At 42.1% G+C, this 134,495-nt stretch overlaps 10 protein-coding genes across 11 annotated transcripts in view; 4 read left to right on the forward strand and 6 right to left on the reverse strand.

The window, feature by feature from the left end:
* Positions 1-3,449: 3,449 nt before the first annotated feature.
* tent5d (terminal nucleotidyltransferase 5D) lies at positions 3,450-11,631 on the reverse strand. The gene is made up of 3 exons (XM_085788419.1): positions 11,383-11,631; positions 8,668-8,982; positions 3,450-8,391 (listed from the first exon to the last, which is right to left on the reverse strand). Exons 2-3 carry the CDS (start codon positions 8,971-8,973, stop codon positions 4,993-4,995), a joined length of 3,705 nt encoding a protein of 1,234 aa, XP_085644545.1. The 5' UTR covers positions 8,974-8,982; positions 11,383-11,631; the 3' UTR covers positions 3,450-4,992.
* Positions 11,632-13,417: 1,786 nt separating this feature from the next.
* On the forward strand, positions 13,418-18,633 carry LOC146980157 (charged multivesicular body protein 1B2-like). Its single transcript, XM_085788420.1, has 8 exons — positions 13,418-13,606; positions 14,157-14,254; positions 14,419-14,565; positions 16,021-16,089; positions 16,183-16,290; positions 16,413-16,456; positions 16,835-16,907; positions 17,839-18,633. Exons 1-8 carry the CDS (start codon positions 13,591-13,593, stop codon positions 17,884-17,886), a joined length of 603 nt encoding a protein of 200 aa, XP_085644546.1. The 5' UTR covers positions 13,418-13,590; the 3' UTR covers positions 17,887-18,633.
* A 9,789-nt stretch (positions 18,634-28,422) lies between these two features.
* tbx22 (T-box transcription factor 22) lies at positions 28,423-35,224 on the reverse strand. Its single transcript, XM_085788421.1, has 8 exons — positions 34,730-35,224; positions 34,109-34,364; positions 32,822-32,923; positions 32,564-32,738; positions 30,729-30,893; positions 29,884-29,948; positions 29,535-29,620; positions 28,423-29,444 (listed from the first exon to the last, which is right to left on the reverse strand). Exons 1-8 carry the CDS (start codon positions 34,953-34,955, stop codon positions 28,894-28,896), a joined length of 1,626 nt encoding a protein of 541 aa, XP_085644547.1. The 5' UTR covers positions 34,956-35,224; the 3' UTR covers positions 28,423-28,893.
* Positions 35,225-51,457: 16,233 nt separating this feature from the next.
* On the forward strand, positions 51,458-57,428 carry LOC146980159 (integral membrane protein 2A-like). Its single transcript, XM_085788424.1, has 6 exons — positions 51,458-51,635; positions 51,988-52,125; positions 53,738-53,923; positions 54,026-54,136; positions 55,526-55,670; positions 56,128-57,428. Exons 1-6 carry the CDS (start codon positions 51,564-51,566, stop codon positions 56,220-56,222), a joined length of 747 nt encoding a protein of 248 aa, XP_085644550.1. The 5' UTR covers positions 51,458-51,563; the 3' UTR covers positions 56,223-57,428.
* Positions 57,429-57,527: 99 nt separating this feature from the next.
* gpr174 (G protein-coupled receptor 174) lies at positions 57,528-63,729 on the reverse strand. Its single transcript, XM_085788423.1, has 4 exons — positions 63,428-63,729; positions 62,995-63,163; positions 60,614-61,082; positions 57,528-58,743 (listed from the first exon to the last, which is right to left on the reverse strand). Exons 3-4 carry the CDS (start codon positions 60,812-60,814, stop codon positions 57,946-57,948), a joined length of 999 nt encoding a protein of 332 aa, XP_085644549.1. The 5' UTR covers positions 60,815-61,082; positions 62,995-63,163; positions 63,428-63,729; the 3' UTR covers positions 57,528-57,945.
* A 740-nt stretch (positions 63,730-64,469) lies between these two features.
* p2ry10 (P2Y receptor family member 10) lies at positions 64,470-68,703 on the reverse strand. The gene is made up of 5 exons (XM_085788425.1): positions 68,485-68,703; positions 66,242-66,488; positions 65,971-66,151; positions 65,529-65,725; positions 64,470-65,432 (listed from the first exon to the last, which is right to left on the reverse strand). The coding sequence occupies exons 2-5, from the start codon at positions 66,397-66,399 to the stop codon at positions 64,790-64,792; spliced, it is 1,179 nt and encodes a 392-aa protein (XP_085644551.1). The 5' UTR covers positions 66,400-66,488; positions 68,485-68,703; the 3' UTR covers positions 64,470-64,789.
* Positions 68,704-71,764: 3,061 nt separating this feature from the next.
* Positions 71,765-77,470, reverse strand: lpar4 (lysophosphatidic acid receptor 4). 2 transcript variants are annotated; one of them, XM_085788426.1, is made up of 3 exons: positions 76,891-77,470; positions 72,963-73,745; positions 71,765-72,868 (listed from the first exon to the last, which is right to left on the reverse strand). In XM_085788426.1, exons 2-3 carry the CDS (start codon positions 73,536-73,538, stop codon positions 72,380-72,382), a joined length of 1,065 nt encoding a protein of 354 aa, XP_085644552.1. In that variant the 5' UTR covers positions 73,539-73,745; positions 76,891-77,470; the 3' UTR covers positions 71,765-72,379. The 2 variants fall into 2 exon arrangements, with proteins under 2 accessions (XP_085644552.1, XP_085644553.1); XM_085788427.1 differs by having other exon boundaries at positions 76,920-77,271.
* A 6,705-nt stretch (positions 77,471-84,175) lies between these two features.
* LOC146980163 (uncharacterized) lies at positions 84,176-85,953 on the reverse strand. The gene is made up of 2 exons (XM_085788641.1): positions 85,928-85,953; positions 84,176-84,992 (listed from the first exon to the last, which is right to left on the reverse strand). The coding sequence occupies exons 1-2, from the start codon at positions 85,951-85,953 to the stop codon at positions 84,197-84,199; spliced, it is 822 nt and encodes a 273-aa protein (XP_085644767.1). The 3' UTR covers positions 84,176-84,196.
* A 7,096-nt stretch (positions 85,954-93,049) lies between these two features.
* On the forward strand, positions 93,050-94,983 carry cysltr1 (cysteinyl leukotriene receptor 1). Its single transcript, XM_085788428.1, has 2 exons — positions 93,050-93,138; positions 93,852-94,983. The coding sequence occupies exon 2, from the start codon at positions 93,870-93,872 to the stop codon at positions 94,893-94,895; it is 1,026 nt and encodes a 341-aa protein (XP_085644554.1). The 5' UTR covers positions 93,050-93,138; positions 93,852-93,869; the 3' UTR covers positions 94,896-94,983.
* A 33,635-nt stretch (positions 94,984-128,618) lies between these two features.
* Positions 128,619-134,495, forward strand: part of LOC146980165 (endothelin receptor type B-like) — a 7,288-nt gene continuing 1,411 nt past the window's right edge. Inside the window, exons 1-7 of the mRNA XM_085788429.1 lie at positions 128,619-129,187; positions 130,634-130,746; positions 130,862-131,066; positions 132,876-133,025; positions 133,126-133,259; positions 133,379-133,487; positions 133,599-134,495. The exon at positions 133,599-134,495 is cut by the window's right edge and continues 1,411 nt beyond it. Of these exons, the coding sequence (XP_085644555.1) occupies positions 128,801-129,187; positions 130,634-130,746; positions 130,862-131,066; positions 132,876-133,025; positions 133,126-133,259; positions 133,379-133,487; positions 133,599-133,739 (1,239 nt within the window). The 5' untranslated portion in view covers positions 128,619-128,800 and the 3' untranslated portion in view covers positions 133,740-134,495. The remainder of the gene's footprint in view (positions 129,188-130,633; positions 130,747-130,861; positions 131,067-132,875; positions 133,026-133,125; positions 133,260-133,378; positions 133,488-133,598) is intronic.

The following is a 134,495-nucleotide window of genomic DNA, read 5'->3' on the forward strand; positions in this document are numbered from 1 at the left end:
CAGCACTTCATTGAGTGCACTGAAGTATTGTACATTATTGTATATTGTAACAAGAATGATGGATGCACACACAAAAAACATTTTCACTCCCTCTTTCTGCATTTGGCAACATGTTTTTATCAACATCAGCAGACCAGTCAGAAACTGCAGCAGAGTGGTGGAATGCCACATTACGTATACCCTACAACAAATGTTGTTTCTTGACCTTTGACCTCTCTGAACGGTAGGGTCCAATGACAAACCATCATGGCAGAGAGCGGCTCACACTGTAATGTTTGCTCCTCTCTGACCTGGGACATCCACAGACAGTTGCCTGCTGCCGGATGACGTTTTTTCCTCAGCTGTTTTCATTTTTCATATCATTTTTATTTTCAATATTTTTTTTTTACATAATTTTCTGTAGATTTGATTGTGTTTTTCAACTGCTTTGAACTAAGTGCGTTAGCATTTGAAAAATGTGCTGTAAAAGTTGAACTAAGAAAACAGTTCATGAATTTTGGTGACTGTGGTCAGTGAATGCATTTTGTGTGAAAGCAATGAAAAGTGATTCACAGTTTGCTCCACATGGACTTCTGTTTTACAGACTGTGTTAAGAGTTTTGCAAATGTGACTTCAGTTTTAACCAATACTTGTCAGCCACTTAAAAAAAAAACTGTAAATGGTAGACCTCGAGACCAACAAGCTGTATGTATGGATGAGCAGCCTTAGCCTTTCACTAAACCTTACCCCTCACTGTTATAAATCTGCCTTTCTGTCTGCCTGATTGATCGCCTGTTACGCAAGTGTGTCTTTGTCACATGGCTAACATTATGATCCTTCATGCTACTTTTCGTTGCATAATTCACAAAAAGAGGTCTCAGTGACCCACGAGTTCCTGATGAAACTGATGTGATACCTGAGAGACAGTGACAAAACATAATCGTCTCAAACTAAAGTCTTCATTCAGTGCACAATTTGGATCGGTGCAAGAGCAGTTGAAGTAATTATGGGACAATTTGAGCCTGAAAATAGCACAGATGGGTTAAAGTTGTGAGTGGAATAACAAAGTGATATGAATGACAGATTTGAATCCTCAAGGTTTTCTGATTCAGGCTCCATGTATGGCATGGATTTGGCAAGTTCGCCTTTAAGAAATCATCCATCCATGTCACAGAGTCGTGACGACACAGACTTCTATCTAGAGAAATGAAAAAACTATTTTTGAAACACTCCTCCCTGACTTCCCAATTTTGCTTTTAAGCATGAATTAGCGGATAAAGTAAGAGTGCATCAATTTCAGTGTGGGGGCGGTGTGTGTGTGCATGTGTTTTCGATGAGGGGGAATTGGAGATGTGTGTGTTCATGTGTGTGTATGGTGGGTGGAATCAGAACTAAAGATGCAGCAACCACTTACCTTGCCAATTGCTCTATTTCTTTGAGTAAAATGGTTTTCTTGGCTATTTTTCATCAAGGTTTTTATCCTTGTACCCTCAGCTGGGAGAGGACTGAGTCATAGCAGTCAAGAAGCAGGTGGGTGGGAGGCACACAGTGTATAGGAGGAGGAGAAAGGGGGGTGGGGTGTGGGGTGTGGGTGGTATGGGTTAAGGGGAGAGAGAGAGATTGTAGTGAATGAAAAATATGAATGGTGAATACTACACATCCATTTTATTACCTGGTGTTCATCAGTAACAGAAACACAAATTCTGCCTACAAAGGAGCATTAAACCCTGACAAAGGATTATGGTGTCTATTAATTGAGTGTCACTAAGTGTTTTGTAATCGCAGGTTTATTTAATGGTGACTGTTATATTTCAGAATGCCACTTTTAAAGGGACCTGTTATTGACAGGGAGTTACAGTGGAATTCATTTGGGGGAATTAGATGAAGGGATTCAAACACATTTTCTGACATTCCTAATCAGTGCAATATGTTTCATCCCTTTAAGCTTCTACTAAAACCAGCTGGATGCTTTTGTTTTTACTTAATTGCAGATGCATCCATTTCTATTTTAACTCTGAGGTATGAAAAGCTTTGGAAATCTGAGCATGGAAAAAAACTTGATGATTAAACCCATAGAAGCTCAAATGGTCCAGGGAAGACATTCGGATCAGATGCATGTGAGAGACAGACGGAGTGAAGGACAGATGTGTGGGTGATGTTCTCTTTTTGTCTCTGTGAGTTTGAAAACGTTTGTTGAGGGTGGACGGGTGGGCAGGCCATTAGGAAAATTAATGTGCATGCAGCTGTGTGCATGTGCACACTTGTACGTGTGTGTGTGTGTGTGTGTGTCGTTGCTCTGACATCACTGCTGCCGTCACTGCAGCCACCTCACAGTGACTCCCTTGTGACTGAGGGCCTGACAGCCTCCCACACTCTCCCCATCAACTCCCCTGCTCCTGCTCCTCTCGCCTCACTTTATCTATAACCTCACCCCTCCCACCCCCGCCCCCCTTTTGACTCTCTGTCCTTTACTCTCTGTCTCCCCCTCAACTCTATTTTTGCATGCATCCATCCCTCCGTCCACTGTCGTTCTCCTTTCCTTTCACCCACCTCCTTTTTCTTTTTGTTTTCATCTCTCTCCCCCTCATTTGGTGTGTGGGTCTTCCCTGTTTTCCGTCATGCTCTCTGCGCCCACAATGCTGCCTGTCTCTGTCTCTATGGAAACCTTGAGTGGACAAGAGTGGCTCAGAGGTCTGTGAGACACTGATACAGACCCTATTAGATCACACGCTCTCTTTCTCTCCCAGGGAGCCACATGCTTGCAACCTTGTGTGCAAGCAAGTATGCTGTGTGTAAATGGATGGTGTGTGACCATGCCACTAGGCTGCAATCACAACACCACTCCTCCTCCTTCTCCATGCCCTATCAGTGGGATGAAAAAGACGGAGAGGATGGAGGCAGAGTGGGAGTAAGGAGCGAGCCCTATTGTTTCAATATACCGTAGATCTCTTCAATTAGTAGGTGGAGAGGGGGAGCACCTGATACCGCCTCTGCACATGTATTCCCATCTGAAGCACACACATGCGCACAAAGAAGACAGACACATGCACACACTCTCTGGCCCCCTCCTCTCCTTTCAGTCTCACACCTCACAAACCGTATTCTCCTCACATTTACACATTGTTGAGCCTCCTGTGTTGCGTAGAGTGTGCGTCATTCGGGTCCAAACACATCTGAAGGACAGGTGATTTGTGATAAGAGGCCTCACACAGACTGAATTTCACAGCTTTGGGTCGCTCTCCTGGGCACCATCGTGATTTGACGGTCACACTTAAGTGGATCATTGCAGAGGGTAATCATTGGGAGGATACGTAAGCTGTGCAGCATGTCATTTTGGAGACTAGGGGAAGGGAGGGTGAATGAGAACGGAGAGAGACAAGACAAGAAATCAGTGATTTTGGAATTCCTTTTCTCTTTAGAGTCCGGGCTTTGCTGCTTTGAAAGAATTCAATTCCTCTCACATGTGACACTTTGTTGAGTTTCCCCTTTATTTTATCAAAATGTACATGAACAAACTGCAACAAAGGACTACATTAAAGAAGACATCAAAACAGGCAGCAATAACAGGGGTCAACAACTGAACACACACCCAACCCAACCCCAAGCCCACCCCATTAACACCCCCAGTGCAGTGAGATAAAGACATGCCAATGATGTCTCACATTTAGGCACTTGATTTCCCTACCAAACCATCTTTGGTCATAGTTGCTGTTGCGCGGCTTTTAAACTTAGATTCAAACAGGTTTGAGGTGGATTACAACTTGTTAATTCTGACTGAGTGAATTTGAGGATGCTGATCCATGCTGAGAGAGTCCCGACAAGTTTAAAATGTAATTTCTTCAGTTTGGACAGATCTGCATCTGCCATGTTTAGAGATGACCCAAAGATGGTTATAACCTGACCACCTCCATAGAGTAAACTTTAGCATTAAATAAATCAACACTAGATGGTACAGTACTTCACGTGATTACAGAAAAGACTCCACGAGGGAAAGAAATCAAGCACTACATCTTAACACAATTTACCTGAAACAATGCAGTGTATTCGCACAGAATATACTGTAATCAATACGCTGTACAGTCTATTGCAAAGGCATTGTTGTTGGCATTTTTATGTAGGAACTAACCAGTCTGTTTACCACTGAGTATTGTCTTGGAAAGTCTTGCAAAAATAGATCAATTTTTTATTAAATTAAAAGCCTTTGCTTTGACTCCAGGATGTGATCTATATATTTAGCTACTCATGCGTTGTCAAACTTTTGTGCATACAGTAGACTGTACGTTTGTTTGTGTGTATGTTTGTGCATGTGTTTGTGTGTATGTGTTGTGCATGCGTGTGTTTCGAAGAAAGTACTGTACACACTGGTAGACTTGTCCCTCGGTATTTTTTCAGAATACACCCCCTTCGGTAAAGGAATAACAAAGTTACATTAAACTGTTTAAGAAGCATAGTAGTCACACAGTATTTGGCAGTGAGAGAACAGTCCTAATTTATCCATGCACAATATCAACCACAGGCAAGGTCCACATTCTGAACAAACCCATTGACTACAACACAGTAAGAACATGAAAAGAGTGTACAACAATTCAAGAACCTGGAAGTGTGTTTGCACGTGTGTATGTGTGTCTGTGTGTGTGCCTGTGTGTGTCTGTGTTTTGTGTGTGTGTCCGTGCATGTGTGTGAATGTCAACAGCACAGATGGTTTCCCAGGGAGACCAAAGGGCTATGACTCATGCAGTGCATACAGCATTTTCTGGAATTTCAACAATATCGGAAGAATTATTATTTTCCCACAAAGCCCAGATAATTACATATAATCATGTTAGGACCTTACAGAGTACTCTGGGAGTTTACTGTAAAAACCCACTCAATCCCACCCCCACAAGTCTATTATAGACCAAACAGTTTATCCCTGGATTATATTTCCATTCTCCAGCTCTCTTTTCATGGCGGAGCACCTTCTCCTTGCTCGGTCGTGTCTTATGTGTAATTAAATGTGTGTTTCTGTGTGTTTTAGACTAGTCCAGTCTGTGTGCTCAGGTGTAAGGGGTAAGGTTGGTAAAGCAGAGTTGATCCCCCTTGGGGTATGTAGTAACTGCAGTAGCTAGGCTCTGCTAGATAGGGGGCACTGTGCTCGGCAAGGTAGGGGGCAGGCTGGTAGAAGCATGTCACATGGTCTGTGTTCGGGATAATGTTTTGCTCTCCCAGAACTTTGAGAGCCAGCACTGTGATCATGTTCAGGGTCTGGCGCCTCTCATGTCCCATCAGACACACCGTGCTGTCGTCCACCACACGACGCAGTGTCATCAGGTACTGGTACTTGCTTCTTTCTTCGCCGATGAAGTGGTTCTTCAAGTAGGACAGGATCTTCCTCTGCTGCTCCTGCACATCGGGGAAATCGATGAAGAAGCGCGAGCACATGTAGCGCTCCAGTGTCTTTATCTGAGTTTCGCTGGCTGGCCGGTAGTCCCTGACCAAAAGGTTGCTGTATTTCAACAAACCGCCACCTCGAATCTCCTCAGGGTTCCTCGTAGCGATGAGCCGGTAGCGCAGGTGGTCCATGGCCGCCTCAAAGTCGCCATACATGCTCTCTGCTAGGACCTCGACAGCAGGGACTGATTCAGATGCCCAAGGAACACTGCTCTGTTCAGGCACAGATGCGGTTACCTTAGGGGCCTCTTTGTTGTCAGGTATGGAGCTAGATGCCTCATCTGCTTTTGGAGGGGTAGATTCCCCTGGGTCTCCAGCCTGAGAGTGAGGCAGCACATGTGAGGTTGAGCTTGGGATTGTGATTGGAAAAGAGACAGGCTCTGCAACCCGAGGCAACGCAGAGATGCAATCTTTTTCTTTTTGGTCCTCCAACTGTAGGAGAGGAACTCGTGTCTGAGAGGAAGATGCTTCAATCTGTTCCTCGCAGTCTGTGTTGAGTATCAAAGGCTCCATATCTGAAGATACCTGAGGTACAAGGTCCTCTGACTCCACCGGTGGGGTGAGGCAGAGGAGGGGAGGGCTGAGGCAGGGGGACGGCGGGGTAAGACAGAGCGGAGGAGGGCTAAGGCTGAGCATAGGGGGAGTGAGGTAAGGAGGTGAGCTGAGGCAGGATGAGGTAGGGCTGAAACTCAGGGGTGGAGAGCTAAAGCTCGTAGCAAGGCTAACGGTGCTAGGCATTGGAGATGAGAGGCAATGAGAGGGAGGGGTAGGACATGGAGGAGGGCTGAGGCTGGGGGGCGAGAGACTAAGTACTGGAGGGGTGAGGCAGGAAACGGGAGGGGTGACACAGTGGGAAGACGGGGGTGAACTCAGTTCGGTCTCTTGCGGGCTGCTGTTTGGCTGATTCAACTCCATGTTTTTGGTGCATTGTTCTCTGTTTTCATCTTCATCACTGAGCTCAGTTTCTGAGGTATGTACAGGTTCTTCTATGTTTGAGCAGGACGCATCTGTGTGTGAAACTAACGCGTCTATCGCGTCAAGAGGTTCTGATTGTTCGGACGTAGAGGCATTTTCTCCGGGCGGCGACTGGCTTTCTTCATCAAAAGCCACAATTGTAGATGGTATCTCTTTGAGGCTCTGAATGCTCGCCTCACAGGAACCGTCTGTAATCAGCTGAGGGGATGATGGCTCTTGAGGTAAAGATATGGGATGCACAGCAGGAGCCGGAACTATATCGGGGGCTGGATCGGGATCTGAGGTTAGGTCTTGGTTTGAAGCTGGGTCATTGGAAGGATTGGGCTCAAGCTGAGGGGTCGTTTTAGTAGACATACTGGTCGTTGGGGGAGTTGCAGGGTCTGAGCTGGGAGCGGCTGACTCTGGGTCGCAGACTATCTTAAGTTCAGGGCTGAAGGAGGGGTTTGGATCTAGACACGGCGCTACGACAGGTTCGCTTTCAGAGACCTGACTGGGGTAGGGACTGGGGGTAACCTTCCTACACATCCTCCGAGGGGGTTTAGGAGAGGAATGTTTGAGCACCACCATGTGAGATAGTCTATCTGAGGACTTACCAGAGGGAGAAGAGGAGTTTTTTTTGTCGGAGACAAGGCTGGGTGGTACAGGTAAAATATCCTGAGTATCTGGAGGGCTGACAGCATCAAGTATGTTTGGAGATTTTTCTGAGTTGTCTGTGTGTACTGTGCTGTGAACCTCCAGTGTATCCTGTGTGCCGGAAAGTTGTGAGTTGTGAGAAGTAAGAGATATGAAAGAGGAGGAGCAGGAACAATTAATACCCTGTGTGTTTTCTATGTTTTTTGCTTCTGATTCTAAAATCTCTTCTGCCATTTCACTTGTTTCAGAGTCATTTTCCCCCTCTGCTTGTATCTGCTCACCCGTCTCTGCTTCTTTCACGTCCGTTTCATCTGTTAACTGTGTCTCTACCTTAGCATGTGGAGATGTGATAGCGTCTGGAGCAGACACATGTTGTGTTTTATCTTCATTGCTTCTCTGATCTTCACAGACGTCTGTTTCATTAGGGAGCTCTGTGATGTGTGATTCCTCTGCCAGGTTTAAAGATTCTTCCTGGGTTTTGTTTGAGTTTTCTGGCAACTTGGACTCTCCCGTCTGCTCTCTGATCTCTTCCTGTTCATCAGGGGGTTTTCTGTGGTTGGACGTTTCTTTCTCGACAGAGAGTTCCTCGTGATTTGAATGTGCTGGTTGTTGGTGATCACTGAGCTCTGACTGTTTTGCCTTTGTTGAGCAGTTAGTGTCGTCTGAGAGGGTGGGCTCGTGTCTGAGCTCAATCTGTGTCGGTGTTTCAGTTTTCTCAGAGGTTTGTATCTTTTCTGACAAAAGGTTTAGAGACGTCTGGTCAGGGACATCTGTCTCATTTAAGTTGTCTCTGAGTTCTGACACTTCTTCCAGCTCTGTGGGTGTTTTCTCTGTGTTACCTTTCTCCATTTTGGACTCTTTTGTCTGCTTTGAGTGTTCAGTTTGTTGTGAGAGGTCTGTCTGTGACCCCTTTTCATGCACCTTGTCTCCTTGCTGTGTCTGGCTAATCTGAGCCCCCTCTTTGCTTGGTGAGTCTCTACCAGGGATGCTCTCTTTTTCTGGAGCAGTGGGCTGTTTAAGCAGAGAGCCAGAGTCTTTGTTCTGATTCTCTGCGGGCTGTTCCTTCAGATCAACAGTATTAGTTTTCTGCTGAGACTCCTGCTGCATGTAGGACTCCAGGAGACGGTCCAGAATGATCTGGAAGGAGTCGACACTGAACTCAAACTGCCTTCTCAAGGCGCTCACGAATTTGAGCTCCAGGTTTTTGCCGCTGTTGTTTGAGAGGGAGATGAGGCTCCAGCGGTCATGTTCATTGAAGACCTTGACCATTTTCTGGACATAGGCCTCCTTCATGGTTGCGCTGCTTATCCGCTCCCTGTTGACCCCGGCAGGTAAGCAGTCCAGCAGGCAGCCCAGCACTGACTCTTTGATCACCTGGGAGGAGAAGAGGTCAACAACATGACAGCTAAAACTAATGCCTGTAATCTGAGGGCAATTTTGCTTCTACATTTAGTATTACAACATCATTATCGCTACAGCACCACAAAAATCAATTCGGGAACACCTCAGAGATAGGAGCTATTCAGTGCTGTGCTCACGGATAATACAGCAGAATGAATGCTGGTTAATGCAGGGGATTGATCCCCAGTGCTTATCTCTTATTACATTGACCGGCTTCCTTTATATAACTAAGGAGGACACTAATCATACCTGGAACTCTTCCTGACTGGGCAGCTCCACTCCAAAGATGATGTCCAGGTCCTTGTAGCTGGTTCCGTTGTCTCGGACGAGGACGTGGCTGGCTGTCGAGCCATTCAGACGAACATCTCTGACGGTGATCCCCTGTTTCTGCAGCCTGGCCCGCACAGCGATGATGATGTCTCGAGGACGCAGCTCCAATGTGGGAAAGTTCCCACGTCCATGGATCGGGACCACCTCTGACAGAACCTGGTGGAGAACCTCCACCTGCTCAGCATTTAGGCTGTGGAACCGCTGGCTGGGTTTGGTCTCAGACATGCTGCTGCCCTAAAGAGAGGGAAAGGGGAGTGGAGGGGAGGGGGAGGAGGGCGAGATTATTACAACTCCCCCAGAAAAGTGTGTTATGTGTTTAACTCGCTCAGTCTGTCTCTCACACAAACACACACACTTAGCACTCGCTCTCACTCCCTGCCAGTCTGCTGTCTCTAAGTCACAGTTTGGCTGACAGCTTTTCCACAATGCTAATATAACTGCTGTGTTGACAAGATGACACATGGAGTGAACCATGTAGATCTGCTCCACATAAATATTCTTACACTGCCTAACCAGATCAAAACAAATTAGAGGTTTGCGTTTGATTGCAATTATATAATCTGAAAAAAAAAACTGTATTTACTAACCAAGATTTAGGGCTATAACTAGTTCCTTTATTTACACTCATCATACACATCAGGATTAGTTCAGCTCTTTAGAAAAGAACAGTAAAAATGTACAATGATTGTGTAAAATAAAAATAACAACAAAAACAATGAAATGTAAAGCCCGTCTAAGTCTTTGTTTATTGATTGTTTCTACCAGAGGTGCAAGGGTTAAGCTGAATGAGTCATCACCAGCAGACTGCATTAATCACACCAACGTCACTAATTAAAGACACACATCTGTTTTTGTGTCCGGGTGTGCAGCACATGATGTGTATAGATTATAAACAATGACTCCCACATACATCCATGTGAGTCCACACAAGCTTTTATGTAACATCTTCTGCAAATTGTAACACAAATTAGAGCAAAGTAGGATTAATAATTAGCCAATTATTTTTGCTTGGCTTTCACATGTGTACTCTAATCCTCCGAGCAGCTATACGCACGTAGCCACTGCATGCAGACTGCATCAATCAATCGCAACAATCTAGACTCATTTTTTAATAAACCAAACAACATTTTCCTAACTAAGTCAGTCAGAGGAGTCTCTGTTAAGTGATTGAGTGCGTGTTGGTAGGCGCACGTCAAAGTGTTTCAGGGAGTGAGTGCTTGTGTTTGAGTGCAACAGTGGTTCATAGCAGCCCATTATGATCTATTGTTTGCTTTAATCAATAGTTGTCACTCATTGTTACAGCTGAATGCTGCTGATTGCTATGATTTGTCAATACTAACAGGGTAAACATTAGGATACTAATGAGCAGTAATGGGATGCTTTCTCGTAGCAGTTTGTCAGACATCAGAGGGCTATAGTCTGTAACAACCACAAACAATCTATTATAGCCAGTGTTTATAAAATGTTCAAATCATGTTGCACCCACTTCAACAAACAGCACTTTACTCCACCACATCTTGAAAGCTACAAAAGGCAACATCTCTGTTCATTCAATGTAACATTAAGATGACATTAAGAAAAGAAAAGAAGTTGTACCTGAGGACACAAAGCACTTATTGTGAATGAGACATCTGTTTTTTTAACAAGGTGAACTTCAACTTGCATGAAATAGTAATCATGCAATCAGAGGTGATAAATAGAGCTCCAGATGTTGACACTGGATTTATGTGAAACAATGTGTTGAGGAGGTAGAGAGGCACTGCGGGACTGTTTTCCAGCTGGCCCGTGTCTCCCCCTCCCCTTTCGCACTCTTCTGCAAACTTGCAGCCTGAGTGACTCATCCAGGCGTATCGGCTCAGCTCACACATAATCTATGGCCACTGAAAAACCCAACAAATACAAGGATCTCATAGACGCTGCACTAAATCTAAAATAAACACAAACAATAATGTTCCTGTCTCAGATATAAATTCTGTAAAGTAACACACAGGAAGCCAAACAATTCTGTGTTGTGTGCAAACCCACTCTGTATCTAGAGTTTTCTACAAAGAGTACAAGGTTTGAGATATATTTTGTGGACAATACACTGGATACAATCCCCATTTTTATACAATATTACATTCTGTCCCCTCTGTTATTCACTTGAACAGTGATTATGCCTCATATTATTGTTAATACTACAATAAGGACTAAACAACTATACATAGCCTACCAGATATTTCATCTATACAGGGTATATTTATACATAGCCATGTAGAGAATCTTAAAAATGCTACTTCTAAACTCCTTCCCTGAAAACTGTTTTCTGGAAAGATTGGCTGTTGTTTCCCTATAAGAAACAACCAGCAGCTGAAGGTTATAATTTATCTAATCAGTAGCTATACCTACTTCATGATCCAAAGCCCAGTAGAGTTTCACTCTGCCCTGCTGGGCTTCATACCACCTAATCACGCACTTACTTACACTAGAGAAGCCAGGTGAACGCAATTAACCACAGTTTAAGTACCAAGTAGGATAAAAGACAGTGGTGCTTCTGAGTTCCAGGACTAAAACACACCGGACAGTGGTATTTGTGCCCCATATAACCGCATAAAAGTGCATTTTTCAACTTTCCAGAGTCTATTTGCTTCTTACCTGTTGCTGTGGCTTTTGAGGGAGCGACTGGCTCCTGGCTTGCCGGCGGAATTTAACCTGAAGTATCCACCGACCTTCAAGTTCGCACACTCTGCGTCTCTCGTAGCCTACGTGGGTTTGTTTTTCTTCTGAAGTCCCTTCCCACTCGGGTTAGACTGGCTGCTGCTGCTAATGCGGCTCTGTCCCTTCTTCTTCTCAGGCAAACGAGGCTGGAGTGTGTGCGTGAGTTCATTCGGGCGCTGTCCAGGAGGCGCCTGGTGCTGAAATGAGGACCGAAACGAGTCCTGGCGCTCTTGTTTTCTCCTCCGACCGCCCGGAGCGTAACGCAGTTTCCATAGCGACCTGCCGTCATTCAGTTATGACTTGGGAGTGTGTGTGTGTGTGTGTGTGTGTGTGTGTGTGTGTGTGTGTGTGTGTGTACACATCAGTCTAAGCTCACAACAATGGTGGGGCTGTGTGTTATGTTGGTGGTGCGGGGGGCGTTAACAGGTGTCAGAGATAATTCCAGTGTGTGTGGCAGCTCCATGTTTTGTCCTTTTATGAAATAAAGTTTAGATTCAAAGGGAGAGGGAGAGTGTGTGTGTTTGTGAGAGAGGAAGGAAGAGGGGGGTAACCTTCAGCTAACACCGTTGCTTGTAAAGCCTGAATGAAAGAGTGACTGTATAGACTACTCTCAGGGTTATCAGATTCATAACCATAGTAAATTGGCTGAATGGGCGCATTCCCAGCTATGTGCGTGTCATTACAACAGACTGAAATCACAGCGTCATCTCCAATGTTAGCCCATGGTCGTATAGCAGGGTTGAAACCAGGACTTGAGTGTTTGGGTTATGCAGCTACAGCTCAGCCTGAGGAGACATCCTCAGAGGACCTGCTTGTTAATCAGTCGGCTGAGCACGCGGGCTAGTTTTGGGAACCGTTTTCTGTAACACCACTCATTCACTTCCTCACAGACACACGCATCATTATATCTAGTGCTGTGACCATGCACACTATCAGCAGATACACAGTATGAGTCATCCATGCTCGCTCCCTCCCCCTGACCCAGCCGTTAATCCCCCCCTATCCACACAGCCCCCTTCGGCTGGCCGGTGCAGGCAGATACCACAATCCTTTTGGACAAACGATGATCCCTTTCCCTTCTTGCTGCAATTTCTCGCCGTCTGATCCATCTCTTCAACCACCACCACCTAGCCTAAACACCTATCCCGTTAGTGCTGCGTCAGCTCACACACCAGTCCAGGCTATAGCTACAGTACCACTCTCTCCGTGCAGTAAACAAAGGTTTGCAGATGTGACACACTCGTTAATGCATCAGAAATAAAGTGAAAGAAACATGATTGAAAGCGATGGCTCTGTAGAAAAGGTCAATTCTACTCCTTCGCCAAAAAAAAGAAGGAAAAAAAAGCACAAATGACGTCACTAGACGTGTACCACAACCTACCGATACCGGGTACAAACTATTTTTAGCCTGGATGGAACTTGTGTGCTTTGGACACGCGCGCCCGTCCGTTTCTCAAACGGTCGTGACGTAGGAGCGCGAGCACGCCGTGCAAAGTCGTGACCATGTGACGACGATGAAAGGTACAGTCATAAGTATACAAGTATTGCTGGTTGCATCCAAAGATGAAGAGGAATCAAAATAGTTCACAGCTTGTTTTCCCTAAAGCAATTTTGTTGGTCCAGACATGATCCAGCAGAGACAGTCAAACAGTGACTCATCTATCTAATACTGGGCTAATTAATTAATGATAATCACAGGGTGGGGTACATAATGCAGAACAGGCTAAATAACGGAGAGGAAGACATTAGGCGTCATTATTTCAATGTGACTTTTCTGCGCATGCGTCGTATATAGCCTACGTCTGATTTTTTTCTTTTTCTGACTTTTCTGCGGTTTAAATGTTTTCCTTGAACTGAATATATGACAACTTGACCCCAGAAGTAAATATATGTATATATATAGTTATATACCCCAAGGACATAGCCTATTAGAGGAAGTCTATTGGCGAAGCTGCCAATCTTCGTGACTGAAATCAAGCAAATGTGGAAGTACGCGTAAGGGCACCATCTCGCCTTGTGACATGCGAGTGTAGCCTGGAAAATCAAAACAAACTACTCTGGAAAATACCGAAGTGGCTAAATACTACTGTGTATCTGTAACTACATAACCAGACTGAGTATTCATCCCAAAAACAGACCTTCAGCATGTCGAATATGGAGAGTATCCTTTACTGTGGTCTAATGTAGCCTACACGGTGGATAGCAGCAGCAGCAGCAGCAGCAGCAGCAGCTAGCCCAGTGGTTTTGTAGCTAATCGTGAGCTTAGAATTATAAGGTTCTATCTCCATTTTTTTCAAAATTGAGTTTTTTGCATAATATCATCCATTAGTGGTCTGTTAATGCCTGTGTGGTGTTATTTTTAAATTTTCAACATTTTTTAAATTAGTTATTCATAAAATAAAAATGTTCTATCAACCAAAACACAAGCCGAGTTGGAACTTTGATGCTCAATATCTCGGAACTACCCAAAACGGAGATAGAACCCTATAATTCTAAGCTCACGTAATATTGTCATGTTGTACATTGTAACTTTTGCTCAGTCATTCACCGACAAAGGGAAACAGGGACACGTCAGCCAGTTCACCTAATGAATGTGACAACGTGGTTGAATTTAAACTTGGTTAGGAAACGCAATGCGTTTCATCTGCACTGAGTTAAATGCTAATTTATGCAACAGCCGACATAAATCAGTCCTTGACTAGTCATAACAGAACACTTGTTCAACCTCAAATTTGCTGCCAAGGAGCTTCAGAGAAACTCTAAGAAATGTGACAAAGAGGAGAAGGCTGAAAAAACTAAAGTGAAGCAGGTTGGCTTGTGAAATAAGGGATTCACCTGAGAACAGAGTCCAGGGCTACAGTGCAGCCACCATCTATTTTATAAATGTGTGTGTGTGTGTGTGTGTGTGTGTGTGTGTGTGTGTGTGTGTGTGTGTGTGTGTGTGTGTGTGTGTGTGTGTCCTTTGTCTCTCAGGCTGTTCAGAAGGGTAATGTGGAGGCAGCCAGGATCCATGCAGAAAATGCCATCCGCCAGAAGCATCAGTCCATCAACTTCCTCAGGATGAGTGCACGTGTGGATGCTGTGGCATCCAGAGTCCAGACTGCTGTCACTATGAACCAGGTATTGTAAGTTAATGGCTTGTAAAGGATTTTCTGTTGTTAATTAAAGCATGTCAATTAGAGGCAGTGAAAAACCTACCAAATGTATTCACTGCACAGTGCACACATATTCTCATTTTCCACTGACATAATGATAATCACATTATGTATCCTAGCTTTTTACACTCATCATCACTAGCGTATTCAACATTTTATTTATTTTTTATCATTATTTCAGCCCTCCCTTAAGACATTGTCAGAGTTGAGAGATGAGCAGATGAATCCAGCTTAATTTAAAGCAGGAATACTGCAGTTCATGGTTAGGGTCTAAGACGTAAGACATAAGACTTAATTGATCCCACTTATGGGAAATTCACTTGTTACAGTAGCAGAGAAGTACACAACAACTCCTACAGTGTAGAAAAACAAGTCATATTTACCTAATTAGTCATAACTGGGAGAATTTTAGTTTGAATCAATTGTTCAAATTGCTGCTTAGGAGTTATAAATCTGCAATAGAAAAAAATCACCACATTAAGAAACAATAAAAGGACAGATGTGCAAAAACAACAAATCAAATCAATCAATCAATCAATCAATCAATCAATCAATCAATCAATCAATTGATCAGCCAATCCCTTGGCTGATATCTTATGAAGTGGCCCCTGTAGATGTAAAAAATAGTTGGCTTAGTGTTTATGCTGGTTTACGATGCTTTACTGTTTTCAGAAATGGTATCCTTATTTATAAAATATATCTATGCATGTACTTTATTTAAGTGTATACTGTATGTGATCTTCCTTAAGAAGGTGAAGATCCCACAGAGTGTATCTGTTTCAGTGCAAAAAGACTGTTGTCCTACATAAAGGAGACAGAGGGGGAGAGTGAGCAAAAAGCCTGGCAGATCTGCAAACAAAAAGATACTATTTACACAGTGTTATCAGCTGAAATTTTATGTTATTAGCTACTCACTCTTATAATAGTGAGAGCCACTTTTAAATTGCCTTAATACAGGTTTGCTGTCAGACAGACATAATATCGTAAAATTGAACTTAATAGTGTCTATAGAAATTGAAGCAAAGCATGACATGGTATAGCAGAAAAAACACTTTGTAAAACCCTTTTATGTTGTTATAATACTGCTACTGCAGTATATTACACAGTAGCACTGATAATGAACCTGTTTACCACAACCTTGACAACTATTGGGAGATTGGTTTTGGGAAGAGTAGTCCTAAATCAACACCATCCTGCAAATATTTTAGAATAGGTGGAAGTCTGTAGGCTGACAAAGTACCTGGTTAAAAAGCTAAAAGTGACACCTAGTGGAAGAATAAAGACACAGCACTTTAAGATTTTCCTTGTCAACAGCCATGTCAGATACCATGGGGTCTGTTTTAAATCACAAGAAATCAGACCAGTAAAACTAAGAAGATGACAGGAACCTCAGCGCTTCATTTATGTGTTTTGTGAACAGGTGTCAAAGTCCATGTCTGGCGTGGTCAAGAGTATGGATGCTACACTGAAAAGCATGAACCTAGAAAAGGTAAGAAAAAAAATCCTTATACAAACAAAGGGACAGAAAATATGTTTATAAAGATTTTTAAACTGTGTTTTCTTCACCCTCACCCCTTTGCAGATCTCTGCTTTAATGGATAAATTTGAAAACCAGTTTGAAACTCTGGATGTGCAGACAGCTCAGATGGAAGACACGATGAGCAGCACAACGACTCTGACAACACCTCAGGTAAAAGTGCCTTGAGAGAAAACCTCTGAGCTTCTGCTGCTGCTCATGAGGAAACTGTCACCCCAGAAATAGTTTCAACACTGAATCCTTTTGAAATTCCTGTTTGCCTGTTTACTTTTCAGAACGAGGTGGATATGCTGTTGCATGAGATGGCTGATGAAGCGGGGTGAGTATGGCCCTAGTCTCCAAACAATACGAGTGCATAGAAACCAATAATGACAGTAGCAAAAGTATTAATGAAACACAAACATAAATGCAATGAATTTGATTAAAAAAATACTGCATAACCAGAAAAGAGACAGAATAAATTGTCCTAAAAGCTTTATTTAAATGACTTTCATTTAAAAATATCTTGGCATGTACAATTTCCACTGTTTACAAGGCCACCTGGTAATACAAAAAGGCCATTAGGGTTTTTGCTGCAATTTTAAAGAAGCTGTGTTACAAGGTCAGAGTGACTTTAAATTCCCTCATTTTGTCGATTCAGCTAAGTAGGAATAATAATAAACTGTCCCTGTGTGTTTTCTTTTTTATTTTGTTTCAGTTTGGATCTTAACCTGGAGCTTCCCTCAGGCCAGACTTCATCACTGGCCTCATCTGTGGCATCAACAGAGCAGGTAACACATTCACTTCTTCACCATTATGCTTTGTTATTTTTATTATTATAATAATAATTATTATTTATTATCCAAGAGCAGCAGTCACACATTATCTTTGTTGTCTTTATTGTCTTTGGCAGTCTCAGTGGTTCACATGAACCAGAATTTAAAGTGAAGTGAAGCTCCACTGGAACAACATGATCTTTACTTCACCTCAAGTGGCCTGTAACAGTGGCTGTGGTCAGGTTGAATTATGTGGAGTATGTAGGTTGCAATGGCTATGGTTCCATGGTGAACAATGAAATGTTGAACTACCACAGAACAGCTCAGCATATTCAAAACAACTATTGTTTCCACAAAATATCATCAGATTCACAGCGTCTTTTTGTCTTTTGGAGCTTCAAGGAATTCTGATGAGCATTATATAAAAACAAAATATTAATGACTTTTCCGTGTTTTTTTAGAACACAAGGTCTCTGAGTCATAGAGATCATATAGAGATGGATAGTGTAGAAGTAAAATGTGTGGCAGGGAGTGTTTGAGTTCTTCCTAAAGTTGTTTTGATACATTTTCCATCAAGGCAACTCACAAATGGATCCAGTGTAACCATTACAGTTCACGCTGGTCACTGCCACTGTTATTTGTGAGGGAAAGCGCTACAAAAAGATGCCAGAGCTGCCTTAGTGGTGACAGATGTTTTCTCTGACTTGATGACCTATGTAAACATACAACCTTGATTTGGCTCCATACAAACCTGGAGGGGTTTTCAAGCCTTTTTTTTTCCAATTAATAGAAAGTAAGACTATTAGTAGGACTAAAGAAAGATTTGACGGCTTTTAAAACCGACTGTCTTTGTTAAAGATTATTTTTGGCCTGTCAGTATATTCTGTTTCCTGACTATATTCATTCTTCACTGATTCACCTGTGCTGTTTTCTGTGTTATTGTCAGGACGAGCTCTCCCAGAGGCTGTCTAGACTGAGAGGCCAGGTGTCATAATGATGCAGAAAATAACAAGATCAGGAGGAGGGAGAGGAGCAAAAGAAGCAAGAAGAGACAGGGAGTGAACGGAGTAAACGAAAAAGTGGAAAAGAAAAGAAAAAAAATTGCAATGTGCCTGCAAGCCCTGTGCCCCCTTTGTGTTCCAGGTCCAGTTTCTTTTGCTGTGAAGGAGTTCCCTCGTGGCAGAAAGAGATTGTTGTAAGAGAGATGTTGTTTACATTCCTGATATTAACTGCATCGCTCAATAACAGCCTGCATTTGCACACACAGTTTAATATTTATCTATTATTAATTATTAGCTCAGCAATATGACACCACTGTATTATTTATTTATTTATTGTTGTTGTACTTGTGGATTATATAATAACTAATACCTCATAGCAAAAAGGTTATGCACTATGTATACAATGCAAAGAGTAATATATATTTAGTATTTATGTTTATTAATTTCCAGGACGTTACTTAGGGCATGTCTTCTATTGTTCCTGCATGAGGTTGTGAAGACTTTTCGTCTGCCTCTGTTTTTTGCTTTCAGTTTTGGCTGAACTGTTGTGACAACCGTTTTTTAATATATATATTTATTTTATATATTTTACCCAAAAAGCGGTCTCTGAATGTTTGCCTTACGTATGCTTGATGCAGCTGGAATGTTAAGGATTTTCTTTATGTAGCTGTTACCACTAAAGTGGATCAACTTGCACTTATATGCACAGACAGAAAGTCATTAAAAGAGTTTTTAACATGTTTTACGCGTCACATTTTTTTAAGTCATTTTATGGCTCAGTTTTAGTAGAAGTTTCCACCTTCACAGTCTTTCCTTTTTCCATCTCACCCCTCCTCTTTCTCTCCACCAACAGAGAACAGATGAGAGGTCAAAGGTGTCACCTGTAGAGGAAGCGGCCCTCTGCCGCTCGCATGCCAGTGTCTCATTACACACACACACGCACACACATATAGTTGTCTATATCCTATGGGGAGGTCATTCTCAGCTGGGAGCCATTACAGGTGCTGTCTCCGCACACAAATATGAACACACCTGCAACCCCTGTAGCTGATGGTATTCCCCCAGAGTGACACTCAGCCACCCCTGACTCTTTTTGTGTCCTTTCCAATCATCATCAGCACACACTTAAATACTTTCACAATCATCATCAGTGGTTACAGACTGACACAAGTCTCTATTTTGCCTATTACCAGACACTTTAATGAGCGAGTTGTCTGCAGTGTTTGAGCACACGCACGCTTCTTTGAGTCCTCTATCGTCAGAGTTTTCCGAAAACTCTGACCCCCCCTGATCCAGCAGCTGTCAGTCATTTCTGCCCGGAGTTAGATCACGTGAAATTAAAATTCCACATCCCTTTGCTAAGTTAAGGTAATTTGAAAAAGAAAAAATCTATTTATAGCACTCATTGGCCATCCTAGTTCTTTAAACATGATTAAAGCTGGGAGAGTCTGTCATGTCCTATTTTTCTCTCTGCTGCATGCATCCCCACATGTGCAGGGATGTTTCTTCCAGATGTGAGGGACAGCTCCTGTATGAGCACTGTTCTGGGGGAAACCTGTGTTTGTATACGTGTGTGTGTCAGGTGTTGATACCCAGTTGGTCTCCCCTCCAGTGCCGTCAACACCTCCTCGTCCTCGTTCCTGGAGGAGTCGGACTTGCTGACAAGCAGGGATCCGGTGGGCCGGTGGTCCTGTCCCCGTGGCCGACCTGTCTGCGTCTGCTCAGAGGGGGAGAGGAGATCGGAGCCACACACATGCAGGCTCAGTAAAAAAAAAAAGCTCTAATTGCTACAAGGGGGGACTGGTTGGACTTGCACATGATTCACTCACAGGATATGATACAGTATGTCCAAACAGTTAGTCATAAGCAGGGATCAGCAGGAAAGGCAACATGCAGCTTAAGTCTTTTTTTTAAATCTTGAGAATATCATTTAAGGAAACACTAATTTACTCTGCATAACCTCAGGGATAATTTCATTATAAATTTGCAGATGTTTCCTGGAAAGAAGAAGAATGTAATATGGACTTAAAAAGCAAAAAGAGACAACAGGAACGTCTTGTAAAAGTATAAAGCCATTTAATTAGCACACAGATGGTCAAGAAATGAGATAAAACATAAACAACATAAAACTGAATGAAACTATTCTGCACCACACAAAATATGCATTTGTGAAGAACAATAATTTTATTTTATTTTACATGGTTAAACAATTATTTTTATAATTTATTCATTATTTCAGTAATTAAAAAAAAAAGCTAATGTAAAGATGGTGAGCTTTTTTTTTTTTTACATTTATTTTTAACTTTGCAATTTTTCTTTTACATTATGTGGACTAAGGTATTTATGGATTCATCAGCATACTAATTACTACTACTACTACTACTACTACTACTAATAATAATAATAATAAAAATGTTAGTTGGAATCCTACTTGTGTTTAAATCTATTTCCGTTTTCCCTAAACAACAACAGAATTTCCCCTGGAGACTTGGTCAAAATTTTTTGAATTAACTTGTACATTTAAACATAAATATTGATGTGCTACATATTGTATTTTACATTATAACTTTAACATGAGGCCTCTAAACGAGAGAAAATTAAACTGTGGAACAAGAATTTTAACTATGGTGCTGCTTTTTTATTATGTGAGCAATACCTTTTAAGTAATTGAAGGCATTCATCATTCTTTGTTAAGGTTAATACACAAAGGTAGAGGCTCCTTTTTCTTCCCCTTGTCTTCTTTCTCCCTCTCAGCCTCCCGTTTGAAATATTCAATTACTATCCGTGAAGGGTCAGGTCAAACACAGGAAGCCAAGCTGATTGGTTCTACTCAGATATCGATGGGCATGTGTAACCAATCGCTGCTGCCAAGGGCTTTCCACAGTCTCCATTTGCTGCTGCTGCTGGAGTGTGTGTGTGTGTGTGTGTGTGTGTGTGTCTAATTGTTCCAGCTGAAGGCTTTCCCCAGTTTCCACTCACCTCTTGACCATTGCTTCCTGTCAGATGTGTTAACGCTGCTTTTAATCAGTTTTACTGTCTCATGCACACACACATACACACACGCCGGTACAGCTGGCCCTATCCATCCCTGCTCTCCAGAGCACGCTTCATTAAGATTTAACCGGTGCCCTTCTCGCACCCTCACAGCCCCGGTCATACACACACACACACACACACACACACACACACACACACACACACACACACACACACACACACACACACACACACACCTGATCCTACCACCCATCTCCTCACCCTGTTAACCCCCCTCCACTTGACCCTCACCTCACCCCATCACCCACCCTGATATCTCTTACAGTGAAACGGTGAACATGGACTTGTCGTCTTGAGACTGTCTGCCGGTCCACTGACTACAGTCCTTTGTTTCATGTTATAGTTCATCACCTAAAACTTTTATTCCATGTGTTACAAGCCTGCCATGTCCCAGATTTGCCTCTTCAGTGCTCAATTCATCTAAGTTAGAAGCATATCTAAAACAACACACTTGGATTAACATGAAATTTGGTCCCCTACTTATTTATATTCCCTTAAAATTAGCTGTTCCCTCACCTGTTCAATATTATTATTTGTCCACTTACTTCATGAATAAGTACCAGCAAAACAAAATCCCACAGTCTTTGGTGCAAATCAGTAAGGATGTTAGCAAACTACTGTAAATTCTCAAGCCCAGGCTTTTATTTGCTTCAACTGCCAAACTGACCTGGCATCTAATTGAGACTGGCTTTTATTTGCTCAAACCTGTAGCCAAACCCAACCAGTATGGGGGACCGGCATCTATTTTAGACTCTGCTTTTATTTTAGAATTTACGGTGAGCTAAGATGGTGAACATGGTAAACATTAGCTGCTTAGCATTCATTTACTCGGGTAGGACTAGCTTTTATGTGCACGACCTGGTGAGCTGTCAGGGCTCCCCAAATTAGTTAATTAGTTTCTTCAAGTTTAATCCTCTGGTCTGTTTGTAATGGAGGGAAGGACATCTCCACAGATAATTTGGCTTCCAGTAAAAACTCATAAATGTCTGGCTAAGTTATCATAGAAACAATTCAAACAAAGGTGCATTGGCTTCTCGTCTCCATTTTGTGTTTTATAACCTGTCATATGGTCTGGTATGTTTGATTTTCTGAGCCGCTAAAATGATGGTGAAGAAAACTTCCAACATCCCACACTATTTCATATCATTACCCAATTACATAATTTGTTATTGTTTTGACAAAACTCCTATACTGTGTGTTAACAGTGGTGGCACTTTGAGTTTCTAATTCACATTTCAGCTACATCCATCTTTATAAACAGTCTACAGTGAAACAAAACATTAGTCAGGTGGAGGGAGAACAGGGAGGGTTCCTTATACCTCATTCTAATTGCTTTGTTTTTAAACTCTAACTTATGATATTTATCTTCCATACATTTGCACTAACTAAGTCTCAAAAAAATGATATGGCTATATCTGCTTAAGGTAAATTAGGCTTGTTGATTTAGGTTTTGTGGACAATCTCATATATTTACTTATATTTGATGTGTCATTTAATCATATAACTCTTTCCTTAAAACACAGTTGGTTAAACTGCAGTTCAAATCAGAGAAAATTAAAGTGAAATAACTTATAGTTGTATTTACTTTGTGTAACCTGAACTTTGACCTCACAACCACATTTTTTAACTCCAGTATATTTCAAGTGGCTGTTAATTCTAGGTTACGCAGTGACAATAAAAGGTTAATGGAGTGATGCTCTGTAGATATTGACAAGTTGACTGTCTCTTGATAATGAAGGAAACAGGAAAAGAGGAGATATATTAATTGGATTATAACTCTGGAATTACATTATTATTATACCATGGAAGTTACAAACCAGTGTGTGTGTGTGTGTGTGTGTGTGTGTGCGTGTGTGTATGATGCATATGGTAAAACACTCTGCAGGTCTGCTGTTAGTCACACTGCCGCGTCTCAAATTGAATTAGCGTTGACAGCACACAGCGCCGGCCGCGTGTATGTGTGTGTGCACTGGGGGCACTAGCTGTTGGCAAGCTGTCTGTGTGTGTGTGTGAAACAGAAGAGAGAGTGGACCCTCTCCCCTGAAATCAATTAAGCGAGTACAGGTCTGCAGTTGTGGGGGTGAGAGGGGCACATCCTGTAGAGGGCAGCCCAGACAGACAGCACCATCTGGGGCAGCAGGCAAGTTGACCCTGGGCTGAAACATGAAAGACGTGGGGCAGGGATAAGAAGAAGGGAGAGTACAGGCCAGCATTAAATCACTCTTTTCTCTCCACCCAGTTCCCTCGCCCCTTCCCCTCATCTGCCATCCGATACATCAGCCACGGAGCATCATTCTCACTCAATCACTCGCCATCTTTTTCCTCCCCCCTTTCTCTTTATCTGTCCCAGGAGTGATAACCTGTCATACACAGGAAACAAAAAGAGGTAAGAACGATCTATCCCACTGTCAGAGATAGGGGCAAAGAGAAAAAGAATATCTCACATCTCTTGTTCCAGAGGGGTTGATTTATAGGTTTGTATTAAATAAAACCAATGCCAGAGAGGGCCTCCCTCTAACTTTCTTATTCTCTCTCTCTCGCTCTCTCTCTCTCTCATTCTCTCTCTCTCACACACACACACACACACACACACACACACACACACACACACACACACACACACACACACACACACACACACACACACACACACACACGCATTGATTCCTTCCCCTCTTTGATGGACCAGAGAGGGGAAGAAATCAAATATGCTCATGAATGCATGCATGCTCAAAATTTAAATCTGCAAAGCAGTGGAAAGCAAAGTAGCAGATTAATTATAGTCATTCAATAAAAGGTAAGATATATTTTGACTGTTAGTCAACTTAAACAATCAATGCTACAATTCAGAAATACACCACGTCAGAAGTGCATACGTATTCACAATAAAATGTGTTTCAAGTGTCAAAGTGGCATGGTCCCTGATTTCTAAGGAAGTCTGAGTGATTTGATCCGTTGGATGCACTGGAAAATTCTCTCTTCATATGCTGAACAATTTAAAAACCCACTACGTTAGCCAAAAATGCATTGTTGCACAGTGTGTTGTCTTCACTCATGGAAAGCTGTTGTTCACAGGACGGTGATGAAAAGTAAAATTTCTCATCATGCTGAAAGCCCCCTGTCAGTGTTTTTCCATATCTTAGTTGGTTGAAGGGGATTTATGTTTACCTATACTTCCAACTTTTGGGTGGCCTACTTTAATCTTAAATCAAATTTTATTTTTTATTTTTTTTTTATAAATCAGTTATTTGTTTTGGTGTATAGTACAATACCATAGGTGTATTGTTGACTTGAAAAGTAGTTTTTCAGTGTTTTGTCTTTGTATTAACTACACAAAGCAGAAACATGCCCACAGTTACAGTTTTTTTCAATTGCTAGCAAGCATTGAAACCAAAGTCACATTTTTAAAACTCTCAACACAGCAGCAAAACACAAGTCCATGTGGAGCAAACGGTGAATCAGTTTTCATTGCTTTCACACAAAATGCATTGAGTGACCACAGTCACCAAAATTTGTTAACCCTTTTCTCAGTTACTAGTTCACCATCTGCAAAACACTGAAGTTTTACAGCACATTTTTCAAATGCTAATTTCTTCAAAACAGTTCAGAACACAATCAAGACAGAATGATACAAAAAACAAAGAACATTGTGCATTTCTGCTGCAGCCACATTGAAGTCTACGCAATTTCATATCAAAGTATTGATGATACGTAAAATGAAATATGAAAAAATATTGAAAATGTGTCTTGTTGGACCCGACAGTACAGAGAGGTCAGAGGTCAAGAAACACAACATTTGTTATTGTAGGGTATACATAACTCTGCTGTCACTGACTGGTTTGCTGATGTTGATCAAAACATGTGGAAACATACAAAACACAATTGGTTTCACCTCTGCCCAATTAGATCCATGAGTTAGGTGCTGGTTCTTGGTGTCAGAGGTCATGATTTTAAGCCTCAGCAGCCTCTCTGACCTGGGACATCGACAGTTGCCTGCTGCCCGAACACATTGCTTCCTCAGTCGTTTTTTGTTGTTGTATATTTCATATTCAATATTTTGTCATATTTCATTTTACGTATCGTCAATATTTTTATATGAAATTGTGTAGACTTCAATGTGGCTGCAGCAGAAATGCACAATGTTCTTTGTTTTTTTAATCTTATGTCTTGATTGTGTTTTTAACCGTTTTGAACATACGCAGTGCAGTGCAGTGTTTTGCAGGTGGTGAACTAGTAACTGAGAAAAGAGTTTGCAAATTTTGGTGATGGTCATTCAATGCATTTTGTGTGAAAGCAATGAAAAGTGATTCCCAGTTTGCTCCACATTGTGTTTTGCATGCTGTATTAAGAATTTTGAAAATGTGACTTCAGTTTTGACCAACGCTTGTTAGCAATTGAAAAAAAACCTGTAATGAACACACAGCGTCATTGAGCGCTCTCTTCATAGAAATATGGGGGGAAAGGTGAAAATGGAAAGGTAAGGTGTGAAGGAAAGTGCGAGAGCTGTTTGGGTCATTAACACCTTTCCCGTATGAATGACATGAGTGTTAGCCCCAGATAGAGCTCTTAGAGGAAACCCCAAAACACACACACCAAAGACACGCAGGCCAGGTGCCAGACCATATGTTAAAGCTGTTTGTCCTACACTCATCTAACCTCTGCTCCTGTAAGACAGGGGCCTGTCAGGGAGCAAATGCCTGTGTAAAGCCCCAGTGACCCCTGTCTGCACACACATGTGGACATACAGCAAGGAGTATGAATACACGCATATACAAGGCAACATACAAATATGTGGTAGCTCCTGCATCTGTCAGCACGTCTATGATCAGACGGTGATCACAACAGAGGTTGTGCTGATGTTCAGAGAGGAGAGGAGAGGACTTTCATTGAGGCAAAAATATAGTGCAGCACACATCTGCTTGATAGGGCACTAGAAGAGCGCTTAATAACTGTTAAACTGCCCTTGCTTTTCACATTACTCACTCAGTGTAATTCAATTTCTGCCACAGCTGGTTTCACTTTAAACTTTACAGCTGAGCTCAGTCATGTCCCATAATCTGACCTGATAAATAACCAGCTTTTATTGAGTTTGCAGAGAAAATAGCGTCCAGTATAAACCTTCAGGAGAGACTCAGCCAAAATGCGAGCAGGGCTTGAGGGCATTAAGATGAATAGGAAAAGGTGTGTGTATGTGTGTGTGTGAGTGTATATACATCGCAGTGCTTGTGAGCAAGTGTAAGACAGCTATTATTAGGAGATAACTGACGTATGCATGTGTGGTGTGTGTTAATCTAATGAAGGCAGCGTATATTTACACATCCTGACTCTCTGCTGAGCTTCTCTCCTGTTTCAGGATGCCATTTCACATGATTGGAAACAAATGACTTCAGGGTCAAATTTCCCTCCCTTTACTACCTGTCAATCACTCCGGAGCAGCCCAGAAACTTCCCTCCCTGTGTTATTACAAAGTTGAATCAGCACAGTTTCCATGTTATTTCAGCCACCACCTTCAAGAGGATTATGTTGACACCTTACCAAGCAAATTAACAACACGGGTGGACGAACAGTGTGGTTAATCATTGACAGGCTGGTAAAAGGTTAACTCAAAAGTCATTTCCAACCAGCGTTGGAATGAAATAAGTCCTAACACGAGAGAGGACAAAGACACGAAAGAATAAGGAACAACAGATCATATAATAAAAACCTTGTCCAGCGTTAGAGAAGATTAATGTCACTGTCATCTCTGTGCTAAATATGAAGCTATCTAGCTGCTGTTTAGCTTAGCCCATAAAAATGGGTGTGAGTAAGGGTTTTGAGAAAAACAAATAAGATATAAATCCTGCTATTTGGTAAACTTTGGAGGTTTCATTTCTTTCAAACAGAGCCACGTCCTGCTGCAGCTCATTAAAGTCCTGCTTATTAGTTACCGAGTTGCTAGCTTTTGCTTTATATTTGATTTAGAATGCATGTTCCTCTGCAAGAAAGTGAAAAACCTCTCTGTCAAAGTGTTACTTACTGCTACCTGTTATTGAAAATGTGGCTGTAAGTTACTCACCATTTCATCAGACACCATTTATATTATAAGCAAAGTTCACATGTGTACACAAACACTCTAATCAAAAGCAAATTTTCCAAGACATAATTTACTGTTTGCAATATAGTCATTTGGCAGTTTTAATGGCAGGTGCTGCTTACATCTTGTCCCCTGTTTCATTTACAGCTACAAGCGTGTGTGTTTGCATTACTGGAGAACGGCAGGTGCAAAGTTCATCCCTCCTGGTATGAAAGCAATTTGTCTAACGGAGAGATCAGGAATTAGTAGAGAGTTTAAAATGATTGTCCTATATCGGCAAACATGGAAATGACAGACCGTATCAAATAACCAGCACAGATTATGCCTGTCTGCAGACAAAGGCTGGGCTGTTTGATGGCGCACCTGACCGCTCGCTGAAACAGGGGCCATCCCCTGCACAGAGTTCCTCAATTAACTCCTTCCTGCTATTTCCACGTCCAGCACGTATTAGTTCACTGCCATGCTCGGCCATGACAAGTAAATTGCTGTTTGGTTATGACCGTTTGTCGGGAAACAGGCCATTTCCCCCGCTTTGCCTAAACCGCTGTTCCTAGCTCTGCTCAGGGAGAGAGAGAAGAGGAGGGAGGGAGGGAGGGAGGGAGGGATGGTTCCTGGGTTTTGAGTCTGAGCTGAAGGCAGGAATTATCACATCAGCGGCTGAACGGGCGTGCCCCCTTCGGTATGGACAGAAAAACACTGCGTTATGTTGGCCTGCAGTAGCGAGAGGTTTTCGTTCGGCATCAGCTCTCTGTTCCTCATGGCACACTAGAATCCACTTTTCAGAAAAACCTTCAACATGTCTCCAAGAGCCGAGTCTTCACACAGCGGTATTGATTTACTGTTGATCCTGGAACAATATTACAACAGTGACTACAATAATGATGACACGGCTGCTTTAGTCCATTTTACACCGCAAGGAGCCTTGTTCCAGTCTTGTTACAGACTGTGGCTAATAACGGCCTCTATAGAATAACCGTTTCACCTCCATGCGTCTCTGATTAGTCCTATTATTGGTAATAAAGTACAGGAATGGAAACTGGCCGCCTGAATCCTGGCAGCTGTTGTTCTTCCCCTAAAATCACAGAAAGACCTGATGAGCTCATGTTATTAGTCAGGCGCAGCCAAGCCTGACACTGGGATTCAGCTGAGTTTAGAGATCGAAAAACACAAAACACACTTTTGTTCTGTCTCAGTGAATACCACTTGATAATTGCAGAGCAGATTTCTGTATCATTTCTCATTAGAAATAATTTCCTGTTGCTCATGTGTTTCTGCTTACTTTGAGATACACTGTACCTACAGTCACGTCGATACAACTAGAAAACATGGAGAAGTTGTTTCCTCTTTCGTTTTGTATAAAGACTGGATGCCAGGGAGAAAAACATTTTGAATGCCAGTGTATGATTTGAACAAGAAATATGAAAAATACTTTAATGGGCACTTATGGTTAGTTTAACAGTCATGTTCATTAACAGTTATATTACATACCTCTGGTCCTATTGCTGATGCTCTTTGGTAACACCATGTGAAGCAGTTAAGGCAGCAAAGAGGTTCCCCCGCACCGTACAGACACAGACAAATCTACAGCCTGCCTACATTTCTGTTTACTCCTATGTTGGTCTCTCTGGGTCTAGTTGAGTGTGCAAAGAGAAGAGGACCTGCTCACAGTCTGGCTCTGGATCAGTTTTTGTGCTGGTAAATCCAACACAGTGTACAAAGGAGTTTTTAAATATAGAAACGTCCCCCCAGAGTTCTGTGTTTGTTGCTCCTTTGAGTCTTGCTCAAAGTGAATGACCCCTCTCTGTTTTGTTGCAATAAGCTTTGGCTTGTTATACTCAATGGGCCAGATCCTGCAAGTGCGGTCCAGCTGTCAGAGGCAGTGGTTGGTGGTCGGGTGCCACGGAGACTGGCGCAGCAAACAGTCTGTGGTGTCTTCGGCGAGCTTGGCGTGCCGGGAAATAGCTGCGAGCTGGGGGCTCAGGGGGAGGCTGTAGCGGTAAAGACAGTAAGGGCCCGCAGTGTCAGACAGATGAGAGAGGAGAGACGGCCCCTGAGGGCTGAGGGGGCTGTGGGGGTGGATGAGGCAGGGGGAGCTCCCCGGAGACCCGTGGAGACAGGGATCCCTGCAGTGGGGCAGTTTCTTCCCCTGGAGGGCAGAGAGGAGCGGGAGGTCTGTGAGCGGGGAGAGCGGGTTCAGGCCTCTCAGTCTGTCCGCTCCCAGAGAGGAGAAGGTCCTGCTGCCGGACAGCAGCGGGGAGGCGCTGGGCGAGGTGATGGAGGTCTTCCCGTAGAGAGGGAGAGCAAGGTTATGGAGCGCGACATCCTGGCAGGAGAGCGCCGACACGGAGAACGGGTGAAGGGATGAGGATGAGGTGAGAGGGAGGAGACTCTTCACGCTGGTAGTCGGTGACCCTGAGCTTCCTGTTGAGGGAGAAGTCAGAAACCTGATTTATATGTATTTATATGTGTAAAGGAAAATAGGAGAATTTATGAGAGCTGCAGCAACAGTACCTTGGAGTTGGATGGTGAATGGCTTGAAGTCCAAGCTGAGAGGGCTTCTCCAGGGATACGACTCCAGTAAGCCATCCAATACCCCTCTGAACACACACACACACACACACACACACACACACATATATATATATAAACATATACTGTAAAAGCACTAAAAAATGTTATTCCAGGTATTTAAATGTTGGTTCTGAGAGGTGTGAAATTCTGCACTACGCCGTTCAACTTCATTTGAAGGTTTTATGTGGCATCAAGTTTCAGTGGTTGAACCTTAAATCCCTGCAGGACCCTTGACTGGAGTACCCTCTGAGCTGGATTAAGTGTTGCTGCTTGGTGAGTTTTTCTGTACCTGTTCCTTCCTGGATCTCTGAAGCCCTTGGCGAACGGGTTCCTGTCGATCTTCAGTTTTGTGATCTTGCCCAGGAGAGAGGGACAGACACGGAGTTAGAGTGGAGGTGTCAAGCGCTGACGTGTTAAGCTAACAATGAGCTCAGCTTTACAATAGCATGGAGAGTGGCAAAAACTCTCCCTCAGGGACTGCGTCTCCCAGCAGCACCCGGGGCGACGGGCCATGTCAAACAGGGTTCTCGGAGAAGGGGCTTTGGGGTTGTACGGTTTTATTTGGTGCTTTAATGGGCTGTGGACTCCAGCAGTCGGCCCAGTCACAGCTCGTTACTGTGTTTCTGTAATAATACATTCTCTGATCGTAAAATGAGCCCCGATGAAAAGAGCTGGCAGTCCCTATGGGCAGCTCTGTTACTGGAGGAATGGTAGCCAACACTGGGGTCAGCTCCCCTGCACTGGAACACACACGCCCTCTCTGAGCAGCTGACCCTGCTGAAAATCAGGACACTGCGATTTATGATCAGTCTGAGACCACAGGAGAGTGGGCCTCATCATCTTCGTGATGTGAGGATTAAAACATTGTTTAGGAGAGGTCAAAGAGGCCTAAGCTGTTGACTGAATCATAACAACAATCACTACGGCGATGACAAAGACCGAACATCTGCTTTTTGAATATTTTGGATTGCTTAAATGATGGAGAATCTCAATTAGATCAAACACTTTCTGATACTCTCAATCTCAGCTACAAGAGTACATATCTAGACCACTGGATAATATCCTCAGTGCACATACGTAGTATTTTAACCATAGTATTTTAATTTTTATGTGATGATCGTGTTTCAGTGTTACCTGTTGATTCTGATAGGCTGTGACTGTGGTGAACTCTGTTTCTGGAAAGGAGAAGCTGTGTACTCCCTCAGCAGGCAGAGACTGGATCTGGGACAAGTCCATCCGAGGGTCGTGACGGATGATGTGCACACGTGGCTTGTATTTATGCATCGACTGCAGGATGATCTGTATCAAGAGATGAAGGAGGGATTCTTATTTGAAAGTTTCAGCCATGTGTATCTACAGGCGCGCAGCTATTACTTTCATATTCAATGAGTCCGAGGGACGTTTTTATTTTCAGTTAATTATTTGGCCTGTAAAATCTCAGACAGCTGTGAAAAATATCCATCACAGTTGCCTGCAGTAAAGCCGCTTCCTGCTTTTGTCTAAACAAAGATATCCGCTGCACCACATGAGACAAAAAAACAGCTAACCCTCAGCTGAGATGCATTTCTGAAAATTTTCGCTTAAAAAGGTTAAATGACGGGCTATTTAGCAGTTAGGCCTAACTGATGAAACTGTAGATAAACTAACTGATTTTTACAGCGGCTAAAGACTTTAAATTCCTAATCATTTTATAAACATGAGCCGGGAAACTCTTATAAAGTGTCTGAAAGTATTAAATCTCTATTATTATTTCATAATTGAAATAACTGCATCTACACCACTGAACTAGGTCGTTAAAGTGATAATATAACTAAATATAATTTGCAACAGTAATTACACACAATGTGACATAATGAGACAAAATAAAACACTGCAAAATAACATAATACATTTAAACTACGACTAGAACTAAAATGTGTGAGTAAACAATTCAATTAACACACACCATCCAATGTCATTTACTGACAATAAATCACATTAGCATTAAGTAACAAACTATTAATATAAACTAATAATTCAAAAATGCCTATAAAACAACATCTGAGTAAAACTAATTTCTCATTATATATGTTTGTGTTGTGCTGTTTTTATTCTCACTTTATATATTTGTTTAACTAATTGAAATAAAGAAGTAAAACACTAAAATAAAACGGTAAATTAAAAATGACCATTTGGCCCTCTGTGGCATTCGGAAGTCTATTAATCTGGAGTTTCCTCTTTTACCCTTTAAGGTCCAAGCCAAATAAAAGTAATTTAATGTAGGTATTGTGTATGTGTGCAAGAAATCAAAATATATTTTTTAAATACACCAAGCTACCTGGCGAACAAAAAATATGTCTTAGTGTCACATGAGGTCAGACGATCAACATGTGTTTATTAGAGTTTAAAACCAAAGGGAGCTCCACAGAGGCTGGTTACAGGCTTATGAACTGACCGCTTCAACATCATGGATTATGAAGCTGTTTCAGTCTCAGCTCTGAGGCACGAACACTGTTCCTACATTCCCTCATCATCTACCAGAATAATGAATCCTCCATACACACCACGAACTGAATTCAGTGGTGGTTTTATAAACAGGGGGATCAAGTCAAAAGCCTGGTGTAGCCCCCACAGTCACCACATCAGTCACAAAGTGAACTTTTTACTGGAGGTTCTGGAGCAGAGAAGGATTTCCACTTCCTTTATCCCTAAAAGACATGCAGGTTTTCAATCCTGAAAAATCATCCAACGTGGTTCAAGATGTGTATGACAGTAATCCAAGGAGGACCGCGGCTGACTGCTGCTCTTTTATGCCATGTGCACACAGAGACACACACCAAGTGATGAACTTTTCTTATGTGAATTCTCAGTTGAAGCACACAGCACTGTTGTGATTCTCACCTGTTTAGGTCTAGTGCATACACAGCTTTTTTCCCCCCCTGTCTGTTGGACAGATAAATAGGAAGCAGATGCTCAGATGTGTTACCTACATGTCCCTTATCGTCCATCTCGTTGTTGGTGAGTTTGACCCGGTCAAAGCTGATCACCTGACGCATCCACGTCTCCCCTGCGCATGGCGAGTCTGGGTGCACGTAAAGCCGTGGAGAGATGCAGGAGTGGTCCGTGTTTCCAGCCACCATCCATTGCGAGCTGTGGTACACATACCTGCGGGGAGTTTTATGCATGTGAGTAAATAAAGAAATGCATGCATTCTGAGTTGAAATAATTTAACACACGCACACACACACCTGTAGCGTTTAGAGTCCACAGGCATGACGTCCATTGCGATGTAATACTGCTGGCACGGGTCCAGATTGCGCACTTTGACGCGCACCGAGGGAAACATCCTCCTGAGAAGAGATGAGAGTAGAAAGAAATAAAATAATATACATAATAATTTAAAATTAAACCTGTTGTCTTCCGCAAAAGTGTGTATAAGTGTGTGTTCACCCTCATGGATTTCACATCATAAAAAGAGACAGAAAGAGATCAGGCTCTAAAACCGGAGGCAGAAACTTTCCTGCCTGTCGCGGCCAAGTTCAGAGGAAAGTTCATGGACCTCGAGGGGCCGCGAGGGCATCTTCACTGCCGAGATTTATAGCGCGTGTTCTGGGTAATTGAATAAACGGAACCTAGATTTCAGCAAGTAGTTATGTCCCAATAACTCATAACTGGAGAGAAAAACAGTGAGGACGCGCATGGCTACCCACCAGAACACAAATAAAGTCAAAGCAGTCTGAATATCCAATAATTGATGATCTCGCTTTATTCTGTTAAAATCTATTTGTCTCGAGGAACAGCAGCATCTTGCTAATTCAGTCTGACAAAATGAACTCATTTTACATTCTTCAATTAATTTACATAAACATTTAGTAAACCTATCACATTTCACTTCATAATATGTACCCTACACTGGATTATATTTCAACAACTATTTCTCACAGAGAACTAAAACACACCCACGTCTGCTCTCAAATTCAAACTTTTCAGTCATTTTTCAGCCCTTTTGTTTTCCTCTAAAACTCACTAGTGATTAGCTTCACCTGATAATGGCACCTGTGTGACCACACATCGGTTTATGTAAAGGTCTGACTATTTTATTATTTATATCTGGTGCTTCAATGCGCAAACTATCATTTAATCACAACGGATCGCAAATGAGCGAGAGATTAAAGACTCAAAGGTCAGAACCGTTTGCACAGTGAGGCCCGAGCTGCAGCGTCTCAGGCCTGCTCTGATTTTCAGACCACAGCTCACTTTTTTAAGTTTTATTTTTTTCCCCGAACTTTGCAATACAATGCAATACATAATATAAAATAAATAATCCAAAGAACGACTTTATGGCTGTGACCGGCCTGTAAATGGATAGAGCCAATCATTCAAACTGGAACAGGGTTGTCTCATTTGGAACTGTGAAGCTGTGAAGTAAAGTCCTGAACATATAAATGTGTATAATGTTCTTTGAATGTATTTAGCAGTGTGTGTTGACTGTTTTTAGTTCAGGTTAAAACCAGATTCTCTTGCAGCTCTCCTACCTCCCAGCTTTAGTGATAATCATCTCGGTGCCGATCTCGTAGAATCTCTTCCACAGCTCGGAGCCCTGCAGCTCTACTCGCACCTCTCTGTCCGGGCGGCAGTCCTTCTCCTTCGGCTTGTTCTCCCCGTTGTCTGGCTCAGTCTCCTCGGGCCCTGACCCGGCGGTCTGTTTCTGCGGGTCACAGAGGGTCTCCTCCCCTCCCAACTCTGTTGAACCTGCTTTCTTCACCTGTCTGGCCGGAAACTCACGCAGGCCTGAAACGCGCAAAAGAACAGAACAGAAGTGAGATGTGGAGAAAATGAGACGTGTAACCCACGAGTCATTTATGATTAAGATGCAGTTTTAAAGAATATAAATTTATATTTAAGAAGACATTGTAGATATTAACCAAAAATAATGTTTATATGAAAAAGCAAAGGCATGGGAATATTTACACAGAAGTGAATTAAATCATTGAATTTGAAATAAATAAAATAAAACAGAACCAGAATAAACACAAAATATAGGTCTGTGGTTGTGCGCTTTGTTGTTCCATCTTGTGCGTAAAATGTCGCCTAAAGGCGGTGACATTTTATTTTTTATTTTTTGAAAATCCAACTTGAGTTTCGTTCTGTCTCACCAGTGAAGATGCTCGTATCCTCGCTGGTGTCTCCAGCTGAACTTGACTCTTGTCCTTCAGACACTTTCATCCTCTTGCAGGGTTTCCCCACCAGCGCCTCCACTGAAAAGGCGTGAGCCCGGGAGCTCAAACCCTGCATTTTGGCGAAAGATCCTGTCTTCCTACGAGCCCTATATCCGTCTGAACTTTGACTCAGTCCCGCGCAAGGCTCAGTGTCCTGGCTCATTCAGGACAGGACGGGACGGAACAGGCAGCAGCAGCAGCAGCAGCAACGGCAGCAGGAGCAGCAGCACCTCAGGGAGCCCCTCTTCTCTCACCGCGGCTCCGTGACGCTGCGTAATTGATCCGGTGCGTTCCCATGTGTTCTCCTAGGCGCACACCTTCATCCAAAATCCTTGATTATTGGCACGCCTCTCTTCCTCACCACAATATCCCCCTCTCTTCCTCTTAACCCGTTTATGTGTCTCCCCTTTCCTCTCTGTCTCACAGAGAGCTTGTTCCTTTGGTCCCCCTCTGCTCGTCACAGAGAGGGAGGGAAGAGCGCGCAGCGTGCATTCCTCCACTTGCGACTGCGCTGCAAAAAATATCCATCACTCCTATTCCGACTTTACAATCCCATTCCCCTCAAACGAAGAACAAAATATTCTACCACAACAGTAAAATTATTACTTTTCTTTTTAAAACCCCCACGTTTTTTTTCTTTAAACATGTCAATGTTTGAAACATCGTAAATTGAGACAAATTACTTCAAAGTCAACATCAAATTCAAGGCACAATTGAATGAAGCTGATTTGAAAGGAAACGAGTCAACACATGTCTAGTTTTACCACAAACTGAAAGAAACCGATGAGACTCTATGAACAACAGATACTTTTTGCAGTGTTGGTTTGGTCTCGGAGGCCAACCAGCAGCAGCATCTTTACGCGCGCCGCGCACACTCTTGGATGAGCTGGCCTGCATCAGGGTAGGGCAATTGGGTTTTTGCAGGTTTTATCTCCTTTTTACTATAATGTGGTTCCAATTAATTCCCTCAGATAAAGTGTGAAATAAGTAGGCCACAAAATATTAAGTAAAAGGAATTCAATAGAGTGGATTCAAGTCTCAATTGTGCTTAATTTAAATTTTACGAATGTCGTTTTCTCTCTTTTTTCTCTCTCTTCTGTTTCCTATGTTGCCCCACTCCATTTAGACAGAGGATAGATAAATAGAATGAACATTTTAAGGCACCACAGGGGAGGCGAGGCACAAATATTTAAGTCTGTTAATTCAGACCATCTGGGTAAAATGTATCTCTCCACGAAACTCGCTGCATTTCTGTTGAAGCTAACATTTCCTATATTAATCTGGAGGCTTTTCCTTAAAGCGCTCTCTTGTCTCCCGTTCCTCCGGTACAGAAGTGGGATTTTTCTCCCCACCCCTCCCCTCCTCCTTTGCGGTGCCCGGTGAGGGTGTGCGCCAGTCTGGTTTTCATAAGTGCGGAGATCAGATGGAGTTTGGCGCACAGGGAGAAACTGGTCCGTAATGACAGCTCGGGATTATTACATTACTGCTCGACATGAAATAGATCCGCTTTACACAAATAAAAGTCATCGAGGCTCTATTTAAAATGTTTTTTAATCACACGATATAATTGCTCTGAGGAGAAAACAAATGAGGGCTGTGTTTACGGCACGGTTGGTTTGGTTGGTGATGGAAATCTCCGACAACAGCCGGGAAATGGAGAACTATGACCAACCGGAATCACATGTTCTCTGTCATCATAACCCGTTTCAGGACCGCGGCCTGGATTTATGTTTATCCTTCTCTTACTTGTCCTTTCCTTTCAATACTGTAACAAAGTGCATCCCCAAAAAGAAGTGAACGTGCAACAGAAATAAACTGCAGCGTTTCTCTGTGCGCGCACTCAGGCCTGCTGCTGCTGCTGCTGCTGCTGCTGCTGCCTCTTATTGAAATAAAAGACCAGGAGAATACTGATAGAAATAGCCCGCGCAGTTTCCTTCCACTTAACTTTGAGAGATTATTTTTCCATGTTGTCTTCAGCAGTCAGCTCATAAATCTTCGTCATGGGATTATGGGATGTCAGTGGAGTGATGACGGGTGTGCAGGCCTCGGCTGGCTCTGCTAAACACAATAGGAAGCTCCTTTAGGTTGTTTTATGAATCTTAATCCAATACAAATCTGCATTTGTCCCGTTCAGGAATGTTTGGCACATATGTTTCCTCTTATTAGGCACAATACTCACGCTTGGCGGAAACGAGACTCAAATCCAATTTAGCACGGGCTTCAGGTTTCCATTAATGCGGAAGTTTGATGACCAGCTGCAATTTGGCTTTCCGATCATTTTGCGCCTTCAGGCTCGCTCGAATGCTGCTGATTTGCGAATCCACGGGCTAATTAATAAGTATTTGCGAATAATTGGTTTGCAATTGAAACGTGGTAGGCCTTTAAATGCACATCACCAGGTAGTTTAAACAGGGGGATTTAACTGCAGCGCATTAATCACGGAGTTTAACTTTAAACTTTAGCTGGTTAAAGGGAGATTCTGCTGTAAATTGCTGTTTGTCTCCGTTCCAATACATGTGCATTGTTTGTTCACTCTTCTGTTTATCACTATAGCAGTGTGTGTGTGTGTGTGTGGCTGCAGGCTGGTGCCCAAAGAGTAATTACCTCCAGCCATAGGCATTTGTCTACTCTATACTGTATGTGTGCACATGTTCAGAACTTAATGCATGTGTGTGTGTGTGTGTGTGTTTATAAACAGGCCTGTCTGTCTGTAACTCAGTGCTGAGTGGATGTGACGGGGCCTCCTGATGGTTTGTTTTAAGTTTGATTCTGATGCTCAGCAGTGTGTGTGTGTGTGTGTGTGTTTTGCATGTGTTTGTGAGGGTTATTCTGGGCATGGACTGCCGGAGCGGATGCCCACTCACTGCCAAACGTCAAACTTCCACCACCCCGTCCACTCTGACATATGTGGAGTGTTTGAATAAAGAACGCTGCACACACTTAGTGCGTTGTGGCACTAATAGGATGTGAGCTCTCTGCTTTGCAGTTGAATAAAAGCTCACCTGGAATACACAGAGCACACACTGAGACAAATGATGTGCTAATTGTTTCCAAAATTTGATCCTGAAAGCCTTGTCGTGTGGTTTTTCAAGTAGCGTGTGGGCTGTTTGTTATTTACTGACTTTGTTTCGAGTGTTTGCACCACAGACACACGGTGGTGAAACATCCAGAGTAGATGTGAAAGGACGTCAAGGAGACAAGGAGGCAGAACAAAGACAAGAGCAGTCAGTGTTTTACTACATAACCGATTACAGAGTGACAAATTCCTTTGACCCTGATATGTCATCAGCTTCATGGTCTACATGTGTGTGTGTGTGTGTGTGTCTATGTAATGTGTGTAATGTCACATCTGCTACTTATAACCTCCCGTCTTTTGTCGCCGTCTCGGGACATCCAGCTGTCTGAGCTCCACCGCGCCTCTCAGACTGGGAGTCCTTACAGGGATCCGTGCTGTGCAGTCTCTCCATAGCTTCTGCTTCTTTAGCAGAGCCAGAGAGACGCTGATCACATCCCTCCCTGTCTGTGCGAGTTAATCGACTGTGTCTGCCAACACGGTTGCATCTTGCCCCTTGATTTGCTGTTGAAATGCATCCAAACGCTCTCCTTCAATCTGAAGGAAATGTGGGCTTGATCTCATTTGGCTGCTGCCATGATGTCTGGATGAGAGAGAGGAAAATCTCACCTGTTTAATTCAGCTGAACTGAGCGCCACATAAACTGCACTAATTAGTTTCACCTAAACATTTCCTGCCTCTGCAAATTATTGACACCCATCGCTATTAACTTATTTATAAAGCAGTTGTTGGTGCAGTTCAACATGCTGTGGTGGACTCACAAGTGAACATAATGCAACAAGATTATTAACGAGAATAAAAATGTAGATAACAGAAGATTAAAACCAGAAGAAAATGGGAGTAGATTACTAAAACTAAATAAAAATAGAAATTTGAGGATATAAATATTTAAAGTCATGAAACAGAGAATACTGGTCCTATTTTTCTTCCTGTCAAAAATGCAACATCAAAAGACAAAAAGCAACAGTAAATTGATCTTACTGGCAAAAAGTGAATCAAAAGCTGCATATTTGTCCAAAAAGGAATTAAAACAAGCCAAACAACTGTGATGCAAAGACTGACCTGTTTTGTCATTGCAATGAACTTAGGAATTGTGTTTTACTCCACTTAAAAACTACAATTTTCTGCTGATGAGCACCAAATCTGTGACAAATAAATTATAGCACATTTTGTTTTGACTTTCTATTTTCTTTAATTTACTACAAACTACAGCAACCCGTTGTGTAGGGAAATTACTGAGCCGTTAAAAAGAGAAATAAGAAAGAACCAAAACTATACAAAATAATTGTTTTTAGTTTTTGTGCCTAATCCTAACCAAGCTGTGAACGTTCCACAACCGTCAGCATTGTTAGAAATGACTTTGGTAAATTCATCTTTTGCTTCAGTGCTGCTGACATTTTTAAATTTTTAACCAAGACCACATCTTTCCCAAACATTAACTTAGACATAATTATAAAAATGTTCCTCATGGCTTTAGCTGCTATGGCTGATATTGTACTGCGTAAATGGAGATTTTAGGGCGTGCAAATAAAATATGTTCCATATGCTTAGAAGACTTGTCAGTTTCAGAGGTGAAAACAGCTACGTGGCTTTGTTGATTAATACCTAATTTAGACAGTGAAACAGTTCTACACAAACACAAATTTGCTGCTACAAATAAGCGATGTACAAACATAATTTCTGGAAAATGCCAAGACATATCCAACTTAATGAAATGCAGTGTAAAACAATTGGCGGAAAAACACTTTAAATGTGGTATGGATTGAGTGTATTACGTGCTCTCTTTCTGATCAGTACTTAGGCAACACATTTCTGCATCAAGTGGCTAATTAATAGATCTATGAACTTTACAATAGTAAAGCCTGAGAGAGATGAACGGCAGCTAGTTCCTCTCCCTCTGTGCAGCACCTTTGCACTCTGCTCTCTGGGTCTCTTCTCCTCTCTGGGCTGGCAGCATGTGGGAGTCTGGGCACGAGGCCTGGTACTGCCACCGCCCCCCCCCCACTCCCCCCACCCCTCCCTGCCCACAGTGTAGGAAGATTTAATGGCTCATGTGCCACAGCATCCAGCCTTCACTGGCTCACTGTGCCTCAGCCTGGCCGGGTGGGTAACGATGGATGAGGGCAAGAGGAAAACAGAGGAAAAGAGAGTAAGAGCGCTGCCAAGACGCACCCTCCTCCTCTCACCACAAGTGTGTTGTGAATTATCTTCTCGCTCTCCCCCTTCTTTTCTCTTTCTCTTCCTAAGCCTTTAGTTATCCCTTGCTACTCACCCTCTTCCTATTAAACACATATAGATCTTCATCTGTCCACAGTGCTTTCATGAGGCCTGCTGTGAATCTGGCTCTATCAGACATTCATCTCACTTGTTTGGATAGCTAATTCTTTTTGATGAAAATTGCCTTTTCTCTCCCTCTCCGTCTTTCTCTTCTTCCTCTCTCTCTTTCTCTCCCTCTCTCGGACTGCCAGTAACTGTGTGGTTAATGGTTGCGGTAAAAAGAAACAAAAACAGCCGTAATTGATAATGAGAGTCAGACTCTGCATGTGAGGATCTCAGTTGAGCGTCTTTTCTCTCCTCTCCGTCTCGTCAGCTCCTCAGAGTGACGGCCCAGACGGGCGGTTCTGCCAAGCGGGACTGTGATTGAACAGGGCACGGGGATCCACAGGGGCTTTGTGGAGTGGGGTATAGATCTGTGGGAATGAGAATTGTTCTTCCCAGAAGGATGTCAAAGAGCGGAAAACTAATCCATGGGGTGTTAGACTGTAATTTCCTAATGCCATAATGTGTAAATAGCACATTATGTTTGGATTAAATAATGCATAGAAGTGAACAATGCCAGCACTCCAACATAAACACACTTTCAGACTGTTAGCTGACCTAAGTGAGAGTTTGAGATGTGCTGACGACTCCTTCTGGCGTTGTTAACATGCACAATGAGGGGAAGCGGTAATTATTCAGGGGAAAGCCGTCGTTAAGCCGTCGTTCTGTGAGCGCATGTGGTGGGAAGCTGCAGAGGAACTCCACCGTCACACACGTCTTTATCTGTTTTTGTCCCACTGAAGCCAATGATTTTGAACACAAATATTTTTTATCAAAGCCTTGCCACAGTGGAAGGGAATTATTTTTAGATTGGCCTGATAAATGATGGGGTTTCAGATATCTGGATGTGGTCGCGGGGAAGAAGAGTGAAAATCTTAGCAGAAAAGGGAGAAAGGGTTAAAAAGAAAATCTGGCAGAGGCACAAAAGCTTTTAAAACAACATGTGAAAAATCAGCAGTTCTTTAACAGTTAGCTTGTCATTTTTATTTGCCTCTTTAGATGGTGGCAGCGGTTGTCTTTCAGGCTGTGCCAGCTGGGATTGGCTGCTGGCTGGAAGGCTCAGGCCTGGCCCCGGTTAGCACTCTTATTATCATCACCACACACTGTAATTCACATGTCAATCACAGCCCAGAGCAGCACGGGGCCGAGGAGAGAGGGGCTAGTTAGAAGGGACTGCGACTGGGGTGATGGGCCGGCCGGGGCGGGGGCTGCACACTGAATACTTCCAGCAGGCCCTAATCGGACCTTTCATTCCCCAATCTCTGCAGAATGGGCCTGGATAGGGGAATGATTGGTTAGGCAGGGCTGGCCTGAGCTGAAGCAGGAGGTTGCGCTGGACTGGATGCTGTAAGACTAGGAGTGACCTCTGAGGAAGGTTAAACTGTCAGAGTTTGGCTGGTGTGGCCTGGCTTGAGTTAGACTCTCGCCAGGGTAGACAGGATGAAGTGAGCACTGAATGAGAATAGTGGAAATAATGTTAATCCGGCAAGAATTCTTCGTTTTTAAGCCAATAGTTACAAAGACGAAAATGTCTATTTGGGCTGGAGAACAGTTGGTCGTACTGTACATACAAACACTGTATCCACTTGAACTGTTTTGAAAGAGATGTGTCTTTTATTCCAGTTTTGTCTCCATGGAAACACTGTGACCTTATCCAGATTGGATCAGGCTGCACGAGCTCTTTGACAATGCAAAGCCCAGTTATAACAAGATTAAAGTATCAACCGATGAAGGCAGGTTACAACACACAAACTAGATCTTATGTATTAGTCGTTTATGCTCATTAACTGCATGGTACACCTGCTGCATAGCTAACTGAGCTAAGTGAGAAAACTCTTAACTTGCCAATATACTTAAGACTTGTTTGTTAGGAAGTTTAGAATAGATCATAGGAAATATATGGTGAACGCATTTGCCAGACACTGATCAAATATTTAAAAAAAAAAATCAGTTCCTTCAAAATTATTAAATGATGGCCCATAATGTTTAACACAGTGACTAAATGACAAATTTTGTATCACAGGAGCATTGGTAATTTCTGTGGTATTCAAAAATGCTCAAATACTGCCAACTCTGATAAATACTGTACATGTTCTCCATCAATGCTTATGTGGTGCTAGTGGGAGTGTAAAACTGAAACTAAGTAATTAATCCAAAATAAACCAAACTAACAACGCCAGCACAAAAATGATCCAAGGAAAGAAAAGGATCAAATATTCAAAAACAAAAAGTTAAACGGGTCAAACTACTGAAGGCAGGGGATGTGGTTGCATTTGTTACAAAAAAAGTTTTCAATTTACCATTAAAAGTCAATGTTACTATCAGAGATATTATATTAAGATATTATTATTATTATATTAGGATATTAAAGAGATACTGTATTTTTCTTTTTCTTTCAAAAGTCAATAGAGTTCCACCACATAAACACTTTAACACTACTCCACAGCTGGGGCCTACCAAGTGGTGGGTGAATGAAGGGTAGAAGTATCACCAAAGGGGGCACTGCAATTCACACGTGGGTCACACGCACTATGCACACTCAGCGTTGAAAGCCAGTAGAAAGGGATGAACGGGGCAGCACTGCACACAAGGGGACACCATCACCAATGGAGCCAAATCACCACCAGTGAGGCCCTCCGCATCTGGACGTAGTGAAGACAGAAACAGTTAGCAAGGGGTAAACAATGTGCAAAATAGAAGAAGAAGAAAATAATGACAACCAACCAATAATCACCAACTAAAGAAACTATAGCCTACAATAAAATAAATCTTCACAAACTGAGATTATCAAATGATTGAATAATTTAACTCAAAAACAAAAACAAATTACAGTACAGGAACCTGAATTACCAAAAATAAGTAAGATGAAATACTTCTACACTCACTCCTCCCCTTTACACTGGTACAGGTATATTATAACTTATAATATACCTGGCTACATTTGAAACCAGGTGGTAGGCATCATCAGTGCCACTGTGGGCCCAGAATCTGGCAGCTGCACACCATACAAAACAAGCAACGCATGAAAATAAGGCAGAGCAAAAATAAATAGAATCAAACAAATCAGGGGCTAAACAAAACCAAAGAACATATGAGATCCACGAAATCAACATATCATAATGCAAAATTAGAAGAAATAAATACACCAAAACAATAACATAAAGCACAATTAAGTGCAGTAAAGCAAAGCACTGTAACAAAGCAATATTAAACACAACAAAGCAAAATCACCTGAAACAAAGCTGTAGAGCAGCAGCTGCTTGTTGCATGCTGCAGGCTGCCAGTAGCATTAGCCGTAGGCCTAGCTCGTTGGACTGACTTCTCAGGGTTACAGCTTTTAAGATGTAACGTTACACCAAACTATTAGAGTAGGGCAAAAACACAGTTTCCTGCATAGTGGCGTCTATTCGGCACCAGGAGAAAGGAGAGGGAGCTGAAGTGCGTCTGCTACTGCCACTACCAGCGACTACCAGGAGCTAAACACTTATCTACTGTGCGCACGCCGGTTAAAGAGCAGCCTGAGCAACAACAGTAAACATACCTGAGTCTTTCTGGAGGGCAGCAAACCCGCAAACAGGAGGAGAGAGATGTATGGAAGGTCCAAGTGCAAAACAATGAATACTGAAGAAGCACAAACAGGCCCCGTGCACCTATGGCGTCTGTCAGGTAAGACGGAAGGGGCGTGTCTTTGCTTTTTATATTGTAGCTTCAATGATTGGCTGACTCAGAGGAAAAGGAAGGAAACTCATTGCCTGGGTAAACAAAGGAAGAGAAAAACATGTTAATTCAGCCATATAGATAAAGCAAAGTAATATCATATCTGATCATATTCACATTTACAAAGTTTTGACTGAATGTCTGGCTTAAAGGGATACTTCACCCAAAATCAATAATTCACCAATTTTCTACTCACCGTCATGCCTAGGAAGGGTTTGGAGAACTTTCAACTTTCAGAGTTATCAAAACGCTTTTGGAGTTCCAGGGGGGGTCCGGCTGGCAATGGATTTTCATATAATGGCGGCAGATAGAGTTCACTTTTGAATCGTCCAAAACACACAGTATGAAACATCCAGATACCTCCATACTGCTCGTCCGTACTGACCCAAGTGTCCTGAAGCCACAACATGAAAAAGTTGTTTGGAAAAAATGTCTTTAGCCTTGTTGTAGTGGTAGCTCTCAGTGGCTGTGCGAGATGTTCTTCCGTGTTTACATCATACATTGGATGACAATGGTTTAAAACAACGAATGAACATCTCGCAACAAATCTCGCACATGCGCATAAACATCAACAGAGCCACTGGGAGCTACTACAACAATTTGTAACCCTTCCTTTAACCCATCAACCATTAAATTTCCACATTCTTACTGTTGGGCACCATAGATCAGCCATTTGAGTCAGAAAGGGTTTGATGGGAAACAACCCAAACTATCACTTTAAGACTGACTGGCTGCATTCATTTGAATATATAACAAATATTCACTCGTTGGAGATCCAAACTAGTTCTTATGGAGGCTAGTGGTTGTTTACATACAATAGGCCTACTTGTGCTCCTTTTCACCTACTAATTGATGATTGATTAATGATTAGGTATGACTATTGGAGCGACTTTAAATAACATTTCACCAAAGTAACACTGAATTGACAAAACAATAAAACTTCTTTGCTGATAATCCAGCAGCTACCTACTATCAGAGGCATGTTCATGTATTGACAGACAGCTCTGAGCTCCCACCCCTGATTTTTGCCTCCTCTGATTGGTTAGATTGATGACGCTCGCTCAAAAATCTCTGCACTTGTGCCAGGCTGTTGAAGGAATCTGGGTCACAGAAACCTTTGACGGCACCTCGCTACTTGAAGATATTTTCTCAAGTTTATTTCAACTAATATAAAACCCTAACCCTATAAAAGTTAAATTGACAGTCAAAAAGGGTTGGCAGTCAAGTTTGATGTATTGTTCTTGATTTTGATTTTTTGGATGTTGGAAGGAACTACAGACAGCACAATTCAGTTCTAATGCTGCAACACAATCTGGTAAATCTCTAACAGTTACTTCAGGATACAGGTAGGCCTGTTTATATACTTATTAATAGATAATAATAGTTAAAAGTCCAAGCCATCATATCTTTTTCATCTGATCTGGATTGCCCTCACATATAGAGAAGCATTTTCTCTTTTCTGACTTTATTCCCTCCCCAAGTGACGTTCTACAGCCAAGCAGAGACACTATAATTTAAACGCTGCCGAAATGGGAACTCAAAAGACAACATGCTATTTCAATCAAAAGCCCAGTTCTTGCCCCATCATCCTGCCTGCCAAAGCGTGGTGTGACTCACACACACTCATGCACACAAATGCACACACATGCAGAGAGCTCGCCTGCCAACGTGTGGTTTGCATTCACGATGCCTTAATGCCTTGTGGTTAGTGCTCTATCAGGGCCATGAGAAATGATTTATTAGTGGCTCCCGCCTGTATTTATAGATAATGTGCCTCCGTCAGTGTTAATAAAGAGATCCATTCTCAGCCTGGAAACACAGCACCTCTTTAAAGGATTACTGTCACTGCTAAACAATAGCTCGTCCACCAAAGATAGCCCTATAGCGTGTGTGCTTAGCTGTTTGTAAAGAAGTGTATTCATTTATGTTGTGGGAGGGGGTTTAAAATAGAAGCAGACTGGAGCAGGGGAAACAATCAGTCTGTCCTGCTTAAGACGGACTCATTCATTAAAGATACACTTTTGTCTTTACACAAAACAACATACCCATTATTGTTGTATCGAAACTTTTCAAGTCAAATGTTTTCAGTCTTCTCTTCAGGCTCTCCACTGATCCGTTTTTATAGAAGCTGGTGTTGGCAGTCACCCTTCCCCGTTCGCTGTGCCTCAGATGTTGGAGAAATGCGAAGCAGCATGAAAGTGTTTCCCTTGTAGGCCTACATTTGCACTTTTATCTGTCTCTGTGTCAGTCATATGTACGTCTGTGTGTGTGTGTGTATGTGTGTCTGCGTGTGTGTGTGTGTGTGGTGAAAAGGATGAAGGAAAGGCAGGCAGACACATGAGCGCTCTGGCAGTGAAAAGTGTTTGTATGACATCATTCTGTCTCCCTCTGGTTCCAATCAGCCCATCCTCCCCTGTTAATGACACCTGATAGATTAATGACTGATAAAGAGTGTGTGTGTGTGTGTGTGTGTGTGTGTGTCCACAGAAAGCCCTCAATCAGACAGCTCTCAAATTAGCGCTCTATAACTACATCCTGACCAGGGTTTTAGACTTCTGAGGTGCAGGAAAGACCTTCCAGACAATCACACACGCACTCACGCACACACACACACACGCACACACACACACACACACACGCTATTTCTTTCATCCCCAGTATATCAGATCACATTCATCTTCTTTCGAGCATGGTGAACTTTGACATGGTGAGAAACTGGGGTGGTGTTGGGGATGTTATCAATTTTAGCAGCTTAGTTTTACATTCTTCAAACCTTCCCCTCCCATCACACACAAACACACACACATGCATGCACACAGACAAACACACATCACTATACCTTTAAAAAGTAATGATTTCAGTCATCATAGGTCACATTAAACCATACAGAAGACCACACCTTCATCACAGTAGCTGTACTGTACACACAATTAATCAAAGTTTCCACAAATTTGATTTTACTCTGAGTTTGTTTTCAGTTTGTAGTTAAATAAAGTAATAAGTTATTTCACAGTAAACAAAGACAAGTTTTACAAAGTGCTTTACAAAAAAGAATAAAACATTATACAATTAACAGACCAGTAACGCAGAAAATATATAAACATTGAAAGTTAAGATTTAGACTAAAATCAATGATGGAAAACAATGAACAAATCAACAATACTTAATATTAAATCTGTATCAATAAGACATATAAACACATTCATATCTTGCACTGTAAACATTTGAGATGTGTTAAAGAAAATAAAATCTTCATTAGCTGGATTAGTACTACCATGTAATAATGCATAATTTAAACAGGTTTAACCTGGGTTTCTAAATGGTTAATCTACTGTTGTAATGTTGATTAATAGAAAACATTAAGTGTTTTGGCAGTGTTTCACAATTTTTAATGCATCCAATAGTTATAATTTATAAAGCCATTGCATGTCTCGTCTCTAAGCTTTTATTCATCACTAGTAGGCCAACGTCTCTTTGACATATAATGTGTTTAATAATCTTTGACCAATAAATAACTGTAAATATGAGAGATCAGTCTCAAGAACTCAGCTTCATCTCCAGTCTAATCGCTGGTACTCCCTCAGTAGTTGCTGAAGGAAAGGTCAGTTTCCCCACAGTGTTGGGTCAGAGGGAGAGCTGCAGCCTTGTGGCTTTCAGCCTGTCAGTCCTCTGTCACTTTCTCTGAGTAGGAGTCTTAAAGCCTTGAAACAACCTCCGTGTCATGACTGAGGAAAAATACAAATCAGTGCATCGCCCTCCGCCGGAAAGTTACGTGTATGTGTGTGTGTGTGTGTGTGTGTGTGTGTGTGTGTGCTCCTCCCGTGAACCTGACACAGGTGACGTCACTGAATCTGGAAGTGATTCGACCAGGCTCTGATGCTATTGGCCATAATTCAGCAGAGGGTGTGTGTGTGTGTGTGTGTGTGTGTGTGTGTGTGTGTGTGTGTGTGTGTGTGTGTGCGTGCGTGCGTGTGTGTGTGTCTGTGTGCTTTACCGATGTAAAGTCAACATGGCTGTAGTACTGTGGAGCAGTCTCATGATGATGAGGTAATTTCCCCAGAGTTTAACCCTCAGGAACATAACAGACATCCGTCCATTTCCATCCCTCCGTCTTTCACAGTACCCTTTCATCCTTTTTCATCCAATTTGATTCTTCCACCTTTTCCTTTCTACCTATGCCAGTTGGTTACCTTGACTTGTCCTTCATCATACATATGGGACCCACCTTTTCCCTCTCTCCAGTCATATACTTTTGTCCTCTCCTTCACTTATGTGCTTCAAAAATCCTTTTCTGTCTTTTCTGCTGCTCTAAAGAGACAGATGACATGCAAATTCCTCAAGAATACAGTCATATAAAACTTAATGTTATAGTATGTTACCTCGTTAACATGAGGTAACATACTATAACATTAAGTTTTAAGCCTCAACAAATTACTCATTAAGCACAAAGAAGTGTACTAATTACACTTGCGTTAAAGACATTATGGACAATGATGAGATTCAAAGAATAGTTTTGATTAAGATCAACTTTTCAGAGCCAGTTCTCTGTGAGTTTAAACTAAACCTAACTATAATACCATGCAAACAATAATATTTTCCAAGTGGAGAGACACTTGCATCTCACAAAGTAAAGGTAATTGACAACTAGACAATAACTGTGTTTTTATACTCATACTCTCACTGCTGGATGTGACAATAGCTTTTAATGTTAAACCAACATTAGTTTGAAACTATATGGACTCATAAAAATAACACAATTCCTCAATGTACAAAATGCTACAGTGTACTTTATGTTGTGCTAATAGGCCAAATAAAGAAAGCTAGTTTAGCATAATCATATATTTCCCAGTCAACCTAAACTGTATACAAAGACTAACTGAACTGAAAACTAACTGAAACATGTCTTCGGTTTTAATAGGTGAATTTTAATAAAGACAATGATGATAAAGAGTGCAACGTGCACTAGCTAGCTAGAAAATAGCTTGCAATTACTAACGATTCAGAAAAGGGTTGATGCACAATTTGGTGCAACCCAATCCTGATCTTTATTCTAAGATTACCCCACCGCTCCCATCAGAGCCCCATCAGCATGAAGTTATTACATTCCCTGAGGTGAGCCAAGCTGAGAGGATGAGGAGAACGAGACAGGCAGACGAGCGGTGCTATGGGAGAGCGAAGGTAGCTTTAGAAGCTGATACTCACAGGAAAGACTCATTTGTCACCCTTGTCTCAAAGCCATATGTGATCGCCAAAAGTGTGTGTGTGGCGGGGCAAGGATCACGAGAGTGTGATGCACGCTGATTTTGAGGGGGGGGGGAGTCTGAAAGAGGCTTTGAAGAGGCATCACTCCTCTCTGCCACATGTCTACCCATGAGACCAACTCTTTTGTTTCCCTTTTATATTTTCTCTCTCTCTCTCCTCCTGCGCTCTCTCTTTCTCTCTCTCTTTCTCTCTTTGACCACTAAATGTTCCCCCACTCAAGGCACATGGTGATTATGGTGGGTCCACATGAAGACATGTCAGTGACGTTATACAGCACTGAGCAGTGTCTAACTTTTCAGTTCAACGCAGCTCTGTGGTCAGATGTTACCATAGCAGTTTTTGGAATGTGTGTCTGTGTGTGTGTGTGTGTGTGTCTGTGTGTGCGTGCGTGAGCAGCAAAAGGGACAAAGTCATTTGTCACTTGTGGCTTCACATGTCTGGTATTGAAATTGATGACAAATCTATGAGGTGTGTGTGTTCATATTTGTGGGTGATGTCATGCACGAGAGCTTCTTTTTCTCACACTTTGTGAAGCCAGTTATGTCCCTGCAGACTTTCACAGTTTGCTGACACTGCAGGAGAGGAGTGTGTGTGTGTGTTTGTGTATGCATTTGTGTGTGTGTGTACTGTGTATGTGTGTGTGTGTAGCATGTGCGTTTTTATTGCTTTTATTGGACGTCTGCTGCAGACCACAGGGAAACATTGGCATTCAAACTCCATCATACACGCCTGCCATCCACCATTATGACGCCCACTGCCTCTGTGTGGCTGTGCACAATAACATGGGTGTCCGTTTGTGTATGTTTTGCTCCTTTCAGTCTGAGAGGCACAGACATTTTGCCCAGCAGGCGTGTTAGAAAGTTTGAGATGTAAACTGGATGGACGGAGAGTTTAATCCACCGTTAATCAGCTCCTCGGAAAACTCACTCAAGCATCAGATACTGCAGATTGCTCTGCCTCTCCCTGTAACTCCCTCTCCCTGTTTTTCCCAGTCATCATTTCACTCCCCCCTCCTGAATCACTCTATTTCACCCCCACCTGCTTCCACGCTTCTTCCCTTCAAACTTCCCTTGTTTCCCTCAGTGTGGTCGCCTCCCCGCTCCCTCCCTTGCTTTTTTCTCTTCCTATGTTGTGTGTGATGCTGAGAAGCCCTCAGGATTAAATTTAAGTCTTTTGTTTATCATCTCAGCTATTACTGCTAATGCTGGTTCTCCCTCTCTCTTGCAGCGTGTGTGTGCGTGTGTCCACGCATGCATGTGTGGGCAAGCTCTCAGATCAAACGCAGCGTAAGACGAGCCCATAAACAAACCTTCAGGACCACTTAGGATATTCGGGGAGAGTCAGTGTTGGGGGAGTGCACGGAGGGGGAGTTAGGTACAGAAATCAGCTGCTCTGTTTATGTACCTTTCAGTGGTGATTACCGGTGCAATCTGTCTGTTTAACAGAGGAAATATCATAGCCTGGCAGTGTGTGAGTGTGTGTACTTCTGTGTGTGTTTGTGAGAGTGGGAGATGCATATGGTACAGTTGCAGTGCAGAGGGCTGGAGGGATGCCACGGAGTTGCGTGGAATTAGAGCGCTGGTGCAGCAGTAAGTGTTTATTTACTCATAGGAACAACCCTGAGTCAGGAGAGTGAAAGCAGAGGAAGCAGAGGACCACCACAGACCAGAGAGGGAGAGCAGGAGGACTGAAGATATGTGTCAGACCGACTGAATGGACTTGGCACAGGCCTGTGTTTCCACACAGTGCAGTGAAGGCTGTGTACTGTGTGTGTCAGTGTGAGTGGGCAGACACACTGGCAGGTAGTACCCAGCATGTAGGAGGGAATATATTTACAGAGTTAGTTTACAGAGTGGAATATTCACAGAAATGAATGGGTGACATTGTGTACGCATAATATTGTTTTCTTTACATTATAGTGCAGCCTGTGCAAGACTGAGTCATGTTTATGCCATGTGCTGTACAGAAAGTAGCAGACAGCTCTAAGGAACAGGAAACGTTTTAATCTAAGGTCAATGTGGAGAGTTTTCCCACCGGCGGCCACTAGATGGCGCCAAATAGCTACAAGTAATTTATCATTGAGGAGAGGGCACAGTAAATGAGCCAATAAATTGTTTCAGTGGTCAAACCAACAGCCAACAATCGTTGAAATCATTCCAGTTTGAGAGGTAAAAAAAAAAAAGATTATCTGCAGTGTGAGAATTGAAGCAGATCCTCCGGCGTCTCGTTTCGGGTGCGATCTTAATCCCCCTCCAGCCACCGGAAGCGCTAAAGCCGAGGTTGCAAAGTGCGTCACAGTGCGGAGCTGCGGAGGAGAAACGGAGCTCGCATCGCACCGACATCCTCTCTTTGCTTTTGAGTTAGCACAACAACCCTGAGGTCTGAGGTCTTCACACCACCATGGTCAAGATCGCTTTCAACTCGGCTCTAGCGCAGAAGGCGCTGGGCAAGGATGCGACGGCCGTTGAGAAGGTGAGCCCGGTGTGCAGATTGTTATTTTAGCCTGGTGGCAGGCCTGCACCGGCCACCCACTGTTAGCTCGGACTCTCCCCATGCACATTTGCACAGGGTCTGTTTGCATGCTCGTGCATAATGCTAATGTAGGATTTAATGGGTTGCAATGTTTTCGTATAATGCACAGAAGGTCATATTGCACCTGAACTGATGCAGCACCCAAGTAGGACCGCCCATCTCCTCAACAGCTGTCCTGCACAGGGCAGACACTGAATGGGATTAAAATATTAAAGAGTCACAGCGCTATGCAATACTGCACTGCAATATTATAGGTAACATCTATATGTTCTCTCTCTCTCTGTCTCTGTAGGATCCTGAGCTGGGCTCTGCTCCAGTGAGTATCGTGGGCTCCACAGGTCGCTGTCTGCTCACCCTGTTGGGAATCGCCTTCATCCTCAGCGGGCTCATCGTGGGGGGAGCGTGTCTCTATCGCTATTTCACCCCAAAGGTAGTTTTTGTGCGAGCTTCTGTTTGTGTGTGTTGCATCATTATAAATTCTATCATACTTATTTCAGATTACATGAGCAGTGACCTAACCATAACCCTGAGAAATTGAATAGATGTGTCTTATCAAACAGCCACACTCACATTGACCCTTATACTGGTTACGCAGTTATGCAATTAGAACTTCTCAGGCCAGGCTGCATATTAATTTAAATTGGCTATGTCACCATCACATACATAATATAATATAATATAATATAATAACCCACACAATAAACACAAACACTAATGGGATTAATAAACCAGATTTTACCATTCAATAAAACAGCAGGTTGGAAACTTTAAATGCCATGAGTTCAGTTCCAGCTATGGACCATTGTTGCATGTCATATCTCCCTCTCTTGCTTTGTGTTCCCAGTCTCTATCTTCACTGTCTAATACAGACCGAATGCTAGAACACAATCTTTCAAAAACATCGCTGTGACTGGAGACGTGCAGTTGGGGAGAGGAGGGGGCATGTTATTTAAGTTTTTGGCAGAATCATTAAGGCCATCGGTGGCTGCTGATGGGACACTCTTGCTCTGGAAGGAAACAAAGAGTGCTGACTCTTGCCTGCTTCCATCCTCAGGGAAAGTGCAGACTTCACCTATTTGAATTTTGCTGTGTTGTCACTGGGAGGCTCTCACATTCACCGTGGTTTGTCTGTGTGCCCACAGGGTTTTTTCTCTCATGCAAATGAGGCAAAGCCTAACATATCTTATTAAACTATTCATACAGTGCATCAACACCTCTTAGATAAAATGAAATTCAACTTTGTTAGAGGATTCATCTGCCGCCCGCATTTAATATGCTGAATACTTAAAGGTCATAGCTACAACTTTTTCATCAAAAGGATACATTTTTACTTCTGCTTTAACTTAATACTTATTATTTATACTGAACATTCTTCTTATACTTTACACTGTAACCTCACATCTAAACTCTAAGGTTAAATGTTTTGCCATAAAAGTAACATATTAATTGTTTACACAATGATGGACATCACACATTGCAAAACAACTACCTTCAACACAGTGGTTGCTTCATCAACACTGCTTCTTCAGATCATGTCCTGTCTATTTCCCATGTCATGTTTGAGCCCTGCTGCTTGTGATGAATCTCTCCTGAAGCCCACCATGTGCTCTGGCTCCCCCTGGCAGCCACAAGCTGCTGCTGTAGAGATGACGCTCCACATTTTGTTTCTGTGTAAGGCTGTGCCGTTTACAGAGAATACCAAGAGCACGCAGGTACACACTGCAGAGAAACCACCGATTGCATCGATGTTGGTACTTGTGGTTGAAGAGTCTGAAACCTGCGTGTACCTCTGTGTATCAGTAACAAGTTGTTGGCAACTGTTGTTTTTGTTCTCGTGAGCATCTGACCAAATGCAACCATAAACTGCGTATTAATAGTTTGGGTTTTAGGTGAGGTTTTTTTTAAGGTTAAACTATAAAAAGATGAGGTGTAGAAAGTGATTGGCAGTAAAAGAAGTAGATTAACAGATTTGATGAATAAACAAGCCTTCAGATTCTGTCACAGTAATTGACTTTGCTCTGACTCTGGTACGTCTCTTTCAGAGGCTGTATCACGGTGCGATGCAGTTCAGCGATGTGTCCCCCGGAGGCGGAGGAGAGAGCCAGCCCTACTATCTGCCACTTGTGGAGGAGGAAGTGGAAATCTCCGACAGCATGGCTGTCATCAGTGTCCCCCCTCCCCGCTTCAGACCTGGAGACCCTGCATACATCCTCCACGACTTCAACAGGGTGAGGATAAGGAAAAAATCACATCAAATACCGTCTATACATTACTACAAATACTCCTGGTAATGTGGTTTCCTGATTACTGTGTGTGTGTGTTTTAAGTAGAGGCTGACAGCGTATCTGGACCTGACTCTGAAGACCTGCTTTGTGATTCCTCTCAACACCTCAGTAGTGCTCCCCAGTCAGGACCTCATCGATCTCTTCTCACAGCTGATGGTGAGTACAGTAGCGATGAGCTCGTGTCCTCAGGGTGCTGACAGGATCTGAGGATGCAGCTGCCAATGTGAGAAATGTAGTTTGGAAGATATTAGATCAACTACAATCACACTGTACTCTCAAGTTCATGCATGAGCTCTAATGTTAAGGATTAGATATTATAAGGGATTTGGAATAATTCTTGTACTTCTGTTCTTTTCCCCTTTTAATTGTCTTTATGAAAAGTGTATCACTAGAATATTAACTAAATCTGTATTAGAGAATTTTAAATGCAATTTTTGAAGAAGTGTTCTTTGCTAAATCTTGGGCTACAGTTGTGTCCCAGGTCCATACTACACATGCTAACAGTATGATCTGATATTTAAGTAGGTAGGATGTGAATCAAACTCTGGAAAAATTTGATTCGTCATTCATCACCGCCCACGATTTTATTGTTTTTCCACTGGAAGCCCACTCTTGGTGTGTTACATTGTCAGAGAATAATGTGTGAAACGGCACACTCAAATCTGTTGTGATTTTGTAGTATGAACATACTATTACTGGTGCTGGCTTCAGTATTGAGCCTGCAGCCGGGAACTGGTCCACTGGTCCACAGCCATGTTAGCAGCTGCAGCTGTGTGAGGCCTCATGTAGACATGGTGGTGCCTAGGGCTCAATGCTATAGTCAGCATGCTAACATGTGATTGTTTGCAGTAAACAGAGGAACTTCATTAGACCAACATGACTTTGCTTGTGACCTTCATTAAGGTCACCACAGTACAGTACATATCCCTAGGAAGTAAGTTTGTTATGACCCTGATGAAGCTAAAAACTTTTGTTCTTCTGTTTGCTGCATGTGATGCTGGACCTTTGACTTCTCTGAACCTTTTCCATTCTCCATGCAGTTTCGATGTAGGTTAGAAACCTCACTTCTGCACCACTATTAAGTTAACGCGTTTGATATTTGTGAATTAGCACTGAACGCTGAGCCAGTCCCAGGTGACACAGTCGGCAGTCACACGGGGACACAACTCACACAGCCCAAGGAAGAACATGCACGTGTTGTGTACTGTACTCAGGCCCGGGTGTTAACCGCTTTGTTACAATGCCTCCGCCTTAAAGTTGTCACCAGGCTGGGTCAGTTAACCTGTGGTTGTGTTAAAAGTGCTGTCATGTACGTAATAAGGTTCATGTAGAGTGTTTTCACTCTGAGGTGTTCAGCGTGATATGTAAAAACAATGTGGCGTGACAGTGTCTGACAAAATGCAGAAGTTTTGGGATGACTCATTACCCTGTCCTTTTCACTTAGGGTTTTCACACCTCAAGTCATGTCTGCCTAGCTGCTTTCTCTTTTTAAAGTCACTTAAAATTGTGGTGCGGTTTCTTCATGGTGCGTCCTCTGTTTCCCAGTCTGGCTCTTATCGCAGCTACCTGGTGCAGGAGGATCTGGTGGTGACTGAGCGTATCGATGACATCAAACCTCTTGGCTTCTACATCCGTCAGCTGTGTAATGGAAAGGAAACGTACAGAATGCAGCGTCGTGCCAGCCTGCCAGGTATGGATGTAGTTCACAACCAAATCACATGGCATTTGGCACATCTCTTTTTAACATAACAGCCTCTGGAGGACATTTCAGACAGCAGTAGTTGACTTAATCCCAGTCCATTAAAATGATATCCATTATTAAACAAGCCACACTCAGTTTAGTTCATTTGAAATGAGCTACAAAGATCGTTTGCGCCTGGGTTCACTTGTTAATGCCCCCTTCAAAGTCATTTGAATTACAGCATGTGAACCAGTGGTGTATTTATAGTCTGTTGAGTAAGAGAGGAGTATTGAACTCACAACTGGCGCTACGGCTGTGACTAATAACGGCCTCTCAGCCACATTAACACACATGTTGTCTCAGTCACACAGCTTTCTAGTACTTAAATTGCAGTTCAACTTTAAAAAGGTGTTGAAAATGCATCTTCCATATTTAGGACTAATGGTTGTTGCATCTCGTCTATCAGGTGGAGGCATCCACAAGCGCTCTGCCGAGAAGTGTTTCACCATCCGCCACTTTGAGAACAAGTTTGTGACGGAGACCCGGATCTGCAAGGCTTGATGGTAAAGCATGAGCACAGGTGAAAGAGAGAGAGAGAGAGTGACAGCGATGATAGGAGGAGTGGGCACAGGAGAGAACAACTTTCAACAGAAAGTTACTTTTGTATAAAACTCTAACCCCAGTTTTTGCCTCCCCTGCTTTAACCCAAGTGATAAATAAAGTTAAGTTACAGCGTTATAGCCTGATCACCCTCCCCTGCTTTCTTCCCCTGAACAGGTAACTGTAAGCTCCCTCGCTCAAGTATTCACTAGTAGATAGTCCTGTACTGCTAACCAGCGTCAGCCTGCTAACTAGGGATAGAACTAAGTTGTATTTGTTCTCTTGGTTTTTGTTCTGTTGCTGTTGCTCCCTGCAGACTAAATCTTATTGTTGTTACTGTGTTACAACATCTGGTCGCCTCCAGACCTGAGTTGCAAGTCATTCTACTGAATATTCTCGTGATACTGAGAAGTAATTCATATCAGACCTGCCTTCTGTGTGTCAGCCTACTGTTCCCACTCTTAACAGGGTTTATAGAGAAGCCTTGATGTTAACAGTGTTTTCTAGCACTAGTCACCCTGGAGAGTTTTGGTACTGTACAGTTACAGTGCACCTGTAACATGTTTGTTGATGCTTTTTTTAAAGATGGTGTAAGAGATGCACAGAGCTCCCAGTCTCTACTTTGTAGATATTTCCCAGAGGCCTCTGCTGTCCCAGTGTATGATGATTTTATGTAAAGCTAAAGGTGAACAGCCCAGCAACCTCTACAACCAGTGTATGTGTTTGTGTAAAAACCTCATTTTGTGTCAATGAACTTGAAGGATGGTTGAAGAGCAGAATGAGTGTATAAGCTAAAGGGAATTTTCACCAACTTTTACACTTGTTATTGAAATCTTATTTATAAATTTGTCATCCCATAACATGGAGTTATCTTGACCCAGACCATAAGAATGAAGTTCCTGTAAGTTGAGTATCTTCTTTTGACTACAACACTATACGACTGAAATTCTCACAGGAACTAATTATCTGCACATGTTTTTTTATTTGATTTTGAGAGGGCCTGAAGAAAAGGCTTGAGTGAGTAAAATGGCTTTTTTTTGCCAAATAAAGTCACTTTCAAAGATTTCCCACGCAATGTCTGCACAAAGAGAGACAATCAGACAGGAAGTTTGCTTGTACAAATGTGTTTCTGTCTCAGCTTTTTAACTGATTACCACAGTAGAAGATTAGATCAAAAACAAAACAATGTTGTGTGCAGCTACTGAACTGAACTGAACTTTGTTGTTGAATAAAGTTGCATTTCTTTACCTACTGAATATCTCTGTGGTTTTCTCTTTATAGCACCAGTGAAAGCAGTGCTTCAGACAGCCAACCGTTGTCCCTTTATCATCCTCTGGTAGCTATTAGTGTATCATAAAACTGCATCTAAATGACAAATTTAGCTGACTAGGAGTTTCCTGTATTCTGTGTTTCCTCATAACTCTTCAGTGATGTTGGCACTCATGGTGAGTCCATGCTTCATAACAGGAACAGCTCACTCTTCACCAGGGCTGTACGAATTTAGAACAGGTTTTTATTGAAAAATAAATAGAAAAAAAAACACAGTTTAAAACTCTCCCATATTTTCACAGACTAGTTTGTAAAGTATATTCCCATAGCTTTTAGGAATGCATCAAATGTCTGTCCAGGTTTAGTGGTTGAGATAAAACAGTGTGTCCTTCTAGAAGAGAGATTAGACTGTAGACTAGTCTTCCTCTGCCTCCTCTCCTCCAGTTATGCAGGACAGACGCCTGCTGAAGGTGATGCTCTCCGGTATCTCTGGCTTGCTCAGCCGCCTCCAGAACTCATCGGTTGTGAAATAGTACATGAGTGGGTCCAGGCTGCAGTTCAGGCTGGCCAGGCAGAGTGTGACGGGGTGACATCGAAGAATCAGGTTCCTGAAGGAGCAGCTGCTCACAACATTGGCTTTGACCAAGAAGTCCAGGGGCATAGTGATATGGTAAGGAACAAAGCACAGTAAGAAGACCACAGCACAGCTTAGCACCATCCGTAACGCCCTCCGCTTCTCCCCTCGGTCATGAACGGCCCCTGCCGTCCGGTCCCGAAGGCTGCCAGCTGTCAGACAGGCGCAGGCTATGACCAGGACGAGGGGGATGATGAAGCCCACCAGCTCAGCTACGATCAGGAGGGCCCAGGCTACTGGGGTGCTGACGTCCCTCATGGGCAGCTCTGAGAAACACACCGGGTTGGTGTCATTGTTTTTATCAGGTCTGTTGTTCCTCAGCAGAGGGAACGGCAGACAGCCCAGGAACACAACAATCCAGCCACTGAAGCAGGTGAGCCAGTCCCTCTTACGCCTGGACGAGTTGTACCTCAGCGGACGCATGATGAGCTCACAGCGACGCACAGTGACGCACACCAGGAAGTAGATGGAGGCGTACATGTTAACATACTTGAGATAGAAGCAGATCATGCAGAGGGGCTGGCCAAAGGGCCAGGTGTTGTTCAGGTAATAGTAGATCCGCAGAGGCAGAGAGAGGACCTGAGGAGAGCAGAGAGAGTGAGCAAGGCTGGAGAAGAAGAAGAACACACTGCTGTCCTTTTTTAAAACAACAGCAAGATAAAAACAATTTGATTAAGGAATAATTAAAGTCTGCCTTTGTTAAATCATGTGTGCCATGGCTACTGACCTGCGTAACAAATATCAGCTTTGAGTGAACTCTATGAAGCATTTTTTCAGTTTCACCACAGTGAGGGATTTTGGGTTGTTTATGTCATGTTAGATAACCCCGTCACCCACAACTCCCCAAACTTGTCACGGACATTTCCCATCACTTTTGACACTTAACATAGTTGGAGTGATGACAATATAGTAATATCTCAATTCAAATTCGTCAACACAATATGCTCAATCACTAAGTGGTTTATAATAGTACCTTAGTTATAAAGCTGTAGAAAGACATTTAAAGACAAAGTCTTGATTATTATACAATTAACACCTACATTACAAAGCATCCTGACCAGTGTGTGAATAAGTACACAGTTGTCAGAATGTTTTATAATATTGTAGCTATTAATTATATGCATGTTTTTTTTCATTACACGGTATAATACATTGTTTTGCTTATTTAAGGTATATTTCTGTATTTGCTATTTGTTTTGTTCTTTCCATCTCTGTATTTTGGCTGTGAAGCACATTGAGTTGCCTCTGGTAGAAAATGTGCTATATATCTTCTTCAATTATTGTAATTATTTGTATTTGTGAAGTAGCCTACTTGTTTTCTTAGTCAGTATGCAATGCTTCATCTCAACAACTGATTGAATCAGACCTGTGAGAAATCTAGTAAACACACCTTGAGTTTCTTTTCAAACCAATGCCATGTGCCAAGTTGTAAATATCTTGTTTTGTGATGATCTATTAGCTGACTGATGTTTTCTAAAAATGTAAACATGTGTCGATGTCTTTGTTTTTAGGTTATCCTGTGTAGTCAACCATTCACTTACTATTAATGTAACAGTTATAAATGCTTTATAGGGGAATTTAATGTTGTTTACACCTACATTAATAAAACACAGTGTCTGCTTACAGCTGTGTTATGCATGTCATTATGCTCATTAATGCTAATTTGGGGGAGGGGAAAGATGGATTAATCAGTATGAAAATGATTATTACTTCTAGTTGAATTAGGGTGATGAGATGAGACAAACAGATGGAGACACGTAAACAAGTTGTTGTTTTCAAAATTTGGGGCAAAGTTCAGACGTTTTTTGTTGAGGTCGGTCTGGTAAAGGTCCCCATGACATGTCGACCCCTCTCTGTGCGTCATCATCGCTGCACCTAAACCTTCCTGCATTATTGCATTCATATTACAGTCACGTTGGTGGGTTTGCTTTGCCTTCCTACGCAGCAGATTTGCACTTCTCTTGGTTTTTATTCTGGTCTCATCTTCCACAGTTCCCCTTAACTGGCATTTTTTCATGTCTTCTACTGGCGTGTGAATCTAACCACGTGAGCAGTGGTATGGTTGATGGTTGTTGAATGTAGCCACGAGCGTCAGATGAGTCAAAACATCTCTAACTTTATGACAATTCTTGACTTACAAGTCTTTTTCATTTAGAATGGTGCCCATGGTGCCCAAAGTTTAGCACACGTCACAATTACACTTTTATTATATCTATTTATATATATATTTATTTAATTTTATTATTAAATATTCAATTTAAATTCAATTAACTTAATTTTTTTGGCTGATTGTATGGAGTGACAGAGCATTAACATTTGGTCAGGTTAACTTTTGATGGTTAAAGAGTTTGTCTTTACCTTTAACCTTTACACTTTTGTGTGTTAATACTTCAGAAAACGTAATAAAACTATCAAATATGGATGAGAAAAGACACAGAAGGGTTTTTACCTGCAGCAGATCAGCCACAGCGAGGTTCATCATGAACACCACAGCCTTCTTGGTTTCTTTGACATAGACCCTGAACACCCAGAGCGCCAGCACATTACAGAGCAGGCCAGGTGCTAAGATCACGCTGTACACCACTGCATACACATGGTGCTGATAGGTCCGCACATCTTCATCGTTACAGCTTTGGTTCCCAATGTTCATCTTAAGCCAAACGCTGTTTTCTGTTAGGTGTTAAAACAAGCTGCCTTGTGGATAAACAGGAAGCTTGTATCAGGGAATCTGCTTGTGTTCTGCAGATGGGTTTGATTGAGCATCCATGATGTCCATTATGGTGAAGAGGAGTTCATGCTGTGACCTCCGCCACTAGAGTCCTGGTCTCTGCAGCATCCCGGAGAAATGATCGACGTCTTATGGTAAAGCCTGTGAAGTTGGTTTTTCAGGTCACTATCAATCCCAAGAGTATGGCATCCTGGTAGAGGGGAGAAAAGTATTTTAATTTATTCTTGTAGGATGTGTAACATACTAAACACCACCAAAAGCAGAAAGGGGGAAAATGCTTGTCTTCCTCTAGCTGTTGCATCAAAAAGACGCGTGTCTCTGTGGGTTTCCTCCCACACTCTAAAAACAAGGTTAGATTAAGCGGAAATTCTCAGTTACTCTGAACTGTGACAAACTGACCCCCTGCCCTGCATCATACTTTACAGCATAGAGTGACACACGCCCACGCACAAAATCACACTCACACACACACTCAATGTGTACATGAGACTAATCAACCATTGCTGCAGCTTGTTGCACCATGTTTTTAGTAGTGCATATAAAATTATCATTTGTTTGTGATAGCAGATGCAATATGCAAACCCACAGAGTTGATAGCTCAATCTCCCACATACTGTTCATTGTGTAGCATTTCCACCTGCAGCAAGGCCTACAATAAGCCAGTGTGAAACTTCTCAGAGCGGCGCGTCAGTGAAACCTGCGTGGTATGCAAGTCAGACCCAGCGCTTAACAGGTCAGGCAAAGACAGGCCTGCCTTTACTGAACATGAGGAACAACCCCTTTTGTGGTGAACCGATACATGGTGTTTTCACACATCCAACAGCACAAAGTGAAACTAATTTCAGAACATATAGATGTTTTAGTAAGCGCAAGCGACAATGTGCTTGACTACGAAGGGGAATACACAGTAATGCCAGGAACTGAACCACCAGCTTGTTAGATGTGTTAACACCCACAGCTATAAAGCAAATGTACACTGGTTTATGAAAAGTTTTTTTCTAAATGAAGCAATGAAGAATACACAACATGAGCTATGAAGATTGTTCTGACACCTTTAGTATCTGATCTGACTTTGTCTAAAGTGATCATGAAGCCAAGCAAATAGAGTCAGCTGTTTCATTGTTTCATTGTTTTGTGTTTCACTGTTCTCCTACGCAAACAGAATTTTTACAGATAACACTTGATGATTTGAATTGATGATTTTATTAATCGCATTGGGGTAGGCCCCTCTCAGAAATGTCACAATATAAATTTGAGGCCGAGCGAGACGATTGATGGGTTAGGAAAGGAAAAAAAATCAGTTCCTGCAGCAAAAATGTTCCATTTGTTTTGTAGATTTTTTCTCCATGCAGGCTGATGAGATGTTTCGAAGGGGTTTCTCTCCCCCACTCGCCCTTATACAAGTATGACGCATGGCAGATTACATGCTAAAACGGTTGTTAACCATTGTTTTGTTTTTTTAATCCTTTACTATGTTTGTTACGAAAAAACTTTAACTTCTTTTTTGAGAAATTAATCAGAACAGTAATATGAAAGAAGTGGTGTAAATGTGGAAAGTACAGTATCGTTCTTTAACATCGTAGATGTACTTCCCACCACTTTCCCAGCAAGGTCATCAACACGCAGAGGAATTTTGGATATAAAGAGGGGATTTGGACGCAGTACAGCTCTGCTTTAAGACACATAAACTCTTCCACAACTCTCTGGCCTCTGCCTCTGCTCTCTGGCTGCCTTTTATCCCCCTTCACAGCACTCAGAAAACTCCCAGTGGACCCCCAGGCCCCCAGTCTTCCTTTCAGCTCCATTCAACTCTAACCTAACAGTATTTTCTGGTGTCAGTCTCTTTTCTGTGGAACCACACGTATAGTTATAGGTATGATCTCAGAGGAGCTCTAAGTGAAGATCAATCTGTTAGACTCTCATTTCCTCTTTGTGGTTCTTTAAAGTGGACTTATATGAACAATCCATCAAGACCCGCCCATCTATACTGTTCAGTCATCATCACACAGTGACAGAAGCCATGTCATGTGTTGTCATTGATTTTTGGATTGTGAATTGTTTGAGCTATACTGTATGAAACGAAAAAACAGATGATCCCCTACCTTAGGATTCAGAAGTATGAGTCCTCGGATCTCGCCAGTGGAAACACATTATTTGATCCGCTGTGATTCATCTCTCCGTGGGTTGTTGGTGTGTTACAGCTTTTCCATCTGGCCTCGTGTATCAGCACCAAAAATGTTGTCTGTGGGCACCCAGGACCCTCAAGGTGTGCTGCTCCAACACACAAAACATGCCATCATCCCTCCCCATCTCAGATACCGTACCCTCACATGAACACATGGGGAGCACACAGGCCTACACACACACAAACACACACACAGACACACACTACATTACAGACATTCCACACACTGGAGAAACACACGAGATCCCCATGAGGTAAATGACTCCACACCAGAAACATCCAGCCTCTCACACAAAAGCCAAACACTTACGTTTTTTCTAAAAGAATTCACAAGACTGACATTATCTCACCTCTGTTAGAGTCGAAGCTGCATCGCATCAAAAAGCAGAAGGGTGAAGCATCAGCCAACACACATGCCATCCCCCTCCCTCTTCCCCCTCTCACCCTGTTCAGTTCACAGTCCCGCCCTCTCTCTCTCTCTCACTCTCTCGCTCTCTCTCACTCTCTGTCTCCCACTTTATCTGTCGCTCTCCCACATAAATGGTTTCTTATGTCTTTTTGTGCTATATTGTTATTTCCTGTTTTGATTCTCACTGTGTTCTTTCTCTGCGTCCGTCTGCCCCTCTCTCCCTCTGTGTCTCTCTGCTCTACTGAGGCTTGTAACACACACAGGGCTTCCTGTGAGTGCAGGGGTGTGGTTTGCGAGAATATTTGACACCATAACTTCTGCTATTATGCTCATCACCACAGCTCTCTTTACTGCACCATGACTATCTGCCTCGTGTGTCGTTCTTCAAAACATTACAACCAGCCAGGACTCGGTGCTATAGAGTCAGTATTGAAATTAGAAACAGGGAAGAGTTTTGGGTGTTTTTGGCCTGTTCGAAACTGCTTTTGGTTTCTTGTTCCCACATATTTAACAACATGATATTTTCAGTATCAGATCAACTTTGATGCATTGTGTGCGTGACAGGAAAATAGATAGAAAGTGGGCACGTTTTGGCGCATGAGTCAGACACCTGGCAGTTATTGTAAAGGTGGGCTGTATGTGGGCTGGCGGTGGCCTCAAAGTTGGCTCAGACTCGGGCTTAGCAGATGCAGGAGGAGGGGAGTGGGTGGAAGATGGGGTGGTGTGGGGGGGCGAGTGAGAGGGGTAGGAGGGTTTCAGTTCAAAAGTCGACCTCAGAGCCTGGCAGTTACTGGTTTTTCAGCGCTGCGCCAACTGCTGCCAACTGTCTTCACCACTTTGCATTGCAAAAGGAAGTACAGCAAAAACTGAAAAAAGAATGACACTGACACCTGTTTTCATTTGCTTCCACTTACTGTAGATAAAAACACATCATGAATCAACCAGAGCAGACGCATACAAAACATCACAGCAGCAGATAAGACAGAAAGCTCAGACATGCTTTTATTTACAGTACAGTCATGTGCATTTATACACAGCTTGGACGGTTTCGACATAGCTTATTTTAAATCTTTAGACTGTGGTTTTAGAACAGCAACCAACTTCCCATGTTAAGCAATGTCAAGATAGTCATACAGATTTTGTGCGCACGCTCATGACACATGGACATACACCATTTCAGTAGCTGGACTAAGGCCTTGTCTTCATCAAGAGATCAAAGTTCTGAGGAGTCTTGCATCTTGTATCACTTCAACATGTGTTCAAGTTCATCATGGAGACTATCTGTTTGTCATTTTTAGGCCTTTCACTCCCTTTCACACTCCCTGTCAGAGCAGTTACTCTCCATGCTCATCAACCTGTGAGGACCAAGATGCTGAGTCGGGGGGCTGGTGGGAGAGGAGAGCAGCGAGGAGGAGAAGGAGGAGGTGCGCTTGGTGAGGTGAAACCTGAACTCAGCTGTTAGAAAATAATAAAGAAGAGGGTTGAGGCAGCAGCTCATGCTCGCCAGGCACAGAGACACTGGGTGGAACTGACTCACGGCCTGCCTGGTAGGACAGTGGGTCACTAAACCCTGAGACACCATCAAGTACAACAAGAAGTTGATGTGGTAGGGAGCAAAGCACAACCAGAAGAGGGCCAAGCAGCTCAGCACCATCCGCAGGGCGCGGCGCTTCTCACTTTTGGCCTGCTTTTCTTGCTGCTTATCCACCTGGAAGTTTGAGGAGATCGACTGGAGTCGGCTGCGTGCCGAGGAGTTGAGTCGAGCATTCGGGTTTTGCTCATCCTCGGCCTGTTTTTGGCAGAGCGACCGAGCGATGCGGATGGAGCTGTAACTTATGCATGCCAAGGGAATAACAAAACCAAACAGCTCAGCTAGAGACATCATGGTGATGGCCAGAGAAAGAGGCACACGCCGCATTGGCAAGTCTTTAAAACAGCTCCCGTTGGTGGAATTGGATTTGGCACTGGTAAGATTTAAACTCAGAGGTTGTGAATAAAACTTGGTGTAACCCAAAGGATTCTGGGTAGGGGTGACAGTGTAGGACATGTTATGAAATGTTTGTGTGTTGATGCTGCCACCAGAGCCACCGCCGCTGGACCGCATCAGAATGAATGGTAAACAGGCCAGACTGACCACAATCCACACGACGAGACTGATCAACAGGTCATAGCGCCGTCTCCACCGACGAGCAGCAAAGGGGTCTAACAGGAAGCTGCACCTCTGTACGCTGATGCACACCTAAAGAAACAGGAATGAGACAAAATAACTGAGATGGGAATCATTTGACAAGATTCAGAGGCACAGTCCGTGAAACTGTTCCAAGAACTGAGAAGAAGGGAGTCACCAGCTTCAATGTAAATGACTTCCTGCTGTCACGTGCTGACATTTGAGAGAGGAATTGCCAAGCTGTTTTTTAAAAATTTTTTTATCAAGTATCATCTGGATATCAAGGATTAATTTGACTGGAGTGCCTGCATGCTTACCAGGAACACTATGGCAGCATACATGTTGAGGTATTTGAGGTAGAAGCAGAACAAGCAGGCGCCTTTTCCGAAAGGCCAGGTGTGTGTGAAGTAATAATAGATCCTGAGCGGCAGAGAGAGGATGTGGGCCAGGTCAGCTGCAGCCAGGTTTATCATGAAGATTACTGTCTTGGTCTTCTTACTGTGAAGCAACATGCAGATGAGTTAGCCATGCTAACCATTTCCAGAATCTACTGGCCTATTACATGTACATGTGTGTGTGTGTGGGTACCTAATGTATCTGCAGAGGACATAAAGAGCCGTGGTGTTGAGCAGCAGGCCAGGGATGAAGAGCAGCAGGTAGAAACCTGTGTACATCTTGTCCATGCGCTCTTCCCAGCTGCTGCTGTTGTAGTCACATTGTGAGGAGGAGTTGACCAGGGGCTGCATATTCACAGTTATTCCCTCACTCACACAGTCACTGGAGGCATAATTAGCAACGCTTTCTTGGACTCAGTCCATCTTTCACTCCCATAACACTGCAATGGAAATAGGACAGTGGACATACAGTATAATGAAAACGAACATTATTTTGTGTCCAGACAACTAATCCCACATTGGTACCACTTTCCAAGTACAGTGGCATGCAAAAGTTTGGGCATCCACGGTTAATGTGAACAGTTGAGCAAGTAGAGGATGAAATGATCACCAAAAGGCATAAACATGAAACACTCTTTTGCAATATGTTAAGCAGCATCAGTGCATTATTTTTGTTTTCTACAATTTTAGAGTGAAAAAGGGAGGCCAAACCTTTGCTGTGGGCCCTTTTCCCTTTCTGTCATTTTAAAAACGTAAAAGATGAAAAACAACAACAACAACAACAACAAACACACACACACACACACACACACACACACACACACACACACACACACACACACACACACACACACACACACACACACACACACACACACATTGTTTAAAATGTAAAGGGAATGTCTCATCTGTTACTTTATGCCTTTTGGAGATCATTTCATCACATTAACAGAAATTTTGACCAAGGGTGCCCAAACATTTGCATGCCACTGTGTTATTATTTGTTAGTTATAATGACTTTATTTTTTTAAGCCGTAAGTCAAGAGTCACAGTAACCTTTTCTGGTTCTGACAAATCTGACTGGCTGTTGTTATGGTCCTTCACTATAAGCAAGCACTTGTGAAATATATGTTACCTTTTTTTTATTTTTTATAAAAGAATAAACAATTTTTTTTTATCACTTTATACTTTATATCACTTTTTAATTCATTCGAAAAATTCTCAGATCAGATCAGCACATACACTCAGTTCAATGTTTTAAAAAAATGTTATAGAGTTAGGGTAAATAGATATCTGACAGCTAGTTACATAAAATAATCTTTATTTTACATCCAAAAAATGACTTGCAAAATGTGATGCTGTAGATTTATTTGGCTTCAATCAACCAATTACAACATTAAAATGATGCATTTTTATTTTAGTAATATGTATGAACTTTAACATGCAGGCTTTTCACATAATATCATTTATATGAAGGGAATGGTTGACAAAAATAACTGTGTCCGTGTCAAAAAATTGAAAATACATATTGTTCAGATTTGTGTGCAACAGACTGTTTTCACCACGTGTCTTGCATCATCTATGTAGGCGTTATGTTATTAAGATGACTCAATATTCAATTTGCATTGTACCAGATGTGAAGCCATATTAAAGATTTAGCAGGTATAATAAATCAGAGATGTTGTAAAGTATAGCTTCTCTAACCGGCCAGACATTACAGCAGGAAATAAGGGAAAGAAAGACGGTTTATCAGTGAAAAATCGCCCTTCCTTCTTCCATCAAGATGCAACCACACCCTTCCTCTGTCACCTCAGAGAGGGAAGACAAACAGTGACGGTTCTTTACCGCTTTACTGTAACTTTGTCCAGCTATTGACTCTTCGTGCTATCAACTGTTGAAACTCTCAGTCCGCTACCATCGTCCACAAACCCTTTCTCTTTAAATGTGCAGTAACAAGTTGTATGAAAGCAAGTCTAACACTAACATTTAAGGAAGTAACTGTCCGGAGGTCAGGTTTTGAAATGAGCAACCTGCACTTTCTCAACATTATTATTTGTACAAAGAATTATCATTGTGAAAACATGTGGTAGACGGCTCAGTCAATAGCAGTTACAGCAAATATTGCTGTAATTCAATGAAATTATGATTTTTTTTTCAATGAGACACAAATAGTCCAAAACTTTCAAACTACATTTTATCCCTAATTTCACCTTCAATAAAATCTAGTACATGAAACGTGTGATACTGAGACCCACATACTACCAGATGTTTTCTACCATTAATTGTAATACTATTTAAATATTAGATTGCATGCAAAGTGAAAAAACCTTTAATCATGAAACTGTCATCAGCAAAAAAAAGAAGTTTTTCACACTAAGTGCAGCAGTATGACTGTCTAACAGATGTTATTTCTCAACAGAAACCATGTGTCATTACCTTGTATTCTTCTCTCTACATCTTCAGCATGGATAGAGGCGAGAGGTCAGGACCAGGGACCACCAGCGAGCACATGTTTCACACTTGGCTGTAAACAGCAGACTGACGCACAAATGCTCTCTTCGAGTTGTACAGTGGCAGACGAGATCAACAGCAGACCTTCCTGATGCACCTTGCAGCCGTCAAAAAAATAAGAGAAAAAAAGACAAGACCTGTCAGATGTGCATGAGCAACTCAGAATTGAGCCCGCCAATAATGTAGTTTCTGTTTGAATGTATAGTTGCATCAGGTGGTTAAGTGCTGTGCGGGCTGCTCTGAGACTTCACCCAGTCCTGGTGCCTCGGGAAGGGGAAGCTCTGCCCTCATGCATGTGATTGTTTTTCTTGTTTTGTTTTTTTACCACATGATACGTCACAAAGAGGCCCTAGCAACACACAGGCAAAACGTCTGATAAAGTTGTAGGCATGCAAAGTGGGTCGATGTGTGGTTAAGTCAACAAAATAAAAACACTTACCAGTCAAGACATTCATCTAACAGGAGAGACACAGACATTACTGTCTCACAGTTCTGAATTTCTAAATATATTTTAGAACCCTCCCCCCCCACACACACACAATTTTATTATAGTACATTTTCACACTGCTGTGCTTGGAGCTGTGACAAAAGTGCAAGCTTCTATCTGCTTCCTCTATCAGATGTGTTAGACTTCCTTTTTTAAAACTGCTGCAAACAATAATTTAGTATTATATGTAGAAGTTTTTATTTCTGCCTCTGTCCTATGTAGTAGATTTTCTTTTTTCAATGGTTACTGATACTTTTCGAGTATGGTCATGGTTTCAGTTGTGGCATCTGGAAAAAAGCTGCACACACTTCAACAGTAGTTGTATCCACCCTGGTAGTTTCACAAGGTAAGACAAGTTCATTTGTATGGTCCATTTTGACAAACAGATGTCTCAAAGGGCTTTACATTGATATATCAACATCCTCTGCTTAGACTCTCTATCACACATGATAGACATAGATTCACACCTCGACTGGACGGGTTTACAGGTTTCTAGGTGTGAACTGTGTGAGCCCTGCACGTTTCGTGGGATACTGCAAGTTTCATTACAACACAATCCTATAGAAATGCAGCAGTCAGCAAACACGTGGAGGAACACAAAGAAACTTATGATGGCGCAAATGCACCATCATAAGTTTGGTGCTTTCCCAAAAATGTCTTTGTTCAAACTTATTGCCACTAGAGGTCAGAATAAGCCAATACTTTGAGCTACAGTAGATGGCTTTTTCCTCTGCAATCAGACCTCATTGCTCCTATGAAGTAGATTGGAAGATATTTGAAGGGTGAGCTGTTAAGTGTCCTCTGTTGCAAAACTTAGGCCACATTCTTGACATGAACCACTCAAGGGGTAAAGGCAGGCTCTTGCATACTTCTGCCCTCCCACTCTTCTTATTTCCTGCTCAACTTCTATCCACACCAGTATGTTTGTCTTCCTCTCTGCTACCCTTGACCCCAAATCCCTGAGTCCATCCACTGTTGTCTCTGTGTGTCTGCTGCTCATTGCACATGGCCACATCAGTCACACTACCAGAAAGGAGCTACTAGGGTTACTGGGATTTTTGTTTCCTTCAGCTACATACCAAATAGCAGGTATGGAGGCCTATTACATTCCCAAAGAAGGCCATGAACCTCTACTGTAACTCGGTATGGCTCTATGAAGGAATGAATAAACACCCTGCAGCAAGTATAATGTCCCAGTCCCTATAGTAAATCTAAGTACCTTAAGAGGACAGGAGGCTAGCACCTAGGCCAGTCACGATAGCTTTGCAACTTTTTTGCTATTTTCTCATGTCATGATTGCACATCATTTCATAAACATATTACTGGCTTGGCAACTTAGCTCTTTGATTAAAGGGACAGTAGTTTCCCTGATCAAGTTTAGTTTTTACCACACTGACTCAAAACTCTCAACTATCTACAAATCACTGCTGCTGTTCCATACAGTCAGGCTGATGCACACCAAGGTTCATGTCTAACAGTCACGGTAATTGTGGTTAACATACTAACATAAATGCCAGGATTGCTCATCATTTAATTCAGTAACGAGCTACAATTAAAGAACAAAGCTCTTAAGTAAGCAAGTCAGCTCAGTTTGTACATTGCCCCCCAACCTGCAACTGGTTACAAACAAAGCCTGTTTGGCCATGCTGCTAGCCCATATGTTGCACTGTCATAGTTGAGGCTGATGCACGCACAGACAGACAGATTTTTTTTTTTTGTTGATTTTGATTCGATGGCTGACTTTTCTCAGGTCTAGTAAATTGCAGTAGCTAGCAAGTGCATGGTAAACATACCAGCTGTCTGGGGTCATTTAGCAAGTTAGCATGTCAATATTCTTAAGTTCCATCTATTTTCTCTTTTTTGTGTCAGGATTGGACATCATACAAGAAGTTCAAAAATATCTAATAGCCCCGAAATTGTGGTTGCAACATAACATAACATAACATACCTATGTTGCAAGTTGCAACTACACATATATGTGTACTGTACATATACAACTATGTCATGATTTTTCCAAATTCCCAATTTCTGATAGATTTTATAATTTTTTAATTTATAATTAACCATGACACATCTATTTTTACTTCATGTGTTTCATATGTGGATATTACACGTACATGTGGGGGAAAGGTCAGCTCTGTCAAGAGACATTTGCCATCCATCATTTAGTAAGTAGGCCTAAGTGTGCCAAAATTCCCCACTGTTAAATACAAAATACAAAGTCCAACTGAGGTGCTGTGTGATAAATTGAATGCAAACTCACTCAAGTCAATTTAGTTTATGGTCAACAAATTCATACATGCAATGTCTGCTGACTCATTACTGTTTGGTACCTCATGCAGTGTAACACTGATTCAGGGTGTTTAGTCAATGCTGTTCACTCGTACTTTGGAGTGTGTGCATGTTGCTGTGTGTAAGAGACTTTGAGCAGATCTGCAGTCTAAGGCCAGATTAAGACAGAGAGACCTCATTCAGAAGCAAACAATGGACCATTGCTTTAGTCATAATAAGCATTTGGCCTGTGACACAGGAGACAGGCCAAGGTCCTCGACCGGATCAGAGCTCCCCTCTCCTCCAAGAACAACTTCACATTGGCTACTTGGTAAGAATGAAGAGCCTTAGTAGAAAAACTGCCATGGGTTCAAAACTGAAGTCATGCTGACAAAGGCCAGTTAGACGGGATCGACAAGCTCAGAAATAATAAATGCTGCCAGGAAAGCATTTCAAAACAGACATTTAATGGCCTCAAACTTCAACATCAAGACACATTTAATTCAGCAGGTCAGTATGCTGCTGTTTTGTAATAGCAATGGTTCTCACCACATTAAAGAGTGTCATAACATTAATGTCTAAAATGATATAATGCACTGTGAAAGCTTGAGCTTTATAACAATAAAACTTAAGGGCTCAGTTTATTATAAAAGTACTTAACAGCATATTTCAACAGCATGGAAAGAAATCTCCATCTTATCCACAATCCAGTGCATTTGTGAGTGTTTGTGTGTGTTAAGCCTGAGTGATGATGTGTTGGAGTCTCTTTCAGAGGCTCTGCATGTCTCTGGACTATCACAATAGTCCTGATGTGGCTGGGTCTCTGGTCCCCGTAGTGTTCTCTCATAACAAACACAGATAAATTCCTTTGCTCTCCAGTGGTGGATTAATCCGTAAAGCCCAGGCCATACCTCAGGATTTACCTCAGGACTTAACTAATCTGCTGAGTTATGCATTTGTCACTTCCAGGACCAAACAGCTGATTGCTTATTTTGTCAAATTCAGGGTTCCTGTCTTTGAAACCCATGCTGTCCTTCTTCACTCTCCATTTTCCCTGCTGTGTCAGAACTGACTTTCAGACATCTTAGTCTCCTTTCCATTGCTAGCCACAGTGTGTGTGTCACTGGGGAGAGCGTTTGCTGTGTCCTGGGTCTCAGTATCGCTGCGGGGGATGCTCTCAGGTCGGGAGCCAGACCCTTTTCCTCCCATGGTCAAGCTTTTCTGGAAGCTCTCTGAGGTGAAGTAGTAGACCACAGGGTCCAGGCAGCAGTTGAGGCTGGCCAGGCAAAGAGTGATCGGGTATAGAGTTCGGGCAAATGTCTCTACAGTGCAGCTGGCCAGGGCCTGGGTCCGTACCAGGGCGTATAGGAATAGGATAGAGTTATAGGGGACAAAGCAGATAATAAAGATGCCCAGATGGACCAGGATCATCCGTAAGACACGTCTCTTGCTGTCGCAGCCATGACCAACAGTCACCGGGCGACGTAATGTCCGCAGAACCAGTGAGGAACATACCAAGTTGACCAGCAGGGGAATGAGAAAACCCACAATCTGGGATGATAATAAAAAAAATGATTAGGTTAATTGTATAAATAGCATAAAAGTAAATCTTTGTGGGTTTTAGAGCCAACTGCTGGTGACTTACCTCAATAAAGATGGTGATTTTGGACAGGTAGGTCCTCCAGGTGCTCTTAGAGAAGCCCTCAAAGCACGTGGTGGCTCTATTTGTGCTGTTGATGGTGGAGAAGAAGGTCACAGATATTCCTCCTCCTACGATGGTCAGCCACACAGCAGCACACACCAGCGCTGCATTCCTCCTTGTGCGGATGGAGCGTGAGCGGAAAGGGTAGACTATCGCCAGGAAGCGGTCTACACTGATGCAGGTGAGGAAGAGCATGCTGCCGTAGATGTTGGTGATGAAAGCTGTTCCTGATACCTTACAAAGTCCATCTCCAAACGGCCAGTGGCGGTTAACATTGTAGAAGACCTTGAAAGGCAGCGTGAAAACAAACACTAAATCAGATAACGCTAAATTAGTCATAAACATTGTGGTCTCGTTGCGCATCTTCATCCGGAAGCAGAACACAAAGAGTGCAGCACAGTTGGTGATCAGGCCCAGGACAAAGACCACACTGTAGACCGCAGAGTACAAATTGTACTTGAAAGAGTCGTCAATCCCACAGTCCTCCATTCCAGTCTCGTTGAGCACCAGACTAGCCATGGTGACAGCTCAAAAGGGGAGGGGAGCTCCAGGGAACAAGGGTACACCAAAGCTGTCAGGAAAGGGGGCAGTCGGGCGGATATCTGGGGATCTGAGGTGTCAGCAGGGGATCCACCAGTCAAGCCCCCTTTGAGCCATCACGGACATTCAGACACAAATGCAGGCAGGGACGGCCAGGATGCACGGCTGCAGGGCTGGTCAGTCCTCCTGTGGAGAGAAAAGGAAAAAGCACATGCTCACTTCCTCACAATAAAAGTTACACACCAAGAAGCAAACAACTCCCATTCTCCATAGGATGAAGCAGCCATTACACCACGAAACAAAGCAGAAATCGGTTGGCTGTCTGCGCACGCTTGTCAGTATGTGTGTGGGCATGTTTATGAGTTATCTGTCGGTGTAAATGAAACCCCCTCTGGTGTCAGTTACAGTGGCAGTGTGGCACACAGCACTCAGGCTGTCATCAGGCGCGTGAGAGCTAAATCCAGGAGAGTGGGAGATTAAATGCACTTCAGCCACATTTATCAGCTGTGATCATAAGAATACAGAAAGATCTAAAGCTGAGCTCCACCTGGGAAAAGTAAATAACTCAATGGAAACTGCAGAGCTCCCACCATCACAGAGCACTGTTGTAGAGAAAAAACAATAGTTTGTGACAAACAATGCACTTCCAACTTACATATATGAAGTGATATTTTAGTGATGACAAGGCAAAATACACTTAGTTTGCCACTATTATTAAAATGTAACATCTAATATTGTGTGATGACCAGTTTTGTTGAATAGTTACTTATAAAATATGTTTGGAAATAGCCAGATTAATTTAAAGTTAAGATTTTTAAAATAAAGTAGCAATTTCCACATAGGACAGTCTATTGACTGAGCAATGCAAATTTATCAGCGGCAGGCAACACGTGTTAAAGTCCTTAAACAGAGGCTGCAGAACAGACAGCTTTTATCATTTCCCTCATCTTTTCAACATTGGCATAAGTGTGTGTTGATAGTAAAAGAATGCTAAAATCACATTGAAAAGTGGTTCTGTGTGGGTGGCGATGTGGTTTTAAGCATTATCTGTGTGTGCAGGTAAAAACATAAACAGTCTGCAAATGCTCACAAGCGATGACACAGTGTGTGGCGTTTGTTCAGGAAGCTAAATGTTTCCTGAACCACAGAGGCACGTGCCAAAGAAATGATACAGTATCAAATTTAGTCACTGCGCATGCAAATGACTCACAAAACAGAGGTTGGTCATTTTCCTATTCAGCTTCAGTTCTCACTCCACTGGGGATTACCGCCCAGCATGTGAAAACATCTGTGTCCAAAACCTTTTACAAAACCTTTGCCACATCAGCAGGGTTATCTTGTCTTGGTATTTGAGACTTGTTTAAAAAAAAAATCTTCAATCTGCATTAACATCTGAAGGTCTGTAGAGCATGAAGGACATGGTTGTTTATCAGGCATGAATAAGTGAAATAGAAACACTATCAAGTTGCATGCAATGCAAGGTCCAGGAGTTCTGGACCTTTACCAACACGCTACAAACTCCGGACGTCTCGGCTTCTGTTGCATTGATTTTAACCTTTTATCTTTTTTTGTGAAAAATCTTACAGCCTTTTTTATGGCAGAGCAATCCTGAATCACTGCAGCAGCTGGTTTATCAAGTTGAACTGCTCTTATCTTGTGTCACGCAACAGAGCCAAACCAGCAGGGAGGTGGTCGGCCTGTATGGTATAGCATGTAAAACTCCAGAGTGTCTCTGGATGAGAGCTGTCTTTTCAACACACACCCACACATGTACTCAAAGACAAAGGCCATGCTGTGAGTGTAAGCAGTCCATCAGCCCTGTCCTGTGCCAGCTGCAGTGTGACATCTTTACAGCGTTTTCACACGCCTACCCGAAAACCTTCCAGCGGCCCTTACAATGCCCTCACTGTACCCGTCTGCTCCAAAAACACACTCGCATATACACAAGTCTCCACACGTGCATACACAAGCAGGCAAACACTTACATGTGCCAGTCCACACGCACACAAACAGACACACTGTGGGGTTCTGTGTGCTGTGGCTCAGGCCCAGGACCCCTGACGGTGCCAGTTTCATATTCAGCTGATGTTGTTTCTGCAGGGAGCCAAGACTATAGGACGTTGGGTTTGGCCTCCACACAGTTTGTGTTTGAAAGAAACAAGATCCACGTCTACTGCAGGCTCGTTGCAGACACGTACTTAAGAAGTCCTGCTGAGGGATACCAGCCCTGAGTGTGTGCGTATATGGACTTAATGTACAGGTTTTAGACAGCTGCGCAGTCACAGGGTTTCCTCCCGCAGCAGTGACACAAACAGGCCTCTGGGACCTGCTGATCTGAACGGATCGAGTTCAGGCTCAACTCACATCCAGCTGTTCCTTTCTCTCACATGCAAGAAGGAAGAAGGCAGGGAGGGCTGAAGGTGGGGGACAACCAGACCCACAGTGTTGTGTTTGAGAAGATGTTTTCAGTGTACAGCCTGGTGTACAGAGCTTTTTTTTTTTTACTAGGAATGTCTCAGTACTAGAGATGTTTCTTAAGTCACATCACACTCACACTGCCAATATAAGGAAGGTATGGCGTCCCCTAAATATGCTCAATGAGGTTTATAATATTCAAGTTCTGTAAAAGCTGAAGCAGTCAAATTAAAACTGAAGCAGTCAAATTAAATCTGATTTTTTTTATCATCAATTTATCACATAGGTCATTTTACATCACAGACTTACACCTCACAAACACATTCAGATATTCTTGTCTTCTGGGACTGAAAACTGAATTTATCTGGGTTAAATTGGTTGAACAGAAAAGGCAAATCTGACCATATCACCATGGAATATTAAGTATCTTTTTGTTTTCATTATTATTTAATAAACCAAATGATTTATCAAAAAATAAAATGAAATCCATGCTGGAAATTATTATTGGGTGTAATTTTAATAAAAAAACAAACAGTTTTGTCATGACTGGTACGTAAGAAAGAACAGAGGTAGATTAGTATCTTTGCTGTGACTGTAGATTACACCATAATTAAATTACCTCTGCTGGGGCCTTTATGAACTGTGGAGTGAATTACATTATCCTGCACTGAAAGGTGTTTGTGTTGTTTGTGCCTTAAACAAACAGCTCATGGATAATTGGGGCCTATTGTTAAAGGAATGTGACAGCTGGTATAATTGGATAGTGTGGCATCTAAAGTTGTGTGTCAACCAACTATAGCTCGCTGCCCAATGTGCAGAGAAGCCTCTCAAAAGTTTCCCTCAACTAGAGACAACATGTTTTTGTCAGCTCAACACAAAACTGCTGTTGTGTGGAGACAAAGCAGGACAGACTTACTGGCAGCTGAATGGATGGTGACAGCTCACCTCCTGGCCACTGATGTTTGTCAGCCTGGCGGCAGCAGCGGTCTGCTGGTGTCAGAAGAAAAACTCCATACTTTTAAATCACTCAGATGTTCAGCTGCTGCTCGTGGAGACTCTGCAGCTGTTCCCGGGAACAAAGTGCACAGAGAAATAACGGGACGGGTTTAAACGACGGCGACAACAAATCCTGCGGGTGTGAGTTCTTCCATTAATCCTGACTACTCTCTCTGTCAGTCCCTTCGTCTCTCCGTCCGTCCGTCTGTCTGTCTGTCCGCTGCTGGACCTCCTCACATCCACCGCGCCTGCTCACCCCGGGTGTTTGTGCGCGCCCGCGCGTGTGCGTGGAGAGCTGCTCGCACGGCCACAGGAAACGAGACAATAGCACCTCGGCTGGGCAGTGGGGAGGGGGAGGAGGAGGAGGAGGGGTGGGGCAGTGTGAATAGAGGATTGTGGAGAAGGAGGAAAGGACAGGGAGGGATGGGGGGTGGAGGAGGGAGGGAGGGAGGGAGGGGGGCCAAAGCTGGTGTCATCAAGTGGAGAGCTCACAGCTTACTGTGAGCAGACACAGACTTTTATTATACACTCAGTCTCACAGTTAATCAGTGTGATAACAGACATTTCTGCTGTGTCTGGGGCCACCAACACAAGGAAGTTTAATCAGACACTGTTTTTACTTGTTCTGTTATTCAGTATTTAAGTACAGCAGAGTGTCTTACTTTCTCCTCTGCACCATCCTACAAATATTATGAAATATGAAATACAGCAATTATTGGATGCTGTGAAGTGTGGGTGTTAGATTTATGTAAGTGATACATCAAAACGACTTGTTTTATTGCAACTAGTTAGCTAACTGGGCAAACATAACAAAATGTTGAAAATCTCCCCTGCTGATTCTCATAAGTGAACGACTATTACAGCCACAGATGGAGACAGGCAGCAGCTCTGTGGCTGCTAATGGGCTTCAGCACTGACACTGCCTTGTGTTGGAGATGTCTCTTCTGAAACAAAAGCCACAAAACAACATTTATTTTCTTCCTTCTTTATAAATCTGCATCAGAATAAGAGAATTCCTCTGCTAGGAAATGAAAAGACTTCACATTCTCTTACCAAAAGCTTTACCTACTCTTTATCTTCAGAATAATTTTCATACAGTCCCTATATGTTTCTTACATTACTGTATTTAGGTTCTGTGTGTTTTTCCACCACTGTCAGTGGAGAGTATGTATGTATGTATGTATGTATGTATGTATGTATGTATGTATGTATGTATGTATGTATGTATGTATGTATGTATGTATGTGAAAAAAACACAAGCGCCACAAGTTTTTAAAGAGTTGCTTGACTCTTAAAAATATTTTTTACTATTTGTTGAGTTACAACAAACAGTAAAAAATATTTTTAAGAGTTTAATGAGTCTATAAGAAAAACTGCACGAACCCAAAACAACTTACTCCTAAGTAACAGAACCTTATTGACAAAAAAGACACTCATGTTATTTCTGCTTTTTCTAGCCTTACAGTAAATCTTTACTGAGGCATTGACAACACCAGTTAGATTACTGCAAATTATAACATAATTCACAAAAATATGTCCATTGTTAAAAGTTTATTTAACGAAGGAAAGATTCACAAACACATTTAACCTTATATCCTAAATAGATTTGTGTGATTATTTAAACTAACATTAAGTGCCAATGTACTGTAACCAAAGAAAAACTGAGCCTCTGAGAGTGAGTGACTGACAGTGACTGGTTTCTCTCCCACAGCTAATAAACTGCAAAATATAATCCACAGTCTAAAAATAAAACATAGCACATAAAAAGAAACTACAATTACAGCTCATAATGGGCGGGTGACATCTCCCGGGACTCTCTCTGATTTCACAGCAGCCAAATAGAGTGTTAACTGTCATTATGATACCTCAGAATAACATGGTGCTATTTTGGCTGATCAAAGTCCTGCCACACTATTGTTACAATACAATTTTCATGTCTAAGGCCACCAAAAAAGTTATTTTTAGCAAGGTGACAGGGCGGTGTTGGGCAGGTTCCCATTGTGTTCAGGCTGGCAATGGGCTGTATGTGTGTGTGTGTGTGTGTGTGTGTGTGTGTGTGTGTGTGGTGTGTGTGGTGTGTGTGTGTGTGTGTGTGTGTGTGTGTGTATGTGAGAGAGAGAGGTACTTGAAAGAGGGGAAGTGGTCTTTGGGGGTAGCGTCTGGCAGGCTGACCACTCCACAATAGCAGCAGGGAGGACAGGACATCCTGCTTACTCCATAAGCTGAACTCAGACACACACATGCACAATACATGACACACACACACCTCCAATATGCGCACAAGCGATACGTTACATGCTGCCAGATGTCTTTAACCTCATCATTGTTGGTGTTAAAGCGCTTAATACAATGAGTCACACTCTGTGATAAAAACATGATGTTTCATAACATCTTTCAGTGTTTCTCTTCACTTAGTGTCATCTCAAGCAGAGTGTTGCTTCCTTGGGTTAAAAGTAAATATTTTAAAGCCTCCCCAAAGAGTCTTCTATTAAACTGGTAGCATATAACTTTTCCAAAAATAACTGGATCTGTTATGTACTTACTTATATAGTTGTGTACATTATGCTGAAGTTTTCCAGAACCTCTTAAACCTAAATGGTATAGGTCTGTCTCATTTAGTCCCCTGTCAGTGACTTCATATCTTATATGCCCGTGTGTCAGCCTTGTTGTTGACAGTAAAAAGCTCAAAATTAACTTTTATCTGATATTATTAAGACACACATTAATATTTTGCACCTTGGCTGTTTTCGACTATGTATTTTAACTAGATTTGAATCATTGGATGTCTGGATCTTAAGGTATATAACATAAGTCTCTCCATGACAGAGGCTGCATCTGCCAAGGACTGGTTTTTAATGTAAAGCTGCTTTATCAGGAGTTTGTGTTTGTTTTAATCTCCTAGGCTGTTTGTTGTTGAAAGGACGACACATATGTGTGGCAGTTCAGCTGCCGGTAAAAACCGCCTGAACATCTGGATCATAGGTTATCACAAAAACAATTGAAACAAAGGTTAAAGAAGTCTCAGATTCCAGTCCCATGACATCCCGTGTTCTCTGTACAGCTTCGGCAAAACTCCGACTTTTACTTTTTGCTGTTTTGCCGGTTATAATCAGTGGGTCTGTTTGTTTTGGAGAGACTTCTGTGGATAATTTGGCTCCCAATAAAAACCTCCCGAACAACTGACAGTAAAGAAATCCAAATCTGGAGAAACGGACGCTAATGTTGCTCTAAGACTCAACAACTCAAATGTACCCAAATATCTTAAATATAAAGTTTCTTCATTTATGACAAATGTTTTGTATGTATATATTTATATGTCAAGTTTTCACACATTCACTGTGAGTAACATATATGTTTTTCTATCAATATATTATGAGCTCATCTGATCATTTCTTTCCCAAAGAAAAAAAACCTCCTGTGCAATTGAAGCTGATAGACTACACAGACTCTACTCCCTCCTTATTCTCTGTGTTTGGTAACGGTAACTAAGCTGTGCTGCCCGGGCCAAGGCTTTGTGAGTCACACCAACCAGAACAAAGACCCCATTACTGCACCACCACCCCCCTTCACTCCCTCTCCCAACTCTCTTATTCGACCCCTCTGTTCTGCTCTCCTTTAATGTGATGATGAGTGTATTTCCTTTGCTTTCCTCCCTTTGCCTCCGTCCATCCTCTCATTCACTGGCTCCAGGAGGGTTTAGGGGCAGCCATGTCGTGCCATACATACCTCTGTCCTGACAACAGATCTGGACAAAAGCAGCAAGGCAGTGCAACGCAGGAGTCTTGGGCTTCACAGGCTTCATGGACTGATATTAACATGACAGCAGTGGGGTCTCGTATACATGTGTAGGTGTGTATGTGTGGAGCTGACCTTTGACCCTGTGAACCAAGCGTTCAGCTCTGATCTGATTTTAGACGGGCTCTTCCGATCAATGCTGCTGGCTGAGGCCGAGGCCGCAGAGGGAGCCTGCAGACACTTTGCAGCTACAGCCTGAGACGGAGCAGTAGCTGTTTACCCCACCGCACTGACAGGGGCAGCATGAGCAGCCATGGGTGAGCAGTCGCTCTGCAGACTGAGAGGCAAGGCAGACAGGCTGACCAGACTGACCCCAGCCAGAGCAGACAGAGCTGACTGGTTGTGATATAATGTGCTGATGTACCTTGACTCGTGATGCGTACAGGGGGAAAAAAAGGCCAGATCCCGAATATTTGATTAGTTCTTTTCCAAACAAGGCCTTTTGGAGGGAATGGGCAAGACACAAGACACACAAGTGCATTATTTCAGTTCAAATCTGCTTTATTGGCATGGAATAAAGGATCTATCTAAATGCTGAGCTCAAAGGTCCCTCTATACTACATCCCCCATGAGACAAAGGTGAAAGTCTTTATATGGTTGGAGTAACTGTCAAACTCATTTTAATATTTACACATTTTTGTCAGCCAAAAAAAGAAAACCTGATTGTCAAAGAAGTCAAAAATATAGATTTTTTTTTAAACAAGAAATGAAAATTGCAGTTTATGACTTTGGTCATATCTCAACAACTGCTTGATGTATTGAAACCACGTACTTTGGTTTCTAAACAGATTCCCGAAACCGAAGGAGACTCATCAGTTTGAAGTGATGATTCAGTTGTGCTTTGTGACAAGTAAAAGATTGTCAACATGATAAACATTATACACTCATTACTCAAAGAGCTGCAAGCGCTGAGATGTTGTTGGTAAAATCATTACATGTAGAGGCAATACAATGCATTCAAATTCAAAGTGTTGCATCATGTTGAGAAACACTCGAGCGGATGTGAGTGTATTAGTAAGAAACCTGCAAACGTGTTGTAATTTCTGGGTGCATGATTTGGTCACTGGGACACTCTCATAGCTAAATGTGAAGTGCAGTAGATACAAGTGATAAGTAAACAGATCAGGATGTTGTTTATCATACCACCATCTGTGAACCTGTGAACACAAACTTTTTCCCAGGCAAATGGTGCAGCACTCATTGGAAGAAACACATACTTTTATAATATCTTTGCATAAACTATGTGCCTTGCTTACTCCCATCTGGAACTTTTGTAAGTAACAATCACAACACTCCTCTGCTCAGTGCATGAATGAACCTTGACTTGTTGCAGAGGATAAACAGGATTTTTTTTTTTTTAAGTCTGACCTCACATTGTTTATATTTGTGAGTGACAGTTCCAGAGCCAAAGTAGCCTACCACTGCCAAACAAAGAGCACCACACTCAGGAAGCTGCCACCAGAGTTCTTCACTGCTCTGGACCCCGTTGTTTCTTGGTTATAATCAATTAGTTCCAGGAACACTTAACGTTTCACACACACATAAACACACACTGAGGCAGCTTTTATAAATGAGTCTGATGTGGGAGCTCAGTTCCTCCATCCTCTTCACAGAGCCAAGGGAGTCAGTGCAACTCAGCAGCTCTGTGCTTCTCTCTGCTGGATGCAGCTCAGTAGTGCAGAAGTGCAGCTTAGAGTAGTGCCTGGGGTAGACAGCAGCAACTGTGGCATGCGTGTGTACGGCATATGTGTGCATTGGTGTAATGTTTATAATGTTCCCCATCTTCAACTTCACAAATAGAGATAATTTACAAACAGGATGTACATCTATGATCTTTCACGTCCTGAGAAACAAATTTGTGCATAGCACTGACGATGGTATCAGCAGAAATGTGAGTTAAAACCTCAGCGTGCCTGGGTACGCTTGATCTTATCAGCTTGACCCGGGTTTGACAGAAAAAGCCGCCCCCATCTCTCTCTCTCTGTGTATGTGTGTGTGTGTGTGTGTGTGTGTGTGTGTCTTGCTACTGTGCTGTCCCACATGAAATAATGAGCTGTAAAACAAGTGTAAACAGTGTTATTTATCAGCTGTTGGTCAGCGTGAAAGACATGACAAACAGAACATAATCCTGAACACCCATTAGAGACCGTGAGGAGCGTCATAGATTGATAACCTACTTAAAAAGTTGTTGTAATGTGTACTGTAGCATAATTCTGCAAGCTTCTGTTCATGACAGTTAATTATATTTTATTTTCACATTTCCTCCTGGGCCGCCTGCCAGATCAAACAGGGGACGGAGAGTGTATACAATGTGAAAGATATCATAATCTGTCTCTGTTATTAAAGTGTGAGATCAACTCGCTTCACAACATAGCAAATGTAAATAAACTGAATAAATATTTTTGCCTGACAATTTCACATGAAGCCACCATTCACAGCATCTGCTGGCCTGTTATCCTGCCTGTTTGTACTATTGTTAGTCTGTTGCTTTTTATGGCTTGCTCATAGTTCAGGTTTTCATGTTTCACAACATATTTTCAAAGCGGGGACACACTTCCTGGATAGGCCTCTTCCATGTAAATTTTGAAAGAAGAAATAACACTTTCGACACCACCCTTTCTCAATTCTCAGGGCAGTGCACCCGGGGTGTTGGTCTGATGTAAACAGCCGCTTGCTATCAGTTAGGTCAGCTAATTTTAGCGACACAGTGCTGTGTGTCAGTTCACTGACCTCTTTGACTCTCGAATGCATGTCCTCCTGTTACTCTGGGGTTAAAGATGTCACTTAACATTTTAATAGTTTCATCATAACAGTGCACAAGTGTAAACACTGTCACAGAGTGATGTGACACACTCACAGACACAGGTGTTACTAGTCTCACTGTAAAGCCCATAAAAATACATCTTACTCATAATAACCATCATGTTAAATAGAGTTTTATTATATAAATAAAATACATACAAAGGGCAAATTAGACAGTTTTATGGGTAACACTTTACTTGAATAGGCTATGTGTTCATAAGACTGACATAAGACTGTCATAACCATGACATGACACCTGTCTTAAACATCAGTGACAGCTGTCGTTAAGTGTCATTTGGTAAATTATGTCACTTTTAATGCAAAGTTGACATTGTTTGAGATGTCCTTGTTATGACAAGTTGACATTATTTTTAAGGTTTGGCAATTAGGTCTGCTATGACAGGTTGTGTTGTCTTTATGTCAAATTGTCATAACAAGGACATCTCAAACAATGTCAACTTTGCATCAAAAGTGACATAATTTACCAAATGACACTTAACGACAGCTGTCATAAGTATTCATTGATGTTTCGGCCAGGTGTCATGTCATGGTTATGACAGTGTTACGTCAGTCTTATGAACACGTATTCAAGTAAAGTGTTACCGTTTTATATTAATCTAAAACCAAAATTAATCTACACAGTTCTTTCTCTTCTGTGCTTTATAATGTAACACAGCATATTGCAGCCATAAATTCACCAGCCATAATATCTTCCTCAGACAGGGGGAAAAAGCAGGCAGGGAGGGCAGAGGCCCCAAACTCCCATGTGAAGTCTGGGGGTTGTGCAGTTTTAAGGAGTAAGTCTGAAGTCTGGATTTGTTTAAAATCTCGGAGTGCAGCGATAGCATCAGTTCCAGCAGCACGAGCGTCCAGACCAGGGTGCAGGTGAACTGAGCCCACTGGGAGGTCCTTACTTTCCGAGTCTGCTGTGGCCAACGTGACACCAGCGTGGCCTCCAGCCCCAGCAGCCCTAGCAGGAGCAGAGAGACCAGGTGGTGAGCATCAAGCAGCTGCTGACAAAGCACGCTCACAGTCTCCCTCCACCAAACCAGTTCCCCCTGCTTCATGAGGCCCTCGTCCACCTCACGGCCCACCTCCTTCGCCCACCGGGACAGCGTCTCCACCAGCCGCAGCGCCCACTGCAGCAGAACCAGACTGTCTGAGAGAGCCAGCTGGCCCAGGAACACAGTGGATGGCTTGGTGGAGATGTGCGGGGAGCGGAGCAGCAACAGCGCCCGCAGGCTCAGCATACAGCCCACCAGCAGGGGGATGCCTGCTCCATGTGGGAGCAGCAGCACCAACACCAGCTTAAGCAGTAAGAACCGGCGGAGCCATCCTCTGGAGGCGGACAGCACTCCTCCTGTGACGGAGCCCAGCCAGCACCAAGAGCACACCTCCCAGACAGACCGAAAAAGTTGGTGTGATCTGTAGAAAGTGTAACACTTAGAGGTTAGATCATTGTCACAGACAGACGCACACTATAAATGTTCACTGTGCTTTAAAGGTGCTTCATTTTTATGACTAATCTATTGTTTTATCCAAATGTACAGAGGCCCAGGAAAGCAAACAAGCCCTTAAAACATTCCTCAGTTTTACAGGCACCATTTAACACAACTGTGGGAGATCCTTACAGCGACTTATCTACACTGACTTCCACTGAAATAGTATTGGCATAGCATTCATTTGATTTAAAGATATCAGAGCCACATAAAAGGAAAAGATGGTAAACCACCACGACAACCAAGTATCTAAAACAGATCTTTATATCTGAAAATCAATGGCAGACATATGAACAGAGAATTTAATCTCGTTTGTGTGGGACTCACCTGTGTATTGGCAATAAATTGAGATTAGAAGTCATTGTGCTGCTTCATCCGGATGTGGCATGATAGTTCATTTTTCCCAAGCCACCTCTTCCTACCCTGGCAGCCACAGGGCTGAAGCAAAAAGCATGAGGAGTCTCCAGTCTTTCCTCTTTATCAGCACCGGTTGCTTCACCTTGACTGGCTCAGTCAAACAATGTCATCATGTCTCATCTGAATGTGAGCCAAACTGCATCTGGTTGTTGCCAGAGAATCTGTGCCTGAGGGGTTTCCCTGCATAAATGACATATGTGTAAGCCAGTGTGAATTTCCTGGCAACAAACACCTGAAAAGGTGGGGGAGTTGGACCAGGGTGCAAGCTGCCAGCGTCGGGATCAGGATCCAGGAAAAGCTAATGAGAAACCTTTCATATTTTCTAATTTCAAAAGAATTTCAAAATCTAAGTGAATACAGGAAGTATGTAGAAATGTTGTTATAACTTGTTGTCAGGTTTTGGATGACTAATATCCCTGATTCAGTGTTGATAGTTATCCACACCTGATGACAGTTGGATGCTGTTTCATGGCGGGCAAGCTGAGACACACATCCGTCTCCACAACAACCAGGGTGTGATCACGTTGATAACTTGCCTTAGTAACCACTGTCTAATGGTGTGACACTCCTCAAACCTGACTAATTCTTCAGCTCATTCAAGACTTTTGCATTGCTCATTTTATTAGCTTCTATAGCTGTGACACTTTTTTTCCAAGTCTGAAATTTACATTGCCATTTATGCTGCATGAATCAGATACCATTGAATCACTCAATGGTATCTGGTATAGTGGAAAAAGGGTCGCTCGCTACCCAGTATTTATATTTAAAAAAAACCCCACTTCCCTACTAGATCTACATTTAAGGTCCAGTAGGAACCAGTGCGTGATGTACCGATGTCGGACCCACCCAGATGAAGATATTGATATTGGAATTACAGGCCATGACACATACTTCTCTGCAAGTTGACTGGAAACAGATGGTTTCACTTTGAGCTTGGTGCACATAACACTCACGCAATGGTGTCTAACAGGCAAGGTGTCCATAGGGATGGATAACATAACATGTGACTATTTGTGTATACTGTACCAGCAGTTTGCCAAATCCAACAGGCGTGGTAACGAGGCACCAGACTTGAGTTTATCAAGTACGTAGTGTCGCTTTGTGAGAGGCTATAATCATGTAAGATAATATGCAAAACACTTCACAGTCCAAACTCTTTCTTTCATATCATATAACCTATAAACACACATCTCGTCCTGCACTTTATCATTTCAGCAAACATTTGCAGAGGAAAAGTAAAACGATAATGTTAGTTTAGGTTAGAATACTAATTAGCATATATATTTACCTGTGAGTGTCACTTTGGTTTTTGTCAGACATTGATGTGCTGCTGTTCAGTGTCCAAGCTAATGAAACAATGTCTGTTCATGTAGCTAAAGTCAAGTTTGTTTACACTGGCTGAGGCCAGAGGGAGCTTTTTTTCATTTACCCAAAGATCTTAGGCCTTCCTTTGATATACGGTAATACAAAATAATTAACAACACTGGAAGTACACTGACATTAGTTCAGAGGGCAAAAGGGTATGACATGCATTAGGTTCAAATCAACATACCAAAAGAATGAGGAACTTGTTCGAAAGTCTTTTTTTTTTTTACACCCACATAAAAAAATCAACCCCTCAACCAGCTGTCATTACTATATGACTCATTTGTTTTCCCAAATAAGTTTTCAAGGGAATGAGACTGCTGCGTTGATGATGTTCACTGGGAAAATATGTGATATATGTTGTAGAATGTGAAGCATTTAGATTTGTAAAATAAGGTTTGTGTATAATATCCTACATAGTAGGAGATACATAGTGATATACAAAATAATAATAATGTTATATAGTTGAAAGTGGCATCTGCCGTAACGTAATGCTGCATAAGACCAGAATCTTTTCTGGAATGACCAGAATCTTTTAAATTTCATCAAACAGATGCCTTCAAAGGCTTCCAGATACAGTAGGTAGCCGCTAATCTTCCGATGAAATTTGTTGTTGTTTGTTGATTTGCTCTTTGATGTCTCATTTTCCTACTGCATTGACTCAACAGCAGCTGACTTCATATAGCCTAGTGACTGACGGACTCAGAGACAGCATTGTGACTCACAATAGCACCATGACTGGTATTAAAGGGATAGTTCAACATTTTGGCAAATTGGCCCATTGCCATAATCTCTTAAGTTTCAGGAGGAGGTTTGTTACCTTTAATTGTCAAAGATGTTTTTAACGAAACGTTACCACACAGAGTTGTTTTCGAGGTGAATGTAGAGACTGCTTTCCAAAAAACTGCCCCCGACGGGAATGCGCATCAGCGGTTTTGCATGAATTTACCTCGAAAACCTTGTTTGAGATAGACAGGAAAGGGGGAGGTAGAGAGAGGGGGAATGACACGCAGGAAAGGTCCGCCAGACGCAGGACCCGAACCGGGGACGCCTGCGCCGAGGACTGCAGCCTCGACACGGGGTGGGGCGGCCGCCCCAACCATCGCGCTTGGCTCCGCCATTTTAAAAATAGCTTACACCAACAAGTAGAGGTAACAAACCTACTCCTAAGAAGAAGGGATTATGGCAAGGGGCCAGTTTGCCAAAATGTTGAACTATCCCTTTAACAATCAAACTTCCACTACAATGAACTCATATGACTTTTTGTAACCTAAAAGCCCTCAAGAGATGATGTGCACTTAGTGCATCATTAGACAAACAGTAATGGTAACAGTAATGGGCAGCTTCCTCAAGACATACTATCAGGAGAGGCAACTTCATTTCTCGTACTTGACTTTCTTTTGCATGTGTCTGTGTGTGTGTGCACACACGCGTGTATGTGTGCGTGCGTGTGCACACATGCTAAAGTATAACTATTTTGGTTTCATCTATGCTGGAAAAAAGTATGTGAAAGTACATGGCTCATGAATCGTCAGATGTATCATGATTTCTCCTGATCTGAAGTACCCAAGACTTATGACAATAACAATATCTTTACATCAACTGTCAGACACTCTGCACACTTGCAGACAGCTATAGGAAACCACAAAAGTTGTGTAAGTTCTTAGTAAGCCGTTTGCTCACCCGCCTGTTTTCTGGCAAGGTCGTCCTATCTCTGAGCTCTACTTTAACAATTCACCAAATTGCTGAGGTAAATGCTAAACTTCAAAGATAGCCTGACCTAAAAAAACATCTGAGTCTGCAGTATATCATCAGAGAAACAATCACACTTCACTTTTGAATCACAACAGGTCTCAGTGTCAGCGGACCACCAAGGTATTAATACTATAATAGGCCTTCTTTTTTCTGATCATAGCTGCACTTATTTCTGTTCAGTCATAATACATTTAAAGTACATCAATGAAATAGACTATATTTAGCTTTCAGCTGAGATGAACAGCGATGGAGAGTTTAACAATTTCCTAGCGGTGTTAAACAAGATAAAAAAAGATTAATCTATAACCACACAGTGATGATTAAAGTGTGTTCGCTCAGGAGGAAGAGAACCAGCTCTCACTACCATGAAAGGACTGGTGCTGCCTGGGAGGCAGAGGATGAGCTGGGCCCAGTTCAAATATGCAGAGTGTCTAAACACAAGTTCTCATACCAAAACGACAACATAGACTGTCAGCAACCTCCAAAATGCTTACAGTGGGTACGGAAAGTATTCAGACCCCTTTAAATTTTTCACTCTTTATTTCATTGCAGCCATTTGCTAAAAAATCAAAAAAGTTCATTTTATTTCTCATTAATGTACACTCAGCACCCCATCTTGACAGAAAAAAACAGAAATGTAGAAATTTTTGCAAATTTATTAAAAAAGAAAAACTGAAATATCACATGGTCATAAGTAACCCTTTGCTGTGACACTCATATTTAACTCGCATGCTGTCCATTTCTTCTGATCCTCCTTGAGATGGTTCTACTCCTTCATTGGAGGTTACAAAAGAATTTCTGCAGCACTCAAGGTTCCTAAGAGCACAGTGGCCTCCATAATCCTTAAAGGGAAGAAGTTTGGGACGACCAGAACTCTTCCTAGACGTGGCCGTCCAGCCAAATTGAGCAATCGTGGGAGAAGAGCCTTGGTCAGAGAGGTAAAGAAGAACCCAAAGATCACTGTGGCTGAGCTCCAGAGATGCAGTGGGGAGATGGGAGGAAGTTCCACAAAGTCAACTATCACAAAGTCTTGGTGTTTTATTCAAGGAAATGGGGTCAAAAAGGTCACAGATTAGCGACCTTTGACACTTGTGAAGGTTGCACGGGTTTGAAATTGCACACGGTGGATGGCCTTAGGCCCCGGACAAATACATTAAACTTTCAGCCTTATAACCCCAAGAATGTGGACGTTATTAGACAAAAGGCTTCTAAATCCAGGCTTTGAAGGCCGAGAAACGAGCCTGGACGGTCAGCTGTGACCCTTCTGGAGGTCCGACAGGTCTAAAATTCTACAGAAACTTTGTCCCTAGTGCTCTGAACAACCTATCAAAATGAATTGAATTCATAATAATGTTTTTCAGATAAAATATAAAAGTTCACTCATTGAATTAAAAATTACATTAAATGTGATGTGATGTGGACCAGAAAGATGCTGGTGAAAATTATGAAAAAAAAAAGAAGTCAAGCCAACTTTCATGCACTTTATTGTTGAATTTTAACAATATAGCACCGTTTTTTTATTCAATGTTGAAAACAAAAAAGATGTTAAGACCTTTTAGTTACTAAGAAAATATCTGTTTTATTTTTTCATTTGCTGGTAACAGCAAGCTCAACCAATCAGACACGTCGCTGATAAATATGAGGATTATGGGTAATGTAGTGCTTCTCCGTGATATGACATTGGAAACAAAGCGTGTTTTCTTATAATAAAGTTGATATTACACAGGGCTTTTGGACTCAGCAGAAGCACATAATATTGTTACACAGTCTTCCTTGGATGGTTACAGCGTTATGGCTAGCAATCAGATCTTTCTTCAGAATATTGATTAAACAGAGTAGCTTTTTGAACGCGGAAGTGGACGTCATTTTTTTTATTTATTGATTGATTATTCTGCACCAACACCATGATCACTAAATAAATAAATAAATAACATCCTTGCCAAAAGCTACATCAGACACAGCAGCATCAGGTTCAATAAAGCTTTAAGGAAAAGTAAAAAAAATAATAATAATAATAAAAAGTTTTCCTCTGCCCACAGCGTCTTTCAGTGCCGCAGCCGGGTCGGCTGGATCACTTGCTCTGAGCGTTATATCGCCGCGAAGGGGATTGCATTGGAATCAACTGAAAGCCGAGCGCGTCAAAACCTGACGAAAAACGGGCACCTAATGAGTCAGACATGTGACGATGAGGGACGGTGACCGTTCGTCAGGCTGTTGACGCACTGGGAGTGAGAACGTGTTGCACATCCAGTTTCAGCTTTTGGCAGTACTTAAGAATTCCATTCACTCTGACTAGTTCTGCACCTACAGTATAATGATTTAACCACAGTAGCAATTAAATTAGTAGTTTGCCCTTTATCTAGAGTGGCACAATGTAAATGTGAGAATCTCCTCGCAAATCTGCCATTAATGTTTGTCTCATATTAACCAGAAGAATTGTAATAATTCCCATGCCTCGGACAAGAGTTTGAGTTGCCTAACCTGAGCCTTACTTAAAACACAATTAACAATCTCTACAGTGTTTATCTGTACTTGGCAAAACAATAGTTGCCAAGTAGTACAGATATTTCAGAAAAGAAGACAGTATGGAATGTGGGCTTTCGCAGAATCATCCAACAATGTACTTTGTCTGCCTCTTTTAGTGCACGCGGGCATGTCTCTGCCTCTACTTCAAAAAGTCACACGGGAAAAAAAATGCATAGTCCTCCTAGAGCAGCTTACTTCATCAGTTAAACCACTCAGACTCCATTTTTCATCAAACATTTCTCAAGCCCTGCCTCACCACTGACCTCAATGCAACAATAAGCAAATATTTCTACAGTAGATATTTGACTTGTTACACTCATGCCATGTAAACCTATACTGGCAATACTGGATGTGGAAGTACTTTTGTCATTGAAGCCCTTGTGTTATTAACTAACTGCCACACCTCATTGGATTGTTTTATCGTTTATAATTGGCAAACCTCAGCTACATTGACAGAAATTAACTGCACTTAATGTCTTTGCCAGTAACTAATGACAGGGAAATACTAAGGGCAAGTAAACAAAAGTCGTAAAAGCAAACAGAAAAATATAGTCACTGTGAAATTCCTAATAATTCCGCTTACAGGATGAAGATGTTTACTATATTAGTCATCATGACTTCCAAGCAACATTATTGGATTTTACAGATCACTGTACTTAAAAAGCAATGGCTCTTTAAAGTGATAACTCCACTCCACCTATAGAAGCAGAGAGGCAGACATTTCAGATGTAATTTGTCACCCATTTGAATTTGCAGCTACTTATGTGGGGCTTTGTTTAAAGTGCTGGTTAACTTGATGAATGTTTCCCGGGCATGTCTGGCGAACTATACTAAATGCATCAGACATGGTGGCTGTACATATAAAAGCACCACATGTAAACAGAGATAAAAGCATGCTACTTCATAGAGCTTTTAATTGCATTACTCAGAACTTACAAGTGCACTATCAGCCTCTGTAAGAAAGGGTCAAAACACTTATCACAGCTTTCTGCCCATGCAATTAGTCTTTTCAGTGGACTTAATGCACAATCAGGCAAACAAAGTAATAATTCTATGATCACATAGTCTGTGGTGTTGATACAGATGCCTCCTTTGTGCAAGTGGGGCTTGAATGTTTGCTTTTGCCAGCTGACCACTAAATGAGTTATAGATGAATTATCCTGCCCTTCCACTGCACAGGCCTCTCAAATGCAAAAATGAGTTTGTCCATTTCCACAGCAGTATCCGCACTCATTTACCAACTATAAACCACACCCATTTGCATTCGGAAATGCTATGGAAGAAACTAAAGTCCTCCATCATCATTCAACAGGGATTGCGTTGGTTAACCCCTGCATTTTCATATCTTTGTTTTTATCACCTTTTATCACCATCTCATGTTTTACTACTCTATACGGTATATCTATATGGTATATCTTATTCAAGTGCCTCTAATATGAACATACTTCAAAAGGTACAAGATTGTTTGACTACTTCTAGAATTCCAGTATACAAATACTAGTCATGAAAATAGATTAGGCAAGCAAACAGAAGAAGGTAAGTAAGGGAACAATTTGTCACTTGATCCTGTGGGTAAAGTTGCAGGTAAAGACAGACTGAGACATGTCTTCTGGTCCCTGCAAAAGAATAAGAGTGAGGTGAATTCAGGAAAACATACATGGAATAGGTGTAATGGCAGCGACCAAGTAAGAAGAGCAGAACTTAAAGTGTCAATGCACCTCTGTTTTTGTTTCTCCTTTCATTTATAGTATCATGTGTGTGTGCACAGTTAATGATGTCACTGCCTGGCTTTGATGCTGCCGTGCCGCACAGTGAAAACAAAAGACCAGTCCCACTTTGAAATGCTTCCAAACAACAAAGCGTTATAAAGAGGCAGCCACCTGCTGCAGAGTCCTCCCACTAGCGCTGCAACATCTGTCAGACAAGACCGAGCCACAGAGGAGACGCACTGTGAGGTTGTGCTGCAGTTGTGTACACAGGAGAAGTGCTCAGCAGAGAGGAACACAGCGGTAAGGAATTTTATTTGCTTTAGTTAAGGAGAATTAATAGAGAATTTAAGTGGCAGCATGTAACCACGGTGTAACTACGGTGTAATATGTTGACATCCAGTGTTTGGCCAGTGTAAAGATTAACATAAGTAGACCATCCAAATGGAACATGTTTCATAAGTCTCCCACTAAAGATATACATGTTGTGAATTGTTGGTATGGAAACATTTATGAACTTTAAACTTTAATTTAGACAAATATAATTTACTGTAGCCAACAAAGCCATGTGGACTCTTCAATAAAAGTGTGTCAGTTACCCAGAAACCAAGTTTACAGTAACTTGCAGGAGATTATGATTCACTTGATGCATTTCTATATTAATGTTATTAATGGAAATTACCTTGAGTTTGGAGTTACCCATCATGATGTGATCTGATGCAGATATTTAGATGAACTGAAAAGAATGTAAACCATGTACAAATTAGACTACAGCAACAGATATTACAACTTCATCTCTGTCATGTGACCTGATAAAAATCTAAAAGACTTATCTTCTCAATTTCGTTTCCTTCCACGGTTGGCGAACTATAGCGGTACATCGACAATCTCCCATATACAGTCATCACTCTTCTGTGTTGCATGCATGTACGTCTCTTTCTTTTCTCTACTTTGCACACATCACCATAACATTTGTTTTGCACACGGCTTCATGTTGTATCTCTCTGTCTCAGCAGCTGCTGGTGTAACCACAAATGGAGCTGAATCAGACAGACAGTGTGGGGACCAACTCTACTGACTGTGACTCCATTGATGACTTCCGGAACCAGGTTTATTCCACGTCCTACTCCATCATCACCGTGTTGGGTCTAGTCGGGAACGGCTTCGCTCTGGTGGTGCTGATCAAAACATACAGGCAGAGCTCCCCTTTCCATGTTTACATGCTAAACTTGGCCGTGTCTGATCTGCTGTGTGTGATGACACTGCCACTGCGAGTTATCTACTATGTCAACAAGGGCCAGTGGAACTACGGGGATTTTCTCTGTCGCATCAGCTCCTACGCTCTCTATGTAAACCTGTACTGCAGTATTTACTTCATGGCAGCCATGTCTATCACACGTTTCTTGGCCATTGTCTTCCCTGTGCAGAACCTGCGGCTGGTCACAGAAAACCGAGCTCGCCTGGTGTGTGTCGGCATCTGGGTGTTTATTTGTCTTTCATCCTCACCCTTCCTCATGTCCGGGCAACATTTTGATCCTGACACAAATAAAACCAAGTGCTTTGAGCCTCCAAGTGGTGGTAAAGCCGTGAAGAAACTACTTGTGCTGAACTACCTGTCTCTGGTGACAGGCTTTGTTCTGCCGTTCCTGGTGATCCTGCTTTGCTATGCCGGTATTGTCCACACCTTACTGTCTCGCACCCATGCTGCCCGTCGTCAGCGGGGTGCAGGCAACAGAGCCATCCGGATGATTGTCATCGTCCTGCTGACCTTTCTCATCAGCTTCATGCCCTACCACATACAGCGAACCATCCACCTGAACTCCCTGAAAGACGCTCCCTGCACAGAGAAGATCGCCATGCAGAAGTCTGTCGTGGTGACGCTGTGCCTGGCTGCGGCCAACTCCTGCTTTGATCCAATGCTTTATTTTTTCTCTGGAGAGGGTTTCCGCAGCCGTTTGTCCTCCCTGCGCCAGACAGTGGCAGGAAGTAAAATGCACATCTCAACCAGGCTGAAGCCCATTACAGCCTTAGAGCCTGCTGAAAACAACCGAGCCTCTTAATCCACACTAGGGAGGAAGTCTTCAAACAAGCAGCTTAGGAGTCAGGGTGACTTGTTTCCTCGGTAATAGTCAGGGAAAAAGCCGAGAGATGTAAAAGGCAATTTTATGAAAGGATTGCTGGTTGACTGACGAAGCCACGAGTATTAAAAAAAAAGAAGTCTCAGGGTGATGAGCAGAGTGTTCAGTATTTACATGATGTTTATCTGTATTATTATTATTATGACAATAATCAGTAGCTTATGTGTCCCAAAAGTTACTCAATCTCAGTATAAATATCCACTGTATCAATCTATAAATGTATGGCAGAGTTTGATGTATTAATTATTTTTTATGTGGATCAGGAAGCTTGAGTCTCAACCTGGAAATTCACAGAGAGTGACGCTCTGTCTATAACTGACCATAGACTTCCATGACTGTTATTCTTCCGCTTTTTCTTTCATTACTGTTATTTTTGTCTTTGTTATAGGCAGTGTTGTTGTTATAATGGCATTTATCATTTATTGGACTCCAGTTATTTTCACAGTTTTGACAGTTTTTATTATTATTATAATTTCTGAGTTATTATAAGTAAAAGCTTTGTATAATTACCCATGGGGTTGGAATGCAACAATCCTGATTTTCTGTTTAACCTTCTGTATACAGACAATGGTCATGAATCTATTTGTTTGATGTTTTTTTTGTTTGTTTGTTGTTGTTGTTGTTGTTTTTTAACTTTTTATGCACCTTAATCTGTTTTGAGGTTGAAAATGTCAGCAGATAGAGATATGCGTATTTGCCTTTCTTGGTCGGATGTGAGTATTGTATTTTTCTGTAGCGTGAATATGAAGCTGCAGCTGGCAGCTGCCAAAGATCTCTTAACCTGTGTACAAAAACAGAACGAACTCAACGCTGCTGTATTTATATTGTATGCAAACCATAATTCATGTTATGTAAGATAATTACATTAATAAATAATTCACTGTGTGTCAGTTCACTATGAAAAAAATAATTCATTACTTTCATGGAAATTCAGTCCAGCCCAATGAGATGTTCTCTGTAACTGCATCAAGTGTTACACAGTCTGTCCACTAGGTGACAGACCTGCCTATGTATTGATACGCATTCCCCATTTATATATATCTCTGTTTATTTTTTGCTACTCTGTGATCTCCTCTGTTTCTCTAAGATGAGATGACAGTGAGTTCATAACCCAAAAATGCTGTATATGTTTACCAAGTGAGTTTATGCTAAATATATGGGTCATAAAACTCTCTGTATGGTATATCATTGTTTAACTGAGGGTACAAGTTGTTCTATTTCTAGATGAGACTACCAACCTATTCTTGTTCTTCTGTAAAGCCACAACTTCCATACACATAAATTTAACATTCAGATTAATTAGAAATGCAAAACAACACTGAAAGACCAAACTGTTGAGTTGAATGCTGATGGCTAGAACATAGAAGGCCACTGTATGACCACTTCATAAACAGATAATATCAAGCACATGATCGTCTCCCTCCTCCATTTGCACAAAAAGATGTTTGTTTCAAGTCTGCAAAGCAGTACTATCTTGGAAATGGGACGTTCCTCACAGCGACGATACTCGCCATAGAGGAAGTGAAGGAGAGGCCCATACTAAATCCCTGGTTTCGAAAGAGATTTTGAATAACTGTGCATCATTGCAGTGCAGGAAAAAATGCTCATATAAATGAGTTTATTTTCCTCTGTGATTTTCAGGAATTGTGATTCATTTCCACTGAAATGTATTCTTCTTTGATCATACATTTCCCATAACAACGGTGAATATATAGTAGTAACGATAACATTTGATATCTTGACTGAGTTTGTTAGAGGGGCCCCAGTGAGCTTCAGACGATTCTTGAAAGAGTAACTTAATACCCTTTGAAATTTTTTCATCAATGCTTTGGTGATGTAGAGACGTACACCTGGACCTCATGACATCACCGTTCAACCGTAGGTTCAAGTTTAATTCACTTACACAGATGGGAGACAGGCTAAAGGTAAAACCTGAATGAAATAAGTGAAGATGGAGCAGCTGCAGATGGCTCTACAGAGGGCGCGAGGGGTCACTGAATGGTTGGATGAGAAAAGGAAATGATGTGAATCATATGCTATGGCCCTCACAGTCACCAAATCATAACTTAATTCAACACCTATGGGAGAGTTTATATTGGTTTATCCTTTGAAGTCTCCCTTCAATCAAAATCAAGCCTAACCTTGTTAACATGTCCACATGGTGTTTTTGAAATAATGCAAAAAATATCATGGGAGGAATAAGTAGTCAATAGCATGTGTAGACCTATATTTCCACCTGGGGAACTGCACCTGGAAACTGCAGTGAACCAACAATAGTCTCAGAGTTTATATTAAAGGGACAACGAGGAGTTTCTATTTGGTTATAAAAAAGTCTCACGTTAATGTGGACTTGTTAATGGCTCCATTTTCGATAAATATATCGTTTTATCTCTATCGTTATTTTGTTATTTTAATTAATGGTGGAAATGCTGGTCGAGCCAACCAGCGTTTCCTTACTTTTGGTTTCGCGGACGCTCATGAGAATAACGCCGCCATATTGCCGTTTATGGTCAGAACTACAACGGTATCTGAACCTCTTTGAACCTCTGACTTTAATTCTTGATGAATGAAAATATGAATCCGTCTTGCGCCGGTCGAAGAATTCTACGGTGTGCGCGGAGGCTCATAAATGTAGTGTGAAAACGCTTCGCTTTTCCAAAATTCCTTGTTGTCCCTTTAACACATTATGTTCCCCGGGTCCTATGTTCCCCGTTTTTCCCAAAAAGGTTCCTATGTTCCCCACTGTTGCTGGTCAATGGGCTCTCTATACTTATCTGGACTCTATCTATAGCCACTACCTGGTCTTTTTACTAAACTTAACCAACTCCTTTCTTCATTGCCTAAACCCAACCAATGGGACAATTACACTTCTTGCTCAAAGTCACAACTCAACTTCTCACTCAAAAATAGGCAAAAATCTGCTAAGTCACAACTCCACTTCCATGGGACCAAAAATTGCATGTTCCCCGGGTCCTTTTGGGAAAAAGTGGGGAACATAGGACCCTTTTTCTAAAGGGTCCTACAGTATGCTCCCCGGTCCCATACAAAGTGGGGAACATAGGACCCGGGGAACATACAGTAGGACATGACTGCTAGTCTGTGAGTTTGTGTCTCTAGAGTCTCTCTCATATTTTCTCATACCACTAACCCTCTTGAACACTGCTCTTTCACCTGTCAACTGAAATCTTTTCAGGACACAGTGGGAGTTAGAGGGTAAAACTATGTTAGCCACTGCGAGTAAGCTAACAAACAACACAAAAGTAGGACTAGCTTACCATTCCTGACACATCTTCACTGGTGCACCACAAACTTTCAATGAGTCATTGGTATAGGCCTAATATTTTTGGCTGCGGCCAAGGCTCGAGTCCAGCATGTGGTGCCTAGTGGCAGTTCATCCCCAGTCTATGTCTTTTCCATTGCTGCTTTGATGAAAGCAATAAAAGAAAAAGAGAAAAAGAAAAAGAAAAGAAAGTTCTTAAAGGGATAGTTAAACATTTTGGCAAATTGGCCTATTACCATGATCCCTATAGTCATAGCGGTAGGTTCATTACCTTTAGGTATCGGTGCATGTTGTTTTGAGACGCGAGCTGCTCAACGAACACAGTAGCTGCGTTTCCATTACAGATTTTCGCAAAATAAAAGCGATATTTCTGAAACTTCGAAAAAGTGCAATTGCTATTTGCGGGTGTTTCCATTGAAAGGTGTTTTGCGAATGAGCCGTAATGCGTCTTGCGTTTCTATGGTGACGGCACAGCAATCTCAGCTGCCGACAGCTGTTGCTGTTATTGTTTTTAACAAAGACAAAAACAGCGCTTGATTACTGAAAGGCAAAGCCCGTGTGGTGCTGCAGCGGCTACAAATAAGGGCGCACTCACACGGGCCAGTTGTTCCGTGCTGAAGCTCTAATGCCCCTCCTCTGTCCCCCGCTGGCCCGCACTCACACCACCTCCAACCCAAGCTGCTCAAGCACGGTTGCCTCCGTTGATATAGAGGGATTATTTGTTTACCAACACGGCGGATGTGCGCATTAACCTGACTGCAGAAAGAACGGAGCCTTTTAAACACCAGCAGTGATGAGGCGCTGACAACAATATAGGTGGTGGTGTCCACACACCCGTACTGGTTTATGTGACTTAAGGTGACATGTCGGCGCAGGAGGGAGTGGGAGCCTGGATGCGAGCCAATCTCCTTCAACCATGCACGGAAAAGGGGAACGATAGGAAAGGTTTTTCTAATTTATTGAGAAACAATGCCCAGGTCAGCAATGCATGACAATAAACATGTGGTTCATTTGTCCCCTCAAGTTACATAAACCAACACAGCGTGGACACACACAACTCCGCTGACGCCGGTGATGTGTAGAAAAGCGAAAAAAGTGTTTCCATTACACTTTTGCGATACACGTTTGTATCGATACGTCTCAAAAACCACCTCATGAGAGCGCAAAAACTTTTTTGCGATATTTGAGAGTTTTTTCGAAATGTAGGTGTTTCCATTACCAGTTTTTAATTTCGATATTTAGGTTTTGCGCATTTCAAGGGGTAATGGAAACGCACCTAATGTTGGACCCAGAGCGACTACGCTCAGGCTGCAGCGGTGGCATCATTCATCCTATTAGACATTTTTCTACTACTTCAATGAGTTCAGAAACATTACTTTAAGGTAAAAACTACATAGTGGGGCTTGAAAAGACAGAGAGGAAGAGGCGATGCAAAAAAACCCAACAGTAAACATGGGATCATCGTTGACTGATGGAGAGAAAGCTCCGCCAAGATGAGCCTGAGAGGCGATGCTGCTGATACAGCAGAGTTTATGTTGAACAGGTAACCATTGGTTTTTATTGTGGAAGTTGTGACTTGTGAATCCGACATTGTTACTCTGCATTCAAAGCTGGCGCCAGCTCCTTTTTTTTTTTTTTTTTAAGTATATATATTTTTTGGCTTTTTGCCTTTATTCGATAGTCCACAGTATAGATAGACAGGAAAGGGGGAGGCAGAGAGAGGGGGAATGACATGCAGGAAGGGTCTGGCCGACGCGGGATTCGAACCGGGGCCGCCTGCGTTGAGGACTGTAGCCTCTACATGGGGCGACCGCTCTACCCACTGCGCCACGCACCGCCCCGTCATGTTTGGTTCCTGCTGGCAGGCTTGTTGCTCTGCTCTGCTAATGGTTCTGCTGAGGCTCCAAGGGGAGGGCCATACGAGCTTGGAGGGGAGAGGTGTGTGTGTGTAAAATCTGTCTCATCGTCTTTCAAATCATAGACCATAGCTCTAAAGGTAATGAACCTACTCCTAGGGATTATGGAAAAAGTTCAAATGTTGAACTATCCCTTTAATAGGGTTCCGCTACATGCTTCAATGTGTTTCCAGTCCATATTTTCCTATTATCCTCTTTTTATGTGATAAAACCATGGAAAACAAAATACCTAATCATCAAGTATTTTTACTTTGATTAAAACATCTTTCTTTTTTTTTTGCGCTGTAGAAACTTTGTTATAGCCTAATCTTTGCATTGTCATCAGTCAAAAAATACATTAATTGTGGCAACTTTAAACATAATGACTACTCATGTCTCCAATTATTCTCATGATCTCATATATGTTAGATGATACATGTAGAAACCATCCATAAATGTAATCAGAGGAGACAGGACAAAATTGCAGAAAATTGTCTGTTTCTTCATGCTTTTCAAGGGATATGGTTGGTCTGCAGTTAAGCTCTAATACAAACATGATATTTAGTGCCAAAGGACTTGATCTGCCACATAAACCCTGCTGCCCCAACCATGTTGATGAATGTTGGAGTGCCAGATGAGGCCTGAGTGTACTTTATGTTGGTACACAATATAAATCCAAGCTGTCAGCCCCACAGCACAGAAAGCAGTATCCCCAAGGTCTTTTGTCAGTTGCCTTTAGTATCCTTAGGTACAAAGCCATCAGAGGTCAGTTAAGTCAATAACGGTACCATGTGCATTTACTGACGTCACATCACATGCTTCTAGCTCCGATCTTTCATTAGGTTACCTCGCATTGCCATCTCGAGAATTCCTCGGAAACACGTAAACATGAAACAGGATGAAGGACACAACCTGAGGATTGTTGTTTACAATGAGCGCATGCGCAATGTGTGTGCATGTGTCTGCATGTGCGTGTGTGTGTGCATGTTAGTGTTTATGAGTGTATGGTCTCTATGTGCGCTTCAGCATGTGTGTGTGTGTGTGTGCATGGCTGTGCACGTCTGCATGTGACACTTCACTCTGAATATGGCCACTCAACCCACATCAAAGGCCACATGCTGATTACATTTTTTAGGCCAGGCTGAGGGGTTATCGATGTTATGTTCAGGCTGGAGGTAAGTGAGACACACAAACAGCTCACAGACGCCGTAATAGCAGTTTGAAGCCTGAGGAGCTGCTGCATTCAAGCTGTGTCAGGCTGTTACTCAGACATGTGTCAGTCAGTCGTCCATTACACATACAAAACAGACAATAACACTTTCAGACTGCCTGCTGCATCTCATCATGTGCTACCAGCTCCCTGCTGCTTTATCCCCAATCTTACTCACAGACGAGGGGCCAGCCCTCACTTACACAGCTTGTTGTTGCTCTAACAGGATGCTTGTGAAGAGTGGAACAGGGTCCACTACAGTGGCTGTGTAACTCTATTGAAAAGTATTTTGGGCCATCGGTGTATTTTTGTCCACGCTGTGACGCACACACAGAGAAAGGCCCCTCAGTTTGCTAAACTTTTAAAAATGTTATCACCGCATCACTTCTCCAAATCATATAAAGCCTCCTGGCATTAAGTACTGTTTTTTCACAGAGCAATTCAGCATGAGTGCTTGGACTCAGAAATATTCCACTTTATTTTTAAAGAGGGGGATTTGTTTTTGTTTGTCCTTATTTTTAAGCCAATCAATTCTGAGAGTTTGATATGTGGTATTGATTTATTCAACAGAGAACAACTATGATGGTGTAGGAGAGTAAAAACCTATGCTGATTTCATGTTCTGATGCTTAAATACAGAAAAACCCTGAAACTACCCCCCTACAAATGTTGCAGCACACAAGAAACATTCTCTCCCATTTGCTATAAATTTCTTCACATGTTGGTAAATTAATTAAAACTATCTTCTTGGTTGCAGTGCAGCTGCTCAGAAAAGCAGCCACAAAGTTGTCATTCTTCTGCTCAAACATCTTGCCAGAGGCGTGACTTACAAAAGCGTTTTCTCTTCAAATGAGCAAGACCTCTTTGGAGAGTTGAATATGAACTTAAGTTAGTTAACTTAGTTAGCATAGGAAGTTTAAGCTTTACAGAACGTCTGCCATAGCTCTCATGTTCACAAATGAGAACAAATATGAAGACCATAAAAAAAAAAATTCAAACACCCAGAGAGTCATTGACTTGCAGATGTTTCACAAAGAAAGAAACTCATCTTTCACCACGTTTCACTCACTTCCTTCATGATTTAGCCATCCAAGGCAGTGTAATCTAAGTTGGTTTAAGCTTAGCAACAGGGAGTCTACAGCTGTGGTGTGGTCTTTCTATCCAGATACTGAATGCGCAGTAGGAGAGGGGTTTTACGCCAAAAACTGCAAAATATAGAATTTCGGTAAAAAATCTGAGTTTGGGAACAGTCACCCACACAGAAAGCTCTTTGTTTGAGGTCAAATAAAACAATCGCTTTGCGGCTCTCAGTCTGAGGCTTTCTCTGACAACTAAGACAGAAAACTTCCTTGTAAATCACTGAGGAGGAGCCCAGAGATGTGCAGCGAAACTGGGTCATTCTGGTTATACCCTTGTTAGATTTAATCAGTTTGAGTGTCTCTTACACATTTTTTACTGCATGTGGTGAAATGTATTTGGTCTGTTTTAAGGCTTTTTGTCCCATGATAAATTAGTTAGGAAATGTACATATGCATATTATTTGAGCGGTCTGTCACAGTTTATCAACACCAAATAAATATTGGCCCCTGCGGGAATAAAGCTGAGCTTTGGCTTTGAAACCTTCCGCTACATGTTGGAAAGTGAAACTGGACAAAACCTGTAAATACAAGATTATTCATTTAGACCATATTCCAATTCTGGCAAGGCATTTAAAATAATCATTGTCTTATTATCAGTATTTGTAAGTTATAGGTTGAAATTGCAAGCACAGTGTCACTTCCCATAAAACCTTTGAATTACAAAATATTACATTTTCATGAAGGAGCTTTGTTGTAACCCTCATGGCCATGCACAGATCATTATACAATGTAATGTGGTTTTAGAGCATTTAAATAGTGTTTTTACCAGCTGCAACAGTGCGGCTGGTATGGCTTTCACCTCGTGAGTCTGTGTGCGTGTTTGTCATTGTAGCTTAATGTGGTCCATTTCGAGCACTTTGGAGGTGTGTAGTCGACATCAAAACAAAGTTTGAGTTCGAAAGTTGAAAATAATCTTGCACTAATGTCATCAGCCTGTTGCCCCAGCTTGTGTGATCCCATCAGTGGAAGTTCAGGATTATGTTTCACAACCTGAACGTGTACATAACAGTGGTTTGGATAGAGAGGGAAAAGATTTGATTAACAGGCTGTTACATCTTGATCGTGAGCACGTTTGCTAAAGTCAGTAGTCATGTCTTTAGTCTTATAATGTTCGGAAAAACTTTTTGCACCAATTACTTGGTTACTTAATTATCATATCACAAGAAGTCCCTGCACAACCAGAGACAGCAGGTTGCAAACAAGCATTACCTTTATATTCACAAACATGTTAGTTTATGATGACGATGACTTAAAATGTAACAAAAAGAATATAATCTTAACCCAACTTAATCTTTTTCCAGTGCAACACAAAGTGATTCTATACTCATTTATGTCGTGTTTATAAAACACTCCATTGTCTGGCAGTAATAACAGCTCCAATAATCAATGCCACTTGTAGAGAAACAATATGAAGACTCAGTAAAAAACAAACACTAAGAGCTGTAAACTGTGCTCAGCACATTAGTTTCATGATTTGTACAAGAATTCAGTTAAATATATTATCGCTATTAAATAAATTAATCAAGTGACTGATGTTTTCAAACTCAGTGTTACTCGTGTAGCAGATTTGTCATGTGTGGCAAGTACTGCAACACCATCTGAGTCAGTACAAAAAAATGTCTTATCAGCACCTGAAGTAATGGAAGAAAACCTCTAATTCACATTTTCATACTGTCTAGGTTTGAATATTTTATTTCTTCTGGGTCTGATTTTCCGCTTCATAGCTCATAAATTCAAGGAACGATCTAAAATATCAGATGTTTGGTCCTTCACTGTTGGTCTGTTTGTCTTGAAACAAGCCGTTTCCTCACATCTGTGTCACCTGGCAACAGTGAATAAATAAAAACTTGTATTTGTTGTATACGTGTCATCCACTTTACATCATATCTCATGCTGGTATTAATTACAATTTTGAAAGAAAAGTCCCAAAATGTTTAATGTTTTCCTTATAAATCAGGTCCTTGATGTCAAACTGGATACTCCCTGGACCTTATTACTCCCCACTTAAATCCAGTTTATGGTTGTAGTCAAAAACATCCATAATGCAATAAAATCATACAGCAGGAAACGTTTTCCATATAGCACTAAACATTATAGAAGGATCATCTTTTCCATGTTAAATGTTGTCAGGATTTGTGGCTGCTGGAATAAAAGGAAACTAATTTTTTTAATATATTTTGCATATGGGACTTCTAAATCCCTTTCCTGAAATCTTCATGACAAAACCAGACACAACAGTGCGGTGAACTAAAATGACACGGAAAACAGGAACATCATTCATGTCGTTCCACATTTTACAAGTGAAAGAAGAGGAGGAAAAAGAAACTTTATTTGTTATTGGTCAAAGTAGAACTGAAAAAAACTTGATGATTTAAATTGAAAAGAATTGTGACCTATTTTTCAGCTAATTCTTAGTTATATGTATATTTTACAATAAACACAGAAAATACATGCAAATATATGAAGCACAAGCTGAGAGGCTGGTGGCTTGCAGGGTGGGGGTGATGAACCTGGTTTGGACACGGTTGTTGTTGATCGCTGTGTCAGTAGCGAGCGCAGAACTGAGCCAAAGCTGAATAAAAACATCCATCTATCTACAACACAGTTTAAAAAAACGAGATGTTTCCGAGATTGTTTGTACAGAGATGATTAATGAAAACAATAGCCAACATGCCACGGTTATTAAAGTCTGGAAAAGTCTTTAAAAGATCAGAATGACAGTAATCCTGCTTCCTGCAGTGCCAGGGTGGAGTCCTGCATGCTCCATAGGATTTAAAGAAAATGTAAACACTGCAGGCCTGAAGTGGCGGATCATTATATGGTTGTGGAGACTGGAGAGCTCATGCGGGGCAGTGTGACTCCTTGTGGGTGGGTGAGGGGTCAGTGCAGGGAGATGAACGCTGGGGAGAACACCAACAGGGGTTAATGTTGTTTACTTTCTTCTTCAAGTGGCCATTGTGTTCGCTTCCACCCATCACATGACACCTGGTCACAGTCTCCTCATCAGGGTTGTCCTCGACCCTCCACTTCCACCATCACAAAGACACACACACACACACACACACACACAATCACGCACTCAGACACACACAATGGGCCGCTTGTTATCCCCAGTGAGTGTACAGGAAGCTCCCCTCCAGATTTGAGTTGACTGAAGAGGGCTCAAATCATGATGTTGGCATGGTTCCGCATGTGCCCCTCACTGACCCTGAATCTTCATCAATGGGCCATTGATGCAACTCTTAATTAGGTGGCAGCACCTCCTGCCCTGCTCCCATTATTAATCCAATCAACACTGAAACTGAGAATATGGTCGTGGTGAATCAGTCATTCTTTGCCTTTTCCTTTTTAAGCGTTAATGTCTGTATAATTAGTGATTAACATGTGCTCAACTGAAACTGTTGCTGCTATAACTTGAGACAGTAGCCAGTCCTATGGTCGTTAGGAGAGCTTGTAATCATTAACATACCATAAAAACGCATCATGAGGCTTTTAACCTCATGCTGACTTCTAACGGCCACAGACTTTTCTCTTCTAATGAAATCCTATTTCCCCACCCCAAAACAAGTCATTTTAGGAGGAACTTGTCACGGTTGCACTGTTTAATAGAGTTCATATGCAAGTTTACACAACAGGAAAAATATCAGATTTGCTGACGTTAGGTATTTGTCCCAGACTGGGGACACTGAGTCTGAAAGTTTGATGACATCTTGTTATTTCATAAAATTGATCAACAGTGACGTCTATTTGAAATTAGCTGTGGATGCAAACTCATGGGAAGCACTGAACACTGAACAGGGAATGAGAATGGATGGTATTCTTGTGTTTTCCTCAACAATATCATCTCTCACACTTGAAGGGGTGTAATTTATGCTGTTGTTGTTTTTTATTGACCACAGAATCATTTTCCACATAAATCTTAAAGCCCTCTGTGTAGTAGACGGTTGAAGAGCAGCAAAGGAAACCCAGCAACTCAATTCTCTTTCCAAGTTTTACACTCCCCTCCTTCACTTCCCTGATTGTGGTGATGATGCGACACACTGATCTCAGAAACCTCCAGCCAGTGCAGCGGAGTAAAGACAAATGTAAAGCAGATGTGTAGCTGTGTTTTAGTAAAGCCAAAAACTTCACCACAGCATCCGTGTTGAGAGGCAAGAACATAAATTCTATCAGGATGCTGCATGGCGAGCCAACAAGGTCAGAGATTTCAAAAGGTTTTGTGGAGTTTAAGTCCCGTCAGGTTGCTCTGAGACCAACACACACGCACATACAGTACTTGAGATGTAAAAATTTGCAGCAAAAAGTGGACGTTGCACAAGCTCAGAGGCTGAATCCCCAGTCTTCAAAATCTGATTGTCCAAATATTGATGTTCCTCTGTGACATTAGGATTAGCATTGCAACAGACTCAGTTGAAATTTACAGATTCATTATTTTTCCAACAACCTTTCAACCTTTTTTTCCCCTCTCTTTTTTCCCCTTTCAGGTTCCTCCCCAGACACGATTTAAACTATGCAAAACTACTCTGCTATGATTTATATTTTGTTTAACATGATTTTTCCCACATAAAAAGTTTTCTTAAAAAAACACATCCATGTTTATTTTCCCAGTGAGAAACTCTGGGTCCACTAGCACTGCTTGTGCTACAGTAGGCTGACAGGTGAAAGAGCAGAGAGGACCAAGATGGCAAACATACATGTGAGCCTCAATTAGACCCTGAGTCAGATGAGGAGCCTAAAAATCAATGACAAGCAGATGTTGTGAAATGGTTAGCGTAGCTACCGTCTTTTGAGGTTTTGTCAGATTGTCGATTGATTAGCTTGTAACTGGCTGAGCCAGCATTGGAGGATGTGCTAATGCAAACTTAGTTCCATAGGCTTGGATGAATGAATCCCTGGCCGTCTGAATCAGTTTTATGAGACTTGTCTTTGCTGCAGTTCCACGGTGGAAATAAGGTCACAGTTTTGACTGCTTATTTTCCTCATGATATATTTTGCATTATATAAAAAACACCATATGGACACGTTAACAAGGTTAAAAACTTGATTTTCATTGGAGGGGGTCTTTAACCTCCTTGTTTGTAATATAAAGGATTCAGTCACTGTGGAACGTCTTTGCCGCAAATGTACCAGTATACTTATCTGACCAAAAACAACTGGCAGCTTTGTGTTCCCAATTATACTGTCTGCCAGCCAGTAATGGAAGACATGAGAGCTTGATTAGGAGACAGACGGTGAGTCCCTATGTTGCATAAATGACCAGCAGATTTGCATGTGTACACATAAACACTGTAAACAAACTAGTAGCCACAGCAGACAAAATACACTTGCAGGCTGACAAATTCCCAATAAGCTTTGCTGGTGACCACACACACAGACATTATGTACCTGCACCTGGGTGGCCCTGTAGTCAAAGACACAGGCTGTTGATTGGCAATTGAACACCTTAAACGCATCTTTGTCTGCAAGTCCCTGCTGGAAATGTCCTTAAGCAAGACATCTGTCCCATGAATGGAGTTTAGCGGCTGCTGCTGAATGTGACCTTCCTTTGACGGGGGTTGTGCAGAGGTCAAAAAAGTCAGAAACGAAAACTGTTTCTCTCACACAGACAAACTAGACGAAGGGAAATTCCAGTGATTTCCACAGCAGCTCAACTTTAGGTATCTGAGATGTAGGTCAGTGATGCTGGCTTCACCCTCTGATTAACTATTATCTATTGAACTGACCACATCGATCAATAGATACATCTTTAGTGTGATTAGGCTCTTTTGTTCTTTAATTTCAGATGAGTCAAAAATTTAAAAGATAGACCAAGATTAATTTTCTTGGTAAGATGAGCAACCACTGATTTTATGGCTCTCTGTGATTTTACTGTACTGATATCAAACCATTCCTCCAAAAATGAATCCTCTGGGTGGAGAGCATCCAAAACATTCACCATCTGCCATGTTATGGAGGTTTGAGATCCGGTGACTGTGAGGGTCACAGCATATGATTCACATCATTTTCATACTCATCAAACCATTCAGTGATTCCTCGTGCCCCGTGGATGAGAGCAGTGTAACTCAGGAAGAGACAAATTTCCTCGGCCTAGAATTCATTCACCACAGGACAAAGGTGATCATTCACAGAACCCAATCCACCCAAGTGGACCCAATCCATGCCAGAAACATGCCCCCCACAGCATAAGGCTCAGGGTCAACTGGGTCTGCTCAGTTTTATTACACATGACTCATGATGGGATGGTAACTGTTTATTTGCAACTATTCGGCAATAACTTTGCATATGTGTTGATTTCTTTATTTAGTTAGCATTTTGGTTTCTAGGACATGTTGCATAGGAATAAAATAATAAATAAAATGTCTATGTACTTGATAAGTTACGTTAAGTCAGACTGGCATCCTCCCAATTAACAACCAGTAGCAGCTATTACAAGAAGCAGTTGTTCTTATCTTTATCTGTCTGTCACACACAGTTGCTGTTTTATTTTTAAGCCACATCTTGTGAACTTCTGTGTTGCCTCCTCACATTGCTGAAGCGGGGACAAGTGCTGCTGTTCACATTGATTCATTCATCACGATACAGAGTGCTGACTGCAAAGAGTTTGCACTTTCATAACGCTGTTGTCACACAAAAGTGCAAGTTTCCTATTTTACACTGCAACAAACAAGTAATCCACTGTTAGAGCAAAAAAATCAAACACCAGGCAAGAACTTCAAATAATTTATTTGAACCACTAAAATACCACGGCATTTAAAAAAAATGCCTCTAAGCTAAATAAAAGACAGCCACTGTTGTTCTTTTTGGCTTCTCTGATTTCATTTCCTTGCTGCAGTACACTGTCCTGCTGCCCCTCCTCGCTGGAACTGCCACGGAAAAGAAGAAAGCGCCCTCAGACGTGGGCACACACAAACAGAGGCTCACACACATGTACACAGGTCTGGTTTTCTTGGCTACTTCCCATTTGTTCAGTTTATAATGTGGTGTCGATCCAAGTCTTTCTGCATCTGTGTCCATCTGGCTCATCACACCTTATTTCCGCTCGGCCGCCTCGTCTTCTGCCAGCAGATTTTCTCAATGGAGCAGCCTCAACTCTGCACTTCAAACTGTGTTGTGTGCGAAGCTCTCTCCTCTCCCAATACACCCGTGTCTGTTTCCTCTCCACCCTCCCCAACTAGCTCACATCAGGATTTTTAAAAGCATGTTGTCCTGTCCAAATGCCTCAAAAGGGTACACCCCCTAAATCCTGAACTGTGGGTGCGGTCCAGTTGTGCATCACAGCTGTTTCTTATTACCCTGATGCCCAGTTCAAACAACATGCAATGCAGCACAGCCAAAACATGCAACAATAAAACTAGTTTAGCCCATCCACCACACATCAAAACCTAACAATGTAAAATACTCCATATGCTGAAAAGCAAAACAACACAAAACAAACATTCAAATGTTTGGGGTAAAAAAAAGTACAAGGCTAACTCAAAGAATCCACACAGAGAACAACTGTTAAACTGAAGCACCTGATTTTATTACTGCACGTTTTACCTGCCTATTTATTTTTAGGGCGGCTTTTATACCTCTATTTTATGTTGTGTGTTGTTGTATTTTACACTGGTTTTATGGTCTTTTTAACACCGACCCAGTTCCGTCTGAGAGGGATTCATGTGGCGGGCTGCCAAGGCCGAGTCTGGCAGGTGATCAAAATACATTCAAATCACCTCGCATTCAGAAAATAAAATAATCAACAAACGCATAAACTTCAGCTCCCAGGAAAACAGAGGTGTGCTTGTTTCACACGGGACAGGGTAAAATTGACACTGATAATATCCCCATTTCTTTCCGCATTAAAGGAGATTTATTGTAAAGTTTTTATTGCTACATAGCTAACCTTAGCATTAACAGCTGTTCACTTACTCATCTAGAAGAAACACTGTGAGCTTGGCAGCATACTTTGTTTCTTTACTAACCAAGAGCTGTGTCCTGATGTGAAAATCAACACCAATGTTAAAGGAACTTGAGGCAGGATTTGTGAAGAAATACACACAAGTTTTTTAATGCTAATGGGTGATGAAGCGTTCAAAACCAAAAAGAATGAGCCCACTGGTGTGGTCTTTATCACCTCTTTTCTTCTACTGAACTTAGCACGCTAACCACCAGGACCCTGCCCCTCTCTCTCTCTGATAGCGACTGATTGTATTCTCCAATCTCCCCTGAAGACGTAGCACCCCAACCCCAACCCCTCAGAGGGCGCAGATGACCTCATCTTGTAAATACCATGGCCAATGGTCTTGTCAATCACCACCATCTGCTCTCAGCGAGAAGCTACACTCCACTGCCAAGATCGTGCTGGTGTGTGTTGTGAGGCCACAGATAAAGTGACCATCCAATTTGAATGAAGTCATTCACACCCCAACGCTCCAGTTTACCTCAGTCCCTCGTCAGCTGGGAAGATGGCGCCACACTTTAGTCCCAGGCACTTGTTGGGAAAAGTCTCTCCTCCCTCCCTGGTCACCCAGTGACCTGTCAAGAGGGCTCTGTCTGTGGACATCAGATTTATGATTATTAAATAATAGCAACATGCAATTCTGCTTCTCACTGTGTACTGTATTACAATTAAATTACATATTTCTAATGTCCTTCTAGTGTTCCATTTTTCTGAATTCCCCCTGTGGATGTAAGAAAAGACTGATGTCTCTGTTAATGTTTAGAGGGAAACTCTGTATCCTTTCACTGCTATGAAAATATTCAAGGCCTAAGTATTGGAAGGTTCTGACTATTTGGGTTCAATTATGGTCAATTAATATGTGTTTTCTTTAAAAATTTCAATTGGTTAATTTCACATTTTCAAAGTAAATGGGTTGCATTCTGACTTTGAGCATTAGAACCGCAGACATAATGAGCCGTTTCCACAATGTAAAAAAATGTTCTGTGTATTGAACTTTAAAGAGACGCTTCCACGAGTATTAGTCGGGGCTTAACCATGGGTTACACTTTGTCAACTGACTGATCCCTACTCCAACTTATTTTCTGTGTTCACTTTTGTTTAGACGATGTAAAATTGCATTTTATTTGGAAAGTTTTTAAGGAGGCTCATGCTGCTTGCCCTAAGGAATGGTGTTTGCAGTCTCAAATCTCCCTCAGAAAGTCTCAGAAGATCTGGGAAAGATCTGGGAAAGATCAGGGTTGAAGAAATGTTGGAATTGGCTCTTAAGTAAAGAAATTAATTACTACTCTTGTCAGTAATTCATATTCCACCACATGGGGTACTTTCCAGGTAATAATCCACTCCAAATCAAATCTACAAAATATCATTATGTTCCTGATAACAGTGAAAGTTTGGGATTTATGAGTTAGTTTGGTGAAGTCATTAATACTTAAGTATTTCCAAATAGGCTGTCTCAGCAGGGTATGATTATAAAAAAGAGCTTTTAAATTTTCAGACTGTCAGATTTTCCAGAACAAAAAAAAAAAAAAAACCACAGACGACGTTGACAGAAGAAGATGTATGGACAGAACTGGCCCCACTGGCAAATCCAGCCTCCTGCTTTGCTTCACATATTATTCTTTCAAAGCGCAGCTCAAAGACAAACAGGGGTTTGAGGGGGGACAGGGTGCACTCATTCATGGGTTCTTTGGGCTGGAAGCGTGGAACAAAACAATAGACCTATTTAAAGTAGATGAGGGGTTTTTTGTTTTCGTTTTTGTCGGAATCGTATTTTTTTTCTTTCCTTTTTTCTTTTTTTCACTACAGCTGTGGGTCAGCGTGAAATCTTCAGTCATGGGGAATATGGAAGACACTAAAACAGATAGAAATGGTTATAGCACCTGCAATATATGGCTACAGTAGCTGTCTGCTTTCAGGAGCACTGCATGACACAGCTGTCAGTCTCTGCTTTTTTCTTTCACTCCGAAGTCTTTTCCATGTCTGGTCTGTCAGTCTCCCTCCTTCTCTGTCTAGCCCAGTCCCTCTCAGAGACTTACCCCCCTTTGTTACCAACTGACCTCTGACTTTGAGGGTAAGTGCTGAAAAACGTGCAGATAAATGGTCAGATAAAGATATCCCTGTAAAAACCACATTCACTCGAAGGATCCACAGCAAACATGAGGTTAGAAACAAAGGAAGAGTGGCTATGAAACGTCACTATGAGATGGAAATAAAATAGTATAATTAAATGTCAAGCAATAGACATATGATGCTAGATTAATGGGGGTATTCAGTTTATAAAAGCAATACATTGAAACTGTGACTAAACAATATAACACTTCCAACCCTTTGAATAAATCCCCCTCCATCCCCTGTTGCCCCAGCTTTGTGTATCAGCGGTTTTCCTGCGCAGGGCTTAGCTCACAGGAAGTACCCACCTATCCTGACTTTGACACTAACTGTCTCTTACTTTCATATTGTTACTAAACAGAGGGGAAAATAGACCTTTTGCCCTGACACTAACATTGTGTTCCTTGCAAAAGTTTCATGGCCAATAATAAACCGGATATGTGCCCCAGGTTTTCTAGTTGTTCTTGTCAGCTGGGAGTCATTGTTCCTGTTCCCAGGGTAGAAGCGGGCAGGCCGTGTGGGAATTGTTACAGTTATGAAGCCGTGTCGGTGTGTGTGTGTTGAGTGTGTGTGTTTTGTGCTCAAATGTTGGAAGGAAAAGTGTCTTTGGGGTTATCAGTGAGTTACTATAGAGGAAACCTGTCAACCGCGAGCTCACGTTATCCCTCCATCACTCACTGCAGGGCCAGCTCCCGACTGCATCCATCAAATGTGGAGGGGGTTTTGAAATGATCCCAGACAAGTGAGGAAAGAGCACAGAGGGAGAACGGGAATGCCATTTTTTCCCAGCCCCTTTCGTAATAACCCCAAAGGTAAGTCCTAATATTCAACAGTAGTATCATGTGGCCAACAAAAGTGAAACTAGCCAGACGCGCACAAACACACACGCACAAATGAAATATAGGCTACACTTCACGTCTAATATATTACAGTCTGAGCCTTGGGATCACTATGACATGTTGCTTTGCTCAAATTTCCTACATTATCCAATTATCCTCAACTAAGGATTCCTGTTAAGTGTTTTGGCAGTCATCAGTAAACGTACTGATCACACACTGTTTAGATTATATTGTTGAGAAAATCCCCCTAGACTAAGTAACCTAAATAATCATTAGGTAGGCTATATGTGCCCTGGATGCTATGGGCCCCAGTCAATAAGGTTATGGTTAGCATGGCATTGGATTCTTACTTGTCTACATTGACTGATGAATTCCAATAGTCCCGTGTTGGCGGCTGCCCAAACAATACTCATGCATCCAAAAATCTATGCAAAGCTTTCTGTGCAGTGTTCCCCAGAGTTGTGCCTGCTGCCAAGTACAGCGGTAAACAGGGAGGCAGGGAGATGGAGGGAAATTATTAGCATGTTAATTGTGTTTTCTTAGGTGGGATTATGATAATCTTTGGGTCAACTAATCCTCTAATCCTGTTCGTTGTCTGGCCTTGTTTTCAAACTCTCAGCTTCAAATCCAACAACAGAGTGATTGGTCCACCCACTTATTTAACCATTTTCTGCTGGGGTTAGTGCTGGACCGCTTCCCAGAGTGATTGCTACAGGATTGCTATTGTAATTCTAGGTCGGTGATGCTCTCCATCAGGGCTCTGGTGCCTCAGGAGAAAGACCAATAATTTCACATCTTAATAGCGTTAAAATGTGTAGCCCAGAGACAGATTGTATAATGTCAACCCTGGCTAATGTCATCTGCTTGGCCGCACACCAAATATATAGCTTACGTTACACAAGCCTGAAGTTGAGGTTAACCACTGTACAAAAGAGGTTTTTCATATGTTATGGATTTCACTATGTAAATGACAAAGTCTGGAGTCTCCGTCCACTGTTGAAAATCCTGATAGGATTGAGGAATTAGGTTACATAAATTCAGAAAATCAGACACCAAGAATTAACTTGAGGAGCTCTGTCACTTATCAAAGCCAGCAGCCATTTACTGTGAAATGCAGAGTGATTGATACACCTGGTTTACAATGTAGTCAGTCAGTAAGCCTTGCAATCAAAATATCCCAATTAGCCCAGTAGCCAATAAGTGTAGGCTACAACAAAGTGAGTGAAAACCAGTGAACAAAATGTCCCCACATGTCCACACAGACGTTTGCTAAAGTAGCCTAGCCTAAGAGAGAATATTTAAATCTTTCCAACTGCAAATAATACAACGATTCTTGAATCATAAAGGTTTTTTATTTGTTCACTATGTGGGAATCTATTTCAATCACCTCTGAGCACCAGCCTCTTTCTGCAATTCTTCTTGTCCATTTTTTTTTATGTTGACATAGTTTTTAAACCAAAATGAAACCACACATGCCTTTAAACCTGTGTTGTCAGTGGAGCCGTCCAGACCTTGTTGCTGAAAGGGTTTTCAAGTGTGACTGACTGGGTATGACTAAGTGATTTTATAAGTGGTTTAATATTTTTTTCTTATAGTTTACCACAGAGAAAGGCAGTAGGCCTTCGCCACTGTCAGTTCTCATTCACACTCATTCAAGACTGCAGTCTTGCACACTCAACAAACTTAGATGTTAAAAGTTTGAACCACAGTCATGAATATCAACATGTAGGTCACACAACCTTTCCTAATATTGAAAAGGTGCATATGGAGGACCTGAAGACATGCAGAACAATCACAGAGCCACCACTGCACTAATTATTAAAGAATATAGTCATATTTTACATCAAATTAAACAGCAGAAGCTGGCCCACAACGTATAAAAACCATAAATATGACCCAAACACAGCCCAAACACTACTCAAATAAATAAATAACTAAACATCAAACTTAATAAAGCACCTCTGTGTGGACCCAGTTGCCACATTTCTGGCTCGTATACTACTGTACATTACGCAAAACACATCAGCTACCGCTCATCTGAAAGAGCCGGCTACAAAGATTGGGATGACACATAGCAACCGCGGCTACACAGAAGCTAGTTGAGGTCGAGCAAACACAGGCACTGCTTGGCCAAAACATGGTTGTAAATTTCCTCTTACCTTTGCTGTTTTGCCGTGAAAAGTTTGTTTTATGGGTAAGAACGTCTCTGGTAAATCCACAACATTTCCAGTTTGAACTTTGACCGGTGTTACATCTAAATCGGTCCGGCCGGGCTTTAGGAGCGACGGAACCTCTGTGGGCACCGCACACAACAGCCTGCACGTCACACGTTTCAGGATTCTGCTGATTCTGATTGGCTCATGAGAAGAAGGCTGCCAGTGCTGTCAATCAACTCAACGTGGGTATAGCCTCATTCTATTGGCTCTAACGGTTCGAATGAGCTGTCAATCACTTGAATCAACCAATCCGCTGCAGTGATAGAGCCAGGCGTAACTGCAGCAGGTCAGGGCAGATTTACGCAGAGGGACACAGAGGGACACAGAGGGCCTAGAAAGGACTTGTTATTTAGTCCTGGTTGATTCTTTTTCAGTCAGTTTATGCAAATTGTGTGAAAATAAAGATTAACAATGGTTTATAGTGGCAGGTAGTTCCAAACTGTGCCAAAATTGGACATTTTGGAAAGCTCGCCTGAATAATTTGTTGTAAAATCTCAATAATTTTGTACTGCTTCACTTTATCAGAATCAACCACTGCAGAGATCATGTTCATACATTGTACAATCATTTGATAGAGGTTTTGAGCTTTAGCAGCATCATTCTGAAGGACATGGACTAAAAAAAGGACTAAAATATGATTTTTTTTTGGGGGGTGGGGGGGTGGGGGGGATTCATTTTATTTAATTTTTTCTGTGTGCCATTTTCATTTACTCTTCACCAGTAACACATATACTGAAACTTACACATCTCAGCAATCTCTAATTTTTTCCCCTTTACTATGACACCAAAAGTATTCAAATAGACCTTGTGGTTGCAGAGACATACTCACTTTATTATGGATATGCAATTTTCGAGAGAAGGCCTAGGCTTGGGTTTTAACACGAGCTGATGGCAGTAACTCAGACAGAACAAATCTGTGAATAAGAAACTTTGCACCAATATTTCTGTGGTCCAAAAACTACGGAAGCAGTATCTCTCCCTAAATCTCACAAGACAAGCTGTGAAAAGATGAGAAAAGTCCATGGAAGTACAAGGAACTATTTTGTAAATTCATCAGAACACATCAAATGAACACCAGAGCATCTGATAGCCCACATGCACCAACCTGCTGCAAGCCCACTCGACGCTGGGCACCATGCCTGTCATATCATCTTCTTGTTGTGGTGCTTTCCAATATTGCGTTACAAAATACAAGAAGTCCTGAGACAGGCAGGATGGCATGTGTAAATCTGTCCAGCGGAGAGCAAACGTGAGAGCAGTCGCGTGTGTGTGTGTGGACTTGGCGTGTCAGGTCATATCCTGCAAAATACAGGAATTTCAACAGAACTGAGGAAATGGGCAGACACAGACCTTCCATAGCATCTATCTATCTATCAGTGATGCCTGCATACCTGCCTCTTCCTTGATAAGCCACCATGATATATTAGTTGACTTTCATCCATTGCTTGAAGTCATGCTGCCTTCCGGCCCAGCAGCCTGATGTGGCTATGCTCCTGTGGAGTCGAGCATCTCCCTTTTTTACTTTGATCATGCTGATTCTTTTCTAATTTCATTGAGCCAAAACACAATGGTTAAACTGGATACTTAGAGCAGAGCAGAGTCCTAACCTTTCTCTCTGACTAATAAGGGGCGAGTTAGACTTGAGGTTAAGTGTGTACAGTAATAATTGGCATCCCAATTGTGGTAAACAGGTTTTTTTTGTCCTCGGAGGCCACCGTCACTTTGCCAACAGGAGGGGTGAGTACAAGCAAGCAAGTGAGCACTGAAAACTAGAATCTGAACGCTGGATATCACAGTTTTATCCCGATCTTACACACTGGACCTTTAAGGACACACAGGAAACATGTTGTGTCTGTTGTTTATTATATATCTATAAGCTATTAGAGAGATAAAGAATTTCCAAAGGTAAGTATTTCATGTTTTTCAAGTTTCTTGTCGTAAACAAATCACCCGGTTGGATCAGTTTGAATATTTCTGTAGCCTTTGGCAAGGAAATGGTCCATGTGGCTCCTGGATGTGTTTTACCAGATGACTTGTATTTCACTTTGTGATATCATGGTTCATGAATATTTATATTTTAATGCCACAACAATGTAATGGATGTCTATATCTTTGACAAACCGCTCTGAAACATGTTGACCTACAAAGAGAAGAGCACTCCCTCTCACCAAGGTAAGGATTCGGGACAAAATATGTTTTGAAATGTGTTGGCCAACTGAGACCAGGGGCTGTTTCCCTTCACCACGCAGACTGCAAGACAGGAGACTGTTAGCAGCGATGCCAACTTCCTGACACGGACACATGACAAAGGCGGCGCCATTTCAGCTGGTGAGAAAGCAAGCAAGAACATTATCTTCAGAGCCAAGTGGTTAAACGGACATCAGTGTCCGGTGGGATGAGCTGTAATGAAGCTACGGCTCGCAGCAGATCACCAATAGAGGAAATCCTTCGACGAGGACCCACTGCTGTGCAAAAAGTGCACACCAGCAATTTCAGGAAACTGGCAGTGCCTGATTGTCCTTATTGCCAGGGAGAATTGATTGCAGCAACTGAGTCGAAACAGGAAGAGCGGAACTAAGTACAGTCGTCAGATGAAGCCGTCTTTGGCCTTGGCTGTTTGGAAGGAAATGTGGATGGGGAGTGAGGCTGATCCTGCCCCTTCAAAGAGACAGCTTCCTCAGGGTTGGATGATTTCATCCTGATTTACTTAGCTCATTTTTTTCCCAAAAAAAAACTCACACTGCTCAAGTATGTGAGGGTGAATGGAAGCCTGAGGAGCGTCCTGTATGACCTGTAATAACAGGCACAAATATTTAGAGCTCTGAGAATCAGACTCACAAAATCACAACCGGACATAAATCCAGTGCACACATTACGACTTTAAGGTTTTGGTCCAATGAAACATCAGATAACATCCAGACAGCTGCAAGGTTGCAACACTGTACGTGTGTGTGTCCGTGTGTGTGTGTGTTGCAACGTCAAGGGAGGAGGGAGCAGAGCAAGATGGGTGGTGTTGGTTGGGGGAGTCGTGGTGAATATGAAGAGGATTTACAAACTGTTTCTACTTATTTTGTTTTGGTTTTTATTTGCAATGGTTTTTTTGTTGGGAAATTCAATTACGGAAAAAGAGATTTAATTATGTGGATTAGGGTTACCATCACACAAGACCACAGGATAAACTAGATCTTCTCTCCTGTGTTGACCTGTCTGAGTCCAAGAGTTGTGCAAGAGAAATCATGACCAAGTGGAGGTTGTCAGTGTTTGTAACCATTAAAGTGAAGCTCTTAGAAAAATGAATCTTTGAATTCAGCCTCATTCATCTCTTAACATTTTTCAAGATCACAGAGGAACACTCTTATTGCAGACCGTGTTTCTGCAGAATAACACGAGCGTCAGATTTGCAGCCAACAGAAACATCTCCTTAGACTTGTCTTCTGTCAGAAGGAAACATTCACAGCTGGTGCTGCTCAGCCACAGCTGATTTATGTCAAAGGGTATATTTAACCCTGTAGTGTCCAGTTAAGTATGAATCACTGACCTACATTAGCAGATACCCCTGGTCTGAACTCCCTGTCAGTCAATCATTTCTCGGATTTTCTCCAATCCAAATCATCAGGCCTGGTATATATTTAGTATATATTTCATAAGAGTTCCTTTGCAGAGTTTTTTTATTTTCTTTTTCAAAAATTCTTTGTCTTTGGCTTGTTTTTACTGTAGCTTCATCTCTCTTGACCCTGTCCTGGCAACTTTCAAAGACTTTTTTAAGCCTCTTAGCAGATCAGAGGTTTTCTTCAGTGCATGAATGACCATGTGATCCTTTATGGGAAGAAAACATAAAATCAGCAAAATTAGGAAGTTACAGGGCTTTCACATGATGGAGGAGGTCATATACTATATTCATATAATGGACACAGAGAATGCTTCAATTGGATTTGGGTCAGTTTCTACTTGCCCTGTTGTGCCCGAAGTTCAAGGCGTTTCTTGTTTTTCTCACTTTTCTGTAATTTGTGCACACAAATCATTTTGTTACATTTAAACAGTGAAGCATCCAGTGAGGGGTCAGCATAGTTCAAACCTACAGATTGTTTTGTAAACTAACTCAAAACCAGAAATTATGAGAAGAAAAACTGAGGTTGATATAGGTTAAAAGTGTATTCAGTGGTGGACAAAACAATTCATATTGCCACTTACTGTTATAGTGCAGCTGTTACGATGCTGTGCAGTGTTAGGAGTTCAAGAGGTTGCGATGATGTAAAAAGGTGATAATGAGAGAAGAAAGATACTTTTTGTGACTTTTTTTGAACGAGGGGTATAGTACATTGAAATGGGATTCATCACATGACAACTAGGAGGCAGAAGGAATTACAGTTGTGTAGTTTCCAGCTCAAAATAGTTTGAAAGGGTGAGTCACCGAGAAGAAAATGAACAGACAATACATTTATTTTTACAGTAAGATTCCCATAAAGTCTTTAACAATATTGAGAGCTGATGGAGGAGTCAAAAACAGTGAGCCTTTGCAAGTGGGAGAACATCTGTGCACCCCAGGAGCTGTGTGGTGCAGACAGAAACATCATATCCTAGAAATGTTTGTCAGGTTCCTCCCTGTGGTTATCAGCCTGAAGACGGAGCCCTGCCTTGTTCTTCAGCAATTAGCTCAGTTCAAAGACATGAAATGGGATCATTTCTAGAATTTTGTCTCCCATCGCCAGCCTTTGTTTTCTCAGTCTTTTTTTTGCTGTCAGTGAAACATACCATCCTCTTCATGTGCATAATGTGAAGTTCAAAGTGAGCCTCTTTCCTGTGAAGGAGGATGAAGAGTCCCGACACTTCAGGAAGATCCAACTGTGTCCCTCTGCCAGGGGCACGTAGGCCCCGGAGCAAAGGGGACAATGGTAAGTCCCCTGTCTCTCTCTCACACACAGGTGCAGAGGAATGCAAGAGATAATGTGTATAACTATGTGTATAATGGTGATAATGCCTGCTAATGGTTTAATAATGTGAGACCATGCTAATGACAGTAATGGTGCACTAGGAATAGTTGCCTCCCGAAATAGAGCAGGGGATGGGTGTCATTAAACAAACTCCACAGAAAGGCCCTTTGTTTGGTGTGTGTGTGTGTGTGTGTGTGTGTGTGTGTGTGTGTGTGTGTGTGTGTGTGTATGTGTGTGTGTGTATGTGTGTGTGTGTGTGTGTGTGTTAATGGTAGTGGTGACTGTGATGGATGTTTGAGGGAGATCCTGTTTTTGGCATGTTTGTTATTGCATCAAAGTGCATGGATGTGTGTATGCATGAATGAGAGTGTGTCACAAGCACTGAGATATTTATGAATTATTGTTTTATATCATTTTCAGGAGTTTCCTGTCCCTGGAGTAAATCTATTGTGTTCTTATATTCATGCTCTGTGGTGGTTTTGACAGATCTTATGTGATGTGGATGTGCATATTCACACGTAGGCAAATAAAACTTCTATGAGCAGATGTTTGTGTGATAATGAGTCTGTTGCAAGTTTTGAACGCTGAACAAGGCAGAGGATTAAAAAATAGTGTCGCTCAAGATGAAAAAAAAAATGAATCAGCTGTTTGCAACTGCAGATAGCTGGATTTAGTTTAAGGCAGATATCTCTTTGATCAGTAGGCACGTGGTATTGTTGTAAAAATGTTCCAGTGCAGCTTAAGTTGATCACAACAGGGGGAAAAATGCTCTATCTACACCAAAGACTTCCCACGTTCAAAGTGTTAATCAGGCTCACGTGTAGAACAATGGGAGATACATGTAGCCTAGCTGCTGACAAGTGGTTTACTGTTGCCAAGTGTCACAAGGTCTGTTAACTACATTATACTGTCGCCTCAAAGTATCAATAAAGTACCAGATAAGTAAAGCTACATAGGCTACTGCCTGAGAAAAGTATTTTCAGCAAACTCATTCACCATACAGATAAAAATGTGATGAAAAATGCAAGTCTCACCAACCTGAATTGTTTCCAACAAACCACCTGAGTAGTTTCTGTGAGGTGCTGGTACAAAGGAGGAAACAGATGTCAGGGAGTGTGTGTATCTTGTGTTTGGAACTAAGATCCTGCAGCGGTGGGGAGTAAGGGGCCTGGGGGGCTGAACCATTCCCATGACAGTAGTGCTTATTTAAACTTTACAACTCATCAGAGAGTACACGACCCCTGCTTATCTCCCATCTCTTGCCCCCACAATGTGTAGACCCCCTTATCAGCAGAATGTAACCAAACATGTAGCATATCTAATAAGAAACATGGGAAACCGGAAACTGGAGAAGCGTTTTCCAGGAAAAGTATAATAAAGTTCATGCGTGCATTTGAGTCGCGTCCCAGCAGCGGAGAGGGAAGGATGCTCCTGTCTGGGATGTGATTGGCTGTTGCGCAGCCTCCCGGCTTGTGTCTATAAAACCCCAGAGTCGTCCGTCCGTGCGTCAGTGCTCAGTCAGAACAGGGAGCGGAGGGTCCTGGCGCACAACCGGACACTCTGGACACGTCGTGAACTTTTGCTGCTGGATGTCACCGAGCAAACCGACGTAATAACGTAATAACGAGCAAACGCATCAGGCCAATTAGCAAAGCTCTGCTGGAATACTGACCGGGAAAACTCAGGCCGTTACCGTCACAGCAGCAGCAGCAGCAGCAGCAGCAGCACACCGGTAAGTCAGAAAGTTTAACGTCAGTGATGTTAATTCAATGAACTACCCAGTTTAACCGCAAATAGTGGTAAAGGAGTGGTTTGACTGCGCACTTTGTGCAGAAGTAACTTCAACCACTTGACTTTAGTTTACTGCGCCTCTTTTGATAAATGACCTGTCAATGAACTGTATTGACGCAAAATCTATCTATCTATCTATCTATCTATCTATCTATCTATCTATCTATCTATCTATCTATCTATCTATCTATCTATCTATCTATCTATCTATCTATCTATAGGCTACGTGTGTCTGATTGAATTACAGGCTAAATGAAAACGTTAGGGGATTTTATTAAGTCACCATCATGTGTGACGCTTTCGGTAATTGCAGAGTGACAACTTTGCGTGTCAAATGCGTTTTGCTGTTTTGTTTACACACCACAGACTCACATATTAACGGCTTCTAAATCCCATTCAGTCTCTCCTCTGTACTTGTTGATTGTTTTATTTGCCGTTTAACCTATTTACAGCTGACGTGCCTAAGAGATGCTCTCATACTACGACAATATTATTTCCATGCGCTTATGCAGATGGAAATAGCAGGGCTGCTCGTGATGCATTCTGATTGCGCTGCTGTATATCTATAGTCATTTGCACAAATTTAAGATTTCACGACCTGCAGCTATGCAGATTATCCTGCTGGCTCTCACATCTAGCACATGATGGATTTTGGTGCCCTTATAATAGCAAATCAGAGAATAAGTGGCCCCTTGCCCTTTGTTGAGTGGATTTATTGGATCTTTTTCATGGCTGAGAGCACTAAACTCCACGGAACTGGCAGATTAAACATATTTCACACCTTAAAAGAATCTATAATGAGGCTATAAACCTAAACTGTCACATCCTTGTATTTAAGTTCAGTGGAGCTGAAAAGTTTGTGGTTTTTTATTTCAAGCTGTTCATCTTTATCCTCTTTACAAAAAAAATTTTAAAAAACATTGTGGTGTTGTGAGCATGGGTGTTGGCATTTCTTTATTTGCATGCAGTATTCCTGTTATGAGTATAAGGTGTTCCTGTTTTCCAAACTGGACAAAAAAAAACAGGAACACCCAATATCAACACAACTCCAAAAACTACAAGATCAAAAAAATAATCACCAAATACACAAAGCTTCACATATAGTTTGCCGTAGCTTCTTTGCTGCAATATTTGTAACATTTTCCCCTCATCTGACTTGCAATAATTTAATGAACTAATCCGTTTGAGGAGACAGCAATGCAAAATCAATTTGGTCATAAAATCTTGCAAAATTCAAATTTTGACCTACTTAATAATCATTCAAGTAAATAATAAAATAAAGCTATTTATAAAGATCAGGAGCCAAATCAAATTTAGTTTTATGGCTGAAAATTCATGGAGAAATGCATTATCCAAAATAAGGAAAGTCCATTGTGTAAATTTGCTGAAATTTCACATCATGCGATAACTGTGGATCAGCTCTCTCAGCTGGCTGCAGTCTCCGCACATCTTCCAGTCATTTATATGTTTTACTGCCTCCCTCCCGCCTTCGGGTCACTCTTATGACTCCCATCCTCTCAGGCATTGTACCTCAGCTTTCACACTTTCTTCTCCTATGACTTTGCCTTTCCTGTGTTTTCCTCTTCCTTCTATTGTTCCTTCCAAACGCTCCAGTAGATCAAACTGCCATTCATTTCAATTTTGGCCTCTTTTTTTTTGCTGGTTTGCTTCTGCATTTCTGTGTTTTTCTTCCACACCTAGAATACTTGTCATCGCTCTCTTCCCACTCAAATAGACATTGTCTGACCACTGTAGTATCCCCTCCACTTTTACTCTGCTGCTTGCCAACTTTCCACCTCTTTCTCTCTAAGATCTGGAGCCAGCAGTGGTAAAGGCCGGAGATGGTCTCTGCAACAAAATCTGTTTTAGATCAAGCGATTCGGCCCAATTAAAACACAGCTTTTCAATTAGATCAGACAATCCCACTTTAACTTGGCCTAATGAGCTGCCATATTCTACAAGACAAAGGCATTATTCAGATGGTGGAGGGGATATATATGGATGGTGGCCAACTTTTTTGAAACTGGTTTCTTGTGATATGTGTTTGAGTTCATGTGATTTTGTGTCTTTGTGTGTGTGTGTGTGTGTGTGTGTGTGTGTGTGTGTGTGTGTGTGTGTGTGTGTGTGTGTGTGTGTGTGTGTGTGTGTGTGTGTGTGTGTGTGTGTGTGTGTGTGTGTGAAGAGAATGAGTCTCTTTGAGCCAAATCATAGCTATGAAGGCCAGTTGTGTTTGAGAGTCTATGTCCAAAAGCATGTGTGTATATTGTATGTGGTATGTAAAATGGACCTGCATATTTTTTTTTGTACATGTAGCCTATCTGTATTCTTAGATGTGTTTATGAAAAAGTTCAACAAAGTGTTCGCAAACCTCAGCCCTCCTAAGCCATGGTGTCAGGAGGAGGTTAGCACATCTGCTCAGAGAGGGAGTGAGAGTGTGTGTGTGTGTGTGTGTGTGTGTGTGTGTGTGTGTGTGTGTGTGTGTGTGTGTGTGTGTGTGTGTGTGTGTGTGTGTGTGTGTGCGTGTAGCGATAATGCCGCCCTCGTCAATCAGCCCATTTATCTCTAGAGAAGCCCCAGGGCGTTCAGAGGGGGTACACATGATTCTTGAGAGACTCAGAGCCAAACTACGAGACAAAGAAAATATCTCTGCCTCCCTCACTCACTCACTCTGGACACAGAGCTGTTTGTCATCCAACCTGTAACTTCAGTTATCACGACTCTGTTCTCCCCTATCCATCTTTGCTCATTTCACTCCCTTCTCTCTACGTCAAATTGCTTTTCTGTGATACAGAACATCTCACAGTTGTGAAGACATTCTGCTTTGATTTTAACCCCCGTTGTTTCAGAGCCAGTTTGGTCAAAGTTGATGTCTGAACCAATACTGCTGCACCTCCTTTGTTGCCTGACAAAGAGTGGGATCGGACTCAGTTGTTGCACAAATTCTCCCTGGTCAACTGTGCTTCCTAGAAATCACCTATATTGTTGCACGAAAGAGACGTCAGGCTTGCATAACTACAAAATAAATCATTTAGTTCCTCTCTTTCACTGTGGAAATACAGAAACCCATCGGTGTAACATCTCAGCCTGCAGTCTGACTTCTTGCATTTCCCTCTGCTCCGACTTGAACTTGATTCTTGGACCTCACTGCCTGGACTCCTGTCAGTGGATAACACACCGTAGAGTGTGTTGGAAATGCACAACAACAGTTTGGGATACATGGACAGTAGTATGATAGCATTTTCCTCAGGTCTCCCACAGTTTTACGTCCACTGGGTGAACAGCTTTGACTTGCTGTAGCTGTGCCAAGACTGCAAGGGGTGAAGGTAATGTAACGATAGCTGTCCAACCCCCAGACTAACTCCCCTTCTGTAGCAGATGATAAATCCAGTGATGTTCACTCTCTGGCCACTTTGGGATTTCTTCTGGTTCAAAAAATTGAGCGGAAAATGGACAAAACTGCCGGACTGACTATGGTCTTCCAACTTTGGCCTCATCTCCCTGTCAGTCTGGTAAATCATCTGCACAAATGTACCTTTCTAGACTCACTGGAGAAAACTTTTACCACAGCAGGTGGAGCTTCTGGGTGCATCTCCGTTCCGCTCATCCCCAGATGTTCAGTCACATTGTTGCCAATGATTGGTGGTTGTGGTAACTCTTGACATCATGAGGAACAAGTACTGACACAAGGAGATCTGGCCTCAGGCCCCGCTGTTATCGGCTTATCAGCTCATCTGTGACCTGTAGCAGATGTGTAGAAGGCAGTTTTTGTTGTGTTGTCGCTCCCAGCATGCACTGATTCCCAACAAGGGCCATCAGCTTGGTTACATAAGGACAGATGGCTGATACAGGTAGAAGCAACAGTGCAGCCCTCCAACTTTTCCCCAACTCTGCCTCCGGCTCTCAAAGAAGCTCATGCAGTTCGTCGTCTGGTTCAGTTTGGCTTGGAGCCAGTAATTTTAGAGGTGTGACAGTCTGGATTGTTATCTTCATGCTGTCGGATTCCCTTGTCCTTTACAGCCTCTTGAAAATTCCCAGACCAACAGTGTTCCCTTTGGTCACCCAGCCGGTCCTTGCTCCTGATAGACTCATTCTTACTCAGCAGGCAGCCCTTTAAACGTTAGTTGTGCTCTTCCCCATTTCAGCCATTTCTCCTCTCAGCAGGTTGACTCTTTCATAGAACCCTGAGCCTCTCGAAACGAAGACAATAGTTGCTTTATGGCTCTTAAACTTCAGAACTTCATCTGACTGCACTTGAACTCACTTAGAACATTGTACACTTGGGGCCTTGTTGTCTGTGTTTTGTATTGTCTTTCTGATCCAACACTAGTTGCTTCATTCATCGTGTCGATGAGTGTTTGGTCTGTTGCACTCAGATCATCGAGATAGGGCTTAAGATGAAACTCAATATGGTCACATTAAATTATTCAGTGCAGGATTTATCGGTTGTTGTTTATAAAGACACCATTCAATGTTGGCCCCTCCTCCCCAGCTCAATGAGCAAGAGAGAGAGAGAGAGTGCAGCAGAGGCTGAATGAGCTAGAAGCAAGTAAGAGGCATTAACCATTACAAAGCAGTGAATCTAAGAGATAAAACATAAAACTTTCTAATCGTTTAATGCCATTTACATCCCAAGGCACAGATAAATCAATGCCCTAAACCGCACCTCCTCCCATTCCACGTTCTATCCACCAGTGAAGAGTGAAGATCTGGTCACTACTCTTTTATGGGCTTTGTAAAGTTTGTAGTCCCGTCCACACACTGCACACTATTGGCGGTGGGCTGCACAACCACTGCCCAAAGGTTGCTGCCTAGAGACAGACCGAAACAAACAAAGAAGACAGAGGACAGGCACAGGATCTGCGCAGATAAGAAGACCACACACGTCAAGTTGGTCATAAGTGATTATTTAGAGGGATTTCTTCTGCGTGAGTCTTTTGTTTTGCTAATCCTGCATAGACATAGATAAACCTTAAGTACGTTTGGGTGAGCTCAGAACTGCACTGTTCATCTGATCGTCTCTGAAAAAAAGTAAGAGTGTCTTTTTTGACTCGGTGGCTCTAAAGAGGAAGTTTTGAGGAGACTAACAACTGTCTTGTGTTATCGTTAAAAATCCAGATGAAGGTTAGGTTTAGAGGCAGAGAAAATTAAGCTGTGAAGATATTTCAGTGAAGTAAACAATGCGAGCAGGCAGATGGCCGATGACCAGACAGTTGGACAACATACAGGCAGGAAAAAAGGGAACAAACAACAGGAATCTACACAAAATGAACACATGGTAACATTACTGTGAACAAAAGCAGATGATCTGATAAGACTGAGGACAATTGGCTGGAATAAATAGTGCAGGGCTGTTTGGGAATGGGGAACAGGTGGGGAGAGAACAGGTGACTGAAAAGCCAAATGGAAAAATTCGGTCAGGTGTTTGGGTGGGTGGTACAGACAGGTGAGTTGGAAAGAGGAGGAAAGTCTATAGACATCTGGTGGGCGGACAGAGGAAGCTGAGGACAGGGAGTGACAGGAACAAGAGCCAGACATGTGTCTTCCTGTGTCCAACTCAAGGGACAGCTAATCTGTCAAAACAGCCTCTGTGAACTTTACATCCTGTAAACATAAATTAAAGTATTCATTATTACAGTTGCTATGGCAAACAAACACATATATGATTATGAATGAATAATTGAATTAACCAAAGCAATAATGAGAATGATGCATTCGATTGGAGGGTGTCCATGACTGTTAGGCCAGAGCCAGTTCTGTCTGTGGTTAGGTTTGATTAACAAAAGCAGTGATATAGTATAAAGATTGTGGGTTTGCTTAAATATAAAAATATGTTTGCATTTGAAGAAAATGTGAACAATTTAATGCTTTAAGCCAACCGAACCGAATGCAGTGAGAACATAAACAGAACAAGTGTATATTTCATACAACTTGTGCAAAATTTTGGTGGAAAACAAATTCATTGTAAGTTTGTAACAAAATAGTATTTGCTGTAGTCTTATAGAAGTGTTGTTTCAGAGAGACAGTGTTGCCTCTGCATTCAGTCAGCAAAAATAAAATTGTATGGGGTAGTTCAACTTTTTTATGATTGCCAACCCAATGTTTTATAATTGTTCCAGTTTAGTTTTACCAGAGCCCTGTTGTTTTGACCCAAATACTAGCTTTCTTTTTTTTTTTTTACTTTTTACTTTATCTCAGGATCATTTCCATTGTTGGGATTCATCCCAAAGTAACCATGACTATCTCTCTGAGGGTTTTTGAGTTTGGTTGCTACATTATGGTTTTCCTATTTCTTTTCAGGAAGAAGAAGCCCTGACTCTGCGTCAACAGTTCCAGGCCCAGAGCAAGGCCCAGTGGGTGGATGTGTGTGAGCGTGTGAATATGTGTGTGTGCGTGAGAGCGTCTAAGTGAGTAACTTTAGATTGCTGTGTGCCTTCGAGTGAGGAATCATCTTGCTGTGTGACTGAGAGGCCTGTGTGAGGATGAGGGCCGTCACTGTGCTGTGTCTGCTGATCGTTGCGGAGGTCGGGGCCTCTCGGTTCATCCGCGACTCCCAGGGTACGCCTGCAGCCTCAGAACCATCCAAGAGCAACGCCTCTATCCCGCTGCCACCCCCACCGCCGGGCCGACCGCGGGGCGCCTTTCCCCCCATGTGCATAAAGCCAACTGAGATTAAGCACGCCTTCAAGTATGTGAACACTATTGTGTCCTGTCTGATCTTTGTGGTGGGGATGATCGGCAACTCAACGCTGCTCAGGATCATATACAAGAACAAGTGTATGAGGAATGGGCCAAACGTCCTGATTGGCAGCCTGGCACTGGGAGACCTGCTTTATATTATCATCGCCATCCCCATCAATGTGTTTAAGGTAATCTCATTTATCCCTTGTGTCTGTCTGAGTCCTCGCCAAACTAATCTTTTACCCTGGCAATTTTGCATGATAGCATGATACAAATTGAGTTTATTCAGGGAATAGTAGTACACCTGCATTCCTTTATCCCATTCTGCCAGCCTGTGGATGTTTCTCTTGATTCTTGGTGCTTTCATAGTTTGAAGACTCTCTAACTGCAGTTCAGTACACTTACACAACCTTTAGTGCCTAATAATTGTTTTAACTTACATTATTGATGTAAAGACTCTACTTTACATAACCCCTGTTTTTTACATACTGTAAAAACAGGATAAGTTAAGATAAAGTTAATAAAAACACTTCACATTAGGTGAATATTTCTTGTTGAAAGTGACTGTTACGATGTTATAAAATTTGAATTCAGACATTTATGCTGTATAGTAAAAACACAACTTTAAATCAGTGCAATTTTATTACCCATCCCATGGTCTGTATCTAATTTAGTATGAGTAATTTCCCTGCACTGCATTTGCCTTTCTTGGCACGTCCTGCGGTTAGCTGTGGTTTATTTACAAGTTGATTTCTGTGGTTTCTCTCTACATTCAGTATGCTCTGTGTGGTTTTGTTGATTTCCTTTTTTTAACTATAGACTGTAGATCCTCTTTACGAGGTATCATTCAAACTGGAAAAAAATTAATAAAAGTAGACGCGATGCGTCAGGTTAATGTGACCTGAAATGTTGGGGTTTTGGGGGAAACTGTCTTCTATCTTTCTTCACTTGCCTTGTGTGTGTCTGATGTGAAAACTTGCAACAGGCCTTGTGTGTGTGCCATCACTGCATTTTATTTTCCAAATCTGAAAGGATTCATTTTGAATGCAGCTGGAATGCTGCACTGCATTTCAGGCAAATGTAATTTTCTTTAAAGGTCCTGCACTCAGATATGGCATTTAAGATTCAAGTATTTTAATTGCATATAAAAAATTTAATTTTGGATAACACAGTCACAAAAACAAAAAACGTAATGCCTTGCATATTTGTCAAACAAGAATGAAACAGTATGTTTAAAAAGCATTTTTACACACTGGGTTTATTGCTACTACAGAAATCTCATACTTTGACTATGATTGACTAAGTTTCCAAGTTTGTTAATGTCAAAACTATGTCACAAAGTCTTTGCAATTGCAATACATAAATCTTAAATATTACGCCATGTGCATTTCAGGCACTTTTGGCAACAACCCAAACTTTAATGTTCAAGGTAAAGAGACATTTGCAGTAAGGAGGGACACATTGTTGCTGTTCTTGGCTTTAACTGCTGCATAACAATGTAAGACATGAGGAGGAAAGGACCCCTCAATGAACCTTAAAGGGGTCTGACTGTGTTTACACAGGTGACCCTTCTTAAATTTCTCTCACTACAGATGTCTGTCTTCTCTGTCTTCCTCAATTATTTTTCTCTGCAGCTGATAGCTGAGGACTGGCCATTCGGCGTGTACATCTGTAAGTTGGTGCCATTCATCCAGAAAGCTTCAGTGGGAATTACCGTCCTCAGCCTGTGCGCCCTGAGTATTGACCGGTAAGTGGTCTTTTTCTCTGCACACATAACAGATATTAGTAGTGAAAGCAGCTAATTCCTGTGTCCGTGTCTCTGGGCTGTGTGTGTGTGTGTGTGTGTGTGTGTGTGTGTGTAGCTACCATGCAGTGACGTCATGGAGCAGGGTGAAGGGGATGGGGATCCCCCTGTGGAAAGCCGTGGAGGTGACTCTGATCTGGATGATCGCTGTGGTGCTGGCAGTACCTGAGGCGCTGGCATTCGACATGCTGGAGATGCCATACAGAGGCGCTAAGCTGCGCGTCTGCCTGCTACACCCAGAACAGACCACAAACTTTATGAAGGTAAGGCCTGTGATTAGATGCGTACTGTTAACAGTGATAAAGGAGGCTCCTTTTAGTTTCTTTATTTAAATATAATAATAAAAGGATTTAAAAGTAGGCGAGGGGGTTGCTAATTTAAGCCTCATTATTTACTATTGGGTTATTTATTTAGTAAAAATAAGCACATCATAGATTTTTGTACATACTATTTTAAGCATAATAGCATAACATGGTGGAAGTCACAGTTTTTGTTTTAATAAATGGGTGTGTTACACTGTGGTTTCAAATGTATCATTAATGTCATTATGCTAACCACCTCACTTAAATTTAGCATGTTAGGTTTTTTTTAACCAAGAGAGAGAAAGCAAATGGGGAGGCAGAGAGAGAGGGGAAGACATGCAGCAAAGGGCCACCTTTGATGATATTTCCTAAATATCCGCCATCATGCTTTGGCGCGTTACCATGCTACAATTTAATAAACACTGGTAAACACAAAGTACAGCTGAGGAATGTGATTACAGTCAGTATTTGGACATAAGTCAAAGTAATGGACACATTTAAAGACAAATTGACCTGATGATAGATGATAGATTAATGTCAAGGGATCACTAAAGCCAGATGGTCTTGTCCTCTGGAAAACATGTTTGTCCAACATTTCATGGCGATGATGACGTGTGAACATTTCAGTCTGGTCCAAATGGTGGAATGACTGATTGACACTGCACTTCCTAGAAGTATAGCGAAGTTACTGTTTAAAAATCAGGGTTGTTTATCTTAAAACGTCAAGTTGAGGAAAAAGAATGAAAAAAGTATGGCAAATAAATGTATGACTTAAGCTTCATAACAAACAGCCGGGCACTCTATCTTCCTATCATAGAAATATGATAAGAAAAACTTTAGCTTGGCAGAGTGTAGATATTTATGCATTTCAAAATGTTTGATAGAGCTTGCATGTCAGAAAATGTTATGTTATTGTTTTCCCTGAGGCATATGGTCAAAATATCCTTCCTTCCCACTGATTACACTCTCCATCAAGCCTAAATTAGGAAGAATGCTGTGGATTGTAGAGCCTGCACCTGATGTTACTTTCACGCAAAAATGTCAACAGAATAGTTCACTTCAAAGAGAAGTGTCTGAGCTGCTACAATTTTTTTTAATCAGAACTTTCAAACTCTGCCAGCAAGTAATTAATGATTCCGACCAAATTAACACAAGTTATAAACACTGCATGCTAATCTATTTAAAAGTGACTGTTTCTCATAATATGTTTATTAAACTGCATAGCATGAAAGACATTGCAGGGGCGTCGTTTAGCTCAGCTGGTAGAGCAGACGCCCCAAAAATTCCAATACGTGGATTTTCTACTCTGTTTGAACAAGAAGGGTCTGAATAGCAGGTCATGGGGGAAATAAAGCAGTAAGGTTTTAATGTCAAATCTATGACTTAAAATCAGGAACTGGTCATTTCAGCTTGATCTCATTAGAAAAACATAATTTGTCTTTGATAGTGGACTGTTTTGACCTGGTGATGTAATTCGAAATGTCCTCAACTTACCCGAAAAGATTTTTTTCCTCAAGGACAAAACAAACAGGTCTGAACCTAATTTAAACCATTTCCACCAAATTTGGATCCCTGGAGGTGAATATATCTTTTTATATTCAATCCAGGGCCAACCCGTGCAATGTGTAATGTCTTAACGAAAATCACAAACGCAAAAGAAATAATAAAGTGGTGTGTGTGTGTGTGCGAATACACACCACTTTAGATCTGCACAGTACACATATGCCAGTGTTTTGCACTTTTTTTTTGATGGGAGCTTTTTTCCTCCAGTTCTACCAGGATGTCAAAGACTGGTGGCTGTTTGGCTTCTACTTCTGCTTTCCACTGGCCTGCACGGGAATCTTCTACACCCTCATGTCCTGCGAGATGCTCAGTCGTAAAAAAGGCATGCGCATCGCTCTCAACGACCACATGAAACAGGTATGTGAGCAAAAGCCTGAGGTGCGCTTTAAGAACTGTATCATCATATTCTATAGGAGATGGAGCCACATTATTGACAATATTTGTCTTTTTTTTTCAGCGGCGGGAGGTAGCGAAGACAGTTTTCTGCCTGGTGCTGATCTTTGCTCTCTGCTGGCTGCCTCTTCATCTGAGCCGTATTTTGAAGAAAACTATCTATGACCAGAATGACCCCAACCGCTGTGAACTGCTCAGGTAGGCACAAAAATATAGCAAGCAACACAAATATACTGCAAACTTCATGAGAACCCATTGTTCTCTGCTCCATGACTTCCTGTAGGCTTTACTGTAAACTTTGCCCTTTCCCCTGCCAGCTTCCTGTTGGTGATGGATTACATCGGGATCAACATGGCCTCCCTAAACTCCTGCATTAACCCGATTGCGCTCTATTTTGTCAGCCAGAAGTTTAAAAACTGCTTCCAGGTGAGACGGCAACGGAATTGGAGGATTTATTTGATCATTTTGAAGTGCAGTCAACAAAAAGCAGTAAATAACTGTATGCATGTTTGTTGTGTGTGTCTTCTTGTGTTGTAGTCTTGTCTATGCTGCTGGTGCTACAGAACATCTCCCCTGGATGAACGAGGCTCAGGAGGCCGCTGGAAAGGCTCTTGCCATGGGAACGGATTAGACCGCTCCAGCTCCCGCTCGAGTCAGAAATATACAAGCTCTTCATAAACACACACACACAAATCACATACCTCCTCTGCCAAACCCATATTCCCTTTAGCTCCTGTTATGGAGAAACAGTGTCATCACTGCCAACAGACCAGCGATCAGATCCAAGTCAGGAGGGAAAAATGTAGCAAGGTCGAGGTCACTTCACAGCAGGACTCACAGCAGACCGAAAAGACTCGGACATGAAAGGAATGACCCAAAGTAAACAACAGGATTGTACCTGTTCAGGCTGTAATACTAACTAAAAACCTTTGATGAAGCCAAGGCTACATAAATCTGTTCATACTCCAACACTGAGCTTGTGTAGAGGACTAAAATCTCTCGGTGGACCATGATGGTGATACCAGTTATGGAGAATTTTTATACAAGCCACATGTAAATTTATGTACAGTATTATTTACATGCAGATTTTAAGACTCCTGATTATATCCAGCCTTAGTGCTTCTTGTATGAATAACAGCACTGATGAGCAGCACTACCTGTTGAAGCTCTGATACCTCACAGGGAGGGAAACAGTGACCCTGAGTTACTTTTTTCAAAATGCCTTAAGGACTTTTTATGAAGAAAAAAAAAACGCATGAGTGTGCCTCTGCAAACACAGCATCAGTAGCTGATTAGGAGACAGTTGTCACTGCTCGACACCCATGTGCCCTGATGACATCATACACGAGTAAAATGGGCCTCAGTGTGCGCCTTACAGTCATGTGGAGAGTCAAACATCGGAACTCTTTTATCTGGAAATCATCGCTGCGTTAA

This window comes from Trachurus japonicus, chromosome 10 (genome assembly GCF_045865225.1).
Source record: "Trachurus japonicus isolate A0001 chromosome 10, Traja_1.0".
NCBI lineage: Eukaryota > Metazoa > Chordata > Actinopteri > Carangiformes > Carangidae > Trachurus > Trachurus japonicus.

What these genes read in the sequence shown, in the direction of transcription:
- LOC146980163 (XM_085788641.1), bottom strand. Translation starts at nt 85,953, where the DNA reads ATGAAACAGCATCCAACTGTCATCAG. An exon ending in CAGCATCCAACTGTCATCAG is followed by an intron (nt 84,993 to 85,927) that starts GTGTGGATAACT and finishes CACTTTCTACAG; the next exon opens with ATCACACCAACTTTTTCGGT.
- tbx22 (XM_085788421.1), bottom strand. Translation starts at nt 34,955, where the DNA reads ATGAGCCAGGACACTGAGCCTTGCGCGGGACTGAGTCAAAGTTCAGAC. An exon ending in GGATACGAGCATCTTCACTG is followed by an intron (nt 34,365 to 34,729) that starts GTGAGACAGAAC and finishes TGCGCGTTTCAG; the next exon opens with GCCTGCGTGAGTTTCCGGCC. An exon ending in CAGCCTATCAGAATCAACAG is followed by an intron (nt 29,949 to 30,728) that starts GTAACACTGAAA and finishes CTCCTGGGCAAG; the next exon opens with ATCACAAAACTGAAGATCGA.
- lpar4 (XM_085788426.1), bottom strand. Translation starts at nt 73,538, where the DNA reads ATGGCTAGTCTGGTGCTCAACGAGACTGGAATGGAGGACTGTGGGATT. An exon ending in AAATCACCATCTTTATTGAG is followed by an intron (nt 72,869 to 72,962) that starts GTAAGTCACCAG and finishes TTATCATCCCAG; the next exon opens with ATTGTGGGTTTTCTCATTCC.
- cysltr1 (XM_085788428.1), top strand. Translation starts at nt 93,870, where the DNA reads ATGGAGCTGAATCAGACAGACAGTGTGGGGACCAACTCTACTGACTGT.
- p2ry10 (XM_085788425.1), bottom strand. Translation starts at nt 66,399, where the DNA reads ATGCAGCCCCTGGTCAACTCCTCCTCACAATGTGACTACAACAGCAGC. An exon ending in GTCCTCTGCAGATACATTAG is followed by an intron (nt 66,152 to 66,241) that starts GTACCCACACAC and finishes GTTGCTTCACAG; the next exon opens with TAAGAAGACCAAGACAGTAA. An exon ending in ATGCTGCCATAGTGTTCCTG is followed by an intron (nt 65,726 to 65,970) that starts GTAAGCATGCAG and finishes CTGTTTCTTTAG; the next exon opens with GTGTGCATCAGCGTACAGAG.
- gpr174 (XM_085788423.1), bottom strand. Translation starts at nt 60,814, where the DNA reads ATGAACATTGGGAACCAAAGCTGTAACGATGAAGATGTGCGGACCTAT. An exon ending in CTGTGGCTGATCTGCTGCAG is followed by an intron (nt 58,744 to 60,613) that starts GTAAAAACCCTT and finishes TGCTCTCCTCAG; the next exon opens with GTCCTCTCTCTGCCTCTGCG.
- tent5d (XM_085788419.1), bottom strand. Translation starts at nt 8,973, where the DNA reads ATGTCTGAGACCAAACCCAGCCAGCGGTTCCACAGCCTAAATGCTGAG. An exon ending in CCAGTCAGGAAGAGTTCCAG is followed by an intron (nt 8,392 to 8,667) that starts GTATGATTAGTG and finishes TTCTCCTCCCAG; the next exon opens with GTGATCAAAGAGTCAGTGCT.
- LOC146980157 (XM_085788420.1), top strand. An exon ending in AAAAAACTAAAGTGAAGCAG is followed by an intron (nt 14,255 to 14,418) that starts GTTGGCTTGTGA and finishes TTTGTCTCTCAG; the next exon opens with GCTGTTCAGAAGGGTAATGT. An exon ending in GAGATGGCTGATGAAGCGGG is followed by an intron (nt 16,457 to 16,834) that starts GTGAGTATGGCC and finishes ATTTTGTTTCAG; the next exon opens with TTTGGATCTTAACCTGGAGC.
- LOC146980159 (XM_085788424.1), top strand. Translation starts at nt 51,564, where the DNA reads ATGGTCAAGATCGCTTTCAACTCGGCTCTAGCGCAGAAGGCGCTGGGC. An exon ending in ATCTCTTCTCACAGCTGATG is followed by an intron (nt 54,137 to 55,525) that starts GTGAGTACAGTA and finishes TCTGTTTCCCAG; the next exon opens with TCTGGCTCTTATCGCAGCTA. An exon ending in GCGTCGTGCCAGCCTGCCAG is followed by an intron (nt 55,671 to 56,127) that starts GTATGGATGTAG and finishes CTCGTCTATCAG; the next exon opens with GTGGAGGCATCCACAAGCGC.